This window comes from Equus caballus, chromosome 17, assembly GCF_041296265.1.
Source record: "Equus caballus isolate H_3958 breed thoroughbred chromosome 17, TB-T2T, whole genome shotgun sequence".
Classification (NCBI taxonomy): Eukaryota; Metazoa; Chordata; class Mammalia; order Perissodactyla; family Equidae; genus Equus; species Equus caballus.
The window spans coordinates 14,686,552-14,830,730 of record NC_091700.1 but is presented as its reverse complement, the minus strand read 5'-3'; the positions used below and the strand labels follow the sequence as shown (position 1 = coordinate 14,830,730).

The window sequence follows — 144,179 nt, the reverse complement described above, 5'->3', positions numbered from 1 at the left end:
TACAAGACTGAACCATCTGCCAGACATGCCGAAACCACCTTCCGGATGCGCGGGAACCGTCTGTGGCACACGCCGGAACCAGCCGCCGGACATGTGTGACCCACCTGCCTGACACACTGGAACCAACTGGCGGACACGTTGTAACCATCATCTGGACACTCTGGACCACCCAACGCAGATGCGAGAATCAGGTCTAGAAAGTGCCAGAAGCACCTGCAGGACACGCCAGGACCACCTGACTCACATGCCAAAATCACCTGCTGGATATGCCAGAGCCAATTGACGGACACTTTGGAATCACATGCCGGACACGCCAGAACCACCTCTCAGACATGCCAGAACCACCTGCCGGACAAGCCAGAACCACCTGCCTGACATGCTGGAGCAATCTGCTGGACGTGCCCAAATGACCTGCCGCATATGCCAGAACCAGGTCCTGTAAAAACCTGCCGGACATGCTGGACCCACCAGATGGACACGCTGAAACCACCAACCCAATATTGGCGGTCCCGCATCTGGTTCCACCATGTCTGGCAGGTGCTTGCGGCGTGCCAGGACCTTATTCTACTGTCTCCAGTGGGTGGTTCCAGAGTGTCCTTGTGGTGGTTCTAATGTGTCCGGCAATTGGTCCCAGAATGTCAGGCAGGTGGTTCAGGCGTTTCCAGGAGGTGCTTTGGGGTGTCTGGCAGGTGGTCCGGGTGTGCGTGGCACCTGGCTCCGGCGTGTTCAGCAGGTGGTTGGGTGATGTTCACCAGATGTTTCTGGTGCATCCTGAAGGTGGTTATGGAATATCCGGCAGGTGGTTCAATCATGTCCAGCAGCTGGTTCAGTCTTGCTCAGCAGGTGGTTCAGTCGTGTCCAGCACCTGCTTCTGGCATGTTCAACACCTGTTTCTGGCATATCCGGCAGGTGGTTCTGGCATGTCCAGCAGGTGGTTCAGGCTTGTCCGTCACTTTGTTCGGTCATGTGCAGCACATGGTTCCGGTGTGTGCGACAACTGTTTCTGGCATATCGGTTAGATGGCTCCAGCATGTCCGGCAGATGGTTCACTCATGTCCAGCACCTGGTTTCTGCATGTGAGACACATTTTCTAGCCTATCTGGCAGGTGATTCTGGTGTGTCCGGCAGGTGGTTCACACAAGTCTGGCAGGTGGTTCCGGCCTGTCCAGCAGGTGGTCTGGCCTTAGGGCACCAGGTTCCACTGTATCCAACACCTGGTTCTGGCATATTCATCAGGTGGTTTCAGTGTATCCGGCACCTGGTTCAAGCTTATCCAACAGGTGGTTCTAGCGTGCCTGGCAGTTGGCTAATGTGTGTCTGGCATGTGATTCTGGTACGTTCGGAAGGTGGTTCCATCATTTCCAGTGGGTGCTTCTTGCGTGCCCAGCAGTTGTTTCTGGCAAGTGTGATGGGTGGTTCTGGCATGTGTGCATGGTGATTCCGACATTCCAGATCGACATTCCAGGCATGCTGGAACCAGATGCCTGACACACAACTACCACCTGCTGGACACACCTGAACCACATCACATCCTAGTGTGACCACCTGCTGGACATGCTGGAGCCACATGCTGGATATGCCTGAAACAGTTTTTGCACATGCTGAACCCAGGTGCCGGACACGACTGAAGACCTGCCAGACACGATGGAGCCACCTGCCTTATACACCAGAAACATGTGTCGTGCATGCCAGAACCAGGTGCTGGACACTACTGAAACACATGCTGGAAAAGCGTGAACCCCCTGACAGCCTTGCATGAACCACCTGCCAGACACGCTGGGACCACCTGTCTGATATGCCAAATACAGGTGTCAGACATGCCAGAACCAGGTGTTGAGCACGACTGAACCACCTGCCTGACCAGCCTGAACCACCTGGTGGGCACGACAGGACCAACTGCCTGATGTACCATAATCTAATTCAGCATGCACTGGAACCATCAGTTGGACATGCCAGAATCACCTGCACAGCACGCCAGAACCACCTGCTGGACACACTGGAACCACAGGCCCGACATACTGGAACGACATGCCAGACATGCAGGAACCACATGCCAGACCAACCTGGACCACCTGCCTGACACCCGAATGCCCTGCCCAGAGAGGCCTGAATCACCTGCCAGACATGCCCAACACACCTTTCAGACACATGAGAACCACGTTTCAGAAATATGTGGACCTCAGAAGGGCCATTCCTTGACCATGTGCTTGATGCACCTGGACCAGCTGACAGACATGCCTGAACAACCTGCCGGACTTGCCAGAACTACCCACTGGACACACCGGAACCATCCAACAGAAACACGTGAACTGCCGGGGTCCAGCCCCAGCCGAACAGGGTCTCCTGAGGGATGGACGGCGTCGGTGAGGGAGCAGGCAGTGAGACAAGGAGTTTAGTGTCCAAGTCTAACTTTATTTTGTGTATGTATGATTTATATAGGGCTCAGGGTATGCAAGGATGATTTCATGAAACAGTCCCAGGACATATCTTTGGCTCACGTAAGCGGGTTTTTGCAAGGTAGACAATAGTCCTAAGAGTAATTGATTGTAAGGTAGACAATAGTCTTAAGAGCAATGGATTGTGTGCAGGCCCGGGGGGAGTCAAGCTTCTGTAATTCTGTACTTCAAGGAGGCTACCCCCAGCGGCCTGCTGACTCAATGGGCCGTGGCAACCACCATCCTCCCAGAGAGATCTGTGGGGGACACAGATTTCTTTGTTCCCTCTCCACTCCCATCGCTTCACCTGACCGAAGGACGGGTCAGAATGTTCTTTCCCTAGAAGATGTTTTTCCCCAGAACTTTCCCTAGAATATTGTATTGTATCATTCTCATTCCCAGGGCCAGGCTGAATTCCCCTGAAACACCACCAGGTGTAGAACAGAGTAAGCAGAAGCAGGAAAGTCAAAAGTACCAGGGAGACTTGTTGCAAGGGCAGCCTGGTAGATTCCCTTGAGGGTCGCTGTGAGTCCCCTCATCTCTCTCCTGGACCGTGTCACAAGGCAGAGGCTTAACTTGTAGGCTGATGGCTCCCGGCAGTGAACCATCTGCCTGACACGCTAGAACCAAATGCCAGACATGTCGGAACCACCACCCAGACACTCTGGAACCAGACATTGGAGACTCCAGAATCAGGTCTTGGACAGGCCGGAAGCACCTTCTGGACACGCTGGAATTACATACAGGAAGTGGAAAATCACCCACCGGACACAACGGAACCATCTTCTGGACACACCGGAACCAACTGACTGACAGGCTGGAACAACCCCCGGATATGCAGAAACCAACCGCCGGACACGACTGATCCACCTGATGGATAGAACTGATCCACCCACCAAACACGGCTGAACCAGCAGCTGGACACACCGGAATCACCTGCCTGACACCCTGGATCCACCTGCCAGAATCTCTGGAACCACCTGTTGGATATGCCAGAGCCAGGTGCCGGACACAGTAGATCCACCTGCCAGAAAAGTGAGAACCACCTACCAGACATGCCGCAGCAGCCTGCTGGACACACTGAAATCACCGGCCAGATGTGCCAAGACCAGGTCCCAGATATGCCATAACCAAATTCCGGACAGACTGGAAATACCTGCCAGAAATGCTGGATCCACCACCTGGGCATGCCGAAACTACCAACCCATCCCGATGCAATCAGGTCTCAGACACGCTGTAGCCACTTGCCGGACATGCCAGAATCACCTACCGGAAATGTAGGAATCCACTGCCAGACACCCCAGAAGCAAACACCGGACACCTTGGAACCACACGTTGGATATGCCAGGCCCAGGTGCCGGAAACACCAGAACCACCTGCTGGACAAGCCTGAACAACCTGCCAGACTTGTGTGAATCACCTGCTGGTCATGCTGGTATCAAGTCTAGAATGCGCCAGAATCATCTTCCAGACAGGCCAGAAAAACCTGCCAGACATGCCAGAATCACCATCGGAAACATTGATACCACCAACCAGACATGACAGAATCAGCTCCTGGACACACCAAATCACCCACCAGACATGCAGGAACTAACTGCCAGACACCCCGGAAGCACCCACCGGACACGTCAGAACCACCTTACAGACATACTGGCAACTCATGCCAGACACACAGGAACCCCCTGCTGGACTCACTGGAACCACATGAATGACACATCAGTACCATTGGCCAGACATGCCGGAGCCACCTGCCAGACAAAACTGAACCACCTGCCAGACAAGACAGAACCACCTGCCGGATACGCCTGAAACATTTGACAGACACTCTGGAACTACATGCTGGGCACGCCATAACCACCAGTCAGATATGCCAGAACTGGGTGCTGGACACGCCAGAACCACCTTCTGGACAGGCCTGAACCACCTGTCAGAGAAGAATGAAGCACTTGCCCGATACGCCTGAATCACTTGGTGGACAGTCCAGAACCACCTGCCGGGCACGCCAGCACTATCTGCCAGATAAGCCAGAACCAGGTGCTGGACACTGGACACGACTCAACCACCTGCCAGGCAACCTGAACCACCTGCTGGAGAGACCTGAGCCATCTGCCGGACCCCCTACAACCACCATCCAAACGTGCTGGAACAATGTGGTGGACAAACTACAACCACCTGCCAGACACACAGGAACCAGTTCATGGGCATGCCAGAAACACCTGTTGAACAGGAAGTAAGAAGCCGACAGACAACCCTGATCCAGTCAAGGGACACGCTGGAACCACAGGTCAGACAAGACAGAATCATGCTCCAGACATGACGGAACCATGTGACTGAAATGCCGGAACCACAAGCCGGACACGATTAACCAAATTCTGGACACTCCGGAACAAATCATCATACATATCAGAACGAAATGCAGGACAACAGGGAATGACATTCCAGACACAGCAGAACCACCTGACTGACAGGCTGGAACCAACTTTTGGACACATCGGAACCATCATCTGGACACTCTGGAACCACCCACCACAGATGTGAGAATCAGGTCCAGAACGCGCCAGAAGCACCTGCAGGACATGCCAGAACCACCTGACTCACGCCGAAATCACCTGCCAGATATGCCAGAACCACTTGATGGACACTCTGGAATCACACGCAGGGCACGCCGGAACCACCTCCCAGACAGACCTAAACCACCTGCTGGACATGCCTGAACCACCTGCTGAACATGCCAAATCCACGTGCTTGACTCGCTGGAACCACCTGCCGGACACAACAAAATCTCCTGCCGGATACGCTGGAAGCAGGCCCCTTAGACGCCGGAAAAACCTGACAGACACGTGGGAACTACCCGCCAGACACTCTCGAACCACCACACAGAATGCCTGAATGACACTCCAGACACACCTGAAGCACCCACTGGACCCGCCAGATCCACCTGGAACCACCCGCCGGACACACTGGAACCATGACTCTGACACTCCAGAACCAACTCCTGCACATGCCAGAAGCACCCAACGGACATGCTGGGACCATCTTCCTAACGTACCAGAACCACATGCCAGACACAAGGAACCACCTGCCAGACACTTCGGAACCACCTGTTGGATATGACGCAAAAAGGTGCCAGATACACTGAAACCTCCTGCCGAAGATGCCAGAACCAGGTGCCGGACACCCCACAAACAGCTGCCACACAAGCCGGAACCACCAGCCTAACATGTCAGAACAATCTGCCGCACACACCAAAATCACCTGCCAGATACACTGGAACCACGTCCTGGATATGCCAGAACCAATTTCCATAAAACGTGGGAAACACCTGCCGGACACGCCGGAATCACCCACCGGACATGTGGGAACCAACTGCCAGACACACCGGAACCAACACCCGGACACTCTGAAAGCACCAACCCGACACAATGGCATCGGGTCCCGTACACACAGCAGCGACCTGCCGGACACGCCAGTACCACCTTAAGAATGTACCAGAACCACCTGCCAGACACACAGGAACTACCTGCCAGACACCATGGAACCAACTGTCAGATACGCTGGAACCAGGCACCCGGTACGCTGAAGCCACCTGCCAAATATGCCAGAACCATGTGCCAGACATCATGGAACCATGTGAGGGATACACCAGTAACAGGTCCTGCACAGGCCAGAACCAAGTGGTGGACACGCATGAACCACCTGCTAAACCAGCCTGAACCACTTTACGGACAATCCAGAACCAGTTGCCCAACATGCCTGAACAACCTGCTGGACACTCTGGAACTACCCGCCGGACATACGCCCAGCATCCACCAGAAACGCCTGAACCACCTCCCAGACACTCTGGAACCAACCGCTGTAAAAATCGGAACCACTACCTGGACAATCTGCAAACACCTGCTGGAGACACCAAAATCAGGTCCCGGCAGGTGGTCCAGGTGTGTCTGGCACCTGGCTCCGGCGTGTTCGGCAGATGGTTCCGGCATGTCCACCAGATGGTTCTGGCGCATTCTGAAGGTGGTTACGGAACATCAGGCAGTTGGTTCAATCATGTCCAGCAGCTGGTTCAGTCTTGTTTGGGAGGTGCTTCAGTCATGTCCAGCACCTGCTTCTGGTATGTGCAACACCTGTTTCTGGCATATCCAGCAGCTGGTTCAGTCGTGTCCGGCACCTTGTTTCTGTGTGTGCAACACCTGTTTCTGGCGTATCCGGCAGGTGGTTCTGGCATGTCTGGCAGGTGTTTCCCTCAAGCCTGGCTGGTGGTCCAGGCATGTCCATCAGGTGGTTCCGGTGTGTCGGGCACCTGGTTCCAGCACGTCTGGCATGTGGTTCTGGAATGTCCATAAAGTGGTCCTCGCTGGTCCAGCAGGTTGTCCAGGCTGGTATGGCAGCTGCTTCAGGCTTGTCCAGCACCTGGTTCTGGCCTTCCCTGGCCTGTTTCTGGCGTAACCAGCAGATGGTTCCAGCGCGTCCAAGAGGTGGCTCGGCTGTGTCCGGCAGATGGTTTCGGTGTATTCAGCAGGTGATTTGGACATGGCCACCAAGTGTTTCCACCATGTCTGGCAACTGGTTCTGGCATATTCGGCAGGTGGTTTCAGGGTATCCGGTACCAGATTCTGCCATATGTGAGAGGTGATTCTGGCATGTCTGGCAGTTGGTTCTGGGGTGTCGGGCTGGTGATTCTGCCGTGTTTCACAGGTGGATCAGTGCTATCCAGCAGGTGGATCAGTCATGTCGGGTGGTGGGTTGCAGCATATCCTGGGGTGGTTGCAGTGTGTCCAGAAGGTGGTTCTGTCGTGTCGGGCAGGTGGTTCTGGTGAGTCAAGCAGGTGGTTCTGGCGTGTACGGCCGGTGGGTCAGGCATGTCTGTCAGCTGGTCAAGGTGCATCCAGCAGATGGTCCAGGCATGGCCATCCCGTGGTCCAGGCATTTCTGAAACGTGGTTCTGACGTGTCTGAATGATGGTTTGGGAGTGTCTGGCATGTGATTCAATCCTCTCCAGGAGGTGCTTTGGGGTTGTCCAGCAGGTGGTCTGGGTGTATCCAGGAAGTGGTTTGGCATGGCCGGCATGTCCTTGGAGTATGTCTGGCCTGGGGTTCTGGCGTGTCCAGCAGGCGGTTCCAGTGTGTCTGGCACCTGGCTCCAGTGTGTTTGGCAGATGCTTCCAGCATGTCCACCAGATGGTTCTGGCGCATCCTAAAAGTGGTTACGATGAATTCATCAGGTGGTTCAGGCTTGTCTGTCACTTGGTTCAGTCGTGTCCAAGACCTGGTTCCAGCATGTGTGACACCTGTTTCTGGCGTATCCAGTAGGTGGCTCCATGGTGTCTGGCAGGTGGTTCAGTCGTGTCCAGCACCTGGTTTCGTCATGTGCGACACCTTTTTCTAGCGTATCTGGCAGGTGATTCCGGTATGTCCGGCTGCTGGTACACGCAAGTCTGGCAAGTGTTTCGGGCGTGTCCAGCAGGTGGTTCTGGCCTTAGGGCACCAGATTCCACCATGTCCAGCAACTGCTTCTGGCATATCCAATAGGTGGTTCCGGTGTGTCTGGCAGGTGTTTGTGGTATGTCTGGCAAGTGGTTCTTTTACATTAGGAAAGTGGTTCTGGCGTTTCCAGAGGGTGCTTCCAGGGTGTCCAGCAGTTGGTTCCAGCGTGTGTGGCTGGTGGTTCTGGCGTTCCTGTGTGGTGGTTCCAATGTGTTTGGTGGGTGCTTACGGGGTTTCCGGCAGTTGTTTCCCACATGTCCGATGGGTGATTCCAGCATGTCTGGCAGGTGGCTACGGCACATCCGGGACCTGATTCCGTCATGTCAGGTGGTGGTTTAGGCATGTCTGTGTGGTGGTTCTGTCATGTCCGGCAGTTGATTTCGACATGTACGCCAGGTTTTTCCAGTCTGTGCAGAAGTTTCCTCTGGCGTATTTAGGACCTGGTTCTGGCGTATCCAGCAGGTGATTTCAGTGTGTCCAGCAGGTTGTTTCGGCATGTCTGGCAGGTGGTTCTGGCATGTCAAGCAGGTTGTTGTGGTGTGTTCGGCATCTGCTTCTGGCGTATCCCACAGGTGGTTTTACAGTGTCCGGCACCTGGTTCTGCCATATCCTACAGGTGGTTCCGGCATGTCAGGCAGGTGTTTCCAGGTATCAGGCAGGTGGTTCTGGTGTGTCCAGTTGGTGGTTCAGCCGTGTTTGCCAGATGGATCAGTGCTGTCCGGCAAGTGGATCAGTCATGTCCAGTGGTTGGTTGCAGCATATCCAGGGGTGGTTCCAGTGTGTCAAGAAAGTGGTTCCGTTGTGTCCAGCAGATGGTTCTGGCGTTTCCAGAAGGTGGTCCACTGTGTCCAGCAGCTGATTCTGCTAGTTCCTGCAGGTGGTACCAGCATGTCCAGGACCTGATTCTGGCATCTCCAGTGCATGGTTCCAGAGTGTCTGGGTGGTGGTTCCGACGTGCCCAGCAGTTGGTTCCATCGTGTCAGGCAGGTAGTTCAGGTTTTTCTGGTGGATGGTACCAGTATGTCTGGTGGGTAGTTCCAGTGTGTCCAGCAGGTTGTTTAAGCATGTCTGTCAGGTGGTCCAGTTGCATCTGGCACTTGGTGCTGGCATGGCCATCCCTTGTTCCACACATTTCTGAAACATGGTTCTTATGTGTCCAAAATGTTGTTTGGGCATGTCCGGCATCTGATTCAGTCCTATTCAGGAGGTGCTTTGGGGGTATCCGGCAGGTGGTCCGGGTGTTTCTGGCAAGTGGTTTGGCATGTCTGGTGTGTCCTTCAATTGTGTCTTGCCTGTGTTTCTGGCATGTCCAGTAGGCAGTTCCAGTGTGTCTAGCACCTGGTTCCAGCGTGCTCAGCAGGTGCTTCCGGCATGTTTAGCAGATGGTTCCAGTGCATCCTGAACTTGGTTACGGTGTGTCGAGCGGGTGGTTCAGGCTGTTCTGTCACTTGGTTCAGTCGTGTGCAGCACCTGCTTTCAGCATGTGTGACACCTGTTTCTGGCGTATCCGTCAGATGGCTCCAGCGTGTCTGGCAGGTTGTTCACTCATGTCCGGTACCTGGTTTCGGCGTGTGTGACACCTTTTTCTAGCATATCTAGCAGGTGATTCCAGCATGTCCATCAGGTGGTTCACACAAGTCTGGCAGGTGGTTCAGTTGTGTCCAGCAGGTGGCTCTGCACTTAGGGCACCAGGTTCCGCCATGTCCAGCACCTGTTTCTGGCATATTCGGCAGGTGGTTTCAGTGTACCTGGCACCTGGTTCAGGCATATCCAACAGGTGGTTCTGGCATGTCTGGCATGTGGTGCAGGAGTATCTGGCATATGGTTCTGTTATGTTCGGAAGGTGGTTCTGGCATGTCCGGTGGGTGCTTCTGGCGTGTCTGGCATTTAGCTCTGGCATGTCTGGTGGGTGGTTCTGGCGTGTCTGAGTGGTGGGACCAGTGTGTCCGATGGGTGGTTCTGGCATGTCTGTTGGGTTGTTCTGGCATCTAGGGGCCTGGTTCCAGCATATCTGGCAGATAATTTTGGCCTATCTGGCTGATGGTTCCAGCGAGTCAAGCAGGTGGTTGCGGTGTGCCCGACAGGTCATTCATGCGTGTCCAGCAGGTGGGTTCAGGCCTGTCCAGAAGGTGGTTTCAGCACTTCCAGCACCAGGTTCTGGCATATCTGACATGTGGTTCCTGCATTCCTGGCATGTGGTTCCACATTGTCCATCAAGTGGTTCATGCGTATCTGGCAGGTGGTTCAGCTTGTTTGGCAGGTGGTTCTGGCATGTCCTGCCAGTGGTACTGGCATGTCACTCAGGTGGTTCCAGTGTGTCAGGCTTGGGGTTCCTGTGTGTCAGGCATGAGTTTCCGGTATTTTTGGAAGGTGGTTGTGATGTGTCAGGTGGGTGCTTCCAGGTTGTCCGGCTTTTGGTTCCTGCATGTCCGGAGGGTGATTCCAGTGTGTCCAGGACCTGATTCTGTATGTTGGGTAGTGGTTTTTGCATGTCTAGGTGGTGGTTCCGGCGTGTCCGGCAGGTGATTTCAGCATGTGCAGCAGGTTTTTCCAGACTCTGTGGAAGTTGCTTCTGGTGTATTCAGGACCTGGTTCTGGCGTATCCGGCAGGTGATTTTGGTGTGTCTGGCAGGTTGTTCTGGCCTGTCTGGCAGGTGGTTCTGGCGTGTCTGGCACCTAGTTCTGCCATCTCTGGCAAGTGGTTTCAGGGTGTCTGGACCTGGTTCTGCCGTATCCAACAGGTTGTCCTGGTGTGTCTGGCAGGTGTTTGCATGGTATTAGGCAGGTGACTACGGTGTGTTCAGGACCTGATTCCCTCATTTCAGGTGGTGGTTTTGGCATGTCTGGGAGGTGGTTCTTGTGTGTCTGGCTGGTGATTTAGGCATGCACCACAGGCTTTTCCGGCCTGTGTGGAAGTGTGTTCTGGTGTGTCAGGCAGCTTGTTCTGGCATGCCCGGCATGTGGTTCTGGAATGTCCGTAAAGTGGTTCAGGGTGGTCTAGCAGATGGTTCAGGCTAGTCCTGCAGCAGCTGCAGGCTTGCCCGGCACCGGGGTCCGGCCTGTGCTGGACCTGTTTCTGGCGTATCCAGCAGATGGTTTCGGCATGTCCGGCACAGGGTTTCAGCTTAACCGACAGCTGATTTGTACATTTCAGGCAGGTGTATCTGCCATGTCCAGCACCTGGTTCTGGTGTATTTGGCAGGTGGTTTCAGTGTATTTGCCACCTGGTTCCCGCATATAGAACAGGTGGTTCTGGCATGTCTGGCAGGTGTCTGGCATGTGATTCCGGTATGTTCAGAAGGTGGCTTCGGCATGTCCAGTGGGTGCTTCTGGAGTGTCCGGCAGTTGATTCTGGGATGTCTGTTGGGTTGTTCCGGCATATAATGGCGTGCTTCTGGTGTATCCAGGAAGGGATTTCGGTGTGTCTGGCAGGTTGTTCCAGCAAGTCAACAGATGGTTGCGCATGTCCAGCAGGTGGTTCAGGCCTGTCCAGAAGGTGGTTCAGGCTTGTCGTGAAGGTGGTTTTTGGGCGTCCGGCACCTGGTACTGGCATATCTGATGTGGTTCTTGCATGCCCAGCATGTGGTTCCAGATTATCTGTCAAGTGATTCAGGAATATCTGGCAGGTGGTTCAGTCTTGTCTGGCAGGTAGTTCATCTTTGTCCGGCAGGTGGTTCTGGCATGCCCTGCCAGTAGTACTGGCGTGTCATTCAGGCGGTGCCAGCATGTCAGGCAGGGGGTTCCTGAGTGTCTGGCATGAGTTTCCGGTATGTCTGGAAGGTGGTTCCAACGTGTCAGGTGAGTGCTTCCGGGGTGTCCAGCAGTTGGTGCCCACATGTCTGGCATGTGATTCCGGTGTGCCCTGAATCTGGCTATGTCGTGTCCAGGACCTGATTCCATCATGTCAGATGGTGGTTTTGGCATGTTTGGGTGATGATTCCAGCATGTGTGGCAGGTGAATTCGGCATGTCCGGCAGGTTGTTTTGGCGTGTCTGGCAGGTGGTTCCAGATTGTTCGGCATGTGGTTCTGGTGTGTCCGGCACCTGGTTCTGGCATACCCAACAGGTGGTTCATGCATGTCTGGCAGGTGGGGCAGGTGTATCTGGCATGTGGTTCTGTTATGTTCGAAAGGTGGTTCTGGTGTGTCCGGTGGGTGCTTCCGGCATGTCTGGCAGTTAGCTCTGGCATGTCTGGAGGGTGGTTCTGGTATGTCTGGCACCTGGTTCCGGCATATCTGGCAGGTGCATTCGCATTGTCTGGCACCTACTTCTGCTGTATCGGACCTGTGGTTCCAGCTTGTCAGGAAGGTGGTTCTGGGGTGTCAGGCAGGTGTTTCCGCTGTGTCCAGCTGCTGGTTCAGCCATGGTTGACAGGTGGATCAGTTCTGTCCAGCAGGTAGATCAGTCATCTCTGGCGGTTTGTTGCAGCATGTCCTAGGGTGGTTCCAGCATGTCCAAAATGTGATTCCATCGTGCCTGGCAGGTGGTTCCAGCATGTCAGACAGGTTCTTCTGGCGTGTCAGGAAGGTGGTTCCATTGTGTTCGGTGGGTGATTCTGGCAGTTCATGCAGGTTGTCCCACCATGTCCGGCAGGTGCTTCTGGCATGTTCGGGACCCGATTCTTGCTTCTCTGGGGTTGGTTCCAGAGTTTGCAGGTGGTGGCTCCCATGTTTCCAGCAGTGGTTTCCAGCGTGTCAGGCAGGTGGTTCAGGCGTTTCTGGTGGATGGTTGCGGTATGGCCAGAGGGTAGTTTGGCAAGTCTGGCAAGATGTTCAGGCCTGTTAGTCAGCTGGTCCAGGTGCACCTGGCACATGGCATGGCACATGGCATGGCCGACCTCTCCAGGCATTTCTGAAACGTGGTTCTGATGTGCCCAAAAGATGGTTTGGGTGTGCCAGACATCTGATTTGCTCCTCTCCGGGAAGTGCTTTGGGGGTGTCCAGCAGGTGGTCTGGGTGTTTCCAGCAAGTGGTTTGGCATATCCAACGTATCATTTAATTATATTTGGCCTAGGGTTATGTGCCGTAACCACCCACAAAACATGTTGGAATCACCTGCTGGACACACTGGAACCACCTTGTGGAGATGCCAGAACCACCCCTGGATAAGCTGCAACCAACAGCCAGACTCGACTGAAGGCTGGAACCAAGCTCCTTATACGCCGGGAAAACTGACCACATGTGCCGGAACCACCTGCAGGACACACTGGAGGCACTACAGAGACACACCAGAACCACGCAAAACACACATCGCAATCAGGTAGGGGACATGGTGCAACCTCCTGCTGAATGGTCCGGAACCACCTGCCAGAAATGCTGGAACCAGGTGTCCAACACGCCAGAACCACCTGCTGGACGTGCCTGAGCCACATGCCAGACTTGCAAGAACCACCTGCTGGACACACTGGGACTACCTGAAGTATAATCCAGAAACAGGTATTGCACACGCCAAAAACAGGTGCAGGTAATGAATGAAAAACCTGCAAAACATGACAGAACCAGGTGCCACATATGCTGGAAACACCTGCTGGACACGTTGAAATCACCTGCCAGATACACCGCAACCATGTGCCGCACACACCAGAATCACCTACCAGACATGCCAGGACCACCTGTTGGATACGCTGGAACCAGGTGCCTGATTCGCTGAAACTACCTCCTGGACACGCCAGAACCAGGTGTTGGACACGCTGGGACAACCCACAGGACGCGTCAAAATCACCTGCATGATACCCGGGAACCATGTGCCAGACATAATGGAACCACCTGCCGGACACGCCAGCGCCACCTGCCAGATATGCCAGAAACAGCCGCAGCACACGCCAGAACCAGGTGTCCCACATGACTGATCCAACTGCCAGACAAGACTGAAGCATCTTCCGGACATGCAGGAACCACCTTAAGAATGTACCAGAAACACATGCCAGACCCCATGGAACCAACTGTCAGATACGCCGGAACCAGGCACGTGGTACGCTGAAGCCACCTGCCAAATAAGCCAGAACCATGTGCCAGACATGCCGGAACCACTTCCTGGACAGACCTAAACCACCTGCTGCGCACGCCTGAACCACCTGCCGAACACGCCAGAACCACCTGCTTGACTCACCGGAACCACCTGCCAGACACGCCAAAATCACCTGCCGGATACACCAGAACCAGGTCCTGGATATGCCAGAACCAATTTCTGTCAAAGGCCAGAACAACCTGCCAGACACGCCAGAATCACCCACCGGACATGTGGGAACCAACTGCCAGACACGCCGGAACCAACACCAGGACACTCTGAAAGCACCAACTGGACACGCCGGAATCAGGTCCCGGATACACAGTAGCCACCAGCCAGACACGCAGGAACCACCTTAAGAATGTACTGGAAACACACACACAAGACACACGAGAACCAACTGCCAGACACCACGGAACCAACTGTCAGATACGCCAGAACCAGGCGCCCAGGATACTGAAGCCAACTGCCGAATATGCCAGAACCATGTGCTGAACACTCCTAAACCATGTGATGGATACACCAGAAACAGGTCTGGCACAGGCCAGAACCAGGTGCCGGACACGCCTGAAACAGCTGCCACACACACCTGAATCACCTGCTAGACCAGCCTGAACCACTTGATGGACAATCCGGAACCACATGCCAGGCACACTGGAACCAGGTGCCCGACACGCCAGGACCACCTGCTAGACCAGCCTGAACCACCTGCCAATGTTGTGAGAACCACCTCCTGGATACACCAGAAACAGGTGTCGCACATGCCAAAACCAGGTCCTGGACACGACAGAGCACCGAAATCACCTGCCAGATACGCCAGAACCGCTTCACAGACACTCTGAAATCACATGCCTGGCATGCCGGAACCACCTCTCAGATATGCCAGAACCACGTGCTGGACATGCCGGAACTACAGGTGATTTTGGCGTGTCCAGCAGGTTGTTCTGGCATGTTAGGCTGGTGGTTCTGGCTTGTCTGGCAGGTGTTTGTGGCGTGTCCGGCACCTGGTTCTGGTGTATTCAGCAGGTGGTTTCAGTGTATCTGGCACCTGATTCCGGCATATCCAACAGGTGGTTCTGACGTGTCTGGCAGGTGGTTCCTGTGTGTCTGGCATGTGGTTCTTCTACGTTTGGAAGATGGTTCCGGCGTGTCCGTTGGGTGCTTCCGGCATGTCCAGGAGTTGGTTCTGGAGTGCCATAGTCATGGTTCCATCGTGTCCAGAAGGTGGTTCCTGCATGTCAGTCAGGTGCTTCCAGTGTGTCCTGTGGGTACTTCTGGTGTGTCCTGGCCCTGATTCTCTAGTCCCTGGTGGGTGGTTCCAGAGTGTCCCATTGGTGGTTCCAAGATTCCGGCAGTTCGTTCCATCGTGGCAGGCAGCTGGTTCACCCATGTCCAGTGGGCGGTTCTGGCATCTGCAACAGACAGTCTGGAAAGTGGTTTCGGCATGTCTGGCAGGTGGTTCAGGCCTCTCTGGCAGATGGTTCAGTCTTGTCCCTCAGGTGATTCAGTCGTGTGGGGCACCTGGTTCTGGCGTGTCTTGCAAGTGGTTTAATCATGTCTGGCACCTGGTTTTGGCATGTGCGACACCTGTTTCTGGCGTATCTGGCAGGTGGTTCTGGTGCATCTGTCAGGTGGTTCTTACAAGACTGGCCGGTGGTTCAGGCGTGTCCAGCAGGTGGTTCTGGTGTGTTGGGCACCTGGTTCTGGTGTGCCCAGCATGTGGTTCCGGATTGTCCGTAAAGTGGTTTAGGCTGGTCTAGCAGGTGGTTCAGGTGTGTCCAGCAGGTGTTTCAGGCATGTCCTGCACCTGGTTCTGGCCTGTGCTGGACCTGTTTCTGTTGTATCCATCACATGCTTCCGGCGTGTCCGGCACATGGTCCTGGTGTATTCAGCAGGTGGTTTCAGCATATCAGGTGCCTGGTTCCAGCGTATCTGACAGTTGGTTCCATGGTGTCTGGCACGTTGTTCCTGTGTGTCTGGCACGTGGTTCCAGTATTTTCTTAAGGTGGTTCCGGTGTGTCCTACAGGTGATTCCTACATGTCCTGCAGTTGGTTGTGCTGTGTCCCGGGCCTGACTCTGATGTGTCTGGTGGGTGGTTCCGGTGTGTCTGAGTTGTGGTTCAGGCTGCCCGTCGGGTCATTCCAGCTTGTCCTGCATGTGGTTCCTGCATATAAGTGGCCTGGTTCTGGAGTATCCATCAGGTGATTTCAGCACGTCCAGTAAGTTGTTCTGGCGAGTGAAGCATGTGGTTCTGGCATGTCTGGCAGGTGGTTCAGTCATGTCCGGTGGGTGATTTGGGCTGCTCCGGCAGGTTGTTCAGGCTTGTCCATCTGCCAGTTCTGGTGTTCCTGCCAGCTGGTTCTGCTGTAACTGGCAGGGGGTTGTGGTGTGTCCCGCAGGAGTTTCTGGCATGACTGGCGGGTGATTCTGGTGTCTCAGTCAGTTAGTTCCTGCATGTCAGTCAGGTGGTTCTGGCATGCCCAGAAGGTGATTCCATCATGTCCAGTGGGTAGTTCCGGTGTGTCCAATGAGTGGTTCCAGCATGTCCGGAAGGTGGTTCCATCATGTCTGGCAGGTGATTCTGGTGTGTCCCGTGGGTGATTCAGCTGCGTTTGGTGGGTGGATCAGTTGTGTCCAGCTGGTGGATCATTATGTCCTGCATGTGGTTACTGTGTGTCCGGGGCATGGTTCCTGCTTGTCAGAAAAGTGGTTCCATCATCTCAGGGAAGTGGTCCTCGCATGTCCATCAGGTGGTTCTGGCATGTCTGGCAGATTGTTCAGGCATGCCCGTCAGGTGATGCTGGTGCTTCTGGCACCTGCTACAGGCGTGGCAGTCCCGTGGTCCAGGCATTTCTGAAACGTGTTTCTGACATGTCAGAATGGTGGTTTGGGTTTGTCTGGAGGCAGTTCGGAAGTGTTTAGTAGGTTCTTCAGGCGTGTGTGGCAGGTGGTCCAGGTAGGTATGGCAGGTGGCTCTGCTGTGTCTAGTATGACCTTCCTGCATATCTGGTCTGTGGTTCCAGCATGTCTGGCTGGTGGTTAAGGGTTGTCCAGCAGGTGGTTCCAGCATGTCCGGGTGGTGGTTCCCTCCAGTCCAGCGGGTGGTTCCGGCGAGTCCAGCACCTGGTTCTGGCATATCTGGCAGGTGGATCCTGCGTGCCAGGCAGGTGGTTCCAGATTGTCCCTCCAGCGGTTAAGGCATATCCAGCAGGAGGTTCCATCTTGTCTGGCTGGTGGTTCCAGAGTGTCCAGCATGTGGCTGGGGCAAGACCGGAGGGTGGTTCTGTCATGTCTGCTGGGCAGTTCTGGCATTTCCAGTGGGTCATTTCACTATGTCCGGCAGATAGTTCGGGCGTGTCCAGCAGGTTGTTGAGGCATGTCCGTCAGGTAGGCCAGGTGCACCTGGCACGTGTTCCAGACATGGCCATCCCGTGGTCCAGGTGCTTCTGAAATGTGGTTCTGACATGTCCGAAAGGTGGTCTGGCTGTGTCCAGCAGGTGGTTTGGGAGTGTCCAGCACCTGGTTTTGGCATATTCAGAAGGTGGGTTTAGCATATTTGGTACCTGGTTTCAGCATGTCTGGCACCTGGTTCCGGCGTATCCAGCTTGTTGTTTCAGTGAACCAGGCACCTGGTTTCAGTGTATCCGACAGGTGGTTCCCATGTGACTGGAATTTGGTTCCTGTGTGTCCGGCAGGTGGTTCTGGTGGGTCCTGCAGTTGGTTCTGGCATGTCTATCGGGTGGATGAAGTGTGTCTGTCTGGTGATTGAGGCATGTCCAGCAGGTGGTTCAGGCTGGTCTGACAGATTTTTCAGGCTTGAGTGGCAGCTGGTTCTGGCATTCCTGCCACCTCATTCTGGTGTAACCAGCAGGTGGTGCCAGCGTGTCCCTCAGGTGGTTCCGGCATGTCCGTTGGGTGATGCCTGCCTGTCAGTAAGGTGGCTCCAGTGTGTCAGTCAGGTGGTTCCGGCATGTCTGGAAGGTGGTTCTGTCATGTCTGGTGGGTGGTTCTGGTGTGTCTGAGGAGTGGTTCTGGCATGTCCAGAATGTGATGCTGTCATGTCTGGACTGTGGTTATGGCATGTCCGTTGGGTGGATCAGGGCTGTGTGTCAGCTTTTCCCTTCCTGTTCAGCAGGTGGTTCCGGCGTGCCCAGGACATGGTTCTGGCATGTCTGGCAGGTGGCTCAGACCTCTCCAGCAGGTGGTTCAAGTTGTCCGGCAGGTGGTTTAGTCGTGTCTGGCACCTGGTGCTGGCTTAGCTGGCAGGTGGTGCTGGTGTGCCTGGCAGGTGGTTCTGGACTGTCTGCCAAGGGATGCAGGTTATTGGGCCCCTGCCAGACACGATGGAGCCACCTTCTCGACATGCCAGAACCACCTTCTGAAAACGCTGGAACCACCCCCAGATATGCTGAAACCAACCACAAGACATGACTGATCCACCTGCTGGACAACACTGATCCACCTGCCAAACACAGCTGAACCACCAGCCAGACACACCAGAACCACCTGCCTAAGACCCTGGAAACAGCTGACAGTCACGCCGGAACCTCCTGTCAGATACAGCAGAACCAGGTGCTGGACACCATGAAACCACCCACCGGATACACAAGAACCAGGTGGTGGACATGCCAGAACCACCTGCCAGACAAGCCAGACACACCAGAATAGCCTGCCAGACATGCCAAAATCAACTTCTGGATACCCCAAAACCAAGTCCTGAATACACCAGAACCAACTTCCACACAGGGTGGAAAAACCTACCGTACATGCTGAAATCACCTGCTGGACACGCCGGAACCACCACCCAAAGATGCCAAAGCCACCATCCGACATGACAGAATCAGGTCCTGGACACGCTGTACCCACCTGCTGCACACGCTGGAATCACTCACTGGACATGCGGGCACCAACTGCCAACCACCCCAGAAGCACCCTCCTGACACATCAGAACCACCTTCCAGACACACTGGAAACTCATACCAGACACTCAGGAAACCCCTGCCAGACATGCTGGAACCACCTGAATGACACACCAGTACCACTGGCAGGACATGCCGGAACCACAAGCCAGAGAAAGCTGAACAACCAGTCGGATATTACTGAACCACTTTACAGACATCTGGAACCACATGCCGGGCACGCTGGAACCACATGTCAGATATGCCAGAACCAGGTGCCAGACGTGCAGAAACCACCTTCAGGACAGACCTGAACCACCTTTTGCACATGCCTGAACAACCTACTGGGACACACCGCAATCATCTGCTTGACTCGCCGGAACAACCTGCTGGACACGCCAAAATCACCTGCCAGATACGCCGGAACCTGGCCTCTTTTACGCCGGAACAACCCAGCAGACATGCCAGAACTACCCACCGGACACACTGGAACCACCACTCAGACATCCAGAACCACCCTCCAGACATGCCGGAACCAACTGCCAGACACTCTGGATGCACCCACTGGACACCCCAGAACCACCTTACAGACGTACCAGAATCACATGCCAGAAACACCTGAACCACCTGCCTGACACACCGGAACCACCTGTTGGATATGCCGGAACGAGGTGCCAAATACACTGAAACCACCTGCCAAAATCACCAGAATCAGGTGCCAGACATGGCAGAAACACCTGCCAGACATGTCCAAATCACCTGTCAGATACACCAAAACCATGTGCAGGACATGCCAGAACCACCTGCCAAGCATGCCGGAGCCAGGTGCCAGACACGCTGGATCTGCCTGCTATTCAAACCAGAACCTGAGACCAGACATACTCGAATGACGTGCCAGACATGCTGAACCACTGGCCGGAAACACCAGGACCACCTGTGGGACACCCCTAAAGCACCTCTCGGAGAGGACTGAATCAGATGCCAGACACGCCCAAACCATCTTTCGGACATGTCAGAACCATGTTTCAGAAATGCCTGGACCACGGGACGGCCATGCCTGGACCATGTGCCAGATGCACCTGGACCAGCTGACAGACACGCCTGAACCACCTGCCAAACATGCCATAACCACCTGCTTGACTCATCAGAACCACCTGCCGGACACGACAGAACCACCTTCTGGACACGCCACAACCACCGCCAGATATGCTGCAACCCACTGCCAGAACGACTGATCCACCTGCTGGACAGCACTGATCCATCTGCAAAACATGGTGGAATCTCTGGTCTGACACCCCGGAACCACCTGCCAGACATGCTGGAACCAACTTTTGCATATGGGGCAACCAGGTGCCGGATACACTGAAACCACCTACCAAATGCGCCAGAACCAGTTGCCAGACATGGAGGAAACACCTGCCGGCCACTTCCAAATCACCTGCTGAGTACACCAAAACCATCTGCCAGACACACCGGAACCACCTCTTAGACACACCGGCACCATCTGCCAGATATACCAGAAACAGGTCCAGGACAGGCCAGAACCAGGTGCCAGACAAGCCTGAAGCAGCTGCCATACTAGTCTGAACCACTGCTGGACCAGCCAGGACCACATTACAGACATTCCCAAATCACATGCCGGGCATGCTGGAACCAGGTGCCCAACACGCCAGAACCACCTGCTGGACACGCCTGAACCAACTGCCAGACTTGAGTGAAAAACCTGCTGGACATGCCAGAAATACCTGCCTGATATGCCAGAAACAGGTGTCGCACGCACAGAAACAAGGTGCTGGACACAACTGAACCACCTGCCGGACTCACTGGAGCCACCTGCTGGATATGCTAGAAACAGCTTTCTCACATGCCAGAAGCAGGTGCTGGACATGACTGAACCACCTGCTGAACAAGACTGAACCACCTGCTGGACATGATTGAACCACCTGCCAGATATGCTATAACCACCTTCAGGATGAGCCAGAACCATCTGGTGGACTTGCCAGAACCACCTGCCAAACATGCCAGAACCAAGTGACGGACACGCCAGAACCACTGGCTGGACATGAGGAATTACAGGCCAGACATACTGGAAGGACACGCCGGACATGCTGGAACCACTTGCCAGACACACCCGGACCACTCGCCAGACACCCACAAAGCACCTCCCAGAAACGCCTGTACCACCTGCTTGACGCGCTGGAACCAACTGCTGGACACCACCACAAGGACACTCTGGAACCACCCACCGGAGATGGCAGAATCAGGTCCCAGCACACCAAAAGCACCTGCCAGACACTCTGGAACCACCTGCAGGAACTGCCAGAATCCGGTTGGTGGTTTCGGAGTGTGCAGGTGGTGGTTTCGGTGTGTCTGGCAGGTTTTTCCAGGACCTGGTTCCGGTGTATGAGGCAGATGATTTTGGCGTGTCCGGCAGGTTGTTCCAGCATGTCAGGCAGGTGGTTCCGGCTTGTCCAGCAGGTGGGTCTCTCGTGTCTGGCACCTGGTTCTGGCATATCCGACAGGTGGTTTCATCATGTCCAGCACCTGGTTCCGCCGAATCTGACAAGTGGTTCTGGTGTGTCTGGAAGGTGGTTCCTTTGTATCCAGTGGGTGATTCCAGTGGTTCCAGAAGGTGGTTCCAGAGTGTCCGGCAGGTGCTTCTGGTGTGTCCAGGATCTGATTCTAGTGTCTCCAATGGGTGGTTGCAGATTGTCCGGGTGTTGTTTCCAACATTTCCGGCAGTTGGTTCCAACATATCAGGCAGGTGATTCAGGCGTTTCCAGTGGATGGCTCCGGTATGCCTGGCAGGTAGTTCCGGGGTGTCCAGCTGGTTGTTCAGGCATGTCTGTCAGCTGGTCCAGATGCATCCGGCACATGGTCCAGACATGGCCGTCCTGTGGTACAGGCATTTCTGAAACATGGTCCTGAAGTGTCCGAATGGTGGTTTGGGCGTGTCCAGCAGCGGATTCAGGCCTCTCCAGGATGTGCTTTGGTGGTGTCCAGCAAGTGGTCCAGGTGTGTGCAGCAATTGGTTCCTGCATGTCCAGCATGTCCTTCCAGTATGTCTGGGCTGTGGTTCCGGGGTTTCCAGCAGGTGGTGCTGGCGTGTCTGGCACGTGGTTCCGGCATGTTAGTCAGGTGGTTCCAGCATGTTATTCAGGTGGTTCCAGCATGTCCACCAGATGGTTCCGGCGCATCCGGAAAGTGGTTGCGGTGTGTCCACCAGGTGGTTCAGGCATATCCAGTAGGTGGTTGAGGCCTGTACTGCAGGTGGTTCCAGCGTATCTGGCATGTGGTTCTGGAATGTCCGTCAAGTGGTTCAGGCATGTCCAGCAGGTGGCTCAGTCTTTTCTGGCAGGTGGTTCAGTTTTCTCTGGCAGGTGGTTATGGCATGTCTGGCCGATGGTACTGGCATTTCATTCAGGTGGTTCTGGCATGACAGGCAGGGGGTTCCTGTGTGTCTGGCATGAGTTTCTGGTATGTCAGGAAGGTGGTTCCAATGTGTCCGGTGGTTGATTCTAGCATGTCCAGCAGGTTGTTCTAGCATTTTATGGAAATTGGTTCTGGCATATCCAGGAACTCTTTCTGGTGTGTCCGGAAGGTGATTTCGGCATGTCCGGCAGTTTGTTCTGGCATGTTAGGCAGGTGGTTCCAGCTTGTCTGGCAGGTGTTTTTGTCGTGTCCGGCTCCTGGTTCTGACTTATTTGGCAGGTGGTTTCAGTGTATCCGGCACCTGGTTCTGGCATATCCAACAGGTGGTTCTGGTGTGTCTGGTATGTGGTTCTGGTACGTTTGGAAGATGGTTCTGGGGTGTCTGGTGGGTGCTTCTGCTGTGTCCGGAAGTTGGTTCGGTGTGTCTGGTTGGTGGTTCCAGCATGTCTGAGTAGTGGTTCCAGTGTGTCCAGTGGGTGGTTCCAGGTGGTTCCGGCGTGTCTGGGGTGTGTTTCTGGCGGGTCTGGTGGGTGGTTCTGATATATCTGTGTGGTGGTTCCACTGTTTCTGGTGGGTGATTCTGGCATGTCTGGCTGGTTGTTCCGGCATATAAGGGGCCTGGTTCTAGGGTATCTGGCAGGTGATTTCAGCATATCTGGCAGGTGGTTCAGGTATGTCTGGAAGGTGGTTCCGGCGTGTCCGGCACCTGGTTCTGGCATACCTGACAGGTGGTTCTGGCCTGCTCGGCATGTGTTTCTGGAGTGTCTGTCAAGTGGTTCAGGGGTATCTGTCAGGTGGTTCAGTCTTGTCTGGCAGGTGGTTCAATTTGGTCTGGCACGTGGTTCCAGCATGTCCGGCCAGTGGTACCGGTGTGTCATTCAGGTGGTTCCAACATGTCAGGCAGGGGGTTCCTGTTGTCTGGCATGAGTTTCCAGTATGTCCAGAAGGTGGTTCTGACGTGTCCAGTGGGTGCTTCTGGGGTGTCCGGTAGTTGGTTCCCCCATGTCTGGCAGGTGATTGCAATGTGTCCAGCAGCTGGCTACGACATGTCCAGGACCTGATCCAGTCAAATTGGGGTGGTGGTTTCGGCGTATCTGACTGGTAGTTCCGATGTGACCGGCAGGTTTTTCCGGCCTCTCTCGTCGGTTCTGGTGTAACCAGGACCTGGTTCTGGCATATCAGGCAGGTGATTTTGGTGTGTCCAGCAGGCAGTTCTGGTGTGTCCAGCACCTGGCTCCGGCATGTTCGGCTGGTGCTTCTGGCGTGTCCACCAGATGGATCTGGTGTGTCCTGAAGTTGGTGATGGCATGTCCTGCAAGTGGTTCAGTCACTTCCAGCAGGAGGTTGAGGCTTGTCCGGCAGGTGGTTCAGTCGTGTTCAGCACCTGGTTCCGGGGTGTGCAACACATGTTTTTAGCATATCCAGCAAGTGGCTCCAGCATGTCTGGCAGGTGGTTCAGTCATGTCTGGCACCTTGTTTCGGCATGTGTGACACCTGTTTCTGGTGTATCTGGCAGGTGGTTCCCACGTGTCGGGCAGGTGGTTCAGGCGTGTTCAGCAGGTGGTTCTTACGTGTTGGGCAGCTGGTTACAGCGTGCCTGGCATGTGGTTCCAGAATGTCCGTAAAGTGGTTCAGGATGGTCCAGCAGGTGGTTCCGGCTCATCCAGGATGTGGTTCAGGCTAGTCCAGCAGCTGCTTCGGGCTTATCTGGCACCTGGTTCCACCCTAGCTGTACCTGTTTCTGGCGTATCTGGCAGTTCGTTCTGGCGTGTCCGAGAGGTGCTTTTGGTGTGACCGGCACATGGTTTTGGCATATCTGACAGGTGATTTGGACATGTCTGGCAGTTGGTTCCGCCATGTCTGGCACCTGGTTCTTGGGCATTTGGCAGGTGGTTTCAGTGTATGCAGCACCTGGTTCTGGCATATCCAACAGGTGTCCAGCAGGTGGTTCCGGGGAGTCAAGCAGGTGGTTGAAGCATGTCGGTCAGGTGGTTCAGGCAGGTCCAGCAGGTGGTTCAGGCCTGTCCTGAAGGTGGTTTCGGCACCTCCGGAACCTGCTTCTGGCATATCGGACATGTGGTTCCATCATGCTGGGAATGCGGTTCTGGAGTGTCTGTCAAGTGGTTCAGGTGTATCCAGCAGGTGGTTCAGTCTTGTCTGGCAGGTGTTTCAGTTTTGTCTTGCAGCTGGTTTTGGCATGTCCGAGCAGTGGTACTGGCATGTCATTCAGGTGGTTCCAGCTTGTCAGGCAGGGGGTTCCTGTTGTCTGGCATGAGTTTCCAGTATGTCCAGAAGGTGGTTCTGACATGTGCGGTAGGTGCTTCCGGGGTGTCCAGCAGTTGGTTCCAGCATGTCCAGCGGTTGATTCCAGCGTGTCTGACATGTGGCTACAACATGTCCAGGACATGATCCCGTCATTTCACTTTCGTGTTTTTGGCCAGTCTGAGGGGTGGTTCTGGCGTGTCCGGCAGATTTTTCTGGCTTGCCTGGAAGTTGGTTCTGGCGTATCCGGGACCTGGTTCTGGCATATCTGGCAGGTGATTTCAGTGTGTCTGGCAGGCAGATATGGCGTGTCAAGCACCTGGCTCTGGCATGTTCGGCTGGTGCTTCTGGCATGTTCACTTGATGGTTCTGGCGTTTCCTGAAGGTGATGACAGCATGTCCGGCAAGTGGGTCCCTTGTGTCTAGCAGGTGGTTGAAGCTTGTCCAGCAGGTGGTTCAGGTGTGTCCAGCACCTGGTTCCAGCATGTGCAACAGCTGTTTTTGGCATATCCGGCAGGTGGCTCCAACGTGTCTGGCAGGTGGTTCAGTCATGTTGGGAACCTGGTTTCAGCATGTGCGACACCTGTGTCTGGTGTATCTGGCAGGTGGTTCTGGCATGTCCGGCACCTGGTTCTGGTGTATCCGGCAGGTGGTTTCACAGTGACCAGTTCAGGTGTGCTCAGCAGGTGGTTGTGGCGTGTCAGTCACTCGGTTTTAGCATGCTGGGCATGTGGTGCTGGAATGTCCATAAAGTGATTCAGGCTGGTCCAGCAAGTGGTTCAGGCTAGTCTGGAAGGGGCCTAACGCTTGTCTGGCACCTGGTTCCGTCCTGTGGTTTTCCTGTTTCTGGAGTATCCAGCAGATGTATCCAAGAGGTGGTTCCGGCATGTGTGGCACATGGTTTTGGCGTATCTGACAGGTGATTTGGACATGTCTGGCAGGTGTTTCCACCATGTCCGGGACCTGATTCTGGCATATTTGGCAGGTGGTTTCAGCGTATCCGGCAGATGTTTCTGGCATATCCAACAGGTGGTTCTGGTGTGTCTAGCAGCGGCCCAAGATGTGTACAGGGTAGTGGCAAAGAGTGTGGGCTTTGACTTGGGTTTTAATCTCTACCCTGCCACTGTTTGAAATCCAAAGGTTGAAGGCCATATATGGCCTTGGGCAAGAGACGTAATCCTTCGTAAACCTCAGTTTGATAACAGTCTCTTCTCCATGGAGATTTAAGATAAATTATATTACAGTACCTGGCAAATAGTAGATTTTCAATAAATGGTACTTTAAAATACTAATAATGACAACAACAATAACAATATCCTTGGATCTACCATTAGAAATTATGAGCATTTTTAGTTAAAGTATTGAGACATCAAGAGCAAGAGGTATTGCTATAAAAAATTAGTAAGAATTACAAAATTTAACATTAGTTGGCCACAAGTATAAACTGTGGAGTCTTTCTAGAAAACAAATATGGAGATTTTCCCAATCAGTCTTACATGTTTAGAGGATGAATAGGCTCTCATTTAATCTGGAACACTGTCAGCCATTGCTTTGGATCAGCATTTTCCCCCTTAAGTGTCCATTTGGAGACTTAAAGAAAGTAGAACTCACTCAAACTTTTCTTTTCTCATCCACTTATTGCTGCTTTCTTCCAGCAATAATTAAAAGCTGTTGATGATTCTTCCCTCAGAAACTGTCTGAGAAAACATAGCAGAAATACAATAAATATGTTAATTGGCATTTTTATTATGTAGATGTTTTATATAAGGTGACAAATATTTTTCTTTTATGCTGCTTTAGAACTCATAAAACATGATTAAAAACACTGTTAAAAAATCTCTGTAAAATTTAAACACACATCTCCAAAATCATCTCTGAAAATGTATAAATACAGAGTTGACAGACTGCAATTATTTACAAGTCACACACACATATTGACAAAGCCTGGGATTAGCTGGGTGATCTGGCAAGATCGCGTGAACCTTTCTTGTGTTTTAATTTTCACCAGCAGTGTAATAATAGTTTTTATGCAAAAAATATAGTTTAAAAATTCCTGCAAATAGCTCAATCTAATTATGTCCCTGATGATCTAATTAAATGTTAAATTTTCAGTTATTAAAAACCCACATCTTTCTTTAAAAGAAAATGTTTTAATTAATTGCTGTATATGTTTTATGTTTTACATATGCTATATATTACAAATCAATCACTCTCTTCGTATTAGCTATTTAAGCTATTTCTAATTTTCCTATTATACGTAATCCTTCAATTAACATCTTTTAAAAGGTCAACTTTTGTTCAAGCTTCTCTTTTATGTCTCAACATTAGATTTTTATTTCCCTGGTCTTTACAATGGAAGACAGGAATGGCACTCTATTAAAAACTGAAAGAAGTAAAGATGCCTGTCAAACAATGCAAAATTTATACATTTCCACCCCTTTCTGTCCTTCCCCACCACTGCCATCTCCACATAAGTGTGATCCGTTTCAGTGTGTCCAAGTTTCTGATAATTTCTTAGGATACAATCTGAGACAGGGGAGTTACTGAGTAAATTAGAAATTATAGAAACATGAAAGGAAATTATTGGTGGCAAAATAGAAAAATTCAAATCCTATATATATGGAAATAAGAAACATTTACATCAAAGAAAACAAAGATAAAAAGAAAGTCAATGGAATGGGGTAATGCTTGCCATTAGTATGTCAGAGGGAAGTCTGGTATCTAAAATATAGAGAACTGCTGATAAATTTTTTTGGACAGTAACTAGGATCTAGTGGATGAATAAATATTGGCAGAGGAGAAAAACGAGAGCTGGAGGGAAAGGAACTTGCCCATCTTCTGAAGGAAAGTAGACTGTGAAGAGCGTGCTGAGTCTGTGTGCTTGATTGTGCCATCTTGCACTCTCTCTTATTCAGGGTGATGAGTATTTTGTACACGAAGTTTAGATCTCATGAGTAAACATAAAGTGTGATGTGCACTGATAGAGAATAGATGCAGGAAATGGGATGGAATGGAGCAGGGTGCTGGAATATGTATATACAGTGTGATGTGCACTGATAGAGAATATATACGGGAAATGGGATGGAATGTAGCAGGGTGCTGGAATATACCTTTAAAGTGGTTTTACTGTACCAGAGGACATGATTGTGTTTGCGACTCTGATAAAGAAATATTTTGAATGATTTCTTCTTTTGAAAGACAGCGTGCTCATTACCATTGCCTTGTCACTCTTGCTAATTTTTGTTAGTGTTTCCTTCTAGTCATTTCCCAAGTATTCCTGAGAAATGAAAAATCCACTTTGTGCCGGATTTTTTTTGCATCTCCTGCTGCATCTGACAGGCCAGCTCCACGTGGAGATGGGGGCGAGGTGGGTGGGGTCTTGTGCAAACAGCAGGACAGGGGGGCCTCTCTGCAGGGTCGACAGCTGTCAATGCTGCCCAGGGACATGATGCCCCAGGGTCACGTGGCCTGGGAATAAATACTGAGCCCCTGGAGAAAGGAAAATGGACAGGAAGCGGCTCAGGTTAATAGACCGACTTATAAAAATCAGATGCATCGAACGCCACAAGTGTCCACAGCTGCATAAATGGAGGAACAGCACACAGGCCGTTGTGGAGGGAATATTACGCAGCCATGAAAAGGAAGCAGATTTGGACATGGGCTCCTTTTTCATGGCTGCATAATATTCCACTGCACAGATGGACCGTATTTTGCCCATTCGTTTTCGGTCTCATTTATTCCTCCTGCAAACAGCGGCTAGATCACCGTCCCAGGATGCAGGCATCTGTCTTCGTGCTTTCGGCACCGAGGATGGAGCGTCGGTTTTTGCACGGGGAAGGAGACAAGCAAATGTGGGGACCGACTGGGCCCTTTTGATGGTGGTTTTGAGGTTGGGAGGCAATGCTGTCTGGGAGTCGGTTTGTGATGGGTGATTTGGGTCAGTCAGGTCCTGTGCTTCTGAAGGACGGTGGTCGGACCTCAGAGGTGGAAGGAGGCAGTGCCCACCATGCCCTGTGACCTCCCCACCACCAGGCTCATCAAAGGGGGAAGCGGCCTCTGACTCAAGACCCGAGTCATCCTTTGAATCAGAGATCAGTTTTTTCTGAGGAAGAGTGGCCCTGAACTCACATCCATGCCCGTTTTCCTGCATTTTGTATGCAAGATGCTGCCTCACATGGTTTGATAAGCAGAAGAGGCAGGAGGGACCCTCCCTGGAGGACCCGACCCATGACCCTTCACCCCAACCAGCTCCTGGTCCCTCGCAGAGCACCCCCCGCCCCCGCCTGCCTGGGTCAGTGTGCAAATGAGCGTCACCTGCTGCGTGGCCCGCGAGGCCCTTTGATGTGTGGCTGCCCCGGAAACGACTCAGGAAATGGCAGCCGGCTTAATTGAGGTGAACATGAAAGCCACTGCTGTGTTAATTGGGGCCGCTTGGCCCCCAACCGAGTCAGGACTCACATCTTTCACGCAGCAAGCTGGGCGGTAATCAGCCCCGGACACCGAGCGCTCGGCCGGGGAGCCCTGTGGGGGGGCCGGGTGTCATCGGCCTGGATATAAAGGAATGGGGCGTGAGCCGAGGGCGTCTGCGTATCAGATGCCGGAGGGAAGATGGGGTTTAGGGGAATCGTTAGTGGGGGGCAGTTGCCTCCGGTCCCCCCACCCAGGTCGTCGGCACACCCTGTCGGGGCTGCCTGGGCCGCTCGGGGGCTGGGAATCAGGCTGAGGGGTGGCCAAGTATGCAAAACGGGATTGGATGGGTGAGGCAGAGTGCAGGTCCGGAGAGTTCCAGGTGAAGGACCGTTCAGGGGTTTGAACCCCAGGGATCCGTCCTACCCCATCCTGGAGCCCAGAGTCTGAGGTCAAGGGTTGCAGGGCTGTTCTCCCTCCGGAGGCTCCACAGGAGGGTCCCTCCGGCCTCTTCCAGTGTCTGGGGCTCCAGGGTCCCTGGGCTGGTGGCCGCCTCCCTCCCGTCTCTGCCTCCGTCCTCACGGGGCTGCTCCTCTGCATCTGTGTCTCCTCTTCTCATAAGGACCCCAGTCCCGTTGCATCAGGACCTCATTTCACCTCCTTAAAGAGCCATCTCCAAATCCTGACATGTGCCAAGGTCCTGTGGTCAGCGCTCCTGCCCTGTTCCAGCCTGCAGTGCCTGGTCCCCTGGGATGGGGAGGAGATGTCCTAGTTAGGTGTCTCAGGAGAGCTGATGAAAATCCATTTCAAGGGCATTGTGGTTTAGAGCGAGTCCCATGAGCAACAGACATTTTCAATATCTCATAGTAGCAATAACTTACTTTGGTTTACCACTTTCAAAGGGGAAATCTGCCTGTCTGTCTTCCTTTCCCCAGATATTATCCAGCTTTGTAATGCAAACAATGGCTCCCCTGTTGTTCTCACTGAAGCGCGGGTTACAGTGGAAGGCGAACTCATGCCCTCTCTTGAAATCTCAAGCAAGCCTGTTTTAAACCAAAGACCAGAGTTAGTAAAATGATTCAAGCTGTGCATTTGTATCAAGTGAAGAACATGCAATTTTCTAAAGAGCAAATCATTGTATAAATACCTGACAATTTTCTAAACAGAAATCACACTGACGGTACCCTGGGCCAAGGACTGGATGTAATACATGAGCATCTGACAGGAAGCAAGACAACGTGCTGAGTTTTTTGCCTCGTTGTCTTGGTCACGTCATTCTAGTCAGCTGTCATTCCCTCTTTACCACCTCTACCCATGAAAGGTCTTCAAGGTTTTCTCACAGAGGTTTTCGGGCCACTTTGAGGGCACTTTATGCTTTACTTTGCAGAGAATAACGGTTACCTCCTTCCTGCCCTGCCAGCCTGCTTTTAATCCCTACTAATGGCAAATAAGAGCTTTCAAATACTTGGCTTCCTCATAGTTAACCAAAAGCCAAGTCCTGACACAGCAAGAGCTAGACAACATCGTTAAAGTTCAGTATTCCGATGCTAAGTTGTAAAGTCGTGACAATAAATGTGGTAAACATTCCATGATGTCAAGTGGAACTAATGAAAGTGCTGCTTGGCTTTTTTTTTTTTTTCAAAGATTTTATTTTTTCCTTTTTCTCCCCAAAGCCCCCCGGTACATAGCTGTATACTCTTAGCCGTGGGTCCCTCCAGTTGTGGCATGTGGGACACTGCCCCAGCGTGGCTCAATGAGCAGTGCCATGTCCGCGCCCAGAACTCGCTCCAACGAAACACTGCGTCGCATGCAGCGGAGCACGAGAACCTAACCCCTCGGCCACGGGGCCAACCCCACGAAAGTGCTGCTTGGCTTTTTGACCCCAGTTCCTGCACTTGGATGTCAAGGCAAACACAAGTCCTGGCTGTCGAATCACTAACTCTTTCCCTCAGTGTCTCAGCGAACCCCATAGAGCACTGACAGAATCAGCATGTGCTCTGGTTTTAAAGCAACGTCTGCACTCTAGACCTTTTAACAATGATTCTCTGTATGTTTTGATTCACCCAGTAATGAACACATACACCACACTGTGTCTTCCAATGATTAAATTCACAGGGAAAAGACCAAGATAGCCAATGGCAATAGAATTTGTATTTGACTGAAAATCCAATGCCTATATTTCCTCTGCAGTGAAAAGCAAGATACTGTCATCTCTACTGCCTTCAGTGTTCTTTTTTTCTTGTAATTCCTCACATAGAATTTGCAGGACCAAGCAATAATTTTTTCAGTTTAGACCACCTTAACCACTTCAACCAGAATTAGTTCTGAGTGGCCGCAGTGTCAGTCTGCATTTCTAGTGTTCCTGGAGCTAAAGTTTCCAGTGCAATAACCCTAAATAAAGCAAAGATATGTATATCAGTGTGGTCCTGCATGAGAGGGGTCGTACAGGGAGGAGAGCAGATATTAACAAATCATGAGTGCTGTGTGCACAGGGTAAGGTGTGCTGGGTCCTACCTTATGTTGGGAGGAAAGATGGACGAGGACATAGGCAGAGGATATATATGTTTTGTACTTTGCTGTGAGGCAAGCTTTATTGTGCAGGGAAGAACTGTGCCATCAGAAGCTGTACAGGCTGTGTGGAAGTAGCAGTTGGCTTAGGGTGGTGACCTTCATGCGGAACCAGAGGAAGCTGGCTGGAGGTTGGAGTGAGTGGGCCATTTGGATGTAAAATGATCAGATCAGAGCTGAGTCTATCTCCTGCTAACAGAGGAGGTGGCTCCCTTTGATTCACCAGGAAAAAGGTGACAGACACTCATGGAGTCTGTTTGCAAATTATTGAATAAACCTGTGTGCATAGCTTGACTTTGTGCCTTTTGTGTCCTGGTCATAAGACCCAGAAACACAGATGAATTAATGGCTGCAGTAGCTTTAGTGGCACCACTGACCTCAGGGACGGGCGTACTGGACAGCTTCAGGATATCCTTAGCCTTCTTGTTTTACACGTAGGTATAACCAGTGGTGATCACCAGGCCCAGGCATCCCAGGGCAGCCATGGATCAGCACGGATTTACCTGTTAGCTCCAATCTTACCCCATCCTAGCTCACCTCAGTCAAACCAGTTCCAAGGGCAAAGGTTGATTTATTTTGAGGAAGTCTTGTAACTTGAGGGATCTGTTCAAATCTTCTAAGTATATAGAGTCTGCTCAGAAAACTGGGGTTCTCCATCCTGCCACTTGTCAGCTGTAGACCAGGCTAACACCATAGAAATCTGTGACCCTGCTGTTGCCCCCACTATGAAGATGGAAATGGCAGCCGAGCTTGCAAGGTCCGAGACTGCACTGTGACCTGCACAACTGCGGGGAGATTTGCACACACATCAGGACAGAGTGGCATCACTTTCAAGCGCTCAGACCAACTTGGAACAATGTCCAGTGGGGTCTTTTTGTTTTCACACCTTGTTTTTGATGGGCATGTAGACATAATGTGCATGCTTGGTTGTTTACACAATGTATGGCGCAGAGGTGGAGAGACGGCCAGGCATCATATTACAAAAGCTCCACGTTTCCTTGAGCTCTAAGGCTTTCACTGCCAGGAAACACCAACAGAATGGGTTTCCTGCTCTTCCTCTTTGTCCTCAGAAAGTAGGACTGTTTTATTCTTGATTCTTCTGGTTTAAGATTCAGTGAGGGAAATGTTGTCCCCGTATTGGGAATACATATTGATTTATGGGATAATCCCGTACTGTGGTATAGCCAAGATTCTAAATGTGTAGTTTTAAAAATTCTAAACCAATCAGCAAATACGACAGACTTGCTAATCTTGCTGTTCACCTGTTTGCACTGCGCTTCACAGTGCCCAGAATTGTTATCAGCATGCAAGGCGTGACTCCTCCAGGCAAAGGCAGGTCACAAAGCACAGTCTGGGAATAAAAAAATATATATGTGGTAAATATTCCATTTGCACTTTTGGTATCCTCTTAATATGTTGCCTCTATGAATCATTACTGTGTTGTTTTGGTAGCAAATTTTCATTATTTAAAAAAAAATTTTAATTTATGTTTTTATTTTTTATCATTTTAGTTGCAGTAACATTGGATTATAACATTATATAGCTTTCAGATGTACATCGTAATATATTTCAAATTCTGTGTAGACTGCATCATGTTCAACACACAAAAACGAATTATAGTCCACCCCCTCACGTGTGAACCTAATCACCCCTTTTGCCCTGTTCCAGCCCTGATTCCCCTCTGGGAACCACCAATCCAATCTCTGTTGCTAGGTATTTGTTTGTCGTTATTTTTATCTTCTGAGTGAGATCATACGGTATTTGACTTTCTCCCTCCGACTAATTTCACTCAGCATAATACCCTCAAGGACCACCCATGTTGTCACAAATGGCCGGATTTCATAATTTCTTATGGCTGAGTAGTATTCCATTGTGTATACATACCACATCTTCTTTATCCATTTGTCCCTTGATGGGCACCTAGGTTGCTTCCATGTCTTGGCTATTGTGTATAATGCTGCAATGAACATAACAGTGCATGTATCTTTATGCCGTTGTGCTTTCAAGTTCTTTGGATAAATACCCAGCAGTGGGATAGTTGGATCATATGGTAGATCTATGCTTAATTTTTGCAAGAGGCAGAGGAAATTCCAGGCCTGAAATGCAAGGGAAATGCATGCATTTCCCACACCCAGGGCCCCCCGACCTGTGCAGGGCTGGCTGCGTCCCCAGATCCCTCCCCACGTTCCCTGCTTCTGGAGGACTCTTCCCAGAGAATGGGGGCCATGAACAGCAGCCAAAGCCTGATCAAGTCAGCGGGGACTGAAGGACAGTCTGGCAGCAGAAAAGCCATGCTGGCTTCCAGGAGAGGGGCTGGGTGGGTGATGGGAGGAAGCCTTGTCTCTAGGGAAAGTTGCTTCTCTTCTCCAAAGCAGGTATGTGGAAAGTAAGATGCCTCAGGCCAGGCCAGGGCCACATGGCACTGCTACCGCTCCACACACTGTCACCACTGTGGCGGAGAGGGATGCTGGAGCTCATGCCGACAGAGACCCTGAGTGCCTGTGCACAAGGAAGGAGTGGAGGCACCAGGTTTTCTATGTCCCTGTGTGGCCAGGACAGCGGCACTGCTCAGGGATGTCAATGCTATAATGAAGTCTGTGCTATTTATCTGGCTACTCAGAAAGGGTTTTCAAAGCAAGAGGAAAGAGGAAATAGGGTAGGAAGGCAGGCCTGGGCCAAGCGGCCTCCATCACCTCCATGTGCTAAGCAGGCCCCCTCTCTGGAAGGGGTTTCAACGACAGCCTTTCTTTCTACTTCCTGGGCACAGAAACTGAGCAGGAACCCAATGAGAAGGAGGGTTCTGGCCTGGAATGGGGTGTAGCAGCTCCCCATTGGTTTGATCTGAAACTCCCAGGCCATGGAGACAGAGGCCAGGTATGGGGTCTTGGGTTCTTGCCTTTACAGGAGCCCCAAAGGCTTTAGGCTTCCCCCTCAGCTTCCTCTGGTGCACTAGAATGACTCTGGCATCAGGCTGAGGAAGGGAGGCTTTCTCAGAGATCAGCAGCTCTCCTCTGGAAAGGCCCCACCTCACCCCATGAGACTGACTCACAGCAGCGTGGCCCTGATGAAAGTTCACAGCTTCCAGAAACCAGCAGCCTCAAGGTGATGCTCTGAGGAGCAAGGGGCAAAGGAAAAGAGACTCTGCCTGGTTGGCTTCTGCTGGGGCTTGGGAGTGGTTGAGTGGAAGAGGCTGGGACCCCAGACCGCCCGGGCTCTAACAGACCCTCAGGGAAGTGGGGGCTCTTCCCACCCTGTGATCACATGGCTCTTGCTACCAACAGAAAAGGTGAAGCTTGGCCAAGGCCAGCATTATTTGGGGGAGGGGACGTCACAGGGGAGGGAACGGCTAGGGAGCAGGAGCACCATCAAATTCCCTGGTCTGGGCCGAGCGTGTCTTCTGCACGTGCAGTTGCCTTATTTGGAGGCAGGAGGTCTGCTACGGCACTATTTCCAAGGTATTACTATGGAAACGCAGTGTAACCCTGAATGCTGTTATTCTGCCTGGGAGTTTTTTCTCTCAAACCAGCCAGGTTTGGGGGATTTGCATGTGTGTCTGCTGTTCCCCAGCAGGAAGCTGTTCAGTCTCCAGGAACAACTCCCATTTGATTTTGCCAGGGACACTACCTTCCAGAGGATGCTAGCCTAGGACTCCTTGGGGAGGGTAGACAGAGGGCAGACAATGACCATCAGCTGAGAGCAGGCCCAGAGCTGCACTCTACTAGTAGGAGGGTTTGTGCAGCAGCCCAGGGCAGGCAAATCCAGGGGAGACCCGGGGGGCATAGAGGAGAAGGGGGACCCAGTTCCACCCAGGCTGATCTCTGCCACTCAGTGAAGGAGAGAGCACCAGGAAGGACTGCTGAACCCTGGGGGTAGCCATGTTCTGCTATGCCTGGACCTCTGCCAGGCTCTGGGCCTTGCAAGATGCCCAAGGGACCCCCAATCTCCACTCTGCTCATTCTCAGGGTTACTGCGAGGCTCGATCAGGCAAGAACACTTGGTAACAGTGAAGCCTGAGCACAGAGGAAAGGAATAACATTTACTGAGCACCCACACTGGGCCCAAGACCTCCTTTCAAGCTCACAAATAATCCTATAACTGGATCAAAACAAGCCCATTTTGCAAATCAGTTCACTGAGGCTCAGAACCTTTCCTGGTGCCCTGAGCCCCTGGACACTGGCTGGGGAAGAGAAGGGAGAGGAGAGGGGTCTTTGGGGAAGGACTGGACCTGGTGGGACCACCCCAGCCACCTCCCACTCTGGTCACATGGGAGTCAGAGCAGGTGCACACAAATCAAGACCAGCACCAAATTTTCCATTTATGGTCAAGGCCCCAGAGCAAGAGTGGGGTCCCCGAATTGCCCTTCACTTGGCTCCCCTTTCTCAGCCTGCTCTCTGCAAGAGCATCTCTGTGTAGAAAGTGGAACCGAGCTGAGTCCTTCCTTGGACTGTGGCGCATGAGGAGTTTGTGCAGCCAGCAACCCCTCCTGGCATGCTCTTTGCTTCCCAGCAGCTGGAAGGACAGCCAGGGGAAGAGACACACGCTCTGCTACTGCTCCTCAGCACCTGCCCCCTGGCTGGAAGCCTCCTGGGGCAGCCCCAGACCACACAAGCAGGCCACCCTGTCCCTGTAGTGGGTCCTGCCCTGTGGCTTGAAGAGGAGCATGCAGATTGTAGCCCACAGACCACTGTAAGGATGGAGACAACGTGCAGGGCTGGTGACCACCTCAGCCCTGACCTGAATCCTTCCCTCACCCCTAATTTTAGGCTGGGTCCTGAAGCCCTTGAATCTTCTGGGGTACTCTCGCTTTGCCCCAGCTCCTCATCTCTGAAACCACAAAGTGGACACCAACTGGCAAACCCACTGCCTACCTGTGGCGTGGGTGGCTCGACTTTCTGCTTCTTCTTCTGGTTCTGTTTGTTGGTCCTGGGATAGAACATGAGCATCTCCAGCCACCTGGGGAGAGAAGAGAGGACCGAATCAGACCCCTGCTCTCAGGAACTAGGACCATTTCTTGTTGGGTGGTCCAGGCACCAGGCTCAACACTTCCGGACTGGAGGCACCCACCCAGTGGCCAGGCCTTTGTACACCCAAGCAGGGCAGAGCACTGCCCAGATTAGAGCCTGCCACTGCTGGGGCAGGAAGTGCCAGCAGCACAGCCTAGGACAAGCACTGTGCCAGGGTGGAAATGTTCACTCTCTTGATTGTGCTGATGTTTTCAAAGGGGTATAAATTGTCAAAAGGTATCAAATTATGCATTTCAAATATGGACCCTTTATTATATGTCCAGTCCATATTAATTAGAAGAGCTATAAATAAAACAAATAAGGTGTTGGCTTGACTTCTGGTTTCTGGTCCATGATGTTAGGAGCCTGGAAGTCTCCACTCCATCCCCAAACACTAAACAGCTGAACAAACTGAAAAGGCTCCAGCTGTTCTTAGGTTCATAAGAGCAGTGAGGTCTTGGGCAAATTGCCGCCCCCAGATTGGGGAGACTCACAGGTGAACGCAGAGAATCACAACTGAGCCCCCGAGGGGACCAGTGCTGGGGCAGGGAAGCCTAACCTGTAATGGACAATCTGCAGGAGGCCCAGTGTGGACAAGTGTGGACCCTCAGAGAGTTAAAATTCCAGGAGGACCTGGTCACAGGGGCCCAAACTTTTGTGAGTTTTGCCTCCAGCAGCTGGACCTGCTTCTTACAGTGAATGTCTGAGAAAAAATATTGTGCTTCCACAGAGGAAAGAAAAAATGAACAATTTTGAAATATGCTAGAGCATTCTGTTCTTAAAAAGTCTGCTCTAAGGAGAAACTATTTTACTAGAACCTGACATGCTAAGGTTTGATCAGGGACACACCTACCTGTGGGCACTCCAGCCCACTTCAGCCATCCCGCCCTGCCTACGTGGAGGACGCAGAGCACACGTGACGTTCTCTAAGCACATGAATGTGATCTCTTCTGATGCCTCTGGGAAGGAATTGGGTCCAAAGTTACCAGAAATGAAAGGAGAATGAACATTTATTGAGTATCCACTAAACATCAAGTAGTTTATTAAAATGTCACCCCGTCAGATCCTCTCAACGCTGCACTTATAAACACTGTACATCTTTTTCGGAGAATCCATTTAGTGAGATATTAATTCTTTCAATGTCAAACAATTCTAGTTTTCATTTCTTCGAAATTATCTAATTTTGAAGTTTGATATTTCATGTACTACTCCTTCAGTTATATACTCTAAGCATTTTGTGATCACCAGAAATTGCCCAGTTTTTTTTTTTATTGTGGTAAGAACCCTTACCCTATGGTCGGCCCACTTAACCAAGTCATAAGCGCACACTGCAGTACTGGGAACTCTGGGCACAGGGCTGTGAGCAGCTCTCTAGAACTTACTCATCTTGCACGACTGAAACTTTGTGCCTGTCGGACAGCAGCTCCCTCTTTCCTCTTCCCCCAGCTCCTGGCAATCACCATTCTCCTGTTTCTGTGAGTTTCACATTTTTTTCTTCTTTTTTGGTTTGGGGGGTATTTTTCCAGTTTTAATAGGGCATCACTGCCAAATAAACGTATCTCTTTACAATGACATGATTTGATACATCGCAAAAGGTTTCCCCTCATCAGGATAAATAACACATCCGTCACCACACAGGTTTCTCTTTTCTTCTCTTTCTTTTTCTTGCAAGCATATTTAAGTTCTCTCTTCGCAAATTTCAATGACACAATGCAGTGTTGTCAACTATAGTGAGTTGAACCGTTTCAGATAGCTCGCATAAGTGGAATCACACAATATTTGTCCTTCTGTGACTGGCTTATTTCACTCAGCACAATCCAGCGATCCCACTTTGGGGTATATATCCACCAGAATTGACATCAGAATCTCAAAGAGACATCTGCATTCTTGTGTTGACTGCAGCCTTGTTCACAAGAGCCAAGATATGGAAACAGCTTAGTGTCCATCGACAGATGAATAGATAAAGATAATGCCAAGAAATATTACTCAGCCTGAAAAGAGAAGGGTATTTTGCATATGCAACAACATAAAGACATTTATTTGACAAGCAACTGCAGACTTCTGTTTGGGCCAAATGGAGTGAGCCCCATGCAGCCTCTCTCTCTCAGATGACAAATGAAACTCTGGCCAGAGAACAAATAATTGCCGTCTGATTTTCTAAATTCACCAAGTGAACAACTCCCAGTAACTTGAATCCTGATACTGACCAGGTCTGAGACAGGTTCTGTTGGGGTTTTTACATAAAACAATATTTATATATTACAAATGCTTTAAAAATATACGCAAAATAAATTTGAAAATATGCACCAAAATACGGGCAGAGCTTAATAAATGGTTATAAGGCAGTCCCCCTATTGACCACCACCAAGGTCATTGCCGTCCTCTGTGACATTTGCTCAGTCTTAGTTGTACAGGAGACTGCAAATTAGTACTTCCTGTGTCCCTATGTTACTGTCTCTCTAGGCATTTCATTGTGTGGAGTTCGTCAATGTCTCTGGAATGAATCATGAGAAGAATATTATTTATCATATTATGTAAAAAATGACACTGAAATGAGTCTGACCGAGTTGGTGTGAACATTATGCAGCATTTTAAATGCCCTTTTCCCTCAGCAGTGCTATCTGGGGCAGAAAGAACAGGCAGAGCAGCTGAGGGGATTTAGAATTAGAGAGGAGCAGGAGGAAGACAAAACTTCTCCAGTAATCTTTGCAATTTAACCACCACATTGGCGTTCTCACAGCATGAAATCAAATATGATTTTATGTTCATTGCAGGATTGCTAGCACATCATTTCATAAAATGTGCAGGGTTATTGTTTCCTTTCCCGTCATCTGTATTTGAGAGCCCCAACTCACCTCAGACAAAGGTCCATACTGAATTATTCTGTGTCTTCTATTAAACAAAGGATTCTTTGATACAGTGCAGAAAAATATGTACCTTGATGAGCACGAAATTTGAAGAGAAGGAGCATCTAAAACTTAAGAGGAAAAGGAAGAATTAGAAAAAATAATTGAATTATCTGAAAAACACAAATAATATCAGCTTTCATAAGTCACTGTAAAATATAGAAATAAATGACTGACATACTACTTATAAATAGCTACTAAAATTAGGACATTTTTAGAGCTAACGCATTTATTATATATTCCATCATGAATAAGTTGGGAGGCCATAGTAATGAGCCAGGACCCCTGACCTCTGCAGGGAGCCCTCACCCAACCCCAGAAACTGTCTCAGACACTCTCAAGGCATCATGGGTCAGAATCATTCCTTCCTATAGGGAAGGTGTGGAGCCAGTGGTGAATGGAGGGATTGGGAAGCTGGATATGGGAGAAGAACCCGGGGCTCAGAGGCCCTTCACAGAGCAGGAAAGTGCAGGGAGGAGCTCCCCCTGGTGGCTGTTGGGTGATGCTGCTTGACCCAGGTCAGAGCTTTCCCTGGGCTGTGCTGTTTACCTCTGAAGGACCATGCTGATGCACACTGCCCACCATGGGCTAGAGGATCAATGAGTCCCGTTTCAGTGGGTCCAGTAACTTCATTTTCCTCTCCCGCAGTGTGTCAAGTCTCCACCGCTAGAAGCTCACAAGCTCTCTCTGCGCTTGGGGCGTCTGGCATGTGGCTCAGTGCGTCTTCATATCTGCTGTCCCCCAATTCTGTGTTCACCATCGCCCAGAGATTTCAACATCTAGTCTCAGCCCAGATGCCCCCTAGGGTCAAGGTGAATGTTTCTGCATATAACACGGATGGTACTTGCACCTATGCTCTGCTCAAGTGATACCGTTCCTGATGGTTTGGGTTTCATTATTTTCCTAGAATCGGAAAATGAAATTGCCCTACATCCTCTCTTCTTTTCCTCTCTCTCTATATGTAACATATGATATACAACATACATAAGATGCAACATGTAACACATAATATGCAATATGTAGCATTTCATACATTATAATGCATTTTACATACGAAGTTCTCTCCATATAATACATTACATATATTTATGTTTTTATATGTAATTTTATAATACGCATATTAGTTTAAAATAAATATAAATTCCTTACTTTATATGACTGTTTGATGTAGCTAATATATTTTTAATCAAGTTCTGTAGTGTTACTCAGTGTGAGGGCTGATAGAACAGGAACGTTACTACAATGGAACCTCCTCCCTATTTTAGGGCTCTTCTCCCATTGCTGTACTAAAAACTCTCACAGCCTGTGACTGTAATGTACTGGGCCCTAATCAAGATTTTTTTAAGAGCTCCATGGAATTATTGAGTGTTAGGTGTCTAGGATCTGAATCCAAAAGAACAGATGTTTATCCAGTACTTTCCCAACCAAGGAACCACAGGGAAGAGCAGGAGACGTTGTGGATTGACCTGAGGGAGGTGAGCACTGAATGAGATGGCATTGAATGTGGAGATCACTGTGGGTGGTATTGATGGATACCTGCGCAGTATTGTCATCCAGTCCGTGAACATGGCTGCCCTTTCACTTATTTAAATTCGTTTTTTTCAGTAATGTTTGTATTTTTCAGTTTACAGCCTTTTCTATTTTATTATTTTTGATGCTTTTGGAAATGGAACTGCTTTCTTAATATCCTCTTAATCTTGTTCTTTGTTGTTAATTAGAAAACCAACTGATTTTTGTAGAGTATTACTACCCTTAAGTCCCATAGGAGATACCAAATAGAACCCATTAGGGGTTATGATAGGAGTTGGTTTTCCTATCTTGAAACAGTAGGGTAACAAGTATTGAGGCAGGTGGGAATATGAAAATGAAGCACTGCCATCCGTGAGCAGTACAATGAGTAACCCTGGATCCACCTCTAAAGGCATTGAGGAAAAGTAGGGATTTTCCTGAAGGTTTAGTGGAGGCCAGAGAATAGCTATCACAAAGCACACCTGAGAGCAAAGCTTCTTCAAAATCCCCTTCGAGTAGCTCTGTCTTCCTAGATTTCCATTCCTTTTGGCAACTGCCCCAACTCTCTCTTCTCCCTCTCTGCTCGTTTTCCCCAGTCAAGCTCATTTCTCTCTGCATCTTTCTTCTCCAAACCCCCTCAGCTTGCATATCCACCCAGTGATAAATACCAAGCCCCACCTCGTGGTCATCCACTCCTCTGCAGCTTCTCAAGGTTGCCCCAGGACTCTGAAGCACCAGCATTCTTTCCATCTAGCATCACTTTGGAACGTAGTTAGTGACGTAACTCATCGGTGAACAACATGGGCTCTAAATTCTGACTTCATCTTCGCAAACCGGGTGACCTCAAACGATATCCTTCCTCTGGAGCTGTTTTCCAATCTATAAAATAAGGATAATATAAGTACTTGGCCAGCATGATTGCCATGAGTATTAAATGCGATGATGCCTGCAAAATGCCGGTCTGTAGTGACTGTGCAGTAACTGTTAGCCATCAGTACTATTATTCATCTGCTGGAAAATTCTATGAGGTCAGTAGGGCAGTGGTTCCTGTTTTGATATGAACAAAGCAAGGACCCCAGTGGTGAATTGATTTGCTCAAGGTTGTACAAGACAGGCAGCCAAGCCAGAGGTCAAATCCCATCCCTTGAGTCCAGAGCCTTTGGATTTCTGCCCAATTTCTTAAGGTCAAGACCTGACAAGCAAGTGCTGGTGAATGGGGTCCCCCACAGCTTGGATGCTGTTTAAGAATTCTGAGGAGAGGCGATACCCCTTCCTGGCTTCAGTTTTCAGTGCCAACATTAAATTATGATGATGTATGACATGAGATTGTGTCCCCTGCTGGCCCCTGAAAGTTGCATTTCTTCTGAGGGCGACTAGAGAGGATCCATTTTGCTGTTCTCAGTAGGTCTGGAGTGACCTACTCTAGTCCCTCTGCTTGGGACACAAAGCTCATTGCCCTCATGAGCCATTTCTCACAGCAGCCACTCAGGGACTTCCTACATACTTCTAGTTTGCCTGGATGGTGTCATCACTTCATTAAAATACAGAATTAAAGTTTGTCACTGGACACCCAGCCAGCTGTCAGGATCCCCCCCTCCTCCTGCCAATGTCACACACTTGGTACTTCCTAGTACAGTGTGGTGTTTAGGGAATTCTGGAGTCAGACAGATATGAGTTCAAGGTCTAGGTGTGACACTAAATGTGGACTTGGTTCAATTTTTCAGCCTCTCTGAATCTCCATTTCTTCATCAGTAAAATGGGTATTTGGATAATGAAAAGCAGGCAGTTAATACTTCCTCAGACTCTGGTAGTTCATGAGATTGTGTCAGTGAGATATGACTACACTAATGTCACATAACAGATAACCATATACCTTAGGGGCACATGACAATCAACAATCCACAGAAGAACAAATGTAAGTAGCCAACCCAAATGTGGACAGACTTCCCTGCATTAGTAAACAAAGCATGTCCAATTAAAGAAAACCCAAGATACCATTTTTCATCTATACTTAATGGGAACTCTTTAAAAGATAGACTTTACTTTTTAGAACAGTTTTGAGATTGATAGAAAATTTAAGAAAGACAGCACAGAGAGTTCCCATACACCTCTGTTCTGGTTTGCTATTACTAGCATCTTACCTCAATCGGGGATATTGGTTACAACAGATGAAATTATACAGGTTCATTGTTATTAACTAGATGTATGACTGTTGATGCTGACCTTGATCGCCTGGCTAAGGTAGTGCTTGTCTGTTTTCTCCACTGCAAAGTTACTGCCCCCTCTTTCCATACTGTGCATTTTAGGAAGGAATTCCATGCACAGGTCTCTCCCTGGTTGATGCCCCCTCAGCTCTCAGGATCAGGGCAGAAAAAGGAAGATGTGCACAGCTGACTCTCTCCCAGTTCAGGCCTCATCCTGATGCAGTACCACGTGACCTATATAGTGAGGGGTATGTCTTCAATAGCAAATATTTACTGAATACCTACCTGGTGTTGAGTCTGGTGGTTGGCAGTGGAATCCCAGGCTGTGCTAGACAGCCTCATCCCTGCTCAGGGAGCTTGCCCTGAAGTAGGAACATTAGGGTGGGAGGCATACATGGGGCCATCCTTCCCCAACTTCACCACTGGAGACAGGGAGGCCAGAGAGGACACTGCTGCACTCATGGGTCTGTGATGGGATGAGCGTTGTGGGATGATAGGAGAGCAGGGAATCAGAGGCAACACGAGAGCTGAGGGCACCTGGGAATGACGTGAAGAGTCCTCGGGTTTAGGCAAAGATGTAGAAAAGTCCATGAAACGATATAAACAGAGGAGGATGGAGATAAACAACATGACCTGGGAGAAGTGAACTACCAGGGAAATGAGATTAGAATTCAGGAATTACGAGACCCTGGCAGGGCAAGTGCCTTAGGAATCCCAGAAGATGTGCTTTGGTTTGTCAGGTGGAGGGGCTTGGTCATCGGTTGAATGTGATCTACTGAGGCTGCTGGAAAGGAAGACAGGGAGAGGCCACATGTCAGCAGGGTGAGAAGTGAAGTGTGGGTGAGAGAGTTGACAGAGGGAGGACAGATTCCCCTCCAGGAAACCTTGCATGGGAAGTGTAAGATGGAGGAGTCCAAATCTGGATGTCCTTCACTGTGTGTCATAAAAATAGAATAATGTTAATTTGTATATTTTTGTCACAGGAGAAGATAAATTCAAAGCTTATAGATTGATTACCCTTTAAAACATTAACTGTTTATGTCCAACAAAGAAAATTTGCTTCTTTGGCCCCAGCTTGGTGCCATAAAAGTACTATACTCAAAAACATTCTTTACCACCTTACTGGTCTCCTCAGTAAGATGAGTTTAATAACATTTGGACTCAAGTTTAGACTCTAGTGTGTGAGATTCATGTGTTTAACTTTGTGAAAATTGGTCTCTGACACGTTGGGAGCTTATTTCCTGAGATGTCTGAGAGGATCCTTCCATCTAATCTACTGACCCTGTGGTGACTGAGGACTGGAATCTTCAAGCTCAGGAATTACTGTTCTTGAGTCCTGAGGTGATTCCCAGGAGCCACAAAAACTTTACTTTTCTGACCCTGTATTTTTCTAGAAATTCACCACCCCCACACACTTTTTTGTTACAAGGGGCTGAAAATAATTTTGGGGGCATTAGCTGACTGGTGTCTACGTGATGAGAACATAACGGAGGTAGTAGAATTTTGGAGAAAGTGTTCTTGGTGGGATATTACAGGAAGGAAAGGAAAGGAAAGGGTCGAGTATGATTATGGAGACTCTAATCTTCAGTGACTGAAAGCATTGCAGACAGGGAGCAGGGTGGACCCACGCCACGTGGGGCTTCGGCGTCATTCTGCAGTTGTGCCTTTTTGTAAGTCACTATCACTCTCACTGGCTTGGATTCGAGAGGTTGCTTGGTTGACACTCCTGAAATGAAAAACCAACGATTGTCTTAGTATAAGCATATTCTCAGATACTAGACTCATCTCATTGCGATGAAGTGGATTTTCCTAAAGACTTCCTCAGAGCATTGAGGTAAATGTCTGAAACCAAGAAATGTCAAAAATAGGAAGGGGCTCATGATACAGGCCCCCGGGTTCTGAATCTAAACTCTACCTTCTAGAATGGACTCCTGCCCGTTAGCTGTGATTAGCGAGGTGCCAATAATACCAGCTCTAGCCTCAGGGGCACTTCTACTAGCCTTATTAAATACTTTTTCACAAATTTATTTTACATCCACTATCTTATTTAATCTTTACAACAATCCTAAGATTTAAACATTATTACCCCCTACAGTTTAGAGATGAAGAAACTGAGAACGAGCTAGAATAATTGGCCAAAGATCAAACAGCCAGGAAATGGTAGCACAGGAGTTTGCAGTACTCTGAAAGGTTGTCTGACATCAAGTCAGCTCCTTTTTTCTCAATGATGCTGCTCCTCTTAATCTGTTTCAAAGAGCACTGGAATTCCTCGGTGCTTCAGGGACCACTGAGCAGCAGCGCCTCGGGGCCCTCACTCTGGTTTCAACCAGAGCACGTCTATTATACACATAATAGATTGGAAGTTTTGTTTGAAAAAGTTCCCAGACACTCTATTATCCCATGATGTCTCCTAAAGCTGTTACGAGCTGCACCAGCAACTTCTTGAAGTCAGAGACCTCGACTTCTTTCTTTGGTCTCACAACAGTGTGCAACCCTGCCTGACCTGTGAGCCAGCCTGTGGAAGGAGGAGCAGGTGGGAATCACTGCCCTTGGGATGTGCTCTGGGATCCCCCGTCTAGGTATCTCCCATGACCCCTGGCGGCCTCGCTGCCTGTTTCTCACCGAAGTTAGTCGAAGGATCTGCAGGCTTCTTGCTGCCATCACAATGCATGGAGCTCTCCCCCAGGAGGGAAGCAATGTCTTCTCCGAAGTCAGTCGAAGGATCTGCAGGCTTCTCGCTGCCATCACAATGCATGGAGCTCTCCCCCAGGAGGGAAGCAATGTCTTCTCCGAAGTCAGTCGAAGGATCTGCAGGCTTCTCGCTGCCATCACAATGCATGGAGCTCTCCCCCAGGAGGGAAGCAATGTCTTCTCCGAAGTCAGTCGAAGGATCTGCAGCCTTCTCGCTGCCATCGCAATGCATGGAGCTCTCCCCCAGGAGGGAAGCAATGTCTTCTCCAAAGATCTGGAGGCAGTTCTCAATCAAAAATTGCACAAGAGAAATCTGCAACACAAAAGGGTAAAAACGGGGTGTTCTTTTTCATATGGCATAGTTATAAATCACATTTCATACATGAATCTTGGCTCTAACAAAAATTGTGAAAGAATACTAAGAAAAATTCAGAGAACCAGTTTTCTCTAAGAACGAACTGTGATACTTTCGTGAGTACTTTGGGCACAGGTTTTAAAATACTTTTCATCAGTGGACTAAAGGCATAATTTGTGGTCTAGTTTAAAAGCTAACATTTTTATATCAATGGTTACATCTTGAAAACAAAGGCAATTTTCAAATGTAACCCACATAGGATGTTTGGGGGAAGATGTATACTCTCTTATGAAATTTTATCTGTTCGTTTTCATTAAAAATTTTTTCCGGTTTTGTTGAGATATAGTAGACATATCGCATCTTAGGAAAATTTATAAAGCACCCAATAGACACGGATACGTGAAATTCATTTGTAAGTTTAGGTGCTGCTTCAACTTGGGCAGCAGAGATTTCTGTGGGTTTTTGTGAGGGAAGAAAGCAGCTGGAGAGACACCATTCAGTTTGTCTGGCTGCAGCCCCTCCTCTTGCATTGCCTGCCCCACCCTTACTTTCTGGGAAACTCTCTTGGGAAACAGCTATGATCTTATTGGGCATGTTGTAGCTCTGAGGGGATGTTCTGGAAGCTTTTACTAGTTTCCTCACCCTATAGCAGAGGCAAAATAGTAGCCAAGTATTTTTCTGAATGAGCCACAGCTGGCAGAGGAAGGTCAAAGTGTGTGGAGCCATGGGTGCTCATATTGCCCAAGCTGCCTAGGATGTGCCAGTAATGACCAGAGGAGCTGGGTGTTGTCGCCATCGTGTGATGAAGAAACCATGGCTTGGAAACTTTGCCCAGGGTTACACATCCCTCGGTGATTAGGCTGAGAGTTGAACCTTGGCTTGTCACATTCCAAAGCCCAGGTTCTCTTCTGTCATATCGGGCTGCTCCTCTCTCTGCTGTTCAGTCGGTCCAGAGTTTAGTCTCATGGACACGAAGGGAGGAGAGACTCCACTGCTCACAGTTCCCCCTTAACAACCCTCCTTCCCATCCCCACAGAGGAGGATAAATGACTCTGCCACTCAACGGATGCACTTTCAAAAACTGGTCTGTCAGAGTTAACACCGTCCATTTTGGGTTCCAAGTGGGGACTCTGACCCCTAGGGCACGCAAATGAGAGCTTTCATTACCTTTCTTGTGATGTCACTTTCGAAGTCTGCGCTGCAGGCATTGGGCAAACAAAGAATGCTTGGGGCTATGCAGGTGGCTAAGTTGTAAGCTGTCATCTGATTGACGGACGAATGCTGCTGAATGTTGTGCAGCACTCCAAAAAGATAGCGCAGGAGTGCTGCATTGGCTCTGGGCAGCTCGTCCAAAAGCCTAAAGACACAAAAATGGACCTTTAAAGACAGCACGTCATTTTGCTTAGGAAGTTGGAAATACAGAGAAAGGGAACAGAGGACTTCTTTGTAGAGCAGGCACAAGGCCCAGTGAACATGCACGAGAATGCAGAAATGGCCCTCCTAAACATGCTGCCTGAAATATTTCCCTGAAACGCCTAGAACGTGTTCTCATTTGGGCACATCTTATTAATATCGAATTTAATCTAAATATATTTTAAAACTCTGAAACATTGCAGAAACTCTTCAATTCAAGTTCACAAATCTCATTGATTAAACCAAACAGTGATGAAATTTGAAAGGCTCCCTTTGTTTTGAAGGTAGCAATATAGGAACACTGTCTCAGGGTAAGAGCCCAGCAAAGTTCCAGGCAAAAATGTTTCACTGAGTTCAGTTTCTGAACCAGATAAGAACTTCTCTGGCTAGTTAAGTGTTTGACAAAGGTAAGACCATATCCCTGGCAGATTGGTCCTTTAGCATCTCTCTTGGACCAAAGGATTTCATCTGCTCTCAGTTTCATATTGTCAAATAAAAATGGCAAGTAATAGGATATAGTGGAATATATGAGGAAGCCATTCTGGTGTAAACCTAATTCGGGCCTGACCTTGTCTTTCCAAAAGGGCCTGACCGAGGCCGTTGAGCATGCATTGTATATCTGCTTTAGAGATTCCCTATGGCAAGAGCAAAAGGACCTTGAGATAAAGTTGCAACTTCCCTCCCCCTCCCACCGTTGGTGTCTCCTTAAGGATTAAGCATCTTTCCTTAGGCTAGAAACTCACTGCTGTGTTCACCTGTGACCACCCAGCTTGAGACAATAGACTTGCCTCCTGCTGCGCCCTTGGAGATAGCAGACCCACTACCTGCTGTGTCCAGCAAGTGCTGTGCCGACAGGGCAATCTTGTGACTATTGTGGGAGGGACATTTCAATCATGTGAAACACCCTCTTTGAGGGTATATAACCACCCTATGTACCCCCACTTCTTTGGAGTGCTCTCTTCCTTTGTGGAAAGACCTCCCGGGTTATAATCCTAAAATTTCAGCTCAGAATAAACTCACCCACATTTTCATTTATAGATTGGTTATGGATTATTTTCGTCGACAACATATTCAGAAGGTGTAAAATGGTCAAGGATTCCTTATTAACAAGACTAGGAGAAGAACAAGAACTCAATAAGAGCAGTAAGGCATGCCTCTATTTTTGAACTGGCCTCCGTGGGAGTGGTCAAATCCAACTCTTTGGCATTGGTCATCATTTTAGTGGACAAAGCTGTAAAGTATAAGCTAATATTTTCCTAAGAGTATGTTGATTGTACTTTTCAGGTGTGCCCCAGTAGAGTAATCATAGCATCGTTACCTCTGAGTGGCAGCGATTTTCTCCTCCTCGTTCTCTCCATCAGTTATAGTGACCCATTTAGCATAGAGATCAGATGTAAAGACGCTCCCTGGGATGTTTCGAAGAAAATCCTTACACACATCAAAAGAAGAGTATTATTCTTATGGCAAATACATATTGGACAAATTACAGGGAAAACATGCAGTTGAAAAGTTGAGTTTCTGTCCCCACTTCCTTCTCAGGCTCCCCACACTGTGACCCACGCAGCGCTCAGCTCCACCTCTCCACTGACTTGCACACCCTGAAGTGGGTGCTTGGACTTCTAAAACTTAGAAGCATCAAAGCAGAGTGGGCCACAGTGGGAGTGAAGAGAAAGCCCCCTTCCATCACCTGGAACTTCCTCTTGGTGTCCATTTTAGTAAACTAGTGGAAACTGACAAGGTCCGGTGAGACGTCATCCTCAATCCTGCTAGTTTCTTGAGAAGAAATACCCATCCCCGTTTGAGACACAGTGCTTGCTCTTAACTCAAGCAAGAGAAGTTCCGAAACAAACCAAACGCGCACCCCCTCGTGCTCTCGCACACATATTAAGAGAGAACTGAGCCTTCTGACTTGAGGTATGTGTGCTCCTTGGGAGAACACTGCGTCACAATAGCCTCGTTCTTCCTGGTTTTAACTGTATGAACGTTCGATTCTGCAGACTGGGAAGCAGCAGACATTGGAAATATATCAAAATCCCCAATGGGTAACACTGTGTTACCCCTTACAGTCTGTGAGTGGGACATACAGATCCTTCCAAAAGAAGAAACTTACTAAAAACTTAGATACATCGCAACTTCAGGCCTCTGAGTATCAGGGCTACAGACGCACAAATGTCAGCTTCCTAAGTGGAGGCCTGGAACATCTGTCACTTTAGAGGGCTGAGGAACAAGTTTAATATCGTAGAATTGGGCCTATTAAAATTTACGGAAGCTTTAATGCTTGTGCAAGACTGAGGGGAAGTTGTCACATTGTCTTGCTAACTTCCAAGCACACCTAGCTTCCATTGTTCTCACTCAGCAGCACACGCCTTCTCTTAGTGGTGGCTTGCTCAAGAAGTGCCTCAGGGCAACTATCCTAATTAGAATCTAATGATGGTTCACTCATGCTAATACCTATTGAGCTGCTGTTAGTGCCAGGCACTGTTGTGAGCACTGGGGACAGAGCAGAGAAGCCAATGGACAGAGTCCCAGTCCTCTCACTTTGACTATGTTGATTGGTGTGTGGTACCCAAGGTATTGTAGCTAGCCATGGTAGTTAGTGCTTTTCACCGTGTTTCCTATGGAGTGCTTCCAATATATTTGGAGGGAGGAAGCAGTCCAACTCTGGCCGGCTCTTCGAGTCTGGGAGCGTGCAGGAGGGCCCTTGCCTCATGCGTACCACACTACATGCACTCGGAGCATGTGTCTCCTCTCTGTTTCCTGAACCCTGTTCTGTGGGAGCCCATTGGTGAGGCTGAGTGTGGTGAAGCCAGAACATTACCCGAGCAGAATATGCCAAGGGTATTCACTGCTGGACCTCTATTTTTAGACAGCTCAATGGCAGACTCAATGTGGTCCTGATGACGTACTCATTTCTGGTTTAGGTCAACACTCCAGTTCACTGGGCGTGGTATTATCAAAGCCAAGTTGCAAAGTCTGATTCCCCACCAAGATCAGTCAACTTTAGGAATGTCTAAGAACTATACCCACGAGTGGCCACCCCCTTGCTAGTCTGTACTTATAACAGACAGATAGGCAAGACTCTGCTGATGGGCAACTCTAACTCTTGCTGGAAAATCAGTTCCAGGTGTGCACCTCACAGAAGGCAACACTCAACTTGCTATTTGCATGCCTAGTGTATATTTCTAATCATCCCAGTGTCACAGTGCTCGACTCTAAGCCACTTCTGAACTGTCCCTATATATGACAGAGCTGAACAATCATGGGGAACAAGGAAAGACCAAATGGAATCTCGATTATAAGAGAATTTTAATAACCTATTGTAGTCATTTCTACTTATGACATTCCTCTTTAGAGCTGTTAACAAATACCAAGATGGATTGAGTCAATTCTTTCCCTGTTCTATGATTCCCTTCATAGAAACATAACTGGATATTTGTGATTTAGCTGTATCATTTAAAAAACTTTTTTGTATAAATCTATTGAATTTTCAGAATTCCAAACAAATTTTCGTTGCTGCACCTACTTTAAAAGTCAGATTTATAAGAAGCATGTGGTAGGAGCTTGTTACTGTGTGACCATAATCGTGGGTGGTGGGTTAAGCATAACAAACGTTAATAAAGGATGCCAAATTTGGTAAGGGTGAAAAGGCAAAAAAAGTGAAGTCACCCCTACACTACTTTTCAATTAAAAGAGACAGGCGAAAGGAGGATGAGGAAGTGAATGGAGCTTTTGGTCACTCATTGAGCATTTTTTGATTCATTGAATGACAAATGTTGGCTTACTGACTACGGTCAACCTCTCTATCTATTTTCAGATGTTTCATACGAATTTTCTTTTGTAAACTTTGCTTTCATTAGGACAATGGTGAAGAAGTCATCAAAAACAGGATGTTTGTTCTGGTAAACGTTCTGTATATCTAAGTGTGTGTTTAGGATTTTTATTATTATTATTCTGGGATAATGTTCAGGAATGAAGAAGGAGAAGGCGGTGTGTGATGAGAAAGGAAAGTATATCTAACATTTGGGGCTTTTAACACCCAAACTAACGCCCTTAAATTTGGACTTCGTGAAGTGTTTTTCAGTTTCTCAATCTATTATGCCTATTATGGTTCCTGGGCAATCACGGTGAAGGAAATTGATCATGTACCTTCAGAGTTACGCTGTGTGTGGATAATGCTAGAAGTTTCCCTACCTTTAAGACAGATGCGACCACAAGAACAGATTCACAGTCCAGGTTCACTTTGTCCCCAGCATTTAATGTCTCCTTTAGGGCTCTGCATGATTTTATATTGGCTGATTTTCTGAATATGCCCTCTGTGAGCGGCCCTTTTTGCTTGATAAAGCAAAGCATATCCTATAGGGAAGAAGAGAAAGGAAAAATCAATGGCACCTCGTATCCAGGAGCCCAGAGCACCCGCTCCCCGCTTGTCGGAGCTGGGGTAAGCGAGGTGCAGTGCTGGAGGTGGGGGCATGCAAGCAAACGTGGAATTTTTTTTCTCAGTGTCTCTATTTTCTACCCAACCATCCCTTCTACATTCATATGCTGAAGCATTTCAAACAGTTGTTAAGTCAGATTTTCCTTTTCAGTGAATTGACACTTTGGAATCAAACTTCCCTGCTTCCAGGCCTTTGTGGAATCACCCGCTCCTACTCCACCAATCTTTCCTCATCGTGCCCTAATATAGCTGCTCTTCCCCAGCTATGGAAATCTTTGTGCCATACCCGTGTCCCATTGTTCGTTCCCCTTTAAGGGGCTGCGTACCCCATTTCTACTTCCTGGATTGCGTTCCCTCTTTTAAAATCGGGCTCTCCAAACCCCTCTCCTCCTCCTCTAATTACATCCTCTTCTCATCACTCTTTCCTTTCCTTTTGCTGCATCTTCATGTCCTCTGCTTGTGGTGCAGAAAGGCTCTAGGTATTGGAGTCAGGTAATCCAAGGGACCCGAATCCTATGATGCTACTACATCTTGGCTGTGTGGCCTTGGGCACAGTGTACACTTTAGTGAGGTTACTTTTTTTTCTCGTTTGTGAAGTGGGAATGATGATAATCATAGCTACCCCCTAAATTTGCTGTGAAACTTGCAAGGACTGAGGTAGTAGGAGCATGGGACTGGCATGACACATTTCTTCATCGTTACCCTAAAATTCCCTAGATCTGGTAGAGTGCTTGGAGAGATACTGGACACTCAATAAATGTTGACAGTGACAATTCCATTCACCAATTTGAGTTAACACAGGCCAAATTCTGTGGCTGTCACTTGACACATTCTATTTGGATGAAAGGATCCACATATGCCAGAGGCTGAGTCTGTATGCTTCAGCACTGGAAATACAGGTCAAAGTCACCTGAGAGATTCTGAGAAGTGAGACTGAGTAGACTCAGCTGAAGGAGGCTGAAGACTACTGTGGAGTTCAGAGAAGATGAGACGGGGTGGACTCTCGGAGACTCCTCCACATAGAGCCCATTTGCATTGATCTGAGCAGGCATATGTGGGCCTTTGCTGAAACCTATGGAATGGACAAGGGTATCTTTTCCTTGTCGTGTTTGCTTTAGGACTCTGCAGTACCTAAATCACATTTTATTCTCTGAAGTAATATTAGCAAAGCTTTTCCCCCAAAGCCAGCGGCTGTCTAAAGATTTCTCCGTTTAGGGATAGATTTAAACGAGACACTTGACTTCTCAGAGTTCTCTGTCCTCAGGAAAGCCACAGAAGCCCAAAATGAAACCCACCAGAAGAGAAGGGGGCAGGCTGTCACGTTCGCACACATCCCCGAGGCTGACGCCGAAGAGCTGCCCTGGCTTTGGGGATGGTGGCGTCACGTGTGGAAGGTCCTGGCAGGCGCTGGAGCCGCGCCGGAGGGCCCAGTTGCCCATAAAATTCCTTCTCACTGACTTCTGGCCTGAATCCAAAGAAGAAGTGAGATTATCAGTAGTAGTTAGTTTAATTTACTTACGGCACATTCATTGCGATGGCAAGAAGAAAGAGGAGCTGAGTCAGCTTTTGCACAGAATTTCCCACGTTCGGAAATTGGCCAACTGCATCCTTGTGGTGTTAATGTGCTCTTCTTCCCCTCATCCTGCAAACCTAGAGGCTTGCTCAGACTCGGGGTCACTTCTTCCAGGGGAAATGCTTCCTAGGCAGTGCTCTCTCCTGCCTGTTGTATGAGACACTTCACTTGTAGTTGTCCGTGTTTTCTGATGTTTAGTATGAACAGTGGATTCAGGTGACAGATCACATTTCAAAAGCTAACCAGGTTTGGTTTTCAAATCAAGCAGAGTTTGGCAATCATCTGCTTTCATAGTAAGTCTCCTCCCACTCTTAGATTCCCTGTTTGCTTTCTGAACGCCCAACCATGGTCAACGTTCTTTCAGCAAAAGGATCTGCCTTGCAAGACACAACCTGCCTGAGCCCACTTCTCAGCCGGCCTCTGACCTCTGCTCCGGGGGCCACAACGCTCAGGCAGCTCCATGATGACTATCAGCAGTCAGGGTCCTTGGGAAGTAGTCATTAAATGCTGGCTATGTGGTAAGATTCCAGGTGGCCGTGTTTCTTCGGACACCCCACAAAGCTACCCAGAGATGATTTTTAACTACCCAACAGCCCCTGTCAAAAGAATGCTTTTCAAAGGAAAGGCGATCAGCAAGGAAAAGCTGAGTTCCAAGTTTCTACTGCTCAGCTATGAATGTTTACCTAATAAGGTACCTTAACATTTGTTTAAATCACATGTTTATACCGAATACTAAAAATGTCAACAGAGGAGCCAAGTTGTAGAAGGATAAACAGTGAAGCAACATTTCACCAAGTAGCCTTCAACGCCCAACCACTCGGCCTTCCCGGGAAGGAGTGAGTGCATCTCCATGTCCACTCACGTGGATGCAGTGCTCCTGGGGCTGGACCAGAGAGAGCAGGATCCGAGAAACAGAAGGCTCCTGGTTCTGCCGCTTAGTCAGATAAGTTTACTCAAAACTCTTTGAGCTTTGGTTTGGTCTACTTTAATGTAAATGATGCTACCTACACCTCTTTGGACTAAATACTAGAAGATCCCACTCAGCATAAGGCATGGCTCATAGCAGCCTTGATAAATCTCATCTCCCTCACTCAGAGGCCTAAGGAGGCCTAGACATCTGTCTCCTCCCCCCAAAGCAGACCCCACCCCCATTCTCCGTTTGATTTCACTGCCTCCAGAAGGTAGCAGTCATGAAGGAATGCCACCACTCCCCTAACTAAGGCTTCCTCCTGCCTGGCATTCATACCCCTACCATTTTAAAGAGAGAGAAGAAAGCCAATACATTCTTAACTCCAGGAGAAGATTTCTATATGTCTGCATGTACAAATGTTTGTCTCAGATACACGTTCAAATATAGGTTGAGTTGTTGTATGCAACCTGGTTTTCCTACTCTTAACCTGATTTGATTATTTCTGAAACTATCCAAATGTATTCCATTATTCAGCTTAAACAAGAATGCTCTGAAGAAGAGTGCTCTATCCCTTGATACAAAGCTACACATTCAGCTACTCTATGAGCATAGACAGAAAGTATAGACAGTGAGCTAACATCTGTTGCCAATCTCCTTTCTGCTTGAGGAAGAGTGGCCCTGAGCTGACATCTGTGCCTATCTTCCTATATTTTGTATGTGGGTCGCCTCCACTGCTTGGCTTGATGAGTGGTGTAGGTCAGCACCTGGGATCCAAACCCACAAGCCCTGGGCCACCTAAGTGGAGCGCACTGAACTTAACCACTACACCACCGGGCTGGCCCCCAAAACCTAGCTAGTTTTAAACAGTCCTGGCAAGATTTAGGTTAGTGTTTCCTCATGCTCCAATTAGGGTGTGTGTATTAAAAAATAAATTTTTTGAAACTTTATCCTTATAAAATAACAATCATAATAAAAATACTTTGAAGTAGAAATTCTATTCTGGCTCAAATACTTCCCAAATAAATAAAATGTCTTCTTCAGAGAAAGAAATATCAATGGGAGAATATTGGAGTGGTAGGGGAAAAAAATGACAAGAAGGAAGATAAAAAAGCCCTGACCGTAAACATTCAGTCTAGTTTTGGTCTCGCCCTGGGTCTGAAGCAGACGTGGAAAGCGAGCTTGCTGTGGGAACAGACTTGAGAGTCCAGTTCTCTCTGGAATCCCAAGGCCACTTCAGCCGAAGCCCAGAAGAGAGTCCAGTTCAATTCCATAACTCTTCGCTCCACTGGAGTTTTTGATTCCAGGTGTGTCTAAGACATGTGGTCATTTGGTCCCCTCCCGTGACAGACCGAGATACTGGACAAATCCCTGAGATTGGGAAGGCACGTTCTCAGGTTGTAGAAGCACATGCTCTGAGAAGACACATGGATGTGCAGACACAGAACTATATGGCAACAGTGCTCTGGGGATACAGAGAAGGGAGCAACTGTCTACCTAGAAGAATTAAAAAAGAAAAAAAACCTTCCTAGAATTGAGCTGGGTCTTGATTTCAGACCTTTGGAGTTTCTCTAAGCTTGATTCTGGGCGGGTACTGGGTTCCTGTCCACACGGGCCCTCCACCCACACATGGAAAATCAGCTCTGTGTCACGCGTTTGGGAAGTGGAGACATGAGCCAAGAGAAGGCGCTTGCCGGAGGGGAGGGGCTCACCTTTCCTCTGCTGGTTTCTGGCTGGGTGCCTTGGCTTCAGGATGAATTGGCCTTGCATTTCTGGGGACTCCTGGAATGTGGAGCCCTCTGGTCCCTGTGGCAGGAGCCCAGTGGCTGGACGATGGCTCATTTTAATTATGTAGGGATGCTCATGTCCTGTACAGAGAAAAATCTAACTATGCATCAGGATGATGGTGATGGATTAGGATCAAACCTCCTTACTGTGAGCGTGTGGGCCACACCAGTGTGTGCTGCCATTCTCCCGCAGCTTCTGGATGAAGAAGGCTGTGCTCCCGAGCGAGCGCCACGTGCACCCTCACGGGCGACACCTTGCAAAAAGCAGGTGCCCAAGCAAAAGAGTTTAAAAAGGAAAGAGAAAAAGATTTTTAACCACGTTGCTTTCTTTGGAATGCATAGATCCGTAAGTGCATTGCACAATGTTGACTTTTGCTGTGTTTCCCTCCGAGAATATTTAATGCCTTCTAGTTTCTGCCTTGACACTAGCTAGATCTGTACATCTGAGGCAAATTACTTGACCTCTCTGAGCCTGACATTCATCCTTTTAAATGCTTACCCTCACACAGATTTATAAGGATCAAGGAAAATATATTAATAAACATTGGTGGTCAATGGTTTTTAAAGAATTGGACCATATATGTTCAGAATTGCTGTGATCACTGTTGTCTCACTCGTAATGTCATTTTAACACAGATTTTTTGTTTCCTTTTGTCAGTTCTAAAGACAAGGACTCCTCAAGAGCAGCAGGGCTCTGTGCCTTCAGCTGCCCTCCCACAGCTGCCCACCCTCCCAGGGCCCTGCCAGGCAGCCATCAGAGGGAAGGCTGCACGGTGTTGGAAACCCAGAAGCAAAGTGCAAAACAGAGTTTACAGAGTGGAAAACTGCCCCCAACATCACCGGGAGTTGCCTGCCATGTGATTTGTTTTGCTCTTCCATGCTTTAAATTTCTTCCTCTCCATAGAGTTCTCTGTGGAGAATTGCACTTTTCCCCAACAGTGTGGTGCGGATTTCATTCTTGAAGAATACAGGCATGCCTAGTTTTATTGTGCTTCCCTTAATTGCATTTCACAGATACTGCACTTTTTACAAATTGAGAACTTCCGGCAACCCTATGTCAAGCAAATCAATCAGCACCATGTTTCCAACGGTGTTTGCTCGCTTTATGTCGCTGTGTCATATTTTGATAGTTCTTGCAATATTCCAGTCTTTTTCATGATTATTATAGTTGTTATGGTGATCTGTGATCAGTGTCTTTGATGGTACTATTGTAATTGTTTTGGGGCACTATGAACACTGCCCATCTAAGATGGAGACCTTAATGGATAAATGTGTGTGTGTTCTGGCCTCTCCACTGACCTGACATTCCCCTCTCTCTCCATATCCTCAGGCCTCCCTGTTCCCTGAGACATGACAATATGGAAATTAGGCCAGCTAGTAACCCTACAATGGCCTCTAAGTGTTCAATGAGAGGAAGAGTCACACACCTCTCACCTTAAATGAAAAGTGAGAAATGATTAAGCTTCCTGAGGAAGCCATGTCGAAAGCTGAGGCGGCTGAGAGCTAGTCCTCTGGCACCAGAGAGTTAGCCAAGTCATGAACACAAAAGAAAAATTCTTGAAGGAATTCAAAGTGCTCCTGCAGTGAACACATGAATGAGAAGAAAGCAAAACAGCCTTATTGCCGACAGGGAGACAGTGTTAGTGGTCTGGATAGAAGATCAAACCAGCCACAACACTCCCTTCAGCCCAAGCTTATCCAGAGCAAGGTCCTCACTCTCTTCAATTCCGTGAAGGCTGAGAAGACCTCCTGCCAGGTCTGCGACAGAGCCTGTCCCTTCCCTTGTCTTAGTCCCTCTATTTTCCGCACTGAACAAATTTGGTGATCCAAGATTTATTATTATTCTTTTAGCTCACTTGCTCTAATAACGATTTTAGGAGAGGTGTAATCGATTTATCAATGACCTCAAGAACAATGCTAGAAAACTCGGCCTGAGAAACAGCAAAGTACCGGTGGTTTAGTCAGTGAAGACGTGAGGAGTTAACTGCGATTATCTCATCTTCCTTATGATGCTGAGAAAAGTTTCAGACACAGAGCAAGTATTAAATAAATATTTGTACTTGGATTCAGAGGTATGGCTGGATTTTTTAAGATTCTCACAAAATAGAGGCTACTTAGTAGTTAGGAACTGGAACAGAGGAATTCAAGACTGGAATATAAAAAAATAAATAGATGGGAAAAGAAATTCCAATCCAGGTTGCCATCATACCTGAGGAAGTAAGTATGTATAAGTTTTTCAAGACAGCTCTGCTTGTCAAGTAAAAAAGTAACGAAGAAAAACTCACATTTCCCACAAACTAGACCATAAGCCGTGGAATGAAGAGATGTTATCAGTGCCTGGGATAGAGTAAGTGCTTAGTAATTATTTAATAAATGTAGGAAGGAATATTGCATAAGATTTTCACTTTTAAGGGTCTTGGAGCTTGAGACTGAGCAACCGTTCCTTGGAGACTTCAGAGTTGCAGTTTTCTACCCAATCAGCCCCCTCTGAGATGTTCCCAGACACTTACCAGTGAGTGGGCATGGGGCCTCTTTCTTGCCGGAACTGACCCACAGCTGGTAATCTTTCTCAGAGCCCTTGGAAACAAAAAGAACTATGTGTCACACTAAATCTTTCACATCAGGTACCAGTTCCTTAGCATTTCTGCTTCCAAAAAGAAAAAATTGGGGCCAGTATAAATGCTATTTGGTCAATGGGGGTGGCTACAGTTTTTTGGAGTCAATGGCGCCGATTTCAGTAACCCCTTATCCCTCTCACAGCCTCCAATAGACCCTCCCTGATTCTTGTCCCTGTTGATGAAGGCCAAGGATCTATGGAACCACAATGCAGTCAGCCCCTCAATTTGGGCATGGCCGATAGCAAAAGAAATCACAGTTATGCCCCCTTTATTAAGGAGGAAAAGTCTAATCTTGAGAGTCCTGCCTTCTGCTATCTCCAGACTCCTTGGAGAATGTTGGCTTTTGCCTTCAAATGTCCCTGCCCAGACAAGCATGCTGTCCAGAGAGCCACACACCCTGCCATGACTGTTCCATGAAAGTAAAGCTTGAAAGGCCTCGATGGCTCAGCAACCCTGAGCTAAAGGAGGCGGAAGCCCAGGAGGCCTTGAGGAGATGGCCCAGTGAAGTCAGCGCACTGACTCTGGTGCAGACGCGGGAAAGAAGCCACAAGAACTGTAACCGAGAGAACAGGTCAGATGCAGAGCACAGCCACTCCCAGCAGAATCATTGCCAGTAATGCTGTAAAGCCTACTCGGAACGAACAAGTCGAAATTATAAAGACAGCTGAATTATTTTAAAGAGTTCTCCAAGAGAGGATAAAGCAAAAAATGTTTGAAACGGAATTGTTGGTGATTGATAGGTACCGTGCTTGCCCTTGACTCCCGATTAAAAATCAGTCTAGCCCTTCTGAAGGAGAGTCCCAGCTATGGCAGCCATCACACACACATACACAGGCACACACACGTGCCTGCACAGCTAAATCTGCTCAAAATTGTGTTGCAAATAGGAAATGAGAGCTAATAAAAACCTTTTCTTTTAAGGTAGGGATTGGAAACACTGTGTTGGAATCTCTTCAATCAGGCATACATATATAGCCAAATAAGCCCAACTCTTCATTAAAATAGAAATTTTTTTGTCTAGTGAGATTGATCACTTTACGCTAAGGAAAATTAAAATCATGAAATAAAATGAGCTATATCATTAATCAATCTCCCTAACCTCATCCCTAAAAACACTCACTCTCTTCCAAGGTTTAATTGTTATTCAGAGTGTACACATCTTCTAGGTTAGAAATCAATGCAGAAGTGTGCTTTACTCATGCATATAAATTCCAATTCATTTAAAATGTATTATTATTAATTCTGTTTGTACAGAAATCATTGGCTCCTTATGGAAAATTCTGGTTGCCCTTTGCTTTTAAGAGGCTTTATTATACCATTGGGTTAGGCAAATTTTAAATACAAGTCTTGTAATTACGCCCTGTCACTGTAGCAGGGCATTTTTACATTTCCAGAGAATTTTATTTGAGGAGCCGTGCTTTACAAGTGCTTCCTTGTTTTCTGTCCATCTGCATGTCACTCTCCCTCTCTTTTCCCTGACACAACCTTGTCCTCAAACGTATGTATCTCTCACCAAAAAGAATTTCAACAGCTCACACCAGCTCCATCAAAGTATCAAAGAGCAGACACTTAAAAGCAGAACAGGATGAAAGTGATGTGGACACAAACGCCCCCGGATTCGTGGTCTCATTCAGAACTTGTCTCCTCCTTTACCAATTCACAAAGGGCATTAGCCAACTCATCCTCAGGGTCTGCATCAATGGGGTGGAGCCTGTAGCCAGGTGGTCTTTATATCAAAGTTCACAAGAAAACATCTTATTTAGGGTTCATCATACTGAGATTGAGTCCTTGAATGACAACCAGGGCAAATGGCGATGGGAGGGGAGGAATCAGGAAAGAATATACAGAAGGAACAGTCCAGTGGAGGAGGAAATATTTAGAATCTTATGTGATTGTCCATGTATAAAATACATACAATAAAAATGCATTTTGCCATTAGCACTCTAAAATTATAGCCCAATTTCATTATGCTATTACTTTCCATTTGCACAAAATTTAAAATGGGAATACAAGAATAGCAACCATATATAGGTTAATAATATAGCTTTGCTGCCTTCAATTTCCAAATTTGAACGGGGACAAAATATGGCTTTGAAATCCATAATAATCAGTTGTCATGATGGGTGGTGCATTACGCAAACACACACACACACACAAATCTCAAAAATTAAAGTTGGTTTTTAAGTAAAAATAGTTTGCAGGTAACTTACAGTTATTCCAAGCATTGGTAGTGACATGTTGATAATGTTATTCACTGTATCCGAATTGGTCACTGTTACAGTTACAGACTGTAAAAAATAAATGTGAAAAATTGCTATAATTTAAATTTGAAAAATTTAAATAATTTTTGTCAAATTACTATCCGTTTTCTAAAGGCAAGCTCATTTTCAGGTAGTGACACAGCACAGCACATGCAGAGCACGAACCCCTAAATACCATTTACTTTCATTCCTTTGTATAACATGAGGCTAGTAGGAAGCATTTCAGTAAATCAAACATTTCTCTGAAAGGATTTGTGGCACAAAAAACATAACAGCTTAAGCAAGAAGGAGAAAGACTGAGAATTCCGGGCAGGCCCGTGGGCTGGTCCTCAGCACCTTGAGGCTATTTCTGTAATGGAGGGGGGGTGGTTTAAAAAGGAGGAGCTGAACCCTTTCTCTTCCTGAGTTGTGCTTTTGTAATATGGCTTTATTTCTTTGCAATTACATACTTGGTATTGGTAAAATCAGAAGAACTGGCTATAAAAGGCATTTTTAAAAGCTATTCTTTAGTGAGTACTTTCTTTGTGTCTGGCATGATGGTCACTAAGTTTTCATTGTCAAGATATGTTGAGAAAATTAAATAAAACCAATGAGTCCAGGAAACTAGACTGAAAATTTGAGAAACTCAAGTTCCATTCCAAACTCTGCCAGTGACTAGGGTATTCACAATAGCTCCCTGCCACACCTCACAGTGAGAAACTGCTCCATTAAAATAGGAAGACAGTTTACAGAAAAGTACCCGAAAGCAATTAATAGGATTCTGAGATATCTATTGAACTCTGAACTCCAAAAGACATTTTAAAAGAAGAAAAACGGTAACCAAGAACACTGACTGCGCACATAGTTTTGGAGTATTATCAGGCAGGAAGGCCCCTGTCCTGAATCAACGGTGCTTAAAGAAGACAGACAGCATAAGGGGACACTCAGAGGCTTGAAGATGACATTAAAAACAAAGGGAATCCTTTTGTAATTCATTCCTTGTCCTTTCATTGTATTTTTCTTCGTATGAATTCAATTGCTTGATATGACAGATGGCCCTGAAACTTGCTTATAATGGGACTTCTATCAATGAAAGCATTCATTGATTTCCAACTACTTGTAGCCCTAAGGATTATGAGAAAGTGCTTCAGAACCCAGTGGTAGAGCTCCGAGGGCCCAGACGCAGGCATGCTGGGAGCCTCCTGTGCTGACGTGTCTGGGGGCATTCAAACATGGGGTTTCCCTCGGGACCTAACCAGAAGTAAGGGTGCTGCTGTTTTTAAGATGTCTGAAGTCCCTTCAATACAATCAAAAACTCTCCCATGAAAGATTTTTTAAAGTAAAAGAATCTCTTTTCAAATGCTAATCATCACTCCCTAATTTATCTGGTCTGTAAGATAACGGTTTTTCCTGGCATAAGGAACATATTATGTTCAAAATAGTCATTCCAAGGATGTGTGTATTTCTTCCTGCATGTTGTCTGTTCTCCAAAACAGATAAATTCCAGTAGACAGAGCTCTTTGCAAACAAACGCCTTAAAAAAATTAACTATTTCATCAAATAATTTGAAAAAAATGGAAATGTGATTTTTTTCATAAGAACTAAAGCGTTACTTGATATATGAAGAACCAGGAAAATGTGATCAATTCTCAAGAGTTGAGGACAACCCTGAGATGATCTAAACGTTGAAATTATTAGCCAAAGACAGCTATTACAATTATGCTCAATTATAGAAATGAAAATATGGTCATAATAAACAAAAATATAGGAATCTCAGCATAGAAATTAAAAATATTGAAAAATAGAAATTTTTTATCTGAAATCTGAAAAAAAAATTGAAACTACACAGGCTAAATTGCATAATGAAGATGACAAATGGAAGAGGAAATGATTTTGAAAGTAGATAATACAAATTATCCAATGTGAAGAGTAAAGGGGAAAAAAGAAGATTGAAAAAAATAACAGAACCTGAGGGGCCTGTGGACAACATCAAAGTGTCTGATATACGTGTAACTAGAATCTCAGAAAGAAAGAAGAGAAAAAATGGGGAAGAAAAAAAAATGAGGAAATAATGACCAAAATTTCCCAAACTTTAGACATAATTTACATTCATAAAGACATAAATTTAAAAACTCAAGAAGTTTAGAAAATGCCAAACAGGATTTTGTTTGGCAAAAAAACATATTCAAGGAAAACCATGCTCTGATACCCACACTGCTAAAAACCAAAAATCAGAAAAAATCTTGAAAGCAGCTGAAGAAAAATGACAGATCATATGCAGATGATTAATGTTTGAATGATCACAGACAACTCATCAGAAGCATAAAGACCAAAAGACAGCGGAATATCTTTAAAGCGCCGAAAGAAAAAAAATTGCAGGCAAAATTCTACATCCAGCAAACACATCTTTCAAGAGTGAAGGTGAAATAAAGACATTTTCAGATAAAAGAAACTAAGAAAATCTGTTGGCACCAGATCTGCATAACAAGAAATGCTAAGGAAAGTTTCTCCATGGTGAAATGAAATAGAATTAGAGGGAAATTTGGATCTTCGGGAATGAATGAAGAACATTAGAAATGTTTGTTTTGTGTAACGTTTATGCAATTAAAGTTCATTTTCAAAAATTTAAAGGTGATTTTCCATGAAAAATTCTGACTGCAACCCCTGCCCTAAGTGAAATGAGAGCAGGCTGTGTGCTTTCCTAGGGAACACTCCAGTCTTATCTCCTCAAACAGAGCATCTCTTGGATACTCAGAAACAGATCAGAATATTTGCACGGCTTTCCTACTGGCCAGGAAATAACTGTCTTAAACTGCCTCTTTTTCCACCTTCACATACTATCGTGTGTGATCGAGAGCTCCCGTAACAGATAACAGAACAAAGTGATATGAAAAACACCCAGAATATTTGCTCCTCAGGGTCAATGTCTTAGCTCCTGCACTACAGTTTCAGAGATCAAATTCTATAGAAACAACTGAGGTGAATGGTTTTTTTCCCCAGTGGCATCAACAAAATAAGGTAGAAATATACTGATCTCTTAAAAGTCTCAACCTTTTCAGTTCAATTAGTGCTGACATTCCTCAGAATGAAAGACTTTTCAAAACTTCTCCGCATTTTTAATACCTGACCCTCCAGTAGATTCTCTCCTAGAAGAGGGACATTACTGAGGCCAGCCGGCAAAATGGGAACATGAATGGTAGCTTCAAGTATCACACCAATGTTCAATGGACTAAAGGCGATAACTGTATGGTGTTATAGAAGGGAATACCCTTATGCTTAGGACATACCCAAGTGTTTAAGGATAAAGGACCGCGACGTATGTGTGACCCTCAAAAATAGGTATCTTCATACACAATATGGAGAAGGAGAGAGAGACAACAAAATAAATGATAAAGCAAATGGAGTAAAATGTTAACCAAATAGGTGAATCTAGCTAAAGGGTATATGGGTGTTCTTTATACCTTTTGTAGTTTTGCAACTTTTCTGTAACTTTACAATTATTCTAAATAAAACATCCTAGGAAGAAAAAAACTGTGGAAACAACCCAGGCCACTCTGCATGTAGCAACAATTGGAAAAAATGTTTCATTCTAATAGGAAATACCTGGTTGTGAAAATCACTTTATTACAACAAGCCACTATAATTACCATTAGCAGGATCCAGAGAAACATTAGGAACGTTTACCATGCAATATTCTTTTCATGCTTAAGCACTGAAGCCATCATAGATTCCTCTTGCTTCATATCACCTGGGATTCACGTTTTATGTCACAGTATGGATACAGGAAAATACAGTTTTCCACTTGGTACCTTCTAAATTCTCTCTTTCTCTTCCCCTCTCTTCCTTTCTCCCTCCCTCCCCCTCATCTCCCCTTCCTGTTTTTCTTTCCTTCTCTCTCCCTTTCTCTCTCTCTCTCTCTGTTTCTACCTCCATCTCTCTCTGTCTATGTCTATGCCTTTCTCTTTCATTCTGCCCAAATAAAGAACTTGGAATTTAATTTAATTTTTGATCTTAAAAATACTCACACAGACACAGTTCTTAATGTCCTCAGTGACGATTTTGAGGGGAATGCTCTCTGGCTGGTCCTTCTCTTTGGCTAGATTGATGCACCTAATCACATTCAATAATAACCCAAAATAGAGTAGGATGGATTAGCTATTAGCTTCTTTTCAAATAATCTATACTGCTAATATTTTCAGTCTACTTGGTTATTTTTGAAAGCATATAAATAGACTCGGCAAAACCAAATTATGAGTTGGAAGAATATGCAAAAATACTTCATGAAAGTAAGACATGACCCAGAAAATAACGGGTTGCCCCTGTCGTGTGAGATTTGGCAGTAGATCCAGTCCTCAGAGCTTTCCTGCCTGATTGGAGAGCCCAGCACCTTCCTGGGTTCAAGGGTAGGAAGTAGCAGCTGCTTTGAGAATCACTCAGTAGAGTAACCTGCACTTAGGGAAATTGAGCATGTGTTTTCAGAGTAACATTGGATCCAATCATTAGGTTGGAGAGAAGGGGAAGATGAGAGTGACAAGCAGAACTTCCTCAAAAATAAGCAAAACATGCATGTAAGTGAGAGGACATTTTTGCAGTAGCAGCCGGGTAAATCTAAACAAGGAGTTATTTGAGGATGCTCGCACAGCTTCTACTAGAGAGAGGGAGAATAGTTTGAGGGTGCTGCCATGAAGAGATCTGCAATCTTTTATTGTGGATCAAAGATTTAGAATATGTATACTGAAAAAATACCTTTGAAGGGAAGAGTGCCATTTTTCCTTTAGTTCTGAAGAACTGCAATTTAAAAAAAGGGAGAAAAAATTAACTACATAAAATACTTATACTAAGATATTAGAACTGCCATTGCAGATGAAAATAGCAGCAGCCGTTTATCACTGACGTGGATGTGCGTGTCAGTTGTGCTCTCCTCATCGTTGGGCATTTGATGGGCCCTGCTGTTTTCCAAGCAGTGTTACAGCGATGGGAAATAGATCGTAAAGTGGGAGAGCAGTTGGTGTGGAACCTAAACACATAATTGCAACTATGTGAGGCAAGCTATGTGATCACGGGCAAATCATCACGGGCAAATCAATTAACCACTCTGAGTTTCAGTTTCCAGAACAGGAAAAGGGTTAATTATACCTCAGAGCGTTCCTGCAGCTGGCAGTGCTATTCAAATATAAAAAAGGACCCCTGTGAACCCAGAAGTGTAGACTCAGGATATCCAGGGTCGGGGGACCACATTCCCCATCCTCGTGCCAGTCTTAGAACATGTCTCGGAACACTAACTTGTACTCTGGGACCATACCTTTGTCTTGAATTGTCACCTCTCTATAGACACCAAATAAGACAATATGTACACAGCAATTCAGGCAACCCAGTATTTGATGACATGATTAATTTTATTTGTATAATTAAATACTATTTTTAAGGGAATGAATTTGAGAGTATAAAAGCAATTTTTCAAACTGACTTGGACTATTTAATAGTACTTGCTCACGGAAGATATTCCAGTGATTTAAAAACACAGCTACTCACTGGGGATTAGGGGCAGGATGTTGAGAGGGGCCTTAAACCTTACTCCATGTACCCTGAACATCCACCTCCCCAAGTAGCTCCTAGAGCCCATTTGAAAAAGCACTCATCCAAAAAGGAAAGGAAATTACTCCAATAGTTCCCATTGTTCATGATCAATTTGCACATAAAAACCTTTTGGGGGAAAGTACATACAAGTGTCATTATGAGAGGTCAGAAAAGGAGTCATTGAATACAAAAGCTGTAGGTCTTACCTGAAGGTGGCCACAAAGTTCACTGTGGGCCAGCCCAAGACAAAGGACCTCTTGGCAGAGGTGTCCACTTCTCCAAATTTGTCCAAACAGTTGGCAATCCATATGGTGTTCAGGGGTACTTTATTTTTTATTTTAAAGTTTTTTTTGTAACTAGAAAGATAACCAAACAAGACCTCTGTTAGTTTGTTTCTTAAATGTTATGGGAACAGCTGTGCTCATGGTAAGATGCCAATTCTCACTGCCTCGGGGTGCAACGTGCCTCCTTTAGCTCTGTGACCCTCTGTGCTCCGCACAGTCAGGGGTTGGATGGGTCTTTACAAAGTGTGTGCTGAGTGACGCCTGGCCCAGGAAGGCCCTGAAAACACAATGGCAGCAAATAGCCATTTTTCTGCATGTTGAGGATTGAGTATGGACCATACTCTACATTTTAGAGCTTTTTTAGAGAACCATTAATTCATTTATTATTCATTTATTATTGTTATATTTGTTATTATAGTCACATATATCATTTTATTTACTTAATGATTTATTATTACTATAATTAATTTATTATTTGTTCATGTCTTGCTTACTTTAAAAAGCCTTTGAGTAGCTGAAGAAAGATACATGATACATGATTTATAAAGATAATTATACAACTTTTTTCTTGAGAATCAGACTAAAACAGCAATAAGCTTGGATCAGAGGGATTTAAAATACATTTTCAGCCTTAATTTTTTAAAAGATTTTCTAGCGTTTAAGCATAGGTTATTTTAAATTTCCTTTATTAAGATTTCATTCATATCATTTTCTACCAGGTTCCGGATCAAACTGAAAAACTGTTAGCGCGTGGACTGAGCTCAAAATTCAACCAATTAATCGATTGGTCCCACATCAGTGCCCAGGAGGTCTTACATGTGAGTCATGGAGATATTTCCCATTTATCTCTGAGGAATCGGAAAGTGATCGACTTTGTCAGCAATGAAATGGTTTTCCGACAGTTTCTGCCTAATCTCCTTTGACCTCTGACATGGAAACCACTATATCTCTCGGTTAACTCACAAATTTAACACTCAGGCGAGCCTGAGATTTAGACGGTACAAGTCCTCTGAAGGATGCCTAGGGAACACGGGCACGCCACTTCGGAATTGCCTCCTATTCAGAACCACATGTGGAAACGCTAAAGCTAAAATGAGATCCAAGACACCTCAGGTTCAAAAACCCCTAAGACTCTGCTGACTCATGGAACAGTTAAAGCAAAAAGGCTTTGATGGGATTTATGAAACAAAAATAATTCTGCAGGAAGCCTACCTGAAGGATGACCTAGATTCAAACGTTAGGGTACAGTGGATGCAAATACGCCTTGTGACACAGGTGGCTTCTTAGACATTTATTTCACATTTTTACCCTATGTTGATGTATTTGAAGATTTGTGTGAAACACAATCAATTCTCAGATAAAATAATTGTTCTAGATCGTAACTCTAAAAGCATTATGAAGCTAAAAATAGCCTACTGCCGATAGGAGAGACACGTGTCTACTTGTTTTTACAGATTTTAAAAGTTTTGTCATGTAGATGTCCATGTGTGGAGACACCTAAGGTACTGTGTGGAAAATTCCAAATATGTGCACCTGAAAGAGTCGTTTCTTTAATTCTCTCCAAAGTTCCATGAAGTCCCAAGATTATCCACTTCCTTGAAACCAAACCACGGAGTTGTCAAAAGCCCAGAGTATGGTTTTCAGTCTCCTATAACATTTATTGAGCTCCCACCACATGCCAAGCACTATTCTACATATTTTACAAAGATTACTTCACTTAATCCTCAATCCACTATATCTATTAGCTCCATTTTATAGATGAGGAAACTCACAGAGAGATTAAGAAAATTGCCAAAAGCAAGAGATGGGCTTTGAAGCCAGACAGCCTAAGTCATGAGCCTATGCTCACAAGCACTCGGCCTCCATGAGTGCTGACCTGGACAGTTCCATGTAGTGCCCTCCTCATCGTTCCTACCTCCAGCCTCCTTTCTCCCCCCAGAGCCATCAGGCTTTCTGACGGTATTGTTCTCTCATTTGAGAGTGAGAGGATCAATCTCCTGACATTCTATCAACAAAGCTAAATGCTAGCCTGGAAATACTGAAAATGTATTACAGCAAAGGCTTGTACTACAGTGGATTCTCCTGAGATCTCACCGCATTTCTCTGCTCTCAGTGTCTGACTCTTCAGATTATGTCAGTAGAAACGAGAAGGGATGAACCTTATGGAAACTGGCTCAAAGGGAGCAGGAGGAAAAAGGCAGTTTTTATTTCTATGGCATGGGCCCTTGCTATCGGTCTGCTAAGATGATGGTATCCCTCTTGCTTTCTTCTACCTCAACTTGGACAAGGGAGCGTGAGCCCCGGTGAACTGTGGAAAGTCACAGATTCTAGGGAGATTCCCCTCATTCTAAGGCACAGGTGTTCCCTTAGATGCTGGGAGTAGGGGTCATGGTATCTTCTGCAAGAATCTTTGTAATGCCACTGATAATAAGCTAATAGTCATCTTCATCTTTTGACCTAAACAAAATTGGATTTCGTTGTTTATATATTCTTTAATAACTAAATATGAGGACAGAGATGTCTGAGGGGGGTGTGAGCTAAGTAAGTACAGTCTCTTCCTTTCTGTACGTTCTCCATGGGCCTCTACGAGTATTAGTATCTTATGAAGTAGATGCTGTTTAAAAAAACAAGTCATAATTTCATTTGAAAAATAACCTCTTATTTAGCATTCTAATGAATATCAAAAATGTTAACAAAGTTCCCATCTGACTTTAATTCTTGAGAACCAAAGTTTCTAATGTAGTATGAAAAAAATCTCCAAATAATTTCCACTGACTGTTATTAACATCCAGCACAACGGGAGAAATATAATTTCCTCATGAAGAAAGGACATATAAATCCCCTTTATTATTACACACAAACTAAAGTTCATTTAGTCTGACTAATATATATGCAGCAGTCAGTCAACTATTTACTCCCTTTGTGTTGGTTTCTGTAGCATCAACCTGGAGAAGAAAGAGTTTCCAACTGAAGCCTCAAGACACACTGAGGAAAAACGGAACCTAAGTCACTCCACCCCCTTCCCTGAGTAGAAAAAGCAGGCACTAAACTCAGGTGATTAACTTGAACAGATCGATCCAGGACATAACACAATCCTCCATCTGAGAGTGTGGCATGACAGAAAGGAAAAAAGCGACTTGTTGCAGGTGGCTATTTCATTGAAGTTGTTATTTCTTGGTAGGAAAAAAATAAATAAATTTTCTCATATGAACAGTAATCACGAATGTCCCCAAATGTTTACTATGGAAATGATCTAGTAGCCAGCTTTCTAAAAGCTGTGGTAAACTCTTGTACAAGGTGGCAGCATTGAGTACTGCTTGCTTCCTGCTATGGACTGAATTGTGTCCCCAACTCCTACCCCACTCCCCACCCTCCAATTCATACCTTGAAGCCCTAATAGCCAATATGTCAGTTTTGGGAGATAAAGCTTATAGGAGGTAATTAAGGTTAGATGAGGTCATAAGAGTGGGGTCCTAATCCAATAGGATTGGGAGGAAGAGAGAGAGCTCTTTCTCCACAGGCACACACTGAGGAGAGGCATGCGAGCCCATGGGGAGAAGGCGGACATCTGCAAGCCGGGAGGGGAGCTCTCATGAGGACCCAACCCTGCTGACAGCCTCATCTCAGATTTCCAGTCTCCAGAACCATGACAAATTTCTGTAAATAAATAAATTTCTTTTCTGTGTGGTGAGGAAATGACTAACTCTCATCTGCTTGGTACCTGGTGAGAAATGGAACAGAATGCTCAGGGAACTGAAAAACAAATGAGAAGTCTAGCTATCAAAAAGAAAATCAGAGGCCAAAATAAAGATAAGAAAATATATTTAAGATGAGTGAAATTGCTTCCAGCTGTAGCCTTGGAGATGGTGATGTCATAAAGAGGACAGAGAGGAAAAGACTCTGTCCAGGGCTTGGCATGATGGCCACTGGAAGCACTAATAATAAATAAATGAATCTCTGTAAATACATTTCTGTGGTTTAAGCCAAGCAGTCGATGATATTTGGTTTTGGTAGCCTGACCAGATGAAGACAGTTACCTTATCAAAAATCTCTGCTCTCTCTATATCAAGGTCTTCTGAAGCAAATCAAATGCCTTAGATCACCTACACTTTCCAACATTCCCAATGGATGTAGAAAGCATATAAAAGTAATCTTGCAGGAACTGAGTCTCATAAACAAGAATATTATTGAATAAATTGATAGAGATTGTGTCACATTATGAAACCCTTGAGCAGACACAGAGAGCTCTCTGAAAAGCAGTATGTGAAAGATGGTGGGCATCTTCTGTGATAATGGACCAACCAAAATAAAAATTCAGCTCTGAAATGGATGCAATTTGCTAGGAGAAAAGAACACTGTATCAATATAAAATGTTTTTAGCAGAGTACTGTAGGTTCTATCAGACCCATTCAGAGGTTAGCAGTATCTGAGAAAACAAAGGTCTCCTACTCTCCTAAATACTGTAATAATTACAAAGGTGAAAAGAAAAGTGAAGGAGAACGTATTCCCCTTAAAAATTGAATGTGAGTGGTCTGCAAAGTCCTGACAAGCAGGAGATGAGTGTTGTGGTTGCTTGCTTTTGTGTGTCTCAGGTTGAGCACAGAGGAATACAACATGGTGTGACAGGAAGAGCATGGCCTTGGGATGAAGGCAGACCTGCAGTGCAGTCTCTCCCACCATTTTCCTGTGTATGACATCGGGCCAGTTCCTGAGCCTTCCTCAGTCTTTGTCTTCCTATCTGAAGCCTGGAGATGATAACAGTACCTGCCTTGGAGGGCTATTGGGGAAACTAAATAAGCCATCTGTGATGCTCCTCATGTGGTCCCAAGAATGCATCCAAGAAATTTCAGTTTCCTATACTAACCTTGCTTAAATAAAGAGATTGGTAACTAGTCTACACTTTTAAAAATAATACCTCATTCCTCTATCAGGAGCAGAGTGCCTTGAATGGACCTCATGCCAAGCCCTGGACAGAATCTTTTTCTCTCTGTCCTCTTTATGACATCGTCATCTCCAAGCCTACATCTGGAGGCAATTTCACTCATCTTAAATATATTTTATCGTCTTTATTTTGGCCTCTGATTTTTTTTTTGATAGCTAGACTTCTCATTTGTTTCTCAGTTCCATTTCTCACCAGGATGTGAGGTAGCCATTTCCTCACCACAAAGGAAAGGTTGATTTCAAGGATGAGAGAGAAACTAGTTGATTGTGGTGTGTTCTGTGAAATCCAGACAAAAGAGAGAATAGAGGCAGCAGCACCACAGGTTGGGTAAGAGACTGTGTGCTGAAATTAACAGACCTAGCTTCAAACGTGGACTCCACTAATTGCTAAGGTGGTGACCTGGGGAAAGGCAGCAGACCTCCGGGCATCAAGGTCCTCCATAAGATAAGGAAAATGAGCCTATCTCACTGGGTAGTTGCAAGGGTCAGACAAGATTCAGTACATAAAGTCCTCAGCATAATTCCTGACAGAAAAAAATTCTGATAAATCATGCTTCTTATTATTAACGTCGCTCAGATTAAATATAGCATTTTGCAAAGTCGGTACTTGCGTGTCTTACCTATGACATGGCGTAACTAACTGAGAGCTAGTGGTGAGGGCAGCCAAGAAAAGAGTTTTCATTTTCTCTAGTAATGAAAAAGCTTCTTGATAGTTTGTTTGGTGAAATATTCTTTGTCTTTTATGGTGTTTCATAAATCATGAAAACAGAGATGAAGAAAGTAAACAGATGACCTTGCATCCACCTACCGTTAGACGTTAATTGAGCAATTACCATGTTCTAGGCTGGATATTGGTTACATTTGTGTCCAGGGTTGGGAAGAAAGTGCATCCATTTGGTTCTGTCTCCAACATATGTTCCAAATCTGTCTGCTGCCTCTTCTCACTGCCACTCCCAAGATGGAGTCCCTGTCATATTTCACCAGAACCACTGCCTCCCTAACTAGTCTCCCTGCGTCCACTCTTGCTTACCCACCAATCTGCTATCTAGCAATAGGCAGAACAATATGCTAAAAATATAAACCAGATATGGTCACTTGCTTAATTAAATACGCTTCAGCATAATATTTCAACCTTTGTTGTGGCCTGTGGAGACCCTGTGTGGCTGGACCCCTGACCACAGTATCTTACCTGATATTGTGCCCCACACTGCAGGCTCCAGTCACATCAGCCTTTCCTGAACCCCTCCCTCCAGAGGGCTGAGTTGCACCCACTGAGTCCTGCTGGTCCCTCACTCTAGAAGGCTCAGCCACCTAGTCTAGGAATGCGGCTGCTTCTCACCCCATAGGTTTGGTTTAAATGCTGCCACCTTGGAGAGACCTTCATAGACAGCCCCTCTCTAGGATGGTCCCATTTTCTTCTCCACATGGTACCCTCTTCTCTCTCTTATGAGAAGCACTAACTTCAATGTGTAATTTCCCTCCTCTTATTTTTATCATCTGTCCGGAAGCTCCAGGCAGGAGAGACCCTGCCTGTCACATTCTCAATCGTGTTCTCTACAGGGACACGGCACAGAACAAGACCTCTGTCGATACTTGTTGACTAAAGGGAGGATCAAAACATTTGCAAAAGCAAAAGAAGAAATCCACTTAATATTTTCCCACAGTAAGGGTTGGTGAAAACACAATCTGATGGTAATCAGGAGAGCCTGTAGTGTACACGTACTTGGTGTTAGTTATCAGCAACAGATCGCTGAGCAAGAAGAGGTGTCGCTTCTGCCTCCTCCAGCCTCTTTTGAGTTCCACGGGGCCGTGGATCAGCAGAGTGCGACCGGCACTCTCAGATGACGTAGCATTTTCACTGTGGGTGTCCACCTCAACAGAAGAGCTTTCCCTGCAAAGCAACAAATACCACAGGACAACCAGTCACCCATCAAATACCTGATAGAGTTTTGTGCCAAAGGTCAAGGTTAACACGACACTAAAAATTAGCCTCGATCCCCAAAACCGAACTCTATAGCTCAAATTCAAGTCTCCAAATTACAGAAAGCTATTAAAAAAGATGAGGGCACACAGAGAGTTGAGGTAGCTGGAGAACAGTTTCCAGGACATGCCCCGGAGCATGCCAACTCTTAGAGGTGGGGAGAAGGGGGCAGCAGCAAAGCAAAGATGGCCACGAGCTGTTGGGAAGGGGAGAACCAAGAGGCCAAAGGTTGAGAATATTACAAGAAGGTAAAAAAAAAAAAAAAAAAACCCAAAACCCAGGACAATTTGTGGCCTGAGACAGATAAAATAAAGTGACCTAGAGATTTGTGAAAAAGTAATTACAATTTAGTTTCATGTTAACATAAAAATTTAGATAACTGAAGATTCTGGAAAATTGACTCCAATCGTAGCTAAATCAGTATTCAAGTTTTGGGGGGAAATTCTCAAAGATCAGCAAATAATACTGGAAACATCAATAAGTTTCTAAACACAACAGGGTCTTAGATATTATTTTGTTGAGCTTATAACCTCTAAGCTATGACTCTTTGGTCATAAAAGGTAAAACAACTAAATTTCTCAGGACACAAAAACTCTTTCATGAATAGGGAGATATTGTCATAGGTCTACAGAAAATTCTCTCATGGAGCCAAGAAAGAGTCTCCCTTGAGTATGTAAAGCCTGCTTTCTGTACTCAGCAGCACTGAACCTTGTGAACATGAGTAGCTTTTCATGAAAGCAGTGCTGAAGGTAAGAATCAGTTCCCATGTTTTAGGAGAAACAAAACAGAACACTTCCTGTGACTGCTAGTCCCTTTGGACGATCAAGAGTAGTATATTCAAAGACTACCTGCGGAGGTGAAGCCTTGAACGACCGCCTGAAAGCTGAAAGCGCTTTTTGATTGACGAAAACATCCCGTTTTCTTCAATTCTTGGCACTGACTATCGAGCACGTCTACAGCACTTGGCAGAGCACTGTAAACTAGGCACTGAAGCCTGAGGATTCTGGAGTTGTCAAGGTCACCGGCCGTTATGACGTTAGGGTTCTAAGGCGCATGCCATAACTGACAAACTGACATATCTGTTTCCCTGGTTTTGCCTGCATCTTTTGAGTTTTTAAAACTAATCTATTTACTTTGAGATAATTGTAGATTCACAGGAAGTTGTAAGAAACAACCCAGAGAAATTACATCAACCTTTTACCTGGTTCCCCGAATGGTACTATCTCTCTAAACTATAGTACAATACCATAATTAAGATAGTAGCATTGATACAGTCAAGATACAGGACATTTATTTCCATCACCACAGGATCCTTTCTCTGCCCAGTCTCCATGATTTCTTCTGGTACCAGCATATCCAGTAATCGTCAACACTGAAGCGAGAGGTCAGGGTCCAGGAGAGTCTGGCTGTTTTTCCAGGAGATGCAGAGGGAGGGCAGCTGAGTCAGCACAGGCTGGGAGAGGGAACCTGCAGACACAGACAGGCATGGTTGCTGGGCAAGAATCATGGGAAATTTCTCAGAAGTCTAAGCAAGGGAGAAGTGATGTTGGGGGCTTCCCTCTGTCCCCAAAGCCTGTCCCCAACTGTGCAGTGAGAGAGGAGCACAAGGAGGAGGGGAGACCAGGCCATGGTGCACACATCCCCATGGTCTCCACCCTGTGCCATAGTAGGGGCTGCCCATGAAAATGGGTTTCCATCCAGTGACTGCCCAGCCCCTCCCTGAGCCCTGGTGCTGGAGCTCAGCTCACACCACACACTGAGGAGGATGGAGGTTGGCCTCACCCCTTGGGAGAGCCCTGGGAGGAAGCACCTACCGAGACAACACAAAGGTCCCTGCTCAGGGGACTCTGCCAGGCCAGAGAGGACAGAGCTTCTCAGCCTCCTTCAGTAAGCACAGGGTCCAGCCCCCAGGCCCAGGCTCCTTTGAGTGAATGGTCCTTGCTGAGCAGCTTTGTAGGGACCAAAGGGCTGTCCTGCACTGCCCCCTCCTGGTCACAGGACACACCCCTCACCAGGGCCAAAGCCCTGAGAGCACAGCTGGTTTCTGCAGCTCACCAGGTCACTGTCTCTATTCACACATCCATGGTCTGATCATCTGTTAATGGCATTCACATACATTGGAGGCAATGACTCTTGTATCACTCTCTCATAAGGCAGTGCACATGGAAGGTGGAAAAATGTACAGAAATTGGAATTTAAAGTGTTTTAACCATGAGACAAGATGTTGCAAACATCATATCCCTTCATTTTAATGTGGTTTAGGGAGCGCATCCATGTTCAGTGTTCCATCACTTGTGCATAAAGCAATGAATTCCAAATAATCTCACATAACCTTATCTGTGTTTTAAACTCCAATTTTTAGGTAATCTATTGCCTGTACTAGTGAGAAATCAAAGAAGCACAATGAATCCTAATATTTGAGCTGTGCAGCTCCCATCACGCCATCTTGTATTAGAGTAAAGTCCAACCTGGCAGAGAAAGTCTTAGACCCTCATTTGTTGGCTTCTGTCATCCATCTCTCCCTGTTCAGAATCATCTCTTCTATGGACACACAGCTTACCAACCCCATCATCCTCTCTTCACAGGTTTTCCCACTAGGGTCCTTCATAGGATTTTGGGTTAAAAAATTGAGTATTAAAATTTCATTGATCTTGTGCTGGATCATGAGCTCTACATTTAACATCTTGTTAATAAATGTCTATCATTAGGGGCCGGCTTCATGGCCGAGTGGTTAAGTTCGCGTGCTCCGCAGCGGTGGCCCAGTGTTCGGATCCTGGGCGCGCACAGCTCGTCGGGCCACGTTGAGGCGACGTCTCACATCCCACAACTAGAAGGACCTGCAACTAAGATATACAACTGTGTACAGGGGGTTTTGGGAAATAAGGCAGAAAAAGAAAAAAAGATTGGCAACAGTTGTTAGCCCAGGTGCCAATCCTAAAAAAAAATGTCTATCATACATGTTCTTAAGTGGAATGCTATTTGACTTCTATCAAGTTCACCCACACTCTGCAGTTTATTTGCTCATGGAGCTTGTTCCCCCTTCCGCCTGCTCCCCATGGTTTTTTCCTCAGTCCCTGCAGGCCCAGCGCATCCTTCTCTTTCTCTGCGTGAAGCCGTGGAACCCAGTCCATCTCCCTGGTCACTGTCCCCAGGGTCAAGGGGGAGTTTCTCTTCTGTCCTATAGACAATGAGATCACCATTATTACTTAACCTCTACTCTTAATTCGACTCAGAACTCCAGGCTCAAGCTGTCCAGAAAGCAGAAATCATTATCTTTGCCTCAGATCTGCTCTTCAACAAGGTTTGAAATTCAGGAGAATTCAAATACTCTTTCAGTAAACACTTGCTGAGTTTGTCCTTTGTGCCACAGTTTTCTGGGCTCTGTAGATACAGCAGTGACATAAGAGGGGAAAACTCCTATTCACATGGAAGTTAGATCCCAGCAGGAGAAAGAGGCAGTGCATAGACTCGCATAATTCCTCTGGGCATCTGGAGCCTGCTCCTGCTGGCTGAGAGCCCCTCATCTCCCTCAGGACATGGACACTGAGATTCTCTGTGCTCTGTCCCCAGCCTCCCCTCAGCTGCACATGGCTCTGCCCCATTCCAGGTACCACGTGCAGGAGCCCAGCCCTGCTCCCCCAGCCTTGCAGAGTCCCTCAGTGTGGCCTCATCCCACAGTTTGCCCACTGTATTCCATTCTTCACTCTGTATTTAGAGCGATATTTCAAGCGCATCTATCTGATAAAGGCACCTCCCTGCTTAAACGTTTCACACAATTTCTCTCACTGTCAAGATTATGTAAAGCTGTTGAGTGTCACATTCAAAGTCTCTGTATATGTGACCATCTTTATTTCCGACCTCTTGGCTCACCTCTCCCCTGGAGCCTATACAAAAGCACAAGTAGGGCCCCTTTGCTAAGAGGATGCTTAACCCTGAAACCCAGTGTCACCTTCTCCTTTTGGTACTTCTGGTCCTCCTTTCCCACCGCTGTCCCCTTCCATCAGGACCAGGCTCACACATCACCTGCTGGAGATACTGACCATGCTGAGATGAGCAAATACCTGTTTTTATTATAATAATTTACTAGGAAATTTCCACACTTACATCTGATCCCATTGTGCATATTCTCTTAGATAAAATTTAAGCATAGAAATACTGAACAAAGAATGCAGTTATGATTCTTATCATCATTTTGTTTTTCTGATTAGTTTACCCTGTTTACATTCCCTAAAGAAGTGGATGTATATTATGTTATTACTTTTTATTTAAACATTTCATATTTCCAATTTGGTTGGTGGAGTATTATCCTTGGACTGAGTCAGACATCTAGGATAAAGGGTTGTAAGAAGAGATTTTATAGCATTTGAATTCCAGAACAACTTTACTATGACGATCTGTAAAAATGTGACCCATTAGAGAGCCTGGAGGACTATTCCTCATGATCATTTAATTTAAAAACTGTGACAGACAAGGACGTCCCTGCGTGTGGGGCAGCTCATAATCTAGAACGTCCTCTGCAGGACCAAGGATGCTGCTCTCATAGCAATTCTAACAGATCGCTTCTTCTGATGTGTGACGTTTGTTTTATCTCTGTTTTAAATAGAGAAATTCTAACATAAAGTGACTTAGAATAATGATTTTTGATGATTTATTTATTTCCTGTCTTCTGTCAGGGAATGGGACTTCCCTTTGATTCCAGTTTCCTGAGAGATTGTTTCAAAATCACAAACAAGTTCTGAAATTTTATCAAATTCTTTTCTGTTGAAATAGTCACTGGCTTTTCTTTAATTGATCACAAGCCTGTGGTCTGGAAATAGTGACCACTGGCCACTGACTCGTCCCATATGAAAAACTCAATCTGATTTGAATCATAGTCATCAATATAAAAGTTAAAATCATAAGAGTTCTAGAAAAAATACAGTAACATCTTCATGTCCTGGCAATAGACAAATTCTTCCTAGGTTGAACACAAAAATGACTAACAATACGAGAACAAAATACATTACCTAAAATTTTTAAATATCACTTAACAGGCGAGTGACATCAGCAAGATGATGGAATAGGCGGTCCCCCACTCGTGTCCTCACTCAGCAACCATGATTTGGCGGCCATCAATGGAGAAAAGTGCCTTTGTGGGAGCTTCTGGATCCAGGTAGGAGACTGTGAAATCCTGGTGGAACCCAAGGCTGAGGAGTGGTGTTTGAGAAGGCAGGCCCATGCTCAGGGGGTCCTGACCACAGGCCCAGATCAGTGCCATACCCCTGTGAACATGGCACATCTTTTTTTGTCTTCTTCTTGTCACCTGCACCATTTGTCAATGGACCCAGCAGGAGTCACTCCCGTCTGTGCCTCAGTTAGCAGGCCTGACAACCGTGTCCCTGGCTGTGAGCCCTGAAGCAGCCCGTGATCCAGTTCCAGCCCCTCTTAGCCACAGTCCAGGAGCAGTCCTGCCCATCCAGGAACTGCACAAGACAAATGCTCATCAGTGCCCCTGGAGGCAGGCCTGCTGCCCTCAGTCTGAATGGGAATCTTGAGGCAGCCCTGTGCCCTGGCTCCAGCCCTGTGCAGAGTGGTCTGTGGGCAGGAAATGGGCTGGGGACAGGCCCATTTAAGCCTCAGGAAGCAGGCCTTCAGACTAATACCAGCTGTGGACCCTGAAGCAGACTTCTGTCTCAGCACAGCCCTTATCAGCTGTGACCCAGGGCCAACCCTGCCCAACAAGGAAACTGTCCAGTGCCCAGGGGGGAGCCACACCCATCCATCCACTATCTTCTCTTGATTTTGGGGTAAAGCATTGCCTAGATCCTCCTTCTCACTGCACTGAGGGGTTGTCTTTCTTGAAATGCATCCATCACACTTTGGTTTCTAGGAGAGTCTTCTTGATTTCTCCTACTAGACTCTGCTTGCCTGGGAAATGACGCCATCCTAACACCTGCTTCCAGGCACAGCCTTTCAGCCCCCACAGGGGATGACTGGGATCAGGATGTGTGGACCATCCTCCTGGACCCTGCCCAGTGGGAGAGCAGGCCCCCTCATATGAGGCCTGAGGTCCCATCTGGAGCCAAGTCTCAGCCTCTTCAGCCTGTCCTGTCTTGTTGGCCAATTTTCTTCCTCAAGAAAATAAGAAGAGAAGCCAAGTAGGCATTATCAATCTTTTTTACATAAAATAAACCTCTGGAAGCATTTTAACATGACCCCATTACAGAATCCCGCTCCTGAAGTTCAGATTAATTAATCTGGTAGAAAGGGTCATTTTCTGGCTTTTAAAAAGTGGAAAGTTTCTAATATGGGGGCAGCATTGAGAAGGAGGGGGCTGAGTTCATCCTTCGTGTTCTGTTCCTCTAACAAGATGCTGAAATTGAACAGGCACAGGTGAAGTTTTCATCAAATGTAAGAGGAGAGTAAACTAGAGATGCGCAGGCCTGGCCTTCCTAATGAGTAGACACATTTGTCAGAGCTGATCATATCTCCTGAAAATGTGAGCTTCAAATAATCCTGTCTCAACTAGATGGAGCCATCATGTTGTCTCAATTGATTGAATCACCCGACACCCGCACTTTTCCCAAGAGCCCAGCCTCAGTTCCTCTTTTTCCCAACACCATCCTTCAATACTTCCTTCCTCCAAGACATGGGGAATCTGAACTTATTCCTCTATCCCACCTGCTCCACCGGTTAGCCAGACTCACAGTCTGACATTTGTGTCGTCCACAGTTCCTACCTAGTCCCTACCTACATCCAATCCTCCTCCTCCTTCATTTTCTATGCAGCACCTGGGCCTCATAAACAAATCACATACTGTTGATCCCCTGACAACCTCTCTAATGCTCCCATCTCCACCCCACCAAGCTCACCCCTCCTTACTCTCCCAAAACAGCTTTCCTATACAGTATATTTTGCTTGTTTGTACTCTCTCTTCCCCTAGACAGTGTCACCACTCTGAGCATGTGAACCCTTCCTATCTTGTCCACCTACTATCCTGAGCCCCTACACCCAAGTCTGACCCAAATTAGGTGTTCAGTAAATGGTGTGGATGCACATAATATGGAGAGTCAACTAGCCTGAGTCAAACAGAGCTGGACTTTGTTTCCCTGATTCTGCCCTGACTCCCTGATATGGACTGAACTGTGTCCCTCAAAATCCTAGGTTGAGACCCTAACCCTGATGTGACTGTCCCTGGAGATAAGGCATTGAAGGAGGTAATTAAGGTAAATGAGGTCATGAGGGTGGTGCCCAAACAAGTGGGGCTGGTGTGTTTATAAGAAGAAGAAGAGAAACCAGGGATGAGCACACAGAGAAAGGTCCCTGTGAGGACACAGTGAGAAGGCAGCCACGCGCAAGCCAAGGAGAAACCAAACTGCCGTCACCTTGATCTTGGACTTCCAGCCTGCAGAAATGTGAGAAAACACATCTGTGGTTAATCCACCCCATCTGTGGTGTTATGTTATGGCAGCCCTGGCAGACTCACACACCCCTGGTGGACTCTGTCCCCAGGGCAGCCTGCCCCAGCATCCAGGAATGTCTGCTCGATTAGAGAAAAACAGACAATGGATTGAAACCAAGGACAAGCAGTGGTGGCAGTAATTGAAAAACACAGACTCTTTTCCTCTTATGTGATGTCTTCCTTGTTAGAGATTAAGCAGCGTGTCTCCAACACTCCAAATCTTTGCTTCAGAGGTCCTATTCCTGGTGGAATGGAAGTACTTTGATTTTTGCTACACTCTTCTCTTGGACCAATCCTTACCATTCACTGGTCTCCTCACTAATGTATGAGTTGAATAGAATATTTCACATGGCTCATTCTCTACTTGTAAGAGTGAACCGTTCACTTTTCTGAGTCAGGCTAACTCTGATCCAAGCTCCAGGACACAGAAGAGGAACGTAACTGGGACAGAGCCCCTGAGACCTGGGCCCTGTGAGGGGGAGAATCTCAGAAATCAGCCCTCAGTGACCTGAGGAATCACTTGTTTGGGGGAACATGACAGAAGGGCTCTGGACTGGAGTGTGTGTCTAGACATCCATGAGCTGGGCCTCTAGGACAGGTCCTCACCTGAGAGAGGAGGCACTTGCAGGGGAGGAGCCCGGTGATGGCAGGCAATGGCCACTAGTGTGGGTTCTTGAGATGTAATCGCCCTTCTCACTCCCTCTGGGAAGAGGACATCCTCATGAGGGAGTTTTGCCCCCTTCTCCCTCTCCAGAGAGTATTGAATTTCAGCCTGGGGCCTCCCTGATTGGAGTTGGTGTCATTTCATCTGAGACTGACCCTTTGCAGAACATTAGAAAGACCAGGGCACCAAAAGCAGAGTCTTATGAGACAGTGTCCCCTGCCCAGCTCCTAGTGTGCACAGTAGTTGACCCAACATGAACTAATGACGAGGGTGGAGAGCAGATGATGCACATGCTGGGACCACTGAGGGAAACCTTCTGTCCTTTCCTCTCCTCTCTGACCCCAAATCTCCCAGTCATGTGGTGAGCCTGTGATTTGCCCCAGCTCCAGCCCCAGGGACAGGCCTTTCATTTTCCAAACCAATCAGACAATCCCCTCCCTGCTCACCATGATGGAGTCAGGGGAGACAGTGTGAGGTATCTCTTCCAGTCCCGTCCTCATGAAGTCTGAGATTCCTGTTCCATGGATCAGGGAGGGCAATCTCTCTCATTCAGGAGAGTTTATTGTGTGTGTGTGATGCCTGGGACTGCAGGGACATTTTTGACCCATGTGGGATATCAGCCTAGGGACATGTGAGATCATGGACATTGGACAACTCACATAAATCTCAGAGAAGGAGGGAAGTCCATTGAGATGACGCACTTGACAACTACAACCTTCCTGTCACCACTGAACAAGGCAGGAAGGCTGTTGTCTATATTTCCATCACAAGGATGAGCTCAGGACCTCAAACCCCCATGTGTGTCCATAGACCATCATTCAGGAGGTACAGCTCACTCACATCTCACCCAGTCCCCGAGGACCAGCCTCCAAACCTCTTCCCTAAATCCCCTTCCTTCCCTCCAAAAAACATGCGGCATCTGACCGAGGGAGAAGTGGGCTGGGTGGAGGCCCTGAGGCTCTGGGACCCTGGCATGGAGGTCACTGGACATGGGTCACAGACTCAGGTGGTGGCTGTTTTCCTAGCTGCCATCACCCCATGGAACCTCCAGCGACTGGCCCACAGCACCTCCTGCTGCCCCAGCCCTTATTCCTCTCGGCCTGACATGAGGGGTTAGGAGCCCCTCAGACAGAGATCCCCTGCCTCCACCCCTGGCTCAGCTTCTGCCTCTCACTCCCCACAGGAAGGGGCCACACCCAGGCCTTGCTCAGGCTGCAGCCTCTTGGTCACATTCAGCTCAGAATTCACTGCTGTGGCCTTCTCGCTGAGGACCATCCACAACTGTCTCCACTGTCCCCATACTGATTCCACTGCTGGGCTGAGGTGGGGTGTCATAACCCATCCCCAGCGCAGGGAATAAAAACACAAAGGCACCACAGATCTGACCCTGTGCACTCACAGTTTGGGACCCAAGAAATTTGGTCTCTGTCTCTCTTTCACTCTGTTTTCTCTCCAGCCTCTCCTTCCTGTCAAGCTGAGCCTCAGTCCTCGCTCCCTATGGGCAGAGGCTCCAGAACAACATAAGCAAGGAAGTGCTGAAGGGAGGACGTCATTGTCCCCACAGTGGGTGCTGCTCCAGTGCGGCCCCTCAGATATCAGAGGGAGGGATGTGTTAGCAGCAAATGCCAGTTAGTGGGCAGCACACGGGGTCACTGTGCCTGGTCCATGTCAGGCTCTGCAGTGGTGGCGTGTCACGTGCACCGTGACCTCTGCTTACGCTAACCCACACTTTCTCAAGGGGAAACATGTATGAATAAGTCACAACATAAATAATAAAGGTGCCCATATAACCTGTCTACTCACTGCTGACATTTTTACTCTGTTTTCATGTAAGGAAACATTCCACCATTTGTTCAATTTTTTATTTTATTACGTGCTGAAATTTGTAATTGTTTTTCTACAGATATGGTCAAATTTTTAATTTTTTATACTGGAAACAGAATCATATACATTTTGAACTACATTTTAGATTACATACTTTTAACATGAGATACTATGTTTATTCATTGTGACTCAGATAATTTTTTCATTCATCCTAATTAATTTTCAGTACAATCTCTAGACTTCTAGGTACATACTTATAGCTTTCATAATTAAAATCTAACTCTTCATATTTAAATGTTTTCTCTTTTTTTCTATTCTTGACTTGACACAAATCTCAGGGTAAACCTTTCAGAAGAGCTGTGTCGGCAGTCATCACGTGCGGTCCAAGACCGAAATGGAACAATTCTAGTCTTCTCTGTTCTGGGATAATGCTTTTCTCTGGTTTAAAGATACACCATCCTTAAGCCATTGAGGAAGTAATCCTTATTGCTTTATTTCTATATTTATTTTTACAAAGGCAGGCATGGAGATGAATTTAATTGTCATCTTCTTAAGCGTTTATTGAAAACGTCACCTGTGTTTTTCTACTTAAACCTTTGCAATGAGAAAGGAGACAAAAAAGGATGGTTTTGAAACAAATCCACTCATTTCACTCTCACGATTGAGTCCCACTTCTGTCTCTCTTGGCTTATGGTAAACCTTTACATCCACTAATTCTGTGTTTGATTTCCAACACCAGCTGTGGAGTCTTCTTTTCCATTTCCAGAATCTTCCAGGGAACTGACAGACCTAAGGCCTGTGCCTTCATTGAGTGATAAATGATGAACAGTGGTCTCTTCTTTGCCTTGATAAACTCTCACCGATTTCTCCTGATCTGGCTAGAGAAACACACGTTTGCAGTCTTGACGCAGTCCTGAGGTCAGGGACACAAACTGTCCCGAGGATGTGGACACAGAGGCGTCAAGGTACCCTCTTTCCCTCCGCCCAATTGGGTCCTGTGACTCTCGGAGCAGCCTTGACCCTGGGTTCCTGTTCATGCAGGAAGGTCAGTCCTCACAAGGGAGCCTGGGGTCTGAGGGCAGGGAGCCCCCAGGGAGCAAGATGCACAGAGCTGAGGGTCAGGCCCAGGGGATCAGGTTGGAAGTTACTGCTCCTGGCCTCAAGAGGACAGGAAGAGGGCCACCATCCTGGGATTGGGTAAAACAGGAAAATAGAGGCATATTTTGGGTTTCTGACAAAGATCTGGGATTGGATTTCATGGGTTCCTTGTGGTCAGATACTGGCAGGTTCTTAACTCGGCTGGACACATTGGCATCACCCTTCTGTTGACTCTTCCGTCAATTATCTAGAGAGAATTTGTGCCCTGAAAAGAAAGCTTCTGTCTGTGCAGCAGTGATGAGGGTGAGAACAGGCTGTCACGAATGGCGCAGCCATCCTCAGAGCCGCAGCTCCCACAAAGTCTCCAGACATTCAGGGATGGCAGCAGATGAACAGCAGAGTCACCCGGATGTAGACTCAGATGAGGAAGTGACCAGAGAGTGACGGGCTCACAGGGGGAGGGGGAGGGGCTGCATCGTGATTCCTCACAGATCTGGACACTGTGTCAAGATCATCTCATGTCTGGTCCCAGTGGCCAACCCCGTCCTAGGACAGGATCTAAGAGACCCTCAGGAAGCTTTCCTGCCAGACCTGAAGCCAGAGGGTCTGTCTCAGATGCTGTGAGAAAAGAACACCTGGGTCCACGTTTCTAGGGCTTCTGCCTGGATGCTGTTGTCGCCAGGCCACACTGATCATCTCAAGGTGCTGCTTTCTCTGCTGTGGATGATCCTGTTCCTGAGACCTGACCCGACACCACAGATGGATGTGTGAGCACAGCTTGGAAGCAGGAGCCTGAAACACATAAAAGATGGAGAAGGGGAGGTTTGGGGTCCCTGCTCATGTTGTCCACAGCCTGACTCACTTGAGGATTCACAGCAGACGTTTGGGATTGCCAGAGAGGATGATAAGTGAGGGGGAAATTGCAAAGATAACGGAGTCACCCAGTATGGGAGCCACAAAACCTGAGCATTGACTGAAAAGAAAGCTCTGGCTGTGGAGACTGTGAGGGGAGGAGCTCCCAACTCATGTTTCATGTCTTCACTGATCAGGTGAGGAGACACTCTGCAAATTTAATAATAATGCTACAAAGTCAGCCCCTCGTTAGCACTGAAGGGGGGTTGACTCTTGCTGCCCAAGGAGTGTGACTCTCGGTCCCCAGCCCTCCCACACTGGAAGAGCACTGTGGCATCTGGGTTGTGCTGGTTAGTGATGCTAAGCTTCACCATCGACTTGGAAACCAGAGCTGTTGGCCGAGGGCCATGTGGAGACCGAGAAGAGAACTGAGGTTGTGAGAGTGTGGCTGTTCCGATGGGTCTGGAGCTTTAACTGGATATCCCAGGGGCTGATGTGTCAAAATCACTCCATTCTATCCAGCGCTTTTTTCTGGGGCAGCAGATCTTGGCTTTCCATCCGGGAATCCCAGTCCTCGCAGGAGGCCAGCTCAGCAGGGAGAGAAGCAGAGTCCTGTGCGCACAGGACAGGTCCACGCTGCAGGGAGCAGGGCAGCCCTGGGCAGTGTGCCTACACGTGTGTCAGGGAGCCATTAAAGGTGTGGTGTTCAAGGTCAGTGAGGAACAGGGGGACCCAAGGCATGGTGAGGACAACCTGAACCCTGCCCCTTAAGGCCCCAAAGCTAAGGCACAGCTACCTCACATCTCTCATCCTCCTCCACACCCAGAGGGAAGGGAGGGGCCTGTGGAGGTTCATGTTATGTGTCAGCTTATGTATGCCATGATATTCGGTCAGGACACAGATATTTGGTCGTACATTACTCTAAGAGTTTCTGTGAATGCATGTTTTAAAAGAGATTAATAATTAAATCAGTAAACATTGATTGAAATTTATTACTATCCATAATGTGGGTGGGCCTCATCCAATCAGTTGAAGGACTTGATAGAGAGAAGACTGACCTCCCCTAGGAAGAGGGAATTCCGCCAGCTGACTGCCTTCAGAACCCAACTGTAACTTCTACTCTTCCTTCCCTGGGTCTCTAGCCTACCAGCCTTCTGCACATTTTGGACTTGCCAGTCTCTATAATCATGTGAAAAAATTTCTTAAAATAAATTTCCATAGATAGATACACACATACATACACACATAGGTAGATGGATAGACGATAGTCAGATACATACATAGATACATGGATAAAGAGAGAGAGAGAGACACATCCTACTGATTCTGTGCTCAGGAGAACCATAAGTCGTACACAGCCCTTCATCCAAATCTCTGCCTGCTCTTCGCTCGTTCTGGCCCTTTGCAGGGTCCTGTCCTGTGGAACAATCCGTGATACGTGGTGGCACAAGGGCAGCCTGTGCTCTGGGCCCTACACAGACCTCAGGAGGTCGTGGTCACAGGGAAGCAGAGGTCCAGGAATATTCCTGGATGGTTGTGCACTGTATACAACCCCACGAGACCAGGCTGTCGGCGCCCCATTTGTTGAAGGACGGATTCACACTCTTTCTGCGACAGGCCAGGCAGCTATCGCCAGTAATCCATGATTTTGTGAGAAGAGCCTTTGGGTTTCCTGTCCAGGATTCATGGATGCAGGTTCCACTTCTGAGCCTTGGAAATGATGTCAGGGACCCTGGGAGCACCTTCTTCTTTAGAGCCGCTGGGTCACAATCCTCATGCACAGGTGACAGATCAGAAGGTGCTCCTTGTGGTGAGGCAACAAGAAACCCATCACCCCCGGCGCACATGGCGGGTGCCAGCACGGGCTCAGGACCCAGTGGCATCCAGCCCTGGCCTGCTGCACCCACCCTCTGCCCGTCAGCCCTCAGAGAAGGTTCCCCACCTGGCCTCTGACTCTTCTGGGACTAACGCTGCTCTCCTTGCCTCACCTTGATCATCGAAAACAACCTCTCTGTTCCTGGAGTTCAAAGACGATGCTCCACCCCTCCCTTCCCAGATGGATCGGCTCCCCGGGAGGGAGAGAAGGAGCATCCCAGGGCTGTGCGCCATTTATGTCTGCTCTTAGCATTTTCTTTCTTTGCTGAGATCTTCTCCCTCATGGTTCATCATGATTACATTTTACCTGAAGACCTTGCAGCGAGTCTTTGGATCATTTCGGGAAGAACTGTTATCTTAGTGACAGTCAGTTTTTTGACCCAGAAACTAGGAATATCTATTCATTCATTTATTTTTTAAATTTCTCTTGAAAGGTTTTGTAATTTTCAGTATACAAGATCTGCAATTTTTCTCAGATATATCCACGTTTCATTAAATATTAGTAATGTTGTATGTTATTGTTTTTCTTTTAAAAATTGAAGGTTCATTACTGCTATATAGAATACAATTAATTTCTGCATCTTGGCATTTTATCACAAAATCCAAACTGAAACAGTCAGACCGGAAGCATATCGCAGTCACTCGACCCTGCGCTGGGCATGGGCAGACTCGATCTCTTTTGGCCTCCTCAAATGTCTCCACTGAGAGAATCTTCTCTCTCAACAAGCAATTTTTGTCTATGCAAACATGAGTTGGATAAGAATATATTAGCAATGATATTCTTCATGATATGAAGAAAAGGGTATGACTTTGTCAACTGTTCTGGTTCTAGGAAAATCAGGTCTTGTCTAAGATGTGACAGCAGAAGCCATCTCCTGAGCCACCAGAGGGGCGAGCGCACCAGGCCAGGAGAGTGGGGGGGGGGCGGTTTGTGTCTCACGTCCTCGGGGTCTGGAGCACATGTGAGCATTAGTGACGCCGGGCCATGTGTTACAGTAATAGTGAGCCTCGTCCTCAGGTCGCAGCCCGGGGACGAGCAGAACACCAGAGTTAGTTGTGTCATCTTTGGATCCAGAGAAGTGGCTGGGGATCCTGGGCCCTGATGCTCATTTGAGTCTGTGTGGCAGAGCAAGAGATACCTGGGGGCTCCCTGGCTTTGGCTGGTCCAGAATATCCTGTATCCACCAACACTGATGCCACTGCTGGCAGTGCAGGTGAGTCTGGCATATGCTCCAGGTGATGCAGAGGCAAGGTGGCTGAGTCAGCACTGGCCGGGAGAGGGAACCTGCAGACACAGACACCCGTGGATGATGAGGCAGAGACTAAGGTTAAGCAGCTAGAGGGTCTCAGCCACAGGGGGCTGACACAGGCTCAGGAGCTGACTCTGGACACTGCAGACTGTCCCTACCTGTGCAGGGAGAGAGAGGCATGAGGAGGAGAGGAGTCCCGGCCGTGGTGCACACAGCCTGCTGGGGCCCCAGATCAGGGCTGGGTGGCCCCCAAATCTTTGCTCTTCTCCATTGATCTGAAAGAGAAGGGGCTGCTCACATAAGTTTGTTCCCCCTAATGATGATCCCACTTTTGTCCTGAGAACCAGCTGAGTCTGAGCTTGATTCCTTAGATGGAGGAGCTGATGGGTGAGTTCAGAGTTTGCCCCATCAGAGGGACCAGGGAGGAAGCAGCTGAGGGACCTTACTCAGACCTGTGAGCAGAGAGGACACAGCTACTGAGACCCCTCAGCAAACACAAGCACCAATGTCCCAGCCCTGGAGGATTTGAGGGATTACACAGCAGGGGGCACCCAAGGTGCAACCTTGGGGAAGACCCACAGCGCCCCCTGCTGCTCACTGTTCTAACTTCAGTCTCAGGTTGGAAATAATGTCAGGGACACTGGCTTGACAGCCTGGTCACTGTGGGTCCACAAACATCCATGCGCCACACCCCGTGCTCTGCCCCCACGTAAGTGATATTGATAAACAACCTGTTTAACTGTGGGCTTCCTGGCCTGCTAGGAGGAAGAGATGTGGAAATCTGACCACAGGACAGTGAGACTGAGTCTGCAGTGAGTGAGGAGGCAGAGGGCTCTGGGAGCAAGACCCGAGCAGCTCCTTCCACAGGGGCCACATGAAGGAGCCACTGGAGCCCTGGGTCTGAATGGAGACCGGGGTTCTGCTGGTGGACAAACAAAGCAATAACTGTTCCTAGGAAATGTGCTTGATTCTTGGAAGATCGGCAGTGTTTGCAAATACTCAGGGACATTAAGTAGACTAGGTTGGTGGTTGGGTGGCAAACCATACAGGGGACCTTTGCAGTGGTCTACGGCACTGAATCTGTGGCTCTGAGGAGAGCTGGAGACCGATTCGAAAGAACTTTTTCTTTCACCAAGAAGGGATTGAGATGTATTTATGACAGCTTTAGTGAGGTTTAATTTTCAAATAATCAACTGCCATTTTAAAGTGTGTAATTTGGCAAGCTCTCATGAATATATGAACACACTGGTGAATCCATCACCACCGTCAAGGCAATGACTGTATCTGTCATTATGTTGACATCACCAGTTTGAAACCACTCCATCCCGCCATCCCCTCCCCAATCCCTAGGTGATTGCTGATCTGCTTTTGTCTTTATAAATTAATGTCCATTGTGTAGAATTTTATATAATTCAAATCTTTGTTCTGGTTTCCCAGCTTTACTTGTCTGGCTTCCTTCATTGAGCATATGTATTTTGACACCCATCCCTGTTTTCACAGTTATCCACAGGCCATTCCTGGGCACACAGTATGGACGGGCCGCAGTCTGCTTCTCCATCCGCCTGTTCATGAGCGTTTGGGTCTTTTACACTTTGGGCTATTTATACATAAAGCCGTTATTTATGTTAGAAGTAAATTTATTTGTTTGCATTTATTTAATATGTGATTTCATATATTAAGTAGTTAAAATAAAATTTAATATGTAACTTTATGTTATAAATGAATAAACCTGCTGAGTATTTGTGTACAAGTCTTTGAATGAGTATGCACTTTATTTTTTCTTGGGGAAACAGAGCAGCTGGGTCTTAAGAAGCTATATATTTACCCCTTTTAGAAACTGCTCAACTGTTTTCCTAACTAGTTTGTCGATTCCGTGCTCCCACCAGCCGTGTGAGAGTAGCTGTGCTGCCTCCTCTCAGTATTGTACTTTTGTCCCTTCTCATGCAGGTTTAGTGGCATATAATTTCCATTTTAATTTGCATTTCCATAATATATAATGATGTTGAAAAATTTTTCATGAGCTTATTTGCTATCATGTATCATCTTTGGTGCAGTGTCTGTTGAAATATCTTTCCTAATTTTAAATAGAACTCTCCTGTAATTATTGAATGGAAAGAACTCTGCAACATATTATCCACACAAGTCCTTTATTAGGCAAGTGATTTGCATGCATATTCTCCCAGTCGATGGCTGTCTTGTCCTTCTATTAGCAGTGACTTTCAAGTGCAGGGTATTTCATTTTTGATGAATTCCAAATTATCAATTTGTTTTTTTGGTTTTTCTTTTTTTGGTTGGAGCTTTTGGTGTTGCAACTAAAAGGTCTTTTCCAGCGTGAGCATTCTTACATATTTCCCTTTATGACATTGTTTTCTTTCTTTCTTTTTTGTTTTGCTTAAATATATAAAACTGGAAAAGCTGAGTCAAACTAAATGTTTAGATTTCAATTTATCAGAAATTGGCAAAAGTTTTCAAAGCATCTCACATTCCAAATGAGTAATATAGGTGAGTTCCTCTGGCCCCACATCCCTGTCAACATTTGGTTTGTTAGACTTTCTCATTCCATCAGTTTCTGTAGGTGCATAGTTTCTTTTTCGTTTTTTTTTTTTTTTTTGAGGAATATTGACCCTGAGCTAACATCTGCTGCCAATCCTCCTCTTGTTGCTGAGGAAGACTGGCCCTGAGCTAAGACCCGTGCTCATCTTCTGCTACTTTATATGTGGGACCCCTGCCACAGCATGGCTTGCTGAGAGGTGCCATGTCCACACCCAGGATCCAAATCAGCGAACCCAGGGACGTCAAATTGGAAGGTGCAAATTCAACCACTGCGCCACCAGGCCGGCCCCAAGTAGGTGCATAATTTCTGTAGGTGCATATTCCTTCCTCTCCATTAAGCCGAGGCAGCTCTGATTGTGCTAATTGGCTCACTATGGGCCACCTTTTGGTCCAGGTTTCATTATAGTTGGAATTTCCCTTTTGCTGATGACTTATAAGGCCAAGAACTTTTTAAAATTTTTTATTATTTATTTTCCTTTGTGAATTGTTTGTTCAGATCTTTTGCCCATTTTAATGGATTGTTTCTCTTTTTATGTGAAAATAGCGATTATTAATGTACTTTTGATGTAGCCATTTTGGTCACACATGTGTCATATGACATCTGGGCAGTTAGTGTGGAAGGTGAGGAGAAGTGACCAGGCCATGGTGGACACACCCAGGCCTGTTGAGGACTCACAGTGCAGACAGAGCTGTCCCAAGTCTGTGTGTCTTTTGTCACCCAAGCTCCAAGGGAACTAGGGCTCTCTCAGTCCCTTGGGCACCATCTGTCCCCAGGCCCCAGGGTCGGTAGGAAGTCACCCCCTGTGGGTCCCAGTGAGCACTGAGCCGGGCCGTGGATGAGCGAGGGGAGGAAAGGGCAGGCAGGATTCCGGCTGCACCGGCTGCCTCTGAGGCTGGAGTGCGTGCTTTTCAACAGGTCACAGAGTCCTGCCTTTCAGTCTCAGGGGTGTCAAGGTGGCCTTAATGCATCTTTCTCATTTCTCCCTCATTTTTCTGGATTAGCACCTCTTTTCTTCACTGTGATGGGGTCGGTCCCTCCTCCTTCTCTCTCACTCACCAAACCCACGTCCTGGACACCTGAGATAAAATGTCTCAAGATATAAGAAAGAGTCAAGTGCATTTACTCCCACCATTCTTACTGTTCCTATGTCTCTCTGCCTCTGTCTCTTTCTCTCCTCCTTAAATTAGCATGTGCTTTCGAGTTTATTGCGAGAGTTCTAAAATCCTTGGTCCAGAAGATCAGTGAGATACCTCTAAGGTGGTCACTCCAATGAACTCCAGTGAGGCAGGAGTGAGGGGCATCATCCTGGGGTTTCCGCCTGGAGAGGAGAGTATTCCTGCTCCCCTAGGGAATGACACCGCACGAGACAGCAGGGTGCACCAGGTTTGCTTTCTACATTTGCACCATTACTGCAGGACCAGGTCACTCTGTAGCAGCTTTCCAGCCGCCTGCTGCCTGGGGAGCTCATGGTAGGAAGCTATATGCCTTGCTCTTCCCTGGAGAAACAGGAAGAAAAAATCCAACACTTTTGATAGTCAGGACACCAGACACTCTTTCTGGGAGCCATGTGACAGTGTCGGTAGCAGGTCAGAAGAAACAGGATCATCCCACTTCCCCATTCATCTGGATCACTGTTGCTTCAACAAATGACACAGCAATGCTGTGAGATGCTCCACAGACTGGCTGGTGGGGATGGTTGAGTAGCGGTCAGCCCCAGAGCTGGAGCCCCAGAAATGATCAGGAATTCCATCCCCCTTGCTGTGGCTTCCTTCACTCTTCAGGCACGTCACATCCTGAGGGGGTCTTCCTAGGGTGCTGTTGATTCCATCCGATGTAGAAGGTGCTCTGCTCACTGCTCAGGGTGCAGCTGAGCATGGCCAAAGCTCCCAGGGAGGCAGACGCAGAGAGTAACTGAGTCACACAGGCTGACTGAGTCTGGAAACACAAACAGCCATTATGGTGGAGGGAGGGAAAGAGGGAGAGACATTTCCTCCATGTGGTTGGGAGGTAGTTTAGTGGGCTGGGGAATCAGGACTGTCCTGACCTGATCAGTGCAGGAGGAAGGGGAGGAGAGTGGAATCCAGGCTGTAGTGCAGACGCCCCAGAGCTCTGCTGAGATGGAAATGCTGCAGGTCTCTCTCATCCTCCTCAATCCCCAGAGAATAGAGCCCTTCATACAAATTTGCTCCTCTTCTCCTGGCCAACCAAACACCTCCTCGGTTCATGTTTGCCTCTCCCACCACACACACAATGTCCTGAGATCATTATTTCTGGGAGGGGTAGACCTGGGCTGAGACTGGGCTGAGAATCACCAGGAACCCCGAGACATCCAGCTCCTGGGCCCAGGGGGCAGTGAGCAGAGACCAGGGGACAGGTGTCTGGTTTCCCAGCTCTCAAAGATCCCTTGGCTGCAAGCCTACAGCGCCCCTGCTGCCCCAGGCCCAGGTCCATCATATCTGTGACCAGAGGACAGGTGACCCTGCCAGAGGCTCCTGCCTCCCCCACTGCTTTGATCACTGCCATTCCCTGAGGGCAGAGCGAGGCCCTCCTCAGGGGCAGCCTCCCACCTCATTTCAGTCTGTTGTTGTCTGCTTGGGCCTCCTCAGCAGGAATCAGAGACAGAATTCACCCCCTTTGCAAGGAGTCCTCAGGGGAAGGGGCCTCATATGCAAACCCTACATGAAGGAAAACATTCATTAGCTGAGAACAGGGACAGGTCAGCCATGAAGTCACTTCCCAGGCTGCTCAGGAATCCAGGTCCCTTTCCTCCTGCCTGACCCCTCACTAGATGTGCACAGAGGACACACGGGGGTGAGAGTTTCGAGGATGAAGGCGCACACTGGGTAGCTCCCTGGGGAATGAGGAGAAGCCCAGGGAGGAGAAGGGGAAGGGACTCCTGTGGCTGGAAGAGTCAGGAAACTCGAGGGTCCTTAGGAACTAAGGGACCAGAGAGGTCGGGAGAGAAGGGATGTGAGGAGCACTCCTGAGGAAAGATCTGGGAAAAAGTCCATGTCTTTTCTTCAGGAAGTCATCACAAATGACATTCTTTGAAGCATTTTCCTCAAACCTCTGAATCATTGTGAACAGAGCCTGGGCCCAGGGGAACGTGACATGTGTAGCTATTAGGATCAATCTTTCCTATTAGAGAGTTTTGAAAAGAATGTGGTTCATACTCAAGAACCAATGCTCTGGGCAGGGGTGGGGAGGTTAAAAACGAGAACGATTTATATGCTTTTATCTGGCAAAATGTCCACTCTACATGATTTTGCCAGAAAGATCACCTCCAGCCAAAAGTAAAACAAAAAAAACCAAAAACTTTTACCAAAATAACATAAAACAAAATAAGCAGATAATAAGATCAAATAATAAGATTTCTATAGCCAGAAAACTTTGAGAATTCTATGCACCAGACTCTTAGCTCACTTGAGTCTGGGGAGTTGTTAGGGGCAGAGAGCACATCCTGGCCATCAGCTTGGTGTGCTCTCTGTGTGTTACAGTGGGGTTGCGTTATCTTGAGATATTAATACACCAAAATGTTTAAATGGATTAGTGAAAATCTAAAGTCATTATTTAATCAAGAGTAGTCAATGAATTTTCCTGGGGGAAAAAAGCTCTATTTTAATTTTGCATTTACAATGATACCACCTCTTGAAATATTATTTTCTCTGTAAGTTTTGTTATTTTTAAACAATTTTGATTAAATCACACAACAGGGACTTTATGAAATTTTCTTCATTATTGAGCAGAAATTAATTTTTACAAAATATTTGCACCTTGAGTTTTTTTGGCACTGCTTCCTTTCTGATGATGCAGAAATGTTCATTGTGAATTTTATTTTGCTTTTCCTTCCACTTCAATAAACAAGGATTTGCAGGTCTGCCTAGTCTCTCACACACAGGATGAGGCTGCCTGTGTCCCCTCTCCCCATGGATGCTCTCTCCCTGGTGGGGCCCCCTCAGCTCTCAGGCTCAGGGCAGAGAGAGGAGCACGGGCACAGCTGACTCTCTCCCAGTTCAGGCCCCATCCTGATCCAGTACTACTTGGCCTGTGTAGTGAGGAGCATGTCTTCAATAGCAAATGTTTACTGAACACCGATCTGGTGTTGAGTCTGGGGGTTGGCAGTGGAATTCTAGGCTGTGCTAGACAGCCTCATCCCTGCTCATAGAGCTGAACCTGAAGAAGAAACATGACGGTGGGAGGCATACAGGGGGTCTCCCTTCCTCACTTTCACCACTGGAGGCAGGAGACCAGAGCAGACACTGCTGCACTCATGGGTCTGTGGGGGATTGAAGGTTTGTGGGATCACAGGGGAGCAGGGAGTCAGAGACAACACGAGAGCTGAGAGGACATGGGCAGGACTTGAAGATTCCCTGGGTTTAGGTGAAGATGTAGAGAAGTCCAAAAAGTGGATACAAACAGAGGAAGACAGAGATAAATAACATGACCCCGGAGATATGGGCTACTAGGAAAAATCGGATTAGTTAGCAGGGCAAGTGCCTTAGGAATCCCAGATGCGGTTTGGTTTATCAGGTGAAGGGTCTTGCTCACTAGTTGAGCGTGACCTACTGGAGTGGTGGAAAGGAAGACAGGGAGAGGCCATATGTCAGGAAGGTGAGAAGTGAAGAGTGGGTGAGAGAGTCAACAGAGAGAGGACAGATTCCCCTTTAGGAAAGATCGGACGGGAAGTGTAAGATGGAGGAATCTAAAGTCTAGCTGCCCTTCTCCATATTTTTCTTGTAAATGGAATCACGTTAATTTGTAGACTTTTACACAGAAGAGAAATCCAAAGCTCATAGATTTATTACCCTTGAAGACATTAACCAGTTTATTTCCAACGTAGAAAACTGGCTTCCTTGGCCCAGTCTTGGTAGAATAAATGTACTATATTTAGAAAATACTCTTTAAAATCTATTACTGTCTCACTAGTCTCCTCAATGAAATATAAGTTGAATAAATTTTTGACACATGTTCTTACTCCATATGTTTAACTTTTGGAAAATTTTCCCTGACAATTTAGGTTACTTACTGAGATCTCTGAGAGGATCCTTCTATCTAATCTATTGACCCTGTGGTGACTGAGGACTGGAATCTTTAAGGTCAGGAATCGCTTCTCTCGAGTCCTGAAGTGATTCCCAGGAACAACTAAAACTTTGATTTTCTGATGCTATATTTTTCTAAAACTCCACCCCCGACACACATGTTTGTGACAATGGGCTGAAGATGCTTGGTTGGGTTCATTAGCTGACTGGTGGAAAGGAAATGAGAACATAAGAGAGATGGTAGAATTTGGGAAAAATCAATGAGTCTAGGTCTGAGGACATTACATGATATGATTGGATAGACAAAGGACATTCCAGAAGGACCTTGACATGTAGAGTCCAGGTGGAGGAAAAACCAGGACAGTTCAACTGCGACTCTTAATAGTTTTCTCTATGTCCTCGATGGGCAGAGTCACAGCAGAGGTAACATCAGGCTGAGTGCTCTCATTCCCTTGGAACTTTACTCTGTGACGTGGACACTCCCAGAAATGACACAGTGGTGGCCAAGGGAGCAGTTGCTGTGGTTTGGGAGCAAAAGGAACTTCCATGTGGAGCATGTGGACAGAGGTATTGGTTCATGTGATGGTCCCTGAGTCTGGTCCACATTGGAGAGAGTGAAGGCTGGGAGAGGTGTCCGGTGAGCTTTGGAAGATGCCACCATGGAGGTTTCTTGAGCCTTCTTTACCTTCTTACTAAACCTGGGAAGAAGAGGTCATCAAGAGAAAGCTTTTTTTTTTCTTCTTTCTTCCTCTCATGAGACTACCTAAATTTCAGATCAACACGTTGTGGATGGGAATGAATCTGTCTTGTCCCGGAATTGATCTCTTGTAGGAATATCGGAAAGGCCAGGGAGCCAAGCTGTGGCTTTATGATACGGGAACAGTCTGGCCTGTGTCCCCTTCCCAGATCCGAGTGTCCACAGTACATGCCCCAACCTGAACTGACAATGAGGGTGCAGGGAAGAGTGAGGAAATGTTAGAGACCTATTTGGTAAAACTTCTATCATTTTCTTCTCCTATTTGGACTCCAAGTCTCCCAGACATGCAGTTGGCCTAGGATTGACCACACGTGCTCCTGGATAGCCCTTGTGTTACCTAAACCAGTCAGACAATCCCCTTCCTGCTCACCATGGTGGAGCTGGGTGATGGTGTAAGTGAGCTCGTCCAGCCCTCCTGAAAGCTGATTTCCTGATCAGTGGAACAGGGAGGGCAAGTCTCTCTCCTTATGGACTGATTGTTGTGTGGATATGATGCCTGGGTCTGCAGAGGCAAGTTTGGACCATGTGGGAAAACAGCCTGGAGACTCTCTATATACTCATGGAGGACGTAGAGACAATCACAGAGAATCCAGCAGCGTTCATCAGCCCTGCTTACAGTTGGTCCTTGTGAAATTTTGCCATTTGTCTTCCTGATACCACAATCCAAACTTTGTAGCCCACCCTGAATTTCTGGTTCTAAACAGACCAAAGTATCCCTCTGTCCCTCCTTCCTCGGAGAGAGTTCTCCAGACCAAAGACTGTTAAGCAGCCAGGTTGAAAGCCCCTGCAAGATGAGGTTCTCTCCTACGTGACGGGGGTCCCTGCACCTGGCTCAGGGCCACTTTAAACTCACTTTAGCTCATAGGTGTTTAACAATTGAAGGGACTGATTGAACTTCTGGAAAATCATATCTTCTGAATGAACGGATTAACCTAGTGATAGCATGACATACATATCTTAGAAAAATCCTCTCACTATTTTCATTTGGTTCTAATGTAAAGCATTGCCTAAGTCCTTCCCCCCTCCTCATCCCTGCAGTGAAGGGCTGTCTTTCTCTAGGTGCATCCATCACATTTTGATTTCTAGTAGAGTTTTCTATATTTCTCCTACTAGACTGTGTTCATCCTGGGACCTAATGAGCCCATCCTAACACCTGCTTCCCAGCACATCCTTCCCCATCCCCCAGGGGATGACTGGGATCAGGATGTGTGGACACGTCTGCCTTGACCCTGCCCAGTGGGAGAGCAGACCCCCTGCTCTGAGGCCTGGGGTTGCATCTGCAAATGAGTCTCAGCATCATCAGCCTGTCCATTCCTCTTGGCTCATTTTTCTCATCAACAGAATGACATATGTAGCCAATTAGGGGTTATCTATTCATGATACATAAAAGAACTTTCTGGAAGCATGTAAACACAAACCTATTACAGAATCCCACTTATTGAGTTTAAAATTAAGTAATCTGGTGGAAATTGTGGTTTTCATCTTTTCCAAAGTGGAAGATTTCTAATATGGGGGCAGCATTGCGAACGAGGGGACTGAGTTCATCCTTCACATTCTATTCCTCCAACAACATGATAAAGTTTAACAGGCACAGGTGTAGTTTACATCAAATGTGAGATGAAAGTAAACTGGAGACGTGCATTCCTAGGACTTCTTGTGAACAGTCCCATTTGTCAGGAGCTGATCATGTCTCCTAAAAATATAAGGTTTAAATAATCCTGTCATAAATATATGGGGTCATCATGTTGTCTCAAGTAATCCACTCACTTACATCCCGCACTGTTCCCAAGAGCCCAGCCTCGGTTCCTCTCTTTCCCATTTTCATTCTTCAGTCCCTCCTACCTTCAAGACATGGGGACCCTGACCTTTCTTCTCCATCCCACCTGCTCCTGCCCTCCTCCAGGGCTCCTAGTCTGACATCGTATCATCCACACCCCGACCTGGCCCCTGCCTTCACTCTCCCCTCCTCCTAGTTCACCTTCTATGCAGCACCTGGATTAAATACACTTAAATCGCATTCTGCTGTTTCCTTGTTCACCCCCCCAGTTCTCCCATCTCCACCAACCGCCATGCCTCTCCTCACTCTCCCAGGACATCTTTCTTTCAAAGCATGTTTTGTTTGTTTGTTCTCTCTCTTCCCCTGAGAGTGTCAGCTTCCTGAGCATGGGGACTTTCCCATATTTTCCACCTACTATCCTAAGCTCCTAACCAAAGTCTGACACATAATAGGTGTTCAATAAATTGTGTGGATGCACATCATCTGGACAGTCATCCTGAGTCAAACATAGCTGGACTCTGTGTCCTTGGTTCTTTTCTGACCCCTTGATATGGACTGAACTGTGTCCTTCAAAATCCTATGTTGAGACTCTAACCCCCAGTGTGACTGTCTTTGGATATAAGGCATTAAAGGAGGTAGTTAAGGTAAAAGAGTTCATGGGGGTTTCTCCTAAGCAAGTAGGGCTGGTGTCTTTCTGAAAAGAGGAAGAGAAACCAGGGGTAAGTACACAGAGAAAAAGCCATGTGAGGAGACAGTAAGAATGTACACATCTGTGGGCCAAGGAGGGTGGCCTCAGGAAAAACAAACCTGCCAGCACCTTGATCTTGGACTTCCAGCCCGCAGAACTGTGAGAAAATACCTTTCTTTGGATTAAGCCAACTCATCTATGTTTTTGCGCTGTGGCAGCCCTGCCAGACTAACACATTGCATGGATGCTGTGGCCAGCACAGCCTGCCCCCACATCCAGGAATGTCTGCTCGATTTGAGAAAATCAATAATGTGTTGAAACCAGACACAGGCAGCGGGGGAAGAATTGGAGAGGACGAGGACACAGTCTCTAAACAAAGCACCCTGGATTGAGTCATAGAAAGTTTGGGGCCAAAGAAACCAAGGAAGCAGCTGATGTGGCCGAGGAGTGGGGGCTGTGCAGGGAAGCCTCATGGCTGGGGGGGAAGCAGGTTTCTGTCTCACTTCCCCACATGCCTGGAGCACTGTGTGAGCACTCAGGCTGGCATCATAGCACTCACAGTAATAATCAGCGTCGTCCTCAGACTTGAGCCCAGTGATGGTCAGGGTGGCCGAGTTGCCAGACTTGGAGCCAGAGAATCATTCTGGGACCCCAGATGGCCGTTTGCTGTTATCATAGATGATGAGTTTGGGGGCCATTCCCGGGAGCTGTTGGTACCAGTGCACATCATAATCACCGATGTGGGAGCTGCTTCCAGTGCAGGAGATGGTGACCCTCTGGCCCAGGTTCCCAGACACTGAGGCCGGCTGAGTCAGCACAGACTGGGCCCAGGATCCTAGAAGAGGGAAAGACAGAGAGATGGTGATGCTGGGGTCTAGAAACAAGATGAGAAAGCAGGGTGACATGTATCTTCCCAGGGCCCCTTGTCCCCATAACTAGTCACCTGTGCAGAGAACAATGAGGGTGAGGAGACGGGTCCATGCCATGGTGGAGGTCATCACCAATTCCCACCGTCTGTGGCCCCACAGCTGAAGCAGAGCTTCTCCCAGATCTCTCCCTTCCCCTCTTCATACTCTAACAGAGGGAGGGCCCACACATGCACATCAGACCCTCCCAGCTTTCTGATCTCTCACTGGGCCTTGGTTCAGGTCTCACTGCCTAACGATGGCCAGGGAGTGGGGAGTTCACAGCTGTGATCCCTGAACAGAGGGCACCAGGCAGTGCCAGGGGGCTGGTCCCAGCTGTGATCAGCCACAAAAACCTCAGGAACGAGCACTGAGCACCCCCCGGTGTCCAGGCCATGATTCATCAGGTGTGACACAGTGACTAAAGCCAATTAGAAACAGCTCTGGTCCCCACTGCTCTGTCCACTCTCCCCTTGCCTTAGGGTCAGGCCAGGTGGCCCCTCATGTTGCCTCCCCACCACCCAAAGGCAGTCTTTATGCTCTGCTCAGCCTCCTCAGGGGTGAGCATGTTCGTGTGGCCGTTGGCTGTTCAGCGGTCAGGACTGAGGGGGTGTCTCTTATCAAACTCCTCTTAGATCAGGATCAAGAACAGAGCAGTGACCGGCCCCATGGAGGCAGGTCCCCTTCTGTGCAGGACCCAGATTCTTTCCTCGTATGTGATCCCTCTCTTGTTAGAGATTAAGCAGTGCATCTCCAACACTCAAAAACTTTGCTCCAAAGCTTCTATTCCTGCCGAAATATAAGGACTTTGATTTTTGCTATGCTCTGTGACCAATCCTTACCATTTACTGGTCTCCTCACTAATGTATGAGTTGAATAAAATATTTTACACTGGTTCATTCTATACTTGTATGAAAGTCAGGTGTTTACCTTTTTGATTCAGGGTCACTCTGATCCCAACGCCCGAACATAGAAGTGGTAGGTGACTGGGATAGAGCACCTGTGACCTGGACCCCATGAGGTGGAGAATCTCAGCAATGACCCCTCACTGACCTCGTGGAGCATGTGCTTGGGGATGGGGGTAGAAGGGGCCAGGAATGGAGCATGCATCCAGAGATTCATGAGCTGACCCTCTGGGACTGGTCCTCACCTGAGGGACAGGGTAGATGGTGGAGAGGAACGCATGTGATGATTGGCACCAGCCACTACTGTGGTTTCTTGAACCTTAATCATCCTCTCACTCCCTCTAGAGAGAGGATGTCCTCATGAGGGATTTTTGCTTCTTTCTACTTCTCCTGAGAATATTGAATTTCAGATTGATGTCTCACTGATGGAAGTGGGTGTGGTTTCACCTGAGATTGATCCTTTGCAGACCATTAGAAAGGTCTGGGAGCCAGAAGCAGAGTTCTGTGAGACAGGAACCTGTGGCCTGTGTCCCCGGTTCAGCTCCCAGTGTCCACAGTGCTAGGATCAACATGAACTAATGATGGCGATGGAGGACAGAGTGATGTGCTTGGTGGGGACCACTTAGGCAAACATTTTGCCTTTTCTTGTCCTCTCTAGACCCCTAATTTCCTAACCATGTGGTGAGCATGTGATAAACCCCACTGCAGCTTCAGAAATAGGCCTTTAATTTCCCAAACCGATAAGAAAATCCCCTCCTGGGATGCCATGACGGAATCAGGGGAAATGGTCTAAGTGCTCTGGTCTGGACCTCATGACAACCAGGATTCCTGTTCAATACATCAGGGAGGGAAGTCTCTCTCATTCAAGAGGATTTGTTGTGTGGATGTGATACCTAGGACTGCAGGGACATTTTTGATCCATGTGATAAATCAGCCTGTGGACACAAGAGATAATGCAGAGAGAACATCTCAAGTGAATCTCAGAGAAGAAGGATTGAAGCTTATTGAGATTCCACACTTGACAACTAAAGAGAAAACTTTCCTGTGTCACCACTGAACACGGCATCCAGGACGCCAGTCTAATATTTGTAGCAAATCCACAACCCCCGAAAGGTCTCTGCCTTTACTCTCACCACCTACCCACTCATCTTCTTTGCAGCATCAGGACTTCATAAACTTAATCAGATTTCATATATTCCATGTCAAATCCTCTAATGCTTCCTATTCCCCATCTAGCCCAGCCAATTGTTGGTGCTTCCTAAATGGCGTGGATGGATGTACCCATGAACATACGGCTACCCTGCATCAAACACAGCTAGACTATGTGTCTCTGGTTTTTCCCTGACCCATCGTGGACTCTGGCCTCATGGCAGCCTGACCTTGACATTGAGTAATATCTGATGAATGTGAGACGATCAGATAATTTGTTGCTGCCAAGGATGGGCTTTGGGAGCATAAACTGAGAAGATGGGGCTACAAGCTGTACACCATGTTCCCTAGACTGGGTATGAGAACCTAGTTTTAGGCCAAACAAACAAACTAAGGTATCAAAAAGCCTCACTTCAATGAGAAAACTCAATGCCCAAGTCTGCAAGAGCCAGTAGAGCATTCTCTGTGCCTGCTTTGCCCAGAACACTGCCCTCTCAGGACCTGTCCAACAGCACTTCTGCTGGTCTCAGATCCAGGGGCCAGTGCCTCTGACTCCACTCAACTCTCCTGGAGGATGTCCTGATTTTGCTCACAGATCATTGTGATGTCACTACCCAGAATAGCAAAACAAGTAGGCCATTTCATGGGATTTGAGTCTGAGACATTAATTGCCTGTAGATAACCAATGATCTCCAGATGGATAAATACGGGATGCATCACACAGTCCTCACGGCGCCAGATATTTCAGGTTTACCCAACATTTTACTTTGCTTCTGCCATATGTCTGGAGCATCTTAAACCAAGTTCAAGGCCTAAGACTCTACAGTGTACTCTGTTGGTTCATACTGGTGAGAAATCTGTCTGGGATACCCTGACAGGCTGATTTATGTTGTTGTTGTCACCATTATTGTTGCTGTTGTTGTTGTGAGGGACTCCTGTTAGACCCCCCCAACCCCACTGCACAAGTGCTGGTCATGCCTTCTCCAGTGGCCACTGGAACACGGCGCTGTTGGAGAAAGGCGCCCTCCCTCCTGCTGATCACTCTGGGCTCATTTGCCCTTAATGGCTGTTCTGGAGATTTATTCTTTCTTCTTTTGAATCTGTGATAGATTTCTGGTAGTTTTCCCTATTTTAGTCAAGTTTTGTCAATGTTTTTAGTCTGAAGATTGATAAGTAAACCATTACTATGTGCATCTCTCTTTTTTGAGGTCCGCCCTCTCTCCTTGACTTAGTGGCATCCAAGATCTGTCACACAACTCACACTGGGCCCTGACCAGGTTTACTTGGTAGCTGCTCCATATGCTGATGTGATTAATGAACAGGGCTGTCTGTAAATTGTTTTGTAATATCAGGGCTCTCTGTGATAAGGAGGGTTGGGTCATAGGCTCTAGATCCCAATGACCTGAGATGCTTTCAAACATCTCCCCCTCCAAAATAAAATAAACACACAAAAAATCTGTAGCTGTAAAACCGGTAAGATTTGTGGGATTAAACTTGGGAAAGTGAGGAGGTGATGGGTGTGAGAACTCAGGGCATGATCAGCAAAGCCTGGGCCAGGCTCATGGGACATGTAGGGGACTGAGCAGAGGAGGACCTGGGTCTCCTGGCTCTTGCTGGCTGACTTCTCTTCTCCATGCATGCATGAGGCAGGGAGGTGCTTGTATAGGTTCTGGCGACAAAATGATTTGCTTGCATTGGAAAACCAGTAATAAAATGGGTTTGTTTTTTTTTTTTTGCATCCATACAGGTGGACTGACTAGAAAGCATCAGTCCCTCTGGTTTTAGTAGCACAAGTGACAGCAGAAGCCAAAATCTGGGCTGGTGTTGCCTCCAGGCAGGGACAGAGGAGAGTTAGGTCAGATCGGGGAGTGGATCTCACTCCCCACGGACTAGGATTGGCATCAAGGTTGCATGCAGCTGTTTGACAGTGACAATCAGCCTCATCCTCTGGCTGGAGCCTGCAGTAGTCAAGGAGGTTATCTTTACGGACCTGGATCTGGAGATTGGTCTGGAACCCCTGCTGTCCAAGGACACACACTTAGGGGCTCTTTCTGGGAATCCTTGATGCTGATTTCCATTGTAACCTATGTTTCTGTTGATTCCCTTAAAGGAGACAGTTTGGGTCCTTCTAAAGAGCTTCCTGGGTTGGATTGACTTCATGCACATATCAGGGAGTTTCTGCTCGCTCATATTCCACTGTCATTCTCTTACACTTTGTCTAATTGGAAAGGTCCACTGAGATACAAGAGGAGAGAAGGACTCAAGTGTGTACCTGTAGGCTCCAGATCACACACCGGAGGGAGTCCCATGTGCCCTGAGGGGGATCGGCGGTAGGAAAGTCACAACTGTGGGACATACTTCACCCAGCTTCCATGCTGCAGGCTCACCATTTTAGTCTCCCCTTCTTGCTGACATCACAACCGTAGGTCCAGGCACCCAGCAAGTGTGTCAGGCCAGCTCTGTGCCTGGAATTCCTCCTGGGATGTTTCTCACAACATCTTACATCTTAATCTTTTGTGCTTGAACACAGTGAGCCTCAGCCAGATCTGAGCACAAGAGCCTGGGAGGGAGGGAAGGTCTCCACTCTGACCCCTCACAGAGCAGAGTCCCTGCTGTGGAGGACTGTGTATCTGCTGGATGGACCCTGGGTTCCCACAAGAAGAAATCTAGCAAAGGCTAATTTCCCATCTTTCATGACAAACAGCCCAGCTACAAAGGCTCTCATTTTATCACACATGGGTCACCAGGCAAAGATGCAGTGTCATCATGAGATTTGTATTTTGTTTGGTTTGGTTTTCATTTTGGTGTTTGTTTACCTGAGATTGCAGGTATATTGACTGGAAAATTGGGAAGACAGCCGATGTGAACCAGAAGCTACTTCCAGGCACAGCTACTGCGTCTACAAGTTACTGTAAAATTGCAGAAGCGTCTATTCCAAGTGCCTGAGTGGGCTGAGGTATTTGTCCCAATTTCCCATCTGCCTGTGTCACTGTGAGAAGCCCTATTGTGCACAATCACACAGTAATAATCAGCCTCATCCTCTGGCTGCTGCCCAGAGATGAGCCGAATCCTTGCGTTGGCCGAGGCATCTTTGGATCCAGAGAAGCAGCTGGGGACCTGGAGCCTGGTTCTTCTCTGAATCCGTGTGGTAGTAGAGGAGATGCTGGGAAGGGAACCGTGCATTCTGCTGGTACCCACGCTGCTTTGAGCAAAAATTCTCCCTGAGCCGCTCTGTAGGGACCACAGGCCAGTCCCACATCACCCCCTGCTGGTCATATGTGGAAAAATGAAAAATGCCGAAAATGCAAGAGATAATGTCTGTGAAAAATAGGTAAAATACGTGCTTTTCTAGGAAGGATCAAAATTGGCTCTACTGGAAATAAAACAAGTAAGCTTACCTATTTTAATACAGAAATACAAAATGTTATGGACCCACTCCACAGAATGACTGAACAGACAGATATTCTCACATGGAAGCTCTAAAAACATCAGAGACCAGAGAGTTCCAATCTACTTGCTCTATTTTTAAATAACACTTAAAAGGATGGAAAACTTGCCAGTTCTTTTAGAGATCAGTTATATCAGTTATAATGCATGTTACAGTTAAATTACAGAAAAATAAAAATGGCAGACGAACAACATTAGATATTACACAAATGTTCTAAATAGAATATTAACGAAGAGAGCTCAATACTAGATTAATGAATTGATGAATTATTACCAAGTGTCATTGATTCCAATGATGCAAGTTGTATGCAATAGTAAGAAATATTTTAATATAACACACAATACAAATATAGATAGATAGATATGATCATACAGTCTCAAATGATACTGGAAGGGATTTTGACCAAATTTAGCACCAATTCCTAATAAAAGCCACATAAAACTAAAAGCCACAAACAGAAACATTTATAATACGGCCAGACACACTCTCTCACACACGTATAATGAAATCCTAGTGGCAGCATCTTAGTCAATGGAGTGGTAAAGGGCAGCATTTCCAAAAAGATCAGCAATAGGCAAAGGTGATTCCCTTTGCCCATGTACCTCCATTAATATTCCACAGTATTCTGCAAGAATGAGAAAATCCAATTAAAGTAATGATATCAATGGTTTGGACATAGAATTCATGGGAACAAAGAAGTAGACATTCTTAATGATCCAAATGAATGTTGTGGCCTTAGATACTCTGGTCCCGGTGAAGAAGTGACAGCAGAGATCACCCCAGTGAGTGACTAGTCACTAACACTCACTACTACTGGTAACAGGTAGTGACAGAGGCATGTGAGTGGAACAGGGGGAGCAAAGGGGAGGTCTTGGTGCACCTGCCCAGCAGTGAAGAGCATCTTGTAAGATATTAGGCAGTCATCTGAGGTCTGGGGTAATCATCTGCATCCCACTCACACTGCATCCCAAGTAACATCAGTCATCACACTTATGGGGCTTCTGTCTCAGAGCCAGAATAAGCCACATGCAGACTTCCAGGGCAGAAAGTGTGGACTTTCTGCCCAAGTGACCAACACACTGAGACAGGCGTTGTGAGTCTGGTGTCACAGCACCTGCTCCATGTGGAACCAAGGAGAAGGCAGGTCCTGTGCGTAAAATCTTGTAAAGGTCCCCTACCAGAAGCTGGAAGAACAAGACTTCCGGGTTTGGTTGAGGCGCCACTGAGCTCTGTCTCCTGAGGGTCCACTGTGCGGACTCCGCCCACAAGTTGTGTCTTGTCTTCTGCACAGTCTTCCCAGGAGCCCACTTCCTCCTTGGAAGTGCACTGGGGCTCCTAATGGTCTGTCAGCCCCACCTTGTTCAAGACTCCCTGAGGAAAAAGGAGGCGATGACCTACATTGGAAGCCATCAGTTAGGAAGCCAAAACCAGGAGCTCACAGGGTCACGGGAAGCCTCACGGGTGAAGGCAAGTCCCACATCAGTGAGGACACAGGTTGCCCAACTGCCCTGGAGCCCACTGAGTGGTTGAACATCTGTCTGACCCAACACCTGCCTCTCCTAAGTCTGAGGACACTCCATTGCTGCCCCTGCTGGTGACTGCCCATCCCGCAGCTGCTGTGACATCCCTAAGCACACCACGCAGAGTGTTCGATTTTACAGCAGTCTTCCCCAACGTTACTCCCAAGAGAGTGGAATGAGAAAGGCCTTCTAGGATTACATGGGGACAGTGATGCTCTCACACCTGCACTTCTATTTTCATGAAAAACTATAATTATTTTCAAACTGTCAGTCTCTGTCCATTCCACCCTAGAGCTCCAACTTTGCCTGCTGTGGCAGACACTGACCTCGGTGTGTGAGAGGACAGTGAAAGGGCGCAACAGGAACACACCTATGCTGACACGGCCCTGTGTGCATGTGGGTTGTGCACATGGCTCTGTGTTTTCTTGTGGGTTGTGCACATGGCTCTGTGTGCATGTGGGGTGTGCCCTGGGATATTGGGACAAAGGAGCCTGGACAAAGCTGTGATATGTAAGCTGGGATCTGTGGGATGAGTCAAGTGATCACCCTGGGAAAGACTGGAAGAGCCTTCAAATCAGAGGTCAGGTCATGTACCGAGGTCAGGAAAAGAGGGGAGGCTGGTTGCTGGTGACGCTGGTGGATGGCCACTTGAGGTCGGAGAGATGGACCCTCTAAGCAGGGGAAGCCAGCACCTCCAAATGGAATAGAAAAGACAAATCTCGAAAAATTAATATTCTCTTACTTAAACCTTGAAATCCTTTATTACACATTTTTAAGGTGTATGAATGTGCATTTTCATATAGCCACAAATGCATTCACAATGATGTTGCCTATACATTTGTTAATCATGCAGATGAAATTTTCACTTATTGTATTATTTTTAATACTCCTGAATAGGCCACACAATTGTCAGCTGGAACCCAGTCACTGTCCTTTCCTTGGCAGTGAATGCTGCTCTGGGAGGTCCCCATGCGCTGGGTGAGCCTGGGGAGCTCAGGGTTTGTGTCTCCTTCCCCACTGGCCTGGGGCCCCATGTGCGCACTGAGGCTGCTGTCCCACACGGAGCAGTAATAATCAGCCTCGTTCCAGGCTGGAGCCCAGAGATGCTCAGGGGGCCACACTGCCTCACCTGGAGCCAGAGAATCTCTCGGAGACCCCAGAGGCCCAGATGTTATTCCTGCTGGTCAGGAGTGTGGGGACATGGTCTTGGGGTTGCTGCTGCAGCCACGCTGCCCCCTCATGGCCGACATTTTTGCTCTTTCCAGTGCAGGTGAGTGTGGCCGTCTGTCCTGGGGACTTGGTCACTGAGGGCGGCTGAGTCAGCCCTGCCTGGGCCACAGACACTGTAGGGCACAGAGAGGAGTGTGAGGGCAGGATCCCAGCTCACTGTGAAGGAGGGTGGGGGTGTGGGGCAGAGCTGGGGGTGGATCTCCATCCCGAGGGTAAGACACTCTCATCTGTGTGGGGAGTGAGGAGGTGAGGAGGAGAGGAGCCCAGGGCACGGGAGAGACCCAGACTCTGAGCCCTAGAGCTGTGCTGTGGAGACGGAGCTGCCCTAAGTCTCTCTGGATCTCCTGAAACTTTCATCGGGGGTGGAGTGGATACACTCAAATCAGCCCTTGCTCTCTGTCTGCCTCTGGCCTCCCTGCCCTGGTCCTCACAGGGAGATGGAAGTAGAGGAGGGATGAGCTGACCCAGGGGGTGGAGGCCCTGGCTCTTGATGACCCTGGGTCCTGGAGGTCAGCACAGCCCAGTGAGCACACTGATGGCTGAACCCCTGGAGCCCTGGGTGGCTTCCCAGCTGGGAGGGGCCATCTCAGGATTGTCCCACACTGTCCCACATGCCCTCAGACCCCACCCCACCCGGCCTCTCTGACACACCTGGGCCCTCCGGTTAGAGGAGGACTGTTGTCCCGATGCTCTTCATGAAGCTGCTCCTGGTGTCAGAGAGGGACCTGGGCAGCTGGGATTCTAGACACCGGGGGTGTGTGTTGAGGGATGTCCCTGTCACTACAAAGAGGCCACAGCAGCTTGCCTTTCAGCTGCATCAGCAGAGTATGCACAGAATTTTATTAGATCATCGATTATAAGTCCAAAAATGGAGAATATTTTCTCTTTCAGTTTTTCATGAGAATTAGATCCCAACAATTTAATACACTTATTTTCCTAACACCAGGAGCTTGGGATCGTGTGAGATCCGTGTTGGCTCCAGCGCAGTCTCTAGGTCCTTCTTGTTTCTGACATGACTGGAGTCCGCCTCCCTCTGTCCCCATCACTGTCTCTCTGGAGAGACTGGGTGCCCTGGAAAAGGAGCTCCTGCCTGTGTGGACATGAGCAGGCAGAGGGTGCATCGATGGGAATGGCTCAGTCTACAGGGGATCAGAGGAACGGACATGCTCAGATCGACAGACCCATGTAGGGGGCTCAGACCCTCAGATGCTGGTGACAGAGGTGACGTCAATCACAGAGGAGTGAAGGTGTGATCAGGGGCCCCAGGGGGGTGGTTTATGTCTCACTTCCTCGTGGGCACACAGCACTGAGTACACTGAGGTCTCTGTCATATGTGTGACAGTAACAATCACCTCGTCCTCAGGCTGGAGCCCACAGATGGTCAAAGAGACCATGTTGCCTGACTTGGAGACAGAGAATCATCTGGAATCTCTCAGGGCCTGGTACTTCCAAGAGTCAGAGTTTTGGGGCAGCACCACTGACAGCTGGAACCAACACACACTATGGGATCCAATGTTGCTGTTCCTGGAGCAGGAGATGGTGACCTCCTGGTCCAGGGTCCCTGACACCGAGGATGGCTGGGTCAGCAAAGACCGTGCCCAGGACCCTGAAATGAGGGACACAGAGTCACAGAGGTGGAGAGTCAGGGCCCTTCCCACACCCCAGGCTGGACACCAAGGGGAAGGAAACGTCCCTGTATCCTCCTAGGGACCTGACCTGACCCCAGAGTCCAGTCACCTGTGAGTGAGTGAGGAGGGTGAGGAGAGGGGTCTGGACCATGACAGAGACACCCCAGAGCTCTCTCTCCCTCCCCCAGATGACACAGGGCTGCCCAATTATCTATCCCTCATCCCTTCCCTCACTCTGATGGGAGCAAGAGCCCTTCATCCAAATTGTTTCCCCTTCTCCTCCCCTCACCTCTCCCAGCCTGTCTGTGAACCAAGATTCAATCCCCTTTGCCTTGGAGTTTATCATTGGATGACATGGAGCTGGTAACTTATGATATGGGCTCTTCTGGGACCTTGGGAGGAAGGATCTGCTGGGGCCCAGGGGTCACTGAACAGAGGGCACCAGCTAAGCAGCCAGGTGCTTGGGTCACAGCTCTATCTCATCGCATGTGGTTCAGACACATGCCCACCGTGCCCCCTGCTGGCCCTGGTGTGCTTTGCACCATGTCAGAATACACTGTCAGCATCCCAACTGCAGGAGGGCAGGGCCTCCCTAAGCATTGCCTTTTCCACAGTCCCCTCCTCATAAAGGGGTGGGACCCTCACCCAGGCCTTCACTGGGCTGCAACCTCCTCCCCACACTGACTCCTCAGTGTCATAGAGAGGCCTCCTCACATGGTGAGCTCTCTGATGCCCCTTCAGTTGTTACACAGTGGAGCACAGGGCCCTGAGAACTGGCCCCAGAGGGACAATTTGTGCTGCTTTCTCACAGCAGAAGGACAAAGGCCCTGAGACCAGCCACGTCTCACTGTTTGGGAAGGTGGAGGCACTCCCCCTCTCTCTGACCCCACTTTCCACTGAGGCAGGTGCAGGCCCCTCGACCCTCCCCCTTCATGCCTCTCATGTCCCCCCTGGTGGGGATGGGGGTCCATCAACAGGAACAAGGCAGGGAGGTATTGAGAAGAGGCTGTTCTTCATCCTCAGAAGGACAGAGGTCGGCTGCTCTGGGACCCACCTCTCAGCACAGCTGTCCAGGATGACGCTGGGGCTGCAGCCCTGGGACCTAAGGGGATGGGGCTCCATGAAGAGGGCAGCGTCCCCAGGGTGAAACCGAGACCCTTGTAGGAGGGAGAGACTGAGGAGTGAAGGGGGCTTAAGGATTGAGACCCCAGGAGACAAGGAAAGCAGACTTTGAGTGACTGAGCCATGGCTGAGTGACAGGAGAAGGGAGGTTTCACACCATCCTCTGGCCCACAGGGACCCTCACATCAGAAGATGACAATGACCACACATTAGAGCGGATGGAGCTGAGGTGATGGGCTACTTTGAGCAGGGGTCATGCTAGAGGTCCGGGGACCTGCACAGCTGCCTCTATTTATCCCCACCAGGCACCTTCTTAAGGAAACATTCAGAAAGGTGTATTTTGCCTACTCTTTTCCTTTTATTTCTTTCTCTCTCCCTTCCACACACACACACACACACACACACACACACACACAAATATAGGTAGAAATGTGTCGTGAATCAGCCATGATGGGCATTCGTACTGAAGAATTTCGTACTATGAAAGAGACCAACTTTGCTTTAAACTTGGCTACTCTCTCACTTTTGTCCTAAAATTTTTACCTGTTCTGTGTATTTTGTGTATCATCACTTCTCTTCCTATGTATAGTTTTCGTTAAAAAATAATAAACGTGTGTGATTGAGCATCAATTTATTAACTAGAACACAGCTTTAATCTTACTCTTTTTTGTATCTAAAATACTCCATTTACAAAGTAATTATGTAATTTTTTACCCAACCTGTTCACTCTAACAGAACTGTACTAGTGAAAATATTGTGATATTTCTTTACTAATTTCTCAGTGAATAATTTAGCCTTTCACAGTGACAATGAACACAAATTTCTCAGTGAATTCATAGAGATAGGAAGTTCACTAAATACATAGTCTCCGTTGCATAGAGAGAAAAAGTAGGTAATATATAGAGATGACTAGAGAAGAATTTACATAATTTGATAACTCAGATAAATATGGCTTTTCAAATGGAATTTCCAATGATTCTATTTCCAAATGTGTGGAGGTATAATTAACAAGTAAATATTGTATTATATTTAAGGTGTGAAATGTGGTGATTTAATACATATGTACACACACATTTTCAAATGATTACCACAATAAGTTAATTAACACATCCATCACCTTTTTGTATTTGGTGAGAATACTTAAGATCTACTCTCTTAACAAGTTTAAAGTGTTCAACAATGTATTATTAACTATAGTCACCATGCTATATATTAGAGCCTCAGAAATTATTCATCTCTTTTTTTTTTGAGGAAGATTATCCCTGAGCTAACATCTGCTGCCAATCCTCCTCTTTTTGCGGAGGAAGATTGGCCCTGAGCTAACATCCGTGCCCATCTTCCTCTACTTTATATGTAGAAGGCCTGCCATAGCACAGCTTGACAAGTGATGCGTAGGTCCGTGCCTGGGATCCGAAACAGCAAACCCTGGGACACTGAAGTGGAGTGCACGAACTTAAATGCTGTGCCACTGGGCCAGCCCCAGCAATTATTCATATTAATACTGAAAATGTATACCATTTGCTACTTTTCGTTTAAATAGGAACAAATTTTATGTTCTTTGTCCTAGAAATGTCAGGTGACATCTCAGAAAGGGTAGAAATGGGTGGGTTGGTATTTCAAATAAAAAAAAATGTACTGTATTTATTTCCATCACGTCAGCTTTTAGGCCTCTCACTCTGAAATTTTCACTCTCCACTATAGTTGGGGTGCAGGTCTTTTTCCTACATATAGCTCGTTTCCAGAAACAGAGAACAATTATTGTGACACTCTATTCAATTTTTCAAACTATTTACTCTTCAATGATACACTACAAGATATAAAAACACACTTATATAGAGAACACCAGGTGGGCGCCACAGTGTGGGGCATATGTTCACTCTGATAATCCTATGATGACCCATCTCAGTGGTTCTGTGCTGATGGACACCTTGTCCTCCATTTTGTCACTCTGTCAGTGGGGAGGTCAGATTTGATTGCAGGTGAACAGTTCTTAGCTTTATACCAAGAGTCCTCCAAGATGGGAAACCAGCACTGCTGCTCTAGAAGTATGTTCACAAGGATTCTGTGAATGTGGTGACAACAAATGGGCTGTCTAACTCTTCTCAGAATATTTGACACTACTTTTCATGTCCCCTTCTCCAATACATTATGCAGAGTTATAAATGCATCTTATAATTTTCTTTTATTCCTCAGTTTATATTTTTGAAACTTCATTCAAATTGGTTGTGTTAAGTTGTGTATCCATTTAGAAAAATGTACACTTTCCTAATTCCAATCTTGAACACTCTCCTCCAGAGAATATAAAGAGTGAGAACACACCCAGCCCAAAATCCCTGAATTCAACACACAGAGGAGCTGGAGCCAAGAGTCAGGTGCTGTATTTCCTGGGGAAGAGTGACAGGCAGGGTTCCCACTGTAGGGGAGGATGACAATTCCTCTACCCTCTACGTCCTTCTGGTTAGTCTAAGAATTAAGTTGACATGAGACAGGATAACAGGAGAAAAATCAAAGTACAATAACATGTACACATGAAATAAATGCAGGAAAACCGAGTAACTCACCAAAATGGCCAAAGCCAGCACCTTAAATACCATCTTCAATGAAATAAGATGTAGATAAAGAAAACACAAACCAATAAACAAAACAACACAAAAATATCCCTAATAAATATTTACACAAAAGTCCAACCTCCCCCCCAAAAAAACATACCAGCAAACCAAATTCAACTGTACCTTAAAAAATTTACACATTATGAACAAGTAAGATATTTGCTAGAATGCAAGGATGGTTTAACATAAGAAAATCAATCAGTGTAATATAGTACATTAACAGTATGAAGGACAAAAAACACATGTTCCTCTCAATTGATGTATAAGAAGCATTCAACAAGTTTCAACACTCTTTCATGATAAAAACAAGACCAAAAAATTCAACCAACTCAAAATAGAAGGGCCCTACCTCAAGATAATAAAGGTCATATATGGCAGAATCACAGCTAACATTGTACCAGATGATGAAAAGCTGAAAGTTTTTCCTCTAAGATCAGAAAGAACACAAGGATGCACACTCTCACCACTTCTACTGACTATACCACTGGAAGTCCTGGCTAGAGCAATTAGGCAAGAAGAAGAAATAAAATACATCCAAATCAGAAAGGAACAGTTAAAACTGTCTCTGCAGATGATAGGATATTATATATAGATAACTCTAAAGACTCCACCAAAACCTGTTAGAATAAACAAACAAATTTAGAACATTTTCAGAATACAAAAACAAAATACAAAAGTCAGTTGTGCTTGCACACACTAACAACACACTACCTGCAAAAGAAATTTGGAAAACAATCCCATTTACAATGACATCAAAATGAATAAAATGCTTAGAAATAAATTTAACCAAGGAACTGAAACATCTGCACAGTGACAACTAAAGAACATTGATGAAATAAATTGAAAAAGACACAAATCAACAGAAAGATATCCAATGTCCATTGGAAAAATTAGTATTGGTAAAACATCTATACTACCTAAGGTGTTATATAGACTCAGTGCAATTACTTTCAAAATCCAAATGCTATCTGATACAGAAAGAAAAATACTTGACCATAAACTTTACATGGAACCATGAAATACCTCAAACAGAAAAAAACAATGTTGAGAAAGAACAAAGCTGGAGGTCTCATAATTCCTGATTTCAAAACATATTGCAAAGCTACAATAGTCAATGAAGTATTACACTGGAAGAAAGACAGACATCTATACAAATGAAACAGAATAGAGAGCCCAGAAATAAAGTCACGCATAGATGGTCAACTGATCTTCAACAAGGTTGCCAAGAATACACAATGGAGAAACGATAGCTCTCCAAAAAAGGTTTGCAGAAAACTGAATATGCATATTCAAAAGAATAAAACTGAGGAGTCTGATCTAACACCATACACAGAAATGATTTCCAAGTGGATTAGAATTAAATATAATAGTGGAGACTGTAAAAGTGTTAGAAGAAAACAGAAAAAGGGATAATGACATTGGTGTTGGCAATCATTTCTTGGGCATGACATCAAATCACAGGACACAAAAACAAAAATTAGAAAAGGGAGGTCACAATTATCTGAAAATATACACAGCAAAGGAAACAGCAAGTGAAAAGACAACTTATAGAATGGGAAAAGAATATTTGTAAGCTATATATCTGATATGAGGTTATTATAAAAAATACATAAAAGAACACCTATGACATAACAGAAAAAGTCAAATAACCTGATTGAAAAATGGGTAAATGTTTGATGTAAAGTGATGCAGCCACTGTGGAAAATAGTACAGGGTTTCCTCAAAAACCAAAAGTACAACTACTATATGATGCCGCTCTCCCACTTCTGGGTACTTATCTAAAAAATTGAAATCAGGATCACAAAGAGTAAATTTCACTCCTGTGTTCATTGCAGCATTACGCACAATATTCATGAGGTAGAAACAACGTAAATGTCCTCTGACAAATGAAACAGTAAGGAAAAAATAATATATACATGCAATGGAATATAATTCAGTGAGGAACCAAAAAAACAAAAAGGAAATCCTGCCATATGCTACAACATGAATGAACCTCAAGGGGCATTATGCTAAGTGAAATAAGCCAGACACAGAAGGACAAATACTGTAATACGGCACGGTTCCAGTTATACGAGATTTCTAAAATAGTCAAACTCATCCAAATGCTGCAGGAGCAGCAACGGTACTCATGTCTTAGCCCTTGCCCTTTCTCCAGCAGTGGCAAATGGCACCTGAGACCCGAGGCTTCAGGAGCCACAGCAGAACCCACGACCCAGCCCCCAGTGGTGGCACTCCTGACACACACTCTACCAGCAGCAGGGAATGTATACAAGACCCTGGTCACCCAGCAGTGACAGTGACACCTGTGAACCTACTGCTCCTGGCAGCAATGCTGCCATAAAACCTGGGAGCAGCAGCACAAGTGAAGCACAGGGCAGCCTCACCCAAGCCCAGGGAGAGCCAGTGGGAAAATATGACACTCAGGAGACTCCAAATGAAGAGGAAGTGTTTGCAGGCTGGTCACCCTGATGGTGACACCTGAGAATGCAGGAACATCATAAACATCAAGGCACCAACAACCTTGGAATCACAAGCAGCACAGGGACGGTACTGACAATGCCTCTGCAGTGGCAGTGGATGGTGAAGTGTGCAGGCTCTCAAAAACATGCAGAAGCAGCCTAGAATCAAAGTACCCAAAGTCTTACCCAAATAAGAAAGGTGTTTACTGCCACAAATGCACTGGCAGAGAATCAACTCATCAAGCTCCATGAAGAACTACAGTAACAAGGCAGAATAAAAAGGAAATGAGAAGTCTCTAGAAATCAAACTGGAAGTCATGGAAGACTGCCATCTGACTGACAGGGAACTCAAATAGCTGTCATGAAGACACTCAATGAGCTAGAAGAAAACTCAGACAATTCAATGAGCTCAGAAATAAAATTAATGAAGAGAAGGAGTACGTCATCAAAGAGACTGAAACTTTAAAGAAACAAACAAACAGAAATTCAGGAGAAGAACATGATAAATGAGATGAAAAATAAAGCAGAAAGCACTGGAAATACAGCAGCCCATATCAAAGAGAGAAGTAGCAAACTCAAAGATAGAGACATAGAAATGATTCAGGTAGAAGAGGAGAGAGAACTAACATTTTTTAAAAAATAAAGAAATTCTATGAGGAATATATGAGTCAATTAGGAAAAGCAACATAAGGATAACAGGTATCCCAGAAGGAGAAGAGAGTGAGAAAGGAGCAGAGAGCTTAGTCAAAGAAACAATAGCTGAGAATTTCCCAACCCTGAGGAAAGAACTGGATATACCAGTACATGAAAGAAATAGAACTCCTAATTATCTCAATGCAAAAAGACCTCTCCAAGGCATGTAACATTAAAACTGTCAAAAGTCAATGATGAGAAAGAATATTGAGGGTGGCCAGAGAGATGAAAATAATTTACAAAGGGAACCCCCATGAAGCTATCAACAAATTCTTCAGCAGAAACTCTACAGGCTAGGAGAGAGTGGAATGATATATTCAAAATATTGAAAGACAAACACTATCAGCCAAAAATACTCTATCCAGCAAAGTTCTCCTCCAGATATAAAGGAGAAACAAAGGCTTTCACAAACAAATCTGAGAGAGTTTATCACCAGTAGACCTCCCTTACAAGAAAAGTTCAAAGGAGCATCGTACCTGAAACTAAAAGGAAAAGGTTGACAAGATTTCAGCTTGGTGATAAAGACACAGACAGAATCAGAAAATTGCAACTCTATATCATACTAAGTAAACAGTTATACCATAAAGGCTAAATGGGAAAAAAAACACAACAAAAATAACTATAACCACTTTAATATAACAAACTCACCACACATAAAGGATAATTTGTGACAATAAAAACATAGAACAGGATGAAGAAAAGGATAGTATCTTCATAGGCTAATGGAGATAAAGTGCTATCAGGAGAAAAAGGACCTCTCATCTAGGAGATCTTTTATACAAACCTTATGTTAACCACAAAACTGGAAAATCAGAGCAGAGTCATAAATCATAAATAAAAAGGAAAATGAGAAAAACATCACAAAAACCCAGCTGACTGAAACTGCAGACAGAATTACAAGGAAAAAGAAACAAGGAAACACAGAACAACCAGATAACAATAGATAAAATAGCAGTATTAAACCCTCGCATATCAATAATCACTCTAAATGGGAATAGATTGAATTCATCAATCAAAAGACACAGAGTGGCTGGATAGATTAAAAGACAAGACCCAATAATATGCTGCCTCCAAGAGAGCTAAGTCAGGTCTAAAGACACACAAAGGCTCAGAATGAATGGATGGAAGATAATACTCCAAGCAAATAGTAACTGAAGGACAGTAGGTGTCACCACACTTATATTAGACGAAATAGACTTCAAGCCAAAAAAGATAGCAAGAGACAAAGGTGAGCATTCTATAATGATAAAAGGGACATTCCACCCAGAAGACATGACATATTCATATGTATGCATCAAACATAGGAGCACCAAACGATATAAAGGAACTATTAGCAGAAGTAAAGAGAGAAATTGACAGCAACAGAATAATAGTAGGGAACTTTAACACCCTACTTACAATAATCGGTAGATCATCCAGACAGAAAGTCAACAAGGAAACATTGGCATTAAAGCAAACACTAGACCAGATGGACTTTCTCTCTCTCTATATATAATATTCTACTGTAAAGTACCAGCATAGATATTCTAAACATTCTTCTCAAGTGCACATGGAACATTCTCAAAGATAGACCATATGTTGGAAAAGAAAATAAGCATCAATAAATTTAAGAAGATTGAAATCATATCAGGCATCTTTTCTGACCACAGTGGTGTGAAATTAGAAATCAACTAGGAGAAGAAAACTAGAAAACTCACAAATACATGGAGACTAAACTACATGCTACTGAACAACTATTGGATCAATGAAGAAATCAAAGGAGAAATAAAAAAAACACCCAGAGACAAATGAAATTGAAAACACAACATACGAAAACTTACAGGATGCAGTAAAAGCAGTATGGAGAAAAAACAGGAAAAATCTCAAATAAATAATCTAACTCTACCTAAACAAGTAGGAGAAAAAAGACAAATAAGCCCAAAGTCAGCAGAAGGAAGGAAATAATAAAAATCAGATCAGACATAAATGAAATATAGACTAAAAAAATAAAACAAAGGATCCATGAAAATAAGAGCTGCTTCTTCAAAAAGAAAAACAAAATTGACAAACCCTTAGCAAGACTCACAAATAAAAAAAGAATGTTCAAATAAAATGAGAAATGAAAGAAGAGAAATTACAACAGATACTACAGAAATAGAAAAGATTATTTGAAAATACTAAGAAAAGCCATATGCCAAAATATTGAATAACCCAGAAGAATAAGATAAATTCTTAGAATCATATAACCTCCTGCAGCTGAATCAAGAAGAAATAAAGAGCCTGAATAGATCAGTCACTAGTAAGAAAGCTAAAGCAGTAAGACACACCTCCCAGAAAACAAAAGTCCAGGACCAAATGGCTTCTCTGGTGAATTCTACCAAACTTTCAAAGACTTAATATTTATCCTTATGAAATTCTTCCAAAAAGTTGAAGAGGATGGGACACTCCCTAACTCAGTTTATGAGGCCAACATTACCCTAAAACTAAAGCCAGATAAGGACAATGCGAAAAAGGAAAGTTACAGACTGATATTGCTGATGAACACAGACGCAAAAATCCCTAACAAAATATTAGCAAATCAAATACAACAATACATTAAAAGAATCATACACCATGATGAATTGGGATTTATTCCAGGGATGCAGGGATGGTTCAACATCATCCACAAAACAATCAATGTGAGACACCACATTAACAAAATGAAGAATAAAAAACTCATGAACATCTCAATAGATGCAGAGAAAGCACTTGTCAAGATCCAATATCCAATTATGATAATGACTCTCAATAAAGTAGGAATAGAAGGAAAGTACCTGAATGTAAAAAAGGCCATATACCACAAACCCTCAGCCAACATCACACTCACTTGTGAAAAAGTGAAAGCTATTCCTTTAAAGACAGGAACGAGACAAGGATGTACACTCTCACCATTATATTCCACATAGTATTAGAAGTCCTAGCCAGAGAATTTAGGCAATAAAAAGAAATAAAAAGGATCTGAATTGGAAAGGAAGAAGTTAAACTGTCACTAGTTTTGGATGGCATGATTTTCTATGTAGAAAACCCTAAAGAATTAACCAAAAACTACTAGAAATAATTAATGAATACAGTAAAGTTTCAGGGTACAAAATCAACATATGAAAATCAGTTGTATTTCTATACACTAACAAGGAACTAGCAGAGAGAGAAATCAAAAATAAAAATCCATTTACAGTCTCAAAAAAGTGAATAAAATACCTACAAATAAATTTAACCAAGGAGGTCAAAGACCCATACAGTGAAAAATATGACACTATTGAAAGAAATTGAAGAAGACATAAAGAAATGGAAAGCTATTCCACGTACATGTACTGGAAGAATAAACATAGTTCAAATGTCTTTATTACATAAAGCAATCTGCAGAATCAATGCACTGTGAATGAGAATCTCAACAACATTTTTCATGGAAATACAATGATGAATCCTAAAATTTATATGGAACAACACAAAACTCTGAATAGCCAAAGGAATCCTGAGAGAAAAGAACAAAGCTGGAGGTATCACACTTCCTGAATTCAAAATAGACTACAAAGCTACAGTAATCAAAACAGCATGGTAGTGGCAGAAAAACAGACACTCAGATCAATGGAACAGAATTGAGAGCCCAGAAATAAACCACGCATCCATGGGCAGCTAATTTCCGACAAAGGAACCAAGAACGTACAAGAGAGAAAGGAAAGTCTTCAAAAAATGGTGTTGTGAAAATTGGACAGTCACATGGAAAAGAATGAAAGTAGACCATTATCTTACACCATACACCTAAATTAACTCAAAATGGATTAAAGACTTGAATGTAAGATCTGAAATCATAAAAGTCCTGGAAGAAAACACAAGCAATATACTCTTAAATGTCAGCTTTAGTATCTTTTTGAATATCATGCACCCTCAGGCAAGAGTAACAAAAGGAAAAATAAACACATGGGACTACATCAAACTAAAAAGCTTCTGCATAGCAAAGGAAACCATCAACAAAATGCAAAGACAAACTAAGTTAGGAGAAGATGTTTGCATTAATATTTGGATTAGTATCCAAAATACATAAAGAATTCATACAACTCAACATCAACAGTAAAACCCAATTAAATAATGGGCAGAAGATCTGAACAGACATTTTTCCAAAGAAGATATACAGATGAACAACAGGCACTTGAAAAGATTAGGCAAATGCAAATCAAAGCTACAGTGAGATACCCCCTCACACCCAAGCAGAATGGCTATTCAAACAGACAAGAAATAGCAAGTGTGTTTTAGGACGTGGAGAAAGGAGAACCTCATATACTGCTGGTGGGATGTTAACTGTTGTAGCCACTTTGGAAAACAGGATGGAGATGCCTCAAAAACTAATACTTGAACTACCATATGAAAGAAAGAAAGATGGAATCCTTTCTCCCCCAATCCTAACTCCCTATGGCTTTTCACCCCAGATAGCCAATTTCTTTGCAAACTTATTAAGACTTAAAAGAAATTACACTGTTTAAATCTCCACGATAAACTTCCTGGGAGGCATAATGGATCTAGAAAGGAGATCCTCTCTGCTCCAACTGATCGCAGGAAAGCGGGAAGGAGCATTTTGAGGACAAGCTGGCACAAAAAGCACGGCTCTCCACTCCTAATCATCTGTTTTCATTATGGTAAAATATGTATAACCCAAAATTTACCGTTCCGACCGTCTTTAAGTGTGCACGCAGCGGCATTAAGTCCATCCGCAATGCTGTGCAGCCATGACCACTACCCTTTTCCAGAACATTCCCCATCTCACACAAACCCTGTTCCCATTGAACATGAACGCCCAGCCCCCCCCCCCCCCTCAGGCCCTGGGACCCTCGGGTCCGCTCTCTGACCGTTGATCCGCCTGCTCCAGCTTCTCACGTCAGTGACATCGGCCCTTCAGTTCCACCCTCTCAACCACCACATCTATGGTTTGTAGTTTTCTCTCAAAACTGCCCCAAATGACACCGACAGGAAATGCAACTGCAAAACAGTGATTTTCCGTGATCGCTATCACATCAATCGATGATAAAGCCGTTGACAAACTACTTTCTGCAGTTTTTGAAATTTCAATATTACCCAAAAGACCTAAATGACAAGGCTGTTTAGAGTTGAAATCCTGCACAATTCGCCCAATTTTACCCTCGTGCTTCCCAAAGCCTCAAGTTAAATGAGCCAAACCCACTGACTCCGGGCTCAGGAGCCACTCGGACGCCCTGAGCCCCGCCCTGTGCCCCCTCGGCCGGACCTGGAGCCCTCGGTCCCTGAGGACAAACCTGCACATCCTCCTCGGGGGGCACGCGGGGCGGCCACACCTTCCAGTCAGTCAGCGCGTTCAGGACGAGGAGCGCGAGCGGAGTCTGGTCCCTGCTCAGCGCCCGCGACTGTCGCCTGCCACACACGACCGGGGTCGGCGCCCTCACCGGGGTCCAGGCTCTGAGGGGCCGCTGCCGCCAACGTCCCCGCTGCCAAGTCCGCTGACGCCCAACTGCCGCCGCCGCCGCCGGCTCTGAGGGCCCTGGGGGAGGGGCTGGCCGCTGCGGCCCCGCCTCCAAGCGCCGACCACGCCCCTGACACGCCCACCACGGACTTCCGGCTGGCGGGGGAATCCGCTTCTCTCCTCAGGGCCAGTTCCTTTAGCGCCCTCTCTGGTCGCGGTGAGTAATGCAGGAGGGCTGTGCAGGGCTGCGTGATGGACATCCCAAATGCCGCGAACCACGCCTACCGTGTGCTCTTGATCTGCGTCTATCCTTCTACCAAAACCATTCAGCTCTGAACGCTGTAACTTTGACTTTTACAAGCTTGTGGCCTTATTTCTCCCACTTTATTCTCTTATTTAAGTGTTTTAGCTATGCATGCTCCTTAGCTTTTCCATACACATTTTCGCATAATTTTTTCTGTATCTACAAAATGTCTTGTTGAGATTTTGATGGGAATTATATTAAATACATATATCAATTTAAAAGAAAATTGACTTCTTTACAATACTAAATTTTCCGACTCACGAATGTACTGCGTCTCTCCATTTATTTAGATCGACTTTTTTTGATTAATTTCATCTGCATTTGAAAGTTCTCAGAATCCAAGATCTGTACAAGACTTCTACAAATTTTTTGTGTATTTCTTAGAATTACACTTAAGTTTTTCATCTTTGAAGAATAGTAACTGACTATATACTTTAAATTTCTGCCAATGCTGTCATTGCTAGTATACTGAAATCCAAATGATTTTTGTATACTAATTTTGTGGCCTCCAAATTTGGTGAAGCCACTTATTACTTATAGAAATTTTCATTTGTAGATTCCATGGAAATTTCTATGGAAGCAGTCATGTCCTTTGCAAAAAAGGCATGGTTGCATTTCTTCTTTTTCTATATGCATGTCTTTTCTTTACTTGTCTCATTGCACTCACTGGAACTTCCAGTATGATATTAAATAAGAGTAGTGAGGATGGGCCTCCTTGCCTTGTTCTCAGTGATAGCAGGAAAGTGTTAAATATTTCCTCCTTAGGGATAGTGATAGCTGTAGGTTTCTGTGGATCAATTTTATCAGGGTGAGGCTGTTCTTTATGCCTAACATACTGAGATTTTTTTAATCATGTGTTAAATTTTGTCAAATTGTTTTATACATTGATTGATATGATCATGTGAGTTTTCTTCTTTAATCTTTTCATATGGTTAATTACGTTGATTGATTTTTCATATTGAGCTAGGCTTGCATCCCTGCAGTAATCCACAGTTGGACATGCTATATAATTCATTTTATATACCGCAAAATATAATTTGATAATATATTAAGGAATTTTATGTCTATAATTGTGAGGGATATTGGTCTATATATTTTTGTGCATTTTAAATTAATACGTCTTCTATGTTGTTGGATTTAGTGTCTATGAATGTTGCTTGGATCTTATCAGTTCATCACGTTGAGTTCTCTTATATTCTTGCTGACTTTCTGTTGAGGTTTTTATCAGATGTTAAGAAGGCTTTATTGAAGTCATAAGGTGTATTTGTGGATCTACTTCTCTTTTCACCGATATCAGTTTTGCTTCACATATTTTGCATCTCCTTGCTGAGACTTTCAATTATTCCATTTATTTCAAGTTTATTCATATGTGTGTTAATTTATTTTCCTAATAGTTGCTTTTAATCATTGTCAGATAGGTAATTCTAACATTTTTGTCATGTCTGTGTTGGCATCTATTGTTTATCTTTCTTCACTGTGTGATGTTTTCCTGATTGTTAGTGTGAAGAATTATTTTCGATTGAAAGCTGAACATTTTGGGTATTGTATTATGAGACTTTGGGTAGTATTTAAACTTTTTGTCTTAGCTGGCTTTCTGTTACATCACTCCAGCAGGGGAGAAGAGATGAGCAACACCTCATTCCTTCTTATTGCTTTGTAAAACGTTTGTTCAAAGTGTGTATTTGGGAGTCTATGTGCTGACAGTGTGCCACAGGTTAAAATGTATGTTTCCCTCTGGGTCCTGATCAAACAATATGAACAATGTTGCCCCCAACTGCACCTGCTGCTTCAGAAATGCCCACACTCAAACCACAAGTCAACAGAATGAACTTTTTCATTTCCTGGAGGATAAGTGGCCATATGGTTAAAGATTTTAGTTTATTTCCACAGCATTTTTAGTCTTGAAGATGAAAGAGTTTAAAGCTCACAAAAAGCATGGCAACAATTACGGAAGATATGAAATGGGCTCAATGTTTTCAGTCCAGGTTGCAGGCCTAGATCATCCCAGTCACGAGCTAATACCTTCCCATCTCTCCCCACGAGGCTGAGAACACCCTTTTCAATGCTATTTTTTTCCAAAATGAAACTCACATTTATGATTGCATTTTCTTACATCTGCCTGACAAATCTCAGTCTCTTTTGACAAACACCAGTCTCAACGTCAAAATCCTTCTAGTTTGTGTTTCTTCATATTATGTATCCTCAGCTCTTTTATATTTCATCTTTTAAACATCATTTTGCATTGACAAATTTATTGGTGTGTTAAAAGTAAATAGTACATGTTGTGATGTGTGTGTTTGTGTGTAGATCTCTGTCTTGGTATGTCTGTCATCGTCCATAAACTTTCCAAGATCAAGGAGAAATTTCCTCACTTTCTTTTTTTTCTTTCTCTTTGAGGAACTCCATATGGCTTTTTATATTCAAGAAGCCAAAGAAAAGTGCAGACTTCTGAGTTGAGCTTCTAAATCTAGAAATCTACTCACCATCGGATTACTTGTAAGCTACAAGGAACCATTAAAGATCAAAAGTTGGAAGGTGCAGATTTAGCTGGAGGAACATGATGGGAACGTGCAATGTCTTCTCTCCTCCTGAGTGCACACAGGAGCTCCATCCAGGTACAATTCTGGATGTCGGAGGAAATGAAAGTGCTGTTCCTGGGCTTGGCCCATTCCTCTACAAGGGTTATGAACCATGATAGTTGTGCAGTGGTATTCGTGGAAGTGACAACATGATACAACTCTCCCAAGGAAAGACTAGAGAGGGACCCTGATGGTGGTCTGGGTTCATCAACAGCTCCAAGCTCTGGGGAAACTTCTGAAATCATGGGCTCTAAGTACATACACTGAAGCTGCTGTAAGCATGCGTCAAACTCTCCAATCTCCCATAGGGCACACACAGAAAATGAAGACCATGAGAATTCGTTCCTCGACATAAAAATAATTTACTGCATCATGTTAAGTAAAATAGGGGACTCAATCTATTGTTGTTCTAAAGACATTAATACTGCTGATCATGTGCTCCTTTCCTCGTTTTGATTCTCATGTGTCTAAGAAATAATTGACGTGTAATGAGTCCCCTCCTACCTTGAACAGGAGCATGCTTTCTTTTTTTCTTAAATCTACTGAAAATAAGACAAAAGTAATCTTACATTTTCAATTAAAAATTGTGTAAATTAGAAAGAAACCCAATGTCTTAGATAGCAGAAGAAATCCACAGGTACATCAATTAATAGAAAGTTTATTATTAACTTAAGGAGATAAAAGCGTGAACTTTTTCTTTTATTTATTTTTATTTCTTTTGTTTTTGAATTTTAAAAGAAGATGTCAGCATAACTGAATTTATGCTTTAATTTCAAAAACCAACTAGAGGGGAGGGGAGTGAAAAAGTAGAACTTTTAGAAAGAGGTCAAGCTAAAGAGTCTATCTACTCAATAGAGACTGTTATATGCATAGTATATTAAATATGATCCTCATGGTAACCACAAACCATAAACCTACAACAAGCAGGAAAAAAGGTAAGACAGAAGAAATCTAACATATTACTAAAGATAGCCATCAAACCACAAGGGAAGAGAGCAAAAGAAAAAGAAAGGAACTGAGAAGAACCACTAAAACACCCAAAAAAGAAAAAAGTGACAAAATGGCAATAAATACATACTTATCAATAGCTGTTTTAAATGTCAATTGGACTAAAAGCTCCAATCAAATGGCACAGGGTGGCCAACTGGATAAAAAATCAAGATCCATGTATATGCTGCATACAAGAGACACACTTCAGACCTACAGACACTCACAAACTGAAAGTGAAAGAATGGAAAAAGATATTTCTTGCAAATGGCAAAGAAAAGAAAGCAGGGGTAGCAATGCTTATATCAGAGAAAATATACATTAATTCAAAAACTGTAATAAGAGACAAAGACGGGCACTACATAATGATAAAGGGAACAATCCAACAAGAAAATATAACACTTGTAAATATCTATGCACCCAACATAGGAGCACCTAAATATATGAAGCAATTATTAACAGACATAAGAGGAGAAATAGACAGTAACACAATAATAGTAGGGGACTTTAACAGTCCACTTACACCAATGGATAGATCATCCAAACAGAAGATCAATAAGGAAACACTCACCTTAAAGGACACATTAGACCAGATGGACTTAGTAGATATATACAGAACATTCCATCCAAAAACCACTGAATACACATTCTTTTCAAATGCCCGTGGAACCTTCTCCAGGATTGATCACATATTAGGCCACAAAACAAGGCTCAATAAATTTAAGAAGATTGAAATAATACCATGCATCTTTTCTGACCACAAAGGTATGAAACTGGAAATCAACTACAGAAAGAAAACCATAAAAGCAACAAAAACTGTGGAGATTGAACAAAATGCTACTGAACAATGATTGGGCCAATGAAGAAATCAAAGAAGAAATTTAAAAATTCCTGGAGAAAAAATGAAAATGAAAACATCACATGCCAAAATCTGTGGGATACAGCAAAAGTGGTTCTACGTGGGAAGTTTATAGCAATTCAGGCCTACCTCAACAAAGAGGAAATATCTCAAATAGACAATCTCAAAGTGCACCTAAAGGTACTGAAAAAAGAACAACAACAAAGCCCAAAATGAGCAGAAGGAAGGAGATAATAAAAATCAGAGCAGAAATAAGCGAAATAGAGATTTTAAAAAAAATAGAAAAAATTAATGAAACCAAGAGCTGGTTCTTCGAAAAGATAAACAAAATTGACAAACCCTTAGCTAGACTCACCAAGAAAAAAGAGAGAAGGCTCAAATAAATAAAATCAGAAAGGAAAGAGGAGAAATTACAATGGACACCTCAGAAATACAGAAGATAATAAGAGAATGAAAAGCTATATGCCAACATATTGGATAATCTGGAAGAAATGGATAAATTCTTAGAAGCATACAACCTTCCAAAACTGGACAAAGAAGATGTAGAATATTTGAATAGACCGATCGCCAGTAAGGAGATCAAAACAGCAATCAAAAACCTGCCGAAAGATAAAAGTCCAGGACCAGATGGCTTCCCTGGTGAATTCTACCAAACATTCAAAGAAGAATTAATACCTATCCTTCTCAAATTCTTGCAAAAGATTGAAGAGGAGGGGAGGCCTCCTAACTCCTTCTACGAAGCAAACATTATCCTGATACCAAAACCAGACAAGGACAACACAAAAAAAGAAAATTACAAGCCAATATCACTGATGAACATCGATGCAAAAATCCTCAACAAAATACTAGCAAATCGAATACAACAATACATTACAAAGATCATACATCATGATCAAGATCTATCAACGTGATGCACCACATTAGCAAAATGAAGAATAAAAATCACATGATCATCTCAATAGATGCAGAGAAAGCATTTGAAAAGATACAGCATCTGTTTGTGATAAAAACTCTAAATAAAATGTGTATAGAAGGAAAATCCATCAACATAATAAAGGCCATATATGACAAACCCACAGCAAATATCATTCTCAATGGAGAAAAACAGAAAGCTATCCCTTTACGAACAGGAACCAGACAAGGATGCCCACTGTCACCACTCTTATTTAACATAGTATTGGAAGACCTACCCAGAGCAATCAGGCAAGAAAAAGAAATAAAAGGGATACACATTGGAAAAGAAGAAGTGATACTGTCACTCTGTGCAGATGACATGATTTTATATCTAGAAAACCCTAGAGAGTCCACTAAAAAACTTTTAGAAATAATACAGGAATACAGTCAAGTTGCGGGATACAAAATCAATGTACAAAAATCGGTTGCGTTTCTATACACTAACAACAAATTAGCACAAAGAGAAATTAGGAATACAATCCCATTTACAACTGCAACAAAAAGAATAAAATACCTAGGAATAAACTTAACCAAAGAGGTGAAAGATCTGTACAGCAAAAACTATAAAACATTGTTGAAAGAAATCAAAGAAGACACAAAGAAATGGAAAGATATTCCGCGCTCTTGGACTGGAAGAATTAACATTGTTAAAATGTCCATACTTCCTAAAGCAATCTATAGATTCAAGGCAATCCCTATCAAAGTTCCAACAACATTTTTCACAGAAATAGAACAAAGAATCCTAAAATTTATATGGAACAACAAAAGACCCGGAATAGCCAAAGGATTCCTGAGAAAAAAGAAGAAAGTTCGAGGTATCACACTCCCTGATTTCAAATTATACTACAAAGCCATAGTAAGCAAAACAGCATGGTACTGCCACAAAAACAGACACACAGATTAATGGAAAAAAATTGAGAGCCCAGAAGTAAACACAAACATTTATGGACAGCTAATATTCGACAAGGGAGCCAAAAGCATACGATGGAGAAAGGAGAGTCTCTTCAATAAATGGTGTTGGGAAAACTGGACAGCCACATGCAAAAGAATGAAAGTAGACCATTCCCTTACAGAATACACAAAAATCAACTCAAAATGGATTAAACACTTGAATGTAAGACACGAAACCATGAGACTTCTAGAAGAAAACATAGGTGGTACGCTCTATGGCATTGGTCTGAGCAGCATATTTTCAAGTCCCATTCTGACTGGGCAAGGGAAACAAAAGGAAAAATTAACAAATGGGACTACATCAAACTAAAAAGCTTCTGCACAGCAAAGGAAACCAGCAACAAAACGAAAAGACAACCTAACAATTGGGAGAAGATATTTGCAAACCATATATCAGATAAGGGGTTAATATCCAAAATATACAAAGAACTCATACAGCTCAACAACAAAAAACCCCCAACAATCCAATTAGAAAAGGGGCAAAAGATCTGAACAGAGATTTCTCCAAAGAAGATATACAGGTGGCCAACAGGCCTATGAAAAGATGCTCAACATCATTAGCTATCAGGGAAATGCAAATCAAAACTACAATGAGGTATCACCTCACTCCGGTCAGAATGGCTATAATTAACAAGACAGGAAACAACAAATGTTGGAGAGGGTGTGGAGAGAAGGGAACCCTTGTTGACTGCTGGTGGCAGTGCAAACTGGTGCAGCCACTATGGAAAGCAGTTTGGAGTATGCTCAGAAAATTAAGGATAGATCTACCATATGACCCAGCTATTCCACTGCTGGGTATTTATCCAAAGAACTTGAAAACACAAAGGCATAAAGATACTTGCACCCCTATGTTCATTGTGGCATTGTACACAATAGCCAAGACGTGGAAGCAACCTAGGTGCCCATCAAGGGGCAAATGGATAAAGAAGATGTGGCATTTATACATGACGGACTGCTACTTAGCCATAAGAAATTATGAAATCTGACCATTTGTGAAAACATGGATGGACATTGAGGGTATTATGCTGAGTAAATAAGTCAGAGGGAGAAAGTCAAATACCACATGATCTCACTCATAAGTAGAAGATAAAAACGACAAAAAAAAATCCCACATAGCATTGGAGATTGGACTGGTGGTTACCATTGGGGAAGGGGGGGAGGGCAAAGGGGGTGATTAGGCTCACATGTGAGGGGAGGCACTATAATTAGTGTTTGTATGGTGAACACGATGTAATGTACACGGAATTCGAAATATGATGTACACCCGGAAAAAAGAAAAATAAAAAAAACTAACTAGAGGGAAATTCAGCAAGCATCATGAAACCCTGATCTATTAGATTGTGTATATATGACCTCATTCTAATGCTTTTGTAGAGGCAAAATTGGCACCACAGAACTTAACCTTTTAGCAATAATAATAAATTACTTAATAGAAATAGAGGCCCTGGAATCAGTCAGGCATGATCAACAAATATGCACTCAGTGATAACCATGTACAGACCAAGGTCTGAGATCCTTGAGATATATTGAACATATTGTTATCAACAGACAAAGATCCCTCCCTACAGAGTGCTTACATTCTACCAAGAAAAGGCAAAAGCAAAGAAACACAATAAAATTAATAAATAAGGTAGCAATATAACACATTAGAAGTTGATAAACACTATATTGGAAAACCAGCTTTCACTGGCTTTGCTGAGAGGACTGGGGCAGTGTATTCTGAATAGAATCTGGAGCATGTAGGGCTGTCTAGTCCTCATTGAGAAGCTGTATTTGAGCAGTCTTAAAGGAGGAAAGGGGATGAATGGAGGAGACATCTGGGGAGGGGAACTGTAGGTAGAGGGCACAGCTGGGAGAAAGGTCCAATGGCAGGAAGTACCCTGCCAGGAGCCCATAGTAGAGGGATCAGGGTGAAAAGGGAAGCAAGGGGAAGAAATCAGAATCAGAGAAGGACCTGGTGTTTATATCCTTAAGTTCTGAGGGTTCATTGTTAAGGTTTTGTCTTTAACTTTAGGTTGAATGAGAGGTCATTGCAGTGGTATTACCATCTTGGGTGCTAAAAGGATCAGTTCAGCTGCTGCACTGAGAATGGAAATGGGAGGTGCCAGAGTACAGCCAAGATTACTGTTAGGAAATTAATGCAGTAATCCAAGAGAAGATGATGGAAGTTCCCCCTGGGGTTGTAGAACTGGAGTGGTTAGGGCTGGCTGAACTCTGGACGCATTCTGAGGGCAGAGTCAATGCGGTTTGCTAATGGACTGGATGTGGGCTGGTGACATCAAGAGAGGAACCAACCAGATCTTTGACCTGAGCAACTGAATAAATAGAATTACTTTCCACTGAGATGGAGAAGTCTGTATGTGTGTGTGCTTGTGTGCATGTGTGTGTTTTGGTTAGGGGAAAGTTATGGTTAAGTTTCGGTTTATTGAGTTTAAAATGTGTATTTTGATGTCAAGTGGACAGTTGAATATAGAAGTGTGGGACTCAGGGGAAAGATAAGGAAGAAAGTAAAGGGGCAGTCAGAGAATAGGTGTGGATTTAGAAGATTTTGCTGTCAATGAACTAAAAGTCCAGATAGAACAGTAGAAACTTTTTAGGAATTGAAAAGGGAAAAAGAAGGATCATAATAGGAGGTGCATAAAACTTTGTGAATCTTGGGATTCAAAGGATGAAGAAATACTTAAGCAACAGACATAAGTCATGATAAAATGCACATGAGATGACTGAATTCAAAGGAGACAGAGGAGAACAGGATGCTAGTTTTCTATGTAGACAGGAGTCATTCCTGAGACTCCCTGTTCGCCTCTTGAGGAGGATAAAAGGTCTGAGCCTGTGTGGTGGTCTTCTTTCACCCACTAGTCTTCCTTGTCCTGGTAAAAGTGTGGAGCCCCCAGGGGATGCATGATCTCGTACCAGTGACTCAGTCCCTCCTGATCCCCATGGGGAAGGGGCTCTGATGCTCTGAGTGTATGTCCTCTGTCATGACTCCTGTCGCAGAGTGCTGGCCTTGCAGTGACACAAACACTTAGGTGTTACACTGAGTTTCCAGCCCCCACTTAGCCTCTGATGATGGGGCGTCGTGAGCTGGGATCCACAGCATGAACATCTTCCCTACTCAGATCATGCATGGAAGAGGCCTAGGGCATGAATGTTCTGTAAAATATCAAAAAGAGGGTTGGGAGGATATGTTACCATTTCTTCTGTTGGTAAATGAGAGATGGAAAGAGGAATTGTTTGCCTACGATCAAGGATAAATGTATCAAACGTGAATATATAGAAATCTTTCTTTAATATAAGAACTCATCAATAAGGTCTGTAGATCCATCTGGAAATGAAGTTTGAAATGGTTCCATTTCTAAAATTATTATAATCCATAATGCTCCTCCAAATGCAAAAAGTCTAGAGAGAAAAATGTTTAAAAACCTAGAAAGAAACCTACGTCAATAATATTATTGAAAAGTGAGTGAAAGATTTCAGTCAAAGAAATCCCCCTAGAAGAGCAAAACACATTAAAATTCAAGGTAGAGATAAAGAAGGAGATTAAAGACCTGGCAGTTGATTAGCAGGATAATGTTAACTAAATTTGTAATTGATTAATAATTGTTTAGCATTTAAGTGTTTTAGCATTTGATTACCAATTTTTTATCAGACACAGATACAGATTAAGCTGAAAGAAAAGTTAACCTTCAATGACAAGAATTTTGTTGGGAAGGTACAGAATACTCTTTAAAAACAAGGCAGATATGACTGTTGTTTCGTCATCATCTTCTACCATCTTTACATTGTATTTAAGTAGCAAAGTTGAATTTAAACCAATAATACCAATCATGACCTTAAATATTTACCATAACGTTGTAGGTCAATATCATTATTCTGTAGATAGGAATCATATTAAGAAGCTAAGACTGGGGCTGGCCCCGTGGCCGAGTGGTTAAGTTCACGCCCGCCGCTGCAGGCGGCCCAGTGTTTCGTTAGTTCGAATCCTGGGCACGGACATGGCACTGCTCATCAAACCACGCTGAGGCAGCGTCCCACATGCCACAACTACAAGGACCCACAATGAAGAATACACAACTATGTACCGGGGGACTTTGGGGAGAAAAAGGAAAAAATAAAATCTTTAAAGAAGCTGAGACTGACACAGAGAGAGGTTATTTGTTTAAAGGTTTGCAACAAGTATATGGCTAGGTCAAAGAACAAGTTGAATCAGAATTCTGAGAAATTTCTACTCTAACAAAAATGTATCAGAAGTAAAGGAAAATGTTGCAATCCCAGAAGGGTATTGTGTGGGAATCAGCGATAGGAAATTGAGAGGAATGAATTTCATAATCCTCCAAAATCAGTCCCAGAATAAAGAAGATTTAAAAAGTAGTTGAATATAGTTTTTAGGAATCATTAATACATAAAGGAATGGTTCTGAATATATTAACTTAGAAGTTAATGGAAGGCTAATGACTAGTGTAAATCAAAAAAGAAAGGAAAGATCAGAAAAGAGAGAAAAGGAAAGGTAGAAAGAGAAAGACTCAGAAGTGGAGAGACAGAAAGAGAACAAGAGAAGACAAGGAAAATAAGAAGGAAGAGAAACAGAATTATGGATATGATGCTGCAACCATATTGGCCAATTCTGAACCAATTTAAGAATTGTCATTTTAAGTACCTAATATATGGAAATCGTGGGATGAAAAAATATTAAAAGAAATAATTATAAATGTATAAAAATCTTTGTTTAATACAAGCCGCATCCATTTGAAGAAAGACTCTTCAAGAAATTGTGTGGGGACACCTGGAAGAAGAGTGAGGAGATTGCTCAATTTCTAAAATTATTAGGCTCCAAAATCCTCCTCCAAATGTGAATATTTCATATTTTCTGCTTTGTCCCTATGGGAAAGTTTCCATAGCAATAAAGATTAAACTTCTAATTTGTTGAGGCTTAGTGTATTTGTATCCTCTACTCCACTCCAGGAAACTTCACTAGACTTAAAATTCTCAGGAAGAGAATTTTAGGAATGATAATTCCTAACATTAGAGGTAGGGTCAAGAGGACCCATGGATGTTCAATTTCTTGACTCCACTTCTGTCACAGCTGGAAAGACAAGAAGAATCACGTCACAGATGACGAAATAAGGTTGGAGAAGACCAGAAGACTGTTGGTTGGATGTGTAGATTTGTTTTTCATGTTATAGAAGATTTCATCTGTTTCATAGACCAGGAAAATCCCAAGACAGCAAGGCCATCCAAGATGGAAGAGAGCTGCTGATGGGCAGGCAGGGCCATGTACTCATTTCATTTCCATAGCCAGATGGCCCATATCCCATTTTTTGGAGACAGAATGATTTCTCCCTTTCTTGGTTTAGATCTTAATAGAGACCTAAACCCTACTGAGCTCTTTCTCCCACCATGACTTCTCAAGAATGCCTCTCTGATAAGAAGGTCTACAACCCCAGGATATAGGCCCATGTGTCCAATCACTTGGGGTTGTTGGAGACATTCCTTCACAGTTCTCCATCCTGCACATTGTGCAGTTCAGCAAAAAGAGGAGGCTCTAATGCTCTGTGGAAGAGACCAGTTTTACGTAAACTGTGGAGAGAATTTTGTGGGACACTTGAAAGGACAGAAAAGACTGGTAAAATCTTAGGGAGCCACAATATCAAGGAGAATAGTTAGGCCATTCCACATTTTTCTCTAATGATTCCTGGAGAAAACAAAATAAGCATTTCACCTTAAAAATCATGGAGTATATTCTTCATTATTTGGGGATGTATTTCACCACTATGTCTGCATAATTCAGGACTCATTATCACCCCAATAAAAACATAACCATTGATGTTATGACAAACCAAGTATGTAACCATTTAGATTCCTTTCATCTACATTCAGAGCACTTGAGTGCCCATAGGAAGAACTTCTCATTAAAATAAGATTTACAACTCCCTTGGGATGTAATGGTCCTTCTCAAAGATCTATAGGAAAATTTCATTAATATGAAATTTACCACTTTTAAAGCTATGTTACTGTGGTAGACAGAATTCTAAGATGGACTCCATGACTTCAGACTCGAGTTACTCTCATGATTATGTTATATTTTATGACAAGAAGGAGATTGTCTGGCTGGTTCTAATATAATCATGTGAGTCCTTTGGAATCAGAAAGTTTTTTTCTGGCTATTGGGCTGGTGGCAGAAGGGAAAGTCAAAGAGATTAGGATTTGATTTGTCATTGCTGGCTTTGACGGTGAAGTGGGTCACGTGAGAAGAAAGACAAGTGACCTCTAATGGATGGCCAGCAAGGAAATGGGATTTCAGTCCTACAACCACAAGGAAGCGAATCACTCCCACAAGCTGAATGAGCTTGGAATTGGATTCCTCCTCAGACCCTTCAGAGGAGTCCAGCCTGGCCAACACCTTGATTTTGATCGTGTAAAACCACAAGCAGAGAAGCCAGCCGATCTCATCGAGACATATGATCTGCAGAACTGTGAGTTAATAAATACATGTGGTTTTAAGTAGCTAAACCTGTAGTAAATCATTACATAGCAATAGAAACCTAATACTGATTGTGTGAGTCCTAGGGAGATTGATGTGAAATTTTACTTGTACACATAATTAATAAATGTCTACATGTGAAATCTCCTCAGTGAAGAAGGGAGGTTGTAAAATATTCAGTGTCTTCTCTTTATACATATTTAAAAATAGTAAATTTCATTAACATAGTTTTATTTTTAATACCATAATAACATACTACTACTACAATTGTTATTCTTATTTGTGCCTAAAGCACTTCTAGTGATCTTTTATTGGTACTAAAACCTGACTGAGTCACATAAGTATTACATCATTTGTGCCAAGCTGTGTAGCCACAGTCAAGGTGGTCATTATCACCCCCACGTTACAGGTGAGTAGAGTCAGAGTCAAGGAGTTTATGCGATTTCCCAAAACCCCAGAAATTTTAAATAGCAGGGATTGCAATAGCAATAGCAGGGTCTCCATGGAATTGTCAGGGCTATTTAACATATATTATGTCTTTACACATCATTCTTCCTCCACCACACTTCTCTGTTTCATTTATAAGAATTCTGTGGAGTGGTTTTCAATAGGGTCTATCTCCAGTTCCTCTCCTTACCCCTTCTCTCTTAAACTCAATTGGTCACTAGGATAGAGCAATACCCTAACCAAACTGCTCGTGTCCATATTCCCAGTGACCTCCACACTGAAGAACAGTCATTAGAGTTCACATTAAAAGGTTTTTCTGTAGCATTCGATGCCACTGAGAACCTCCCTTCTCTTTCCAGAAGAAACCAGTCATCATGTTTTCCCTCCCTCTCCACTTGCCACCCCTGCTTGTATTCTTTTGTTGTTTTCTCCTCTCCTCCACCACTATCATGGGACAAATCAATGGTCTCAGGACTGGGACCTATTCCCTCTTTCTCAGCTCACTCGCAATGCGTTCTTGGGCTGGGTGGCTCATTACTTTAATTAAATTACATTCATGAGCTTACTGATTCCAAATGCATATCTCTAGCCTAGACTTTTCTCCTGAAACTCCATATTTGCAAACTAATCTGTCAAACAACATTTGGATATTTAACATTGATCACAACACTGATTTGTCCAAAACCCAAGTCCTTACATTCTGCCCCAACTCCAGCTTTATTGCTCAATGAAAACAGCAATTTCATTTTGCCAATTCTGGAGATTTAAATCTTGGAGTCATTCATGACTTTTCTCTTTCTCTGACACCTGATATCTACTCCAACAGCAAATCTTGCCAGGACTACTGTGAAAACATACTAAGGATCTGTCCGTTTCTCAGCACCTTTGGTATGATCGTAATCATCTCTGATTGAATTACTGGAAAGTCTCCTGTCTGCTCCCTACTTCAAGGCTTGCCCATCTGTAGCTTGTTCTCAATAAAGCATACAGAGTGATCTCCACAAAACATTAATCCAGTCATGTTATTCCTCCATTTACAGCTTTTCTTGCTTTCCTGTTTCACTCAGAAGTAACCACTCCTGCTCACAGTGGCATGCTTGTAGGGTCCTGCACTATTGACTCTCTCCTCAGTCACTCTTCTGCAGCTGCACAGTCCTCCTCATAGCTCCTGGAACACATCCTCCATCCTTTCATCTCAGGCCTTGGCATTCATCATTTCTGTTGCCTGGAATGCCCTCCTCCAGATCAGATATTTGCTGAGTCATCCTCTGCTGAGTGAGATATTCCATGATCATCAATTCAAAATTAGATGACCTACCCTTGGAATTTCTGGTCACCCTTACCGTTCTTCTTCTTCTTCTTTTTTTTTTTTTTTTGAGTATTCTGTATCTACTAATATTCTTTGTATTTTGTATAATTTAAGTAAAGATGTGCAATGTGAAGCTATAGATTTGTAGGAATTTGTTCTTGTTGTTCAGTGATATATTCTAATGCTTAGAAAAGTGACTGGCATAGAAGAGAACATATTTGTTGAATTGATTAACTAGTTATTTAATTCAGCAAAAAGAAATGGAAATATGAAGACTGATTCTGAGAGTGTAATGACTTGCAACAATTCACACAGCTGGTATACTTTCTTTGCCCATCAGAATATGGATCAAATCATTGAAAAGGACAGCTAATATGGATTTTCTCTATTGGAGAAAGCCGTTTCCCTGTAAGTAGTGAAACCAGTATTTACCCACATTCTGTTTTCACTTCCTGGTATAAAGTGAATTAAAACAGAAATTTAAAAAAATAATGAGAATATAGTGTTTTAAAGTACAATAAAATCAGACTGAACAAACTAACTTATGGCACTATGGTAATTCATATTTAAAAGAAATTGATTGAAGGTTTTTGGCTTTATTGATTCTCTAAACAATTCATCAAATTGACATATAAGGAAATAAACCAAACTGTCATAATTTGATACTCTATATTTCTTTATATAAACGATTTTGTTCTGTTTTCAAAAATACTTCACTTAGTCCTCCAAACAATACTTTTATTAGCATTTTATAAAAAAGGACATGGAGATTTAATGGAACTGATGTTACTCATATCACAGCTAAGAAGAGATGGACTGCACTTTCAAGCCCACTGCTCTAACCAAATGTAACTTATATGGGTGTCGGTGACTCTGATATTCTATAAGACTGTCCACAAGTATCCCAATCCTAAATACCTGCCAAGTGTTCTTCTAGGAGTTTTATGGTTTCAGGTCTTACATTCAAGCCTTTAATGCATTTAGAGTTAGTTTTTGTGCATGTTATAAGATAATGATCTACTTTCATTCTTTTGCACATGGCTGTCCAGTTTCCCCAACACCATTTATTGAAGAGATTTTCCTTTCTCCATTGCATATTCTTGGCTCTTTGGTCAAAGATGTGATGTCCATAGACATATGTGTATGTTTTTTTCTGGACTCTCAGTTCTCTTCCATTGATCTGTGTGTCTGTTTTTCTGCCAGTACCATGCTGTTTTGAGTACTATAGCTTTGGAGTATATTTTGAATTCAAGGAGTGTGATACCTCCACCTTTGCTTTTTCTCTAAGGATTGCTTTGGCTATTCAAGGTCTTTTGTTTTTTCATATAAATTTTAGGATTTTTTTGTTCTATTCCTTTGAAGAATGTCATTGGTATTCTGATTGTGATTGCATTGAAACTGCAGATTGATTTAGGCAATAAGGACATTTTAAGGGTGTTTACTCTTCCAATCCATGAGCATGGAGTATCTTTCCATTTATGTATGTCTTCTTTCATTTCTTACAGTTTTCAGAGTGAGTATAGGTCTTTCACAACCTTGGTGAAATTTATTCCTAGGCATTTTATTCTTTTTGGGGGGATTGCATTCCTTATTTCTCTTTCTGCTAGTTTGTTATTAGTATATAGAAATGCAACTGGTTTTGTATGTTGATTTTGTACCCTGCAACTATGCCATATTGATTGACTATTTCTAATAGTTTTTCCATGGATTCTTTAGGGTTTTCCATATATACAATTATGTCATCAGCAAATGACAGTGGTTTCTTAATTTCCAAATTGGATCCCTTTTATTTCTTTTTATTGCCTAATTGCTCTGGCTAAAACTTCCAGTACTATGTTGAATAAGATTGATGAGAGTCGGCACCCTTGTCTTATTCCTGTTCTCAGAGGAATAGCTGTCAGTTTTTGACCATTGAATATTATATTGGCAGTGGATTTGTCATATATTGTCTTTACTATGTTGAAGTACTTTTTTCTATACCGATTTTATTGAGAATTTTAATCATAAATTTATGTTTTTTCTTGTCAAGTGCTTTCTCTGCCTCTACTGAGACTAAAAACCATACAACTTCTGAAGAAAACATAGGAAGTAGGCTCTTTGACATCAGTTTTAGTATTATCTTTTTAAATACTGTGTCTACTCAGGCAAGGGAAATAAAAAAATAAAAAAATAAATGGGATTCCGTCAGACTAAAAAGCTTCTGTATGTCAAAAGAAACCATGAATGAAAAGAAAAGAAAACCCTCCAACTGAGAGAAAACATTTGGAAATAATACACCCAACAAGAGGCTAATTTCCAAACTATATAAATAACTCATACAAGTCAATGAGAAAGAAATGAACAGCCCAATCAATAAATGGGCAGAGGATTGCATCAGATATTTTTTACAAAGGAGATATACACACGGCAAAAAGGTACATAAAAAGATGTTTAACATCACTGACTATTAGGGATATGAAAATCAAAACTACCATGAGATATCACCTCACACTTGTCACAATGGATATAATTAAGACAAGAAATAACAAATGTTTGAGACGATGTGGAGAAAAGTGAACCATCATATGCTGCTGATAGGAATACAAAATGGAGCATCCACTATGGAAAACAGTGTGGAGATTTCTCAAAAAGTTAAAAATAGAAATGCCATATGATCCAGCTATTCCACTACTGAGTATGTATCCAAAGAACATTAAATCAACAATTCAAAAAGACTTATGCACCCTTATGTTTGTTGCAGCGTTATTCACAATAGCCAAGACATGGAAGCAGCCCAAATGCCCATCAACAGATGAATGAATAAAGGTGGTATATACATATACAATAGAATCCTACTCAGCCATTAAAAAGATATAATTGTGCCATTTGTGACAACATGGATGTACCTTGAAGGTCTTATATTAAGCAAAATGTCAGACAAAGTAAAATACTGTATGATTTCACTCATATGTGGATGATAAAGAGATGCATAGATAAGGAGAATAGATCAGTGGTTATCAGAGGAGAAGGGGGTGGGGGAGGGCAAAAGTGGTAAAGGGGCGCATATGTATGGTGATGTATAAAAACTAAACTATTGGTGGTGAACATGATGTAGTTAATACAGAAACTAAAATATAAGAATGTACACATGAAATTTACACATTGTTACAAGTCAATACGACTTTGATAAAATAATTTTTAAAAAGGAAAATAAAAATAATCTTCTAAATTTATTTGAAAAATAGTGAAAGGTATAGACATAAGATGCTACTCTAAATGTTTCTGTAAGAAAACCCCAAATTCTTCATTCTTTGAGTGAATAGGCCATAGCAATGGACACGTATATGAGTAGATTACCTAAGTGGATAAAAGTGGAAGGCATTAACATCTGGCAACATTTTATCTTAGAGTAGATTATTGAATAAATCACCTGTATTACATTTCCCCTCTCATTCTGAAAATAGCCACTTGTATTATTTTTTAAAAAGCAGGTAAATTATTAGTTTAATTTTTTATGGAAATGGCAGGGCTTGTTGTTGGCCACTGAGTAAAATGCATCTTTTTGGTACTGGGGAAAAACGGAAAAGGTGGGTATAAAAATTAAAATAAATTATTTGAGAATATATTCTTCCTAAGATTAGTATTGTAGATAATTTTAACGTTGAATGTGTGCCTATAGATGCTTATTTTATTTTATTTTTATTGTTATTTTTAGTGGGGAAGATTGGCTCTGAGCTAACATGTGTGCCAATCTTCCTCTATTTTTTCTATGTGGGTCACCACCACATCATGGCTTGATGAGTGGTGTAGGTCCACACTGGGGATCTGAACCTGCCAATCCCAGGCCACCAAAGTGGAGTGCATGAATTAACCACTATGCCACTGGGCCAGCCCCTAAATGGTCATTTTAAATATGTTTTGAGATATAGTAAGATAAGATGATGATAGTTATTATTGAAAGGGCAAAGGTTCTGTGTATTTACTATGTGAAATTTAGAAAATTAATTTCTTTCTGACCCTTAGTTTGTTCACAAGGAAATGAGTATCATCATCATCATCATCATCCCTTTTACTTTTATATAGATATATTACAGACAAAAATGGGACAAATTAAATACAAATGCTTTGTAAATTCCTTCACTTAGTGACACCCACTGTGTCCAGTGCTGTTTAGTCACTGTACTTGTACGAGGATATGAGTGATTTAGTTCAGAAACCCTTGAATAATCCATTAGGAAGGAGGTAGATTGAAATGTGCCAAGAAAATTTCTGTTGCAGTGGATTCTGTCATGATAACATAAATCTGTCAATAATGAATTTCCCAATTTACTTGGGATTTACTGTCTTCATGAAGGATTAAAAACAAATCTTTTCCTTTCTCTATTATTTGCCTACTCTATAATCTCAAATAGATTGTTAGCATGCTGCATGGGGCCCTCATAATTCCTTCCCAGTGTGCCTGGAATAGGCATGTGATATAGGGGAAAAACTTAGCATTTGCCTTAAAATTTAACAGGCAAATTCTAAGCTGACCAACTTAAAGCATTATTTATATGCTTGGTTATTGACTGAAATGAGCTACCAATTATTTTTTTGATTGGCCATCACTGAATACACCAGTCTAGTCATTTACAGATAGACTGTGAGGTTTTAAGAAGTATTTTTCAGCCAACATACTGTACGCTGTTCTTTCTCTGTTTAATCTCATGTAAACCATCAAATAAATTTTAATTTTTAAAAAGTATTTAAGTTTTTGTCTTTAATGTGAGCTATTTTATATGATTCTCTGGTGTCATTTCTGATTCTGATGCTAGGATTTAGAATTAAGAGGCATCTCACATAAATTCTAGGACACCCTTCTTCATAAGGAGAATAAATGCTTAAGTAGTTTTTCTCCAAAAGCCACTGTCTGTCCCCTTGGTTTCATATTGACCACTCCGTTCCCCACCAGGCACCCAGCCTCTCCTCCAGAAGACCCAGGGCTAGGCATTGGCACCTCCCCTTCAGCCCCTCAGCCAGCTCCTTCAGGGCCCTGCTCTGCTGGAATACGCTCATCTCTAGCCGTCTCTGCCTGGTGGCTCACTCCTTCTCCTCCAGCCACCTCAGCTGCAGTCGTGCCTCTTGGGCCAGGAAGCCATGATACTTCTCCAATCCAACCTAAAATGCTGCTCTGCATTTCACTTTCTCCTTGAATGACACAGTAAATCAAATAATCGATGATGGGGGCACAGTGTCTGGCTTCTTTCTTCATGTATAGGACAGTGAAGATGGAGAAGGCAATGTCCTGAGTGATCTCCACTCCATAACTCTGTGAACAGATTGGGTACAATTTAACAACATGCAGAAATAAGAGGCTACTCATATGAGAAGAGGCCTGGTAGAATTTTCAAACTCAGAGTTGGAGAAAGACTGTTGGATTTGGTTTCCCATTTTTCCATGGACTTATAGGCATGGCATGTCAACTTAAAAATCAAATTCACTTCTTATTTTACCCTCAAAATGAGTTTCCTCAGGAATAGCTGAAAGAATTGCAATTCAGGATGTGCATGCTATGGAGAGCAACAGGCAAATCCGGAAAAAGGAGGGGAGCTTACTTTTATAGAGACAAACGGGGAGCAGGGAGGGGCTGTTCTAAACAAAAGTCCATTGGGGGAAAGTAACAGTTCAGGACAGGAATAGCTTCTCATTGACCGAGCTACAGCATTTCTCATTGGCTGGGCTGTTGCCTGATGGGGAGAGAAATCTTCCTTCGGGAATAATGTGGTTTTACTACGTGTAGAAGATGCAAGCTAGTAACTCTTCTGTTTAGTGTAATTGACAATGTATGATAGGACATGAGAGCTCCCCCTGCAGGCCTTCCCCACTCCAATTTAGTTAAGGTTTCTTTTATTAATTGCCATGTTTTCCTCTTTTGATCAAGATCTTTCCCCAAAAGAATTGCTGATCAACAGTCACGTTCTCTGCAGGTAGTGATCTTGGCCCTCAGTGCCAGGAAGGGTCTTTCCTGGTTGTTGTGTCCCCCACTTGAGGGGAATTTCATAGTATTCAAAAATATTTAGTTTATGTCTGAGGAACAAGAAAGAGGGAGAACTCTCTGGCGTTTCCCATCTAAGTCTATATTTATTAAAGGTGGTAGGCATTGGTGATCATTTCCAAGTGCTGAACCAGCATCACCTTATTGGGCTAATCATTTTTGCAGAGGTTCAACAGATAGTAGGTACAGAACTTTACATAAGTATATATAGTAAGATTAAGAGCAATACTATAAACCCAATTTGTGGGATAGTTCTGAACCAGGGGCCCAGACTTGAGTGTAACCAGCTGAATGAATCCAAAGACTGGGTTTCATGGTGAAACTTGTTGTAGCATATGTTCTTGCTCTCTAATATTATGTAATTGTGTTTCTGCTTCCCTGGAGGTTTTTATCCATGTGCAATGGAGGTGTTTGCTGCCACAGAGATGACTCCTTACTCAACAAGTA

General features: G+C 45.4%; 1 protein-coding gene across 5 annotated transcripts; it reads right to left on the bottom strand.

The window, feature by feature from the left end:
- Positions 1-25,623: 25,623 nt before the first annotated feature.
- On the bottom strand, positions 25,624-122,927 carry LOC138918304 (rho GTPase-activating protein 20-like). Of its 5 annotated transcripts, XM_070239302.1 has the most exons (25): positions 122,685-122,927; positions 100,294-100,569; positions 74,764-75,382; positions 73,658-73,825; positions 66,916-67,065; positions 65,879-65,920; positions 65,158-65,242; positions 61,103-61,180; positions 58,785-58,851; positions 56,200-56,355; positions 53,303-53,472; positions 51,764-51,925; positions 48,891-49,000; positions 47,327-47,516; positions 45,736-46,117; positions 43,399-44,839; positions 41,588-41,788; positions 39,350-39,471; positions 37,348-37,453; positions 36,360-36,444; positions 33,376-33,448; positions 32,754-32,842; positions 29,805-29,966; positions 26,128-26,213; positions 25,624-25,763 (listed from the first exon to the last, which is right to left on the bottom strand). In XM_070239302.1, exons 3-16 carry the CDS (start codon positions 74,826-74,828, stop codon positions 44,691-44,693), a joined length of 1,974 nt encoding a protein of 657 aa, XP_070095403.1. In that variant the 5' UTR covers positions 74,829-75,382; positions 100,294-100,569; positions 122,685-122,927; the 3' UTR covers positions 25,624-25,763; positions 26,128-26,213; positions 29,805-29,966; positions 32,754-32,842; positions 33,376-33,448; positions 36,360-36,444; positions 37,348-37,453; positions 39,350-39,471; positions 41,588-41,788; positions 43,399-44,690. The 5 variants fall into 5 exon arrangements, with proteins under 5 accessions (XP_070095403.1, XP_070095402.1, XP_070095404.1 ...); XM_070239301.1 differs by lacking the exon at positions 25,624-25,763 and having other exon boundaries at positions 26,074-26,213; XM_070239303.1 differs by lacking the exons at positions 25,624-25,763; positions 26,128-26,213 and adding an exon at positions 29,530-29,670.
- Positions 122,928-144,179: the final 21,252 nt, after the last annotated feature.

Coding starts and splice junctions, on each gene's coding strand:
- LOC138918304 (XM_070239302.1), bottom strand. CDS start 74,828: ATGTTTTCGTCAATCAAAAAGCGCTTTCAGCTTTCAGGCGGTCGTTCA. Junction 56,356..58,784: donor GGCCCCATGCCCACTCACTG/GTAAGTGTCTGG, acceptor TTCTCTGTACAG/GACATGAGCATCCCTACATA. Junction 53,473..56,199: donor CAGAAACCAGCAGAGGAAAG/GTGAGCCCCTCC, acceptor CTTTGGATTCAG/GCCAGAAGTCAGTGAGAAGG.